At 31.6% G+C, this 129,503-nt stretch overlaps 4 protein-coding genes across 10 annotated transcripts; 2 read left to right on the plus strand and 2 right to left on the minus strand.

Moving 5' to 3' along the window:
* Nucleotides 1–24,837: 24,837 nt before the first annotated feature.
* Nucleotides 24,838–36,298, minus strand: LOC134681919 (protein toll-like). Its single transcript, XM_063541550.1, has 2 exons — nt 36,200–36,298; nt 24,838–27,226 (listed from the first exon to the last, which is right to left on the minus strand). Exons 1-2 carry the CDS (start codon nt 36,206–36,208, stop codon nt 24,980–24,982), a joined length of 2,256 nt encoding a protein of 751 aa, XP_063397620.1. The 5' UTR covers nt 36,209–36,298; the 3' UTR covers nt 24,838–24,979.
* A 5,941-nt stretch (nt 36,299–42,239) lies between these two features.
* Nucleotides 42,240–56,829, plus strand: LOC134680958 (uncharacterized). The gene is made up of 8 exons (XM_063540272.1): nt 42,240–42,318; nt 44,287–45,012; nt 48,683–48,815; nt 50,226–50,631; nt 51,464–51,686; nt 52,189–52,402; nt 53,318–53,371; nt 53,742–56,829. Exons 2-8 carry the CDS (start codon nt 44,316–44,318, stop codon nt 53,974–53,976), a joined length of 1,962 nt encoding a protein of 653 aa, XP_063396342.1. The 5' UTR covers nt 42,240–42,318; nt 44,287–44,315; the 3' UTR covers nt 53,977–56,829.
* An 18,245-nt stretch (nt 56,830–75,074) lies between these two features.
* LOC134680959 (cytospin-A-like) lies at nt 75,075–102,790 on the minus strand. 6 transcript variants are annotated; one of them, XM_063540275.1, is made up of 7 exons: nt 102,675–102,790; nt 96,482–96,612; nt 84,764–87,680; nt 80,372–80,495; nt 77,653–77,769; nt 76,983–77,045; nt 75,075–75,907 (listed from the first exon to the last, which is right to left on the minus strand). In XM_063540275.1, the coding sequence occupies exons 3-7, from the start codon at nt 87,634–87,636 to the stop codon at nt 75,806–75,808; spliced, it is 3,279 nt and encodes a 1,092-aa protein (XP_063396345.1). In that variant the 5' UTR covers nt 87,637–87,680; nt 96,482–96,612; nt 102,675–102,790; the 3' UTR covers nt 75,075–75,805. The 6 variants fall into 6 exon arrangements, with proteins under 6 accessions (XP_063396345.1, XP_063396344.1, XP_063396347.1 ...); XM_063540274.1 differs by having other exon boundaries at nt 102,655–102,784; XM_063540277.1 differs by lacking the exons at nt 96,482–96,612; nt 102,675–102,790 and adding an exon at nt 95,377–95,589.
* A 16,126-nt stretch (nt 102,791–118,916) lies between these two features.
* LOC134680960 (uncharacterized) lies at nt 118,917–127,118 on the plus strand. 2 transcript variants are annotated; one of them, XM_063540280.1, is made up of 5 exons: nt 118,917–119,309; nt 120,811–120,989; nt 121,416–121,596; nt 122,318–122,523; nt 125,275–127,118. In XM_063540280.1, exons 1-5 carry the CDS (start codon nt 119,006–119,008, stop codon nt 126,547–126,549), a joined length of 2,145 nt encoding a protein of 714 aa, XP_063396350.1. In that variant the 5' UTR covers nt 118,917–119,005; the 3' UTR covers nt 126,550–127,118. The 2 variants fall into 2 exon arrangements, with proteins under 2 accessions (XP_063396350.1, XP_063396351.1); XM_063540281.1 differs by lacking the exon at nt 118,917–119,309 and adding an exon at nt 119,763–119,823.
* Nucleotides 127,119–129,503: the final 2,385 nt, after the last annotated feature.

The raw sequence follows: 129,503 nt of genomic DNA on the forward strand, positions 1-129,503 counted from the left end.
CAAAAATTTAGGTTCAACTTCCTCAGGAAAAGTTAATCTTTCATGGATTCGGTAGTATTTTTTCTATTCCTTTTTGGTCATTTTTTTTAAAGCTCTTTGACTGTTTTGGTTTTTATTTACACTAGGATTTCAAATGTTCTGCTTTGATAGTTCCTCCAGAACTTGGAATTTGAAAAACGCTGTGGACGCATGCAATCTAATGAGGTTTTTGTAGTGATACATTTGTTACTGTCAAAAATAAGAGTCTTATACCATTACTCTTTAGTAAAGGAGGGACAAAGATACCAGAGGGACAGACAAACTCATTATATAAAAAAAAAACTGACAACGTCATGGCTTAAAGTGAAAAAGACAAACAGACACATGACACAATATATAAAACTACAAAATAGGCAACACGAACCCCACCAAGAACTAGGGGTGATCTCAGGTGTTCCAGAAGGGTAAGCAGATCCTGCTCTACACGTGGCACCCGTCGTGTTGCTCATGTGTGAACAAATTCGGTAAATAGTATTAATCGGTAGGTCACATTCATGAAAGGGAAGGTGATTGTAATTACGAGGTTAGTAAAATATCCGATATCATTTGTGAAACTTCAACTTCACCATTTGGCTCTATTGGTTTCATAGCTTCCTTGTGAGCAGCTACCTATCAAGAAAATCATGATAGGACATACAAGCACGGGAATATCGTATCAATTGAGAGGTATATACCCGTATGGAGGTGCTGCTGGAATGTTGCTACTTAGAAATGGAAAGTTCACAATTGGAAAGCTGAAATCATCTCTTTTGTTGTAAAGTTTTGTTTTCAACGGACCCTCATTGTCAATTTCTAGATGTAAGTCAAGTAGAAAAGGTAAGGATTTTCTTATCCCAGGCATACATTACCTTACCTGTATTTGGCACAACTTTCGCGAATTTTGGATCCCCAATGCTCTTTAATTTTGTACTTGTTTGACTTTATAAATATTTTGATATGAGCGTCACTGATGAGTCTTATGTAGACGAAACGCGCGTCTGGCGTACTCAATTATAATCCTGGTACTTTTGATAGCTATTTACAATGGATAGGAATGTACGACTTTTATAAAATAGATATTGAAATAAAAAGATGCGATAAAGTTGCCAATGAGATAACTCTCCACTTAAGACCAAATGAGATAAAATTTAACAACAAATGTAAACAACTGCTTATATTATTTGTAAGATCATACATTTATTCCGCTTGATTTCGTTTTTCTTACACAAAATAAACGACTTTATCACTGCGTATTTCTGTACTGTACTTTTAATGTTCCTTTTGCATCTTTTTTTTTCTTGCAGTACCATACCACCGAATCATACAATATTCAAAAAAATCTTTTCCAAGGTTCCACCATACACAGCAGCGAATAAAAGATATAGATAATGATTTAAAGGTTTCAATCGACTCTGAAACCTTGAAAGGACCCCATAAAATGGCAGATCCTAACGTAGTTTTGTGTTATGGGACATCACTTTCTCCCAAAAAAGACGAAGATTTTAAACAATTTGCCGTAATAGATGTACCTTTTGTCAAAAAAAGGGTGTATACGTTACAATCATTATCAGACAAAGCCGTACCAGTTCTGTTGATTTGCACGATAATAGGCAATTCCTCTGGAGGTTTAACAAATGAGGTATTTAATTATTTACACATTTAGTAAGTGAACAGATACTTTGGTGCACGGGGGGGGGGGGGGGGGGGGGTGTAACTTCGATATTTTGTTGGTAGGGGTGTGCCATTTTTGCCTAAAAAAAGTACCCATTTTAATATAACATTCACTGAAATTCAGTACCTATAGTTATATAAATATTTAAGAAAGAATGACCTCTACTTATATACAATATTTAAAATATGACCCATACTTATATAAGCACTAACTCATCATCACTCATAATTCATAAATATACCAGCTACCCCTAAGTTTTTATATATGAATTGACATCGTTTGGTGCACATATATTTTATAATGTAAGGTGGTTCTCAATAGCATATTTATATATGGTATGTAGATCATACCCCAAATCAATATACAGTTATCAAACGTAAACGCATTTTAATATAGGATGTCACTAAAAAGGAGGGTCATTCTTATATAAAATCTCGCAAAATTATGACCCCTATTTTTGGCACATCCCCGTTATACTAAATAAAAGGAAGTTACCCCCCCCCCCCCCCCCCCCCCGTGCTTTGGTGCCTCATCTTTGATTTTGATAGACCATCCAAATAAATATATAAACAGACAACATAATTTCTTAAATGATTATGGTAATTCATATATAATGAAAACATACATAACCATATTTTTTTAAGACAACGCATGTTTAACGACAAGTGCATGATGAAAATAAAACGCAGTGTACGGAATACACTTCTATCTTCCAAAATAACGAATACCCACTTAACTTTCCCGAAGAAAATAGGCAAACATACACGGAAAATATCACCTTTGAATTATTAACTTATCGCATAAAAAAGCAAAGAAAACAAATCTTTCAAAATGGTCTTAATTTATAATAATGAAACAAGAAAGTACACTTCTAGTGAAGATAAAACACAACTTAGATCCGACATTGATGATATCATTCAAAATTCACTAAACGCTTGAACATATTTTATCAAAATTTACAAATCTTTAAATATGCTTTTATGTTGCAGGACTGTTTGTTGCTAAATGGAATTAGAACTCTCTCAAATGAACTTTTGGAGAACGTCTTATTTGCTATAGACAGTTCGAATGATCATTTGACTCTGGATACTATCCAAGAGATCAGCGAGAAAATAACAGGTGAACTTAAACTGAACTCAAATGTCATCTTTCGTCGTCTTTTCAAGCGTTCTGACAACAATATCGGTGTTAGAGCCTCATTGTACTTTGAAAAACTGCTGTTGAATAGGTATATTCCTATCAAATCTGAGCTACAACATACAATTGAAGGCATGGAAAGATTCCAAACAGATTTAGAAACACACAATTTGTTTGAACATTACGCGGATTTTTTAGATGAAAGTCAATTTCATGAACAAAATATTTTGCAGTTTATTAGCGTTGCAGCAATGGAATACCAGTGGGTAGGTACTCCAACTACTCGGAATAAATGGACAGTAGATAGAGTGAAAAATAATGTAGTAGGTCATATTTGCACTAAACTTGGAAACCAGATTGCAAATTCTCTCATTGAAAAATTTAAATCCGACGTCAAAGCAGCCGATTTAAATATTCCAGACGACCTCTCCGTTAATGTAGATATCGCTGGCATAAAACAATCGTTTTACACTGTTCTATCATTGTATATATTCAAAATGATCATGGATGGCGTCACAGCTGTGTTCACCTTTTTTGCAATTTTCTTTTTTACTGAAAATTAAAACAGCAGGTCATTTAGAGACAAAATTGCAAAAAAGGTATATGATCAAATAATGGAGAAGAAGACAGGGCTTATATGGTCTATATTAACCAAATTCGAGGAATTGCAACTTCAGAAACTTCGTAAGATAATGAAGTCTATAAATCGGATACTTACTGCGACTACGGGAAATCGTAATAAAACGGATTGTCCTCCAGTTGAAAATAGTAGCTTCCAGGTATGTGCTAATACTTTTTTTATTTTACATTACGGGTATGGCAACGAGGTGACCTGTGTTCCTCACACAACTATTTTTAAATCTCATGGAACTATGTTTTTATATAATCAAATTGATAAGTGTTATTTTTTTTACGGCTTCCCGTTATTGTCATCACAATCAGACACCATTCAAAGATTTTTTGCAAGAGTGCTTAACGTGCAAAGGGCGTGGATTTATATCTTCATGAGACATCGAATTTGACGTCCCCACTCTGACTGAAAGTAACAAAAAAGTTGTACATCTCGCTCATCCAACGGACACCCCACTTTAAATTAAGCAAGCGTTTTACTGCCGGTTGGAAGAAGGCCAAGCTACCACATTTCTTTTCCCTAGTTATCCTTTGGGTTTTAACAATTAGTGCTGGACATTTAAAGGTATTGAAATACTAATTAATGGCTTAATTAACAAGTTTCTACATTTGAAAATGTCTTTACCAAGTCAGGAATATGACAGTTCTTGTCTATTCGTTTTTTTATGCGTTTTGTTATTTGATTTTGCAATGTGATTATGGACTTTTCGAATTGATTATCCTCTAAGTTCAGTATTTTTGTAATTTTACTTTTCACTATTTTAGATGAAACCAAGTTAAACTTAAATAAAGCGACAGTGCATTACCAAAATCATAAACTAAATAAAACATTTATCAAGGTCCCTTTACATAGATTACGTACTGAAAACACCGACGTAGTACTAGTGTTAACTGCTATCAAAAATTCAAAGAATTCATATGTTAAAGTAATATATTAATGGAATTATACGTGCACGTGCATATTGTCTTGTTTTCATTATTTATGCAAATGATTATGTAAGAAGCCTAACACACATGTTGATATTGATTTTTTAAAGTCGAAAATAATTATAAACATACAAAAACTGTTTTCAATGACCTATTTGTAAAGTATTCTACATAAACCCAAGCATTACACTATTTGACAAAAACTAAATAATTTCACGAAGATGTATACGTGAATGTTGGTTTACTCCTTGAAAAAGAATATTTTGTTTTATTAAACCATCTTAAGTTTGGTTTTGTACATTCATCATTTTATTTTTTTATACAACATTATTTCATTTTATTTTTCAAAATTCTACTTATAACCTCAACATTCAACACTATTTCTTCATCATTCAGAATTCAATTTAGAATTTACCATTGCACATTGTATCCAGCATTCGATTGCACCCTCAACTTTTACATAAAAAGTCAAAGGTGGCGTTTTTGAATATACAGAAAATGTAATTTCCTATAGGAACTCCTTGTATGGCTAAAACTGTCCGATTTTCACAATGTACCTAGAAAGTTTCGAAAAAAAACCATATACTATAATGAAAAGCTTATATTCACTACTACTTTACCTCTGTCAAAATAAAAGGGCTATACGGCACTTTTACAATATATATATGCCCCGAACTTCCAAGAGTTTAAACTATACTAAAGTTCTGTACTCCCCCTACCTTATGGCCTACCTTAAAATCAAATATTATGTTTTTTTTTATTGGTAACCTTACCAAGTTATGTCTCTCTGCGAAGGTACAAATAGTTCATATTTGGGAACCATTACTCAAACAAAGAAAGCTATCTTTGAATATCAAATATCTCCCAAAAACAGGCGTGGTATGTAAAACAGCTGTATTTACATCGTAAACATTCTTTTTCATTATTCAACTTTCGTATTTTGTTCAGTTTTCTCCAATATTTTACTTCAACATTCGATTTCAGAATTAAACATTCAATTTCAACATTCAAACATTCGATTTCAATATTCAACAATTGTTTTTTTTTCTATAATCCACACTTCTTTTTCGACAATCAACCTTTGACTTCAACAGAATAAACTCGCCATTTTTTCATGGTTATTTTCTGCGTAATTATTGGAAATATATTACCTTTAAAACGTTTTCAACATTTGAATCATAATTGTATTCATTTCCTAAAAAAAATTTACCGACCGATTTGATCATGCAAATAAACGCAAATATATTTATTAACTGTTAGATATTACGAACATATTGGTGTTATTTGGGTTTTTTTTGTTTGTAGAAGTAAGTGCATTCAAGCCATTGGGTTCGACGGAGGACAAATGTGTGTATTCGTTGAGAATAGTAGCCCACAGACACCAGCAATCCGTCAATTTCTCTCAAAATATATGAAAAATGCAGACCGAGTTAAAATTTGTGAATCTAAAGAAAAAAAGGTGGAAGAATATGCAAATCTTCAATCTGGTGATAGGATTGTACGAGGTCCTTTAAACAACAGATATGGAGCTTTAGGATTTCTTTTGAAAGACAGATTTAATAACACATATTGTGCAACATGTAGACATGTCACATTAGGGTGTCCAGCAAATAATATACAAGTGAAATTGTCAGATGGATCTATAAAAATGTCAACCAATAAATATGAACCGTCGGTAAATTTAGATATGTCTTTTCTAAAACTTGACCAATCGACTGGTCGTATTCCATATCGTACTGGTGTACGAAACGAGTATGATCAATTTGTTCATGGTCAGGTTTTCATGCTCGATGAATTTACTTTAAACCCTGAAACGCCAGTGTTCAAATGGGGATCAACGACCAATTTAACTACAGGGCTATACAATGAAACATACGAAAGGTTTAAAGGCACAGAGGAATCATTTCCGTGGATCATTATTAAAAATGAGGGGAATAGAAGCTTTGCCAGTAAAGGAGATAGCGGATCACTTGTGTGTTTTACTGATAGCGATTCTGAAATTGCTGCATTTTTATTTATAGGGGCATACAGTGATCCTGACACATTTGCTTTTTGTAGGATTGCAGATAGCCTTTCACTTATTACAAGACAAATACCTAGTATAAACCCTCTTTTTTACGTGTACCCTAACTTTCACAATTTATTTGTTTTGTTTATAGGTTACTTTTAAGTACCTATAATGACTTGCTATGTTGTATTGGTTTTGCTCATTATTAAGAAGATTGCTATGACTACTATTAGCTATCATCTACGTCATCTAGAAAATTAATTAAATGTCTCTATAGCAATCATACGATCTATTTGTTTGTATTGTAGCAACTAAATGATAGGTTCTGATGTACACTCATAGACGTAAACGTAGAAGAAATTCTTTATATTAATACCGTTTGTACGTGTAACAAACGAAATTCAATCTATAGCAGAGGATATTGAACAACGTGTTATAGTTTTAAATTTGCTATATAAATTATTTACAGGAATCTACCAGCTGTTTATGCTGTGTGTCTAAAGCATTAACAACTTATATAAATATATTAAATGTTTAAAATTAAGAAGGAATACATAAAACAAATGACAATACGTTGACCACAAAAATGATAAAAAAAAAAACAAAGCATATGGGATATTCCTCCATGACATAAAATCAGTACATGCACAGCAGAAAACACACCAAAATCAAAGAAAGAACACTTTTATTGTTATTCTTTATCTCAAAATCAATGAAAGCTTCAAGCCAAAGAAAAGCTACTTTCATCTCACTATAAGTTAAGTTATCGTTGTTTATTTTTGTGTCATTTGGTCTCTGATTAATGCCAATAATACCACAACTTTCTATGTATTTATAGACTGCAAATTAGCAAATATTAAAAGCAAAATAGTAACCACGCATCGGTGCAAATATAAAAATATGTAGAATACATTTTGGCAATTTAAGTATCAAGTGAAAGTCGAAGACTGGTGATCTGTATAGAACAAATTTTGAGTAATAGTGTCTAACAATACAAAATCTAATAGATTCGGTTGCAGGTGTAACCAGTTTGGTTTAGTGTGTAAATAACGACTTCTTGATCACGCCCTATCCCCCATAAATATTGAAAAGATATGAGAAATGGGGGCCAAGAAAATGTGGTGTACGTCTTAGACATATAATAAATGAATTTTAGGACGTAAACTGGCCTTATGAGATGTGGCACACATACGCTAAAAAATACACCATAACATTTACAAATTCATTTATCATGGCTTGCATGTGTTGCAATTCGAAATGTACATATTTGAGCTAGATACGACAACCGTTTGTGGCTGTTCAAACTCCTCCCCCTACAAAACCACATTCTCAGTCGTTGTTTTGTATACAAACAAAAAAGGGAGGTTCATGGCAGAGCCTACTCAAACGCCCTACGCTTATACACATCGGACATAGAAATAACCTTACGTGTCCTAATCAAAAGCGAAATAATTGATGCAGTTATACTTTATAGTAGTTTTAAAATGGATAGTCATTATATATCGCTCGGGCTAAAACAATCACGAATGTAAGGCCTAACCATGTTAAAACCACAATAAAGTGTAGCTTGAATCAATTATTTCTTAATAAGCATGGTAGATCTGATAAAATAAAATCTTCGGATTATTTTTCACGGTTCGGGAGTAGTTTATTAGTATATGTGAACATATTGAAGGCCGTACGGTGACCTATAGTTGTTAATTTCTGTGTCATTTGGTATCTTGTAGAGAGTTGTTTCATTGGCAATCAAATCACATCATCTTTTTATAAAGGCATCCTTTAAAAAAAATCCTTTACTAATCCACATATAAACATTAGAATTCACTGTCCAGTTATAATAAAAATATCACTGTAGCTGCATGAAGCGAGAAACCAATGCAGTAGGTAGATTAGTAAGTAATTAGTTCAGTTCACAATCTAATAGTATACATAATATATCAGACATCTGATAAAAGCAGCATTAACATATTATATGATTCCTGCATTAAAAGACACATGGAACATTTTTATCTCATGCCCATTTAAGCATACACAATTTAAAAATCATTTTTCAAAATTTGATTTTATTATCTAAAAGTATAAAACAATTACTGTTCAGATCATTTTTTTTCGACTAAAAGAACAAAAAAGTAATAACAATTTTAAAATCTAAAAAAATATGTTAATACACAAATAAAATTAAAACTTTAAACTCTTTAGAAGTTATAAATTTATAACACAGTCTGCTTAAACTTGATTATTTTATAAAAATGTATTTTATTTAATAAAAGTGAGTATAAAGTACTATGAAGTATGTATATGTTGATTTGGGAATGAATATAGCATAAGATATATATTTATACTCACAAATATCATGTTTCTATAGAATACCCAATTTGAAATTAAAATATTTATACAGGCATTTGGAAAAAATGAAAACAAATATAACAACGACAAACACTAAGACAAAAACTTCAGGAAGAAACCAATTGCTTACGTTTTAAGCCAACCGCAAGTGGTATAAGTAGGAAGAAAAGTGCAAAACTACAAGGAAAGGCCATTTTATAATGTTTATCTCGGAAAAAAGCATTGTCCTGGTTTCTGTTTATAATTTGTTTTTGAACAGATGTTCCTATAAAATTTATAATAAATATAATATATAAATTGTATATCATCGAAATGCTAGTTTCGTAAACTTAAATCATAAAAAAGGCCAATAAACCGATGTCATAAAAAGGGTCTGAATACAAAAATGTTAGGTTTCATTTAAAATCATGTTTCAGTTAGTAATTTATTTATTATCTTGTTTCTAAAAATATTTAAAAACAAATGATGTGGTATGAATGCCAATGAGTCAACTCTCCATAAGATACCAAATGACACCGAAATTAACAACTAAAGGTCACCGTACGGCCTTCAACAATGAGCAAAACCCATACCGCATAGTCGGCTATAAAAGGCCCGAAACTTTTTTATTTCATTTTCTTTGATATAAATACGTCATTCTCGACTAAAGGAATATTTCATAATTTTTTTGAATAAAAACGCAAAATTATGATTTTTAAGAGAACCACCGTCATGAGGAAATGTTTAGTTTTTCAATTATCAAAATAAGTGTTTGTCAAACTGCTATATATTCAATGAAGTTTTTCTGATAAAGTGTGTGATTCAAGTTTTTTGATTTTTTTTATATTTTTGTCAAATGATCAAAGGAAATATTTTGTCAAAAGTTTATGAAAATTAAACGAGCCAAATTAGTTTTTATTTAGTAATTGGTACCACTTTAACAAAATACATATAAGATTTATCAAGGACATGCAAACGTTAAAACTTCTAAAACAGACGATTCAGTTAAGTGTAGGTGTAATTTATAACACACCATGAATCAATTGATAAATCAGTACCATCAAACGAGGAGCATGTATGTCCCATATGCTTCAATGCAGCAATGTTAGACACTATTGCTTGCGTAAAGTGTAACAAATGGTATTACTTCAGTTGTATTGGTTTTACAAGAGTCAAAACAATTATCTACACAAAACCTTCCCTACATCTGTATGCTGTGTTTAGAGAACTAGTTTTACAGCTCAAATGTGTCCTGCAACTCTTAATTGAAATCATTTGGACCTGAGCCTATTGTCATATGTCATTAAAACAACAAGAGGCTTCCGCAAAAAAATACTAAACAAGAAAAAAGCAAGATAACTCATTTTCCGTAAAAACCAGAGTCAGTTTCCCAGTCAGCACGGTCCCTTCTGGTCTATATTTTAGATTCTACTTTTGTTGTTACAAACCATGAAACCAAACTGAAGCTTCCATAAAATAATCTTAATCAGGAAGAAAGTAATACTCAGCAAAAACAAGACTAAGATTCCAAGTCAGCAAGGGCTCTTTCGAACTCTACTGGAGACTCTATACCTGACAATCAACAATCACAAACATAAGAGCTTGAATTAATAGAAACAATTGATGAATTGCAAAAGGCGAAACGTCCAAAGAAGTTTTAGTCAAATACTACTGAGCTAGTAAAACCAATCCAAACGTCTATTGAGAGAGACCAAGAGATTATTCATTAACATACTGAGGTACTTTTGCCATATCCACTCAGTCTTCTCAAGAGACAAAATTCGCAAAGATAATTATTTGAAATGACCAAAAGCAAAAAAAACAAGCATGATGGATAACTTTCAAAGAAGTTATATACTGGAACTAAAGAGAAAAGTTCAAGATAGAGTCAGAACTATTCAAACTATGGACGCTATACTTTCTCATCTAGAACAAAGACACCAATCAATCTCAAATACTAGTGAAACAAATTCTAACTCTTGTAACTGCCACACACTCTATAATGGGATACATACAAACAGTCCACTACAATCCAGTAAAAGTCTGAAGTTGCCTATATATGTACTCGACTGTACTGATTTTTACTCGACCGTTCTGAATTGGTCTGAAATTAACTTGATAATATTCGACTTTAGTCTGAACCATACTTAGCAGTCTAAACTTGAACTTGACCAGTACTTAACCATTTAATAAGTGTCTGAACCATGTTCGACCTAGTCTGAACCATACTCGACCTAGTCTGAACCAAACTCGACCTAGTCTGAACCACACTCAACCAAGTCTTAACTAACCTAGACCTATTTTTGTATCTATCTATTGTATTTCATCAATTCATGAACTGTTTTTAATAACAGCTATTTCCCATTGTAGCATTTAAACCAAAATTTCACAATAAACATAATTTAACTTCAACACCATATTCATCAACACTTGTATATACCACCTTTATAATTAAAATAAAACAAGCTGATAAAATAATCTCAAAACTGAATTATGGCTTATATTTTCAATGTTCTTCAATTTTTTTTTTAATGTTACAAATATATTTTATGGTAACTGTACAATTTCACCATTAACTTAAGCTTAGTATAGATTTATGTTTTCAGTTGAGTTAAGTTAATAATGCAGTGAACATTTCACTTTAATAAGGTTAATTGCCTCAGTACATGTGTGTTTTACAGGTAAAAAGAAAGACCTACTTTTCTTAAACTCGTGTATTACTTATCTAGTGAATTCAAAAGGACTTGCGATTTAAGTTAAACAGGAAGTTGCAATTTTGAATGAATGTTATTTAGAATTTAATACTCTCTGACCAGGTGTAATCTGTTTAATGAGTTTGCCCAAAGCAGGAGGTATTACTTTGTACCTCACCACTAATCAGAAGAACAATTTTATTAATTTCTTTTGATATAGTATCCCTTTTTGATACACATTTAATATAATATATCCCATTATTTAGAAACTTAGGAAAATTAAGTTAAAAAAATCACACATGTCAAACAAGATGCACCTAAAAAGGTTTATGGTTATCCTCAGAATACTATACAATGCAATAGCTGTGGTTTTTAAGGTAAAATATTTTTTTTTTAATTCTTAAAAAGAGTTATTCTAATTAAATTATTATTTAAGATAATTTGATTTAACTATATCTATTTGATAAATCTGAGACTCATGTATGGATGTACAAATCAGTTTATATATATATAGACTTACAAAATATAAATTTACAAAAAAAATATTGACACCTTATGTTTGTGGCATAACATCGTGGCCACAAGTTAATTGTTTTCTTTTAGTATTAAATTTATATTAAGATCCATTTTGTTACATCTTGTGATCAATTTTATTTGGCAATCACCAATGGCAGTCAGCAGGGTAAGAACATCAGTTGTTCGACCTGTTAGTCCAATGCGTTTTGTTTAAATATACTTTTTTCAGTTTTTTGGTCTTTTGGAAAATGTTGTTTGTGCTGTATTTAGACCCTTCTACAACGAAATTTGTTTTCATGCACACGTATAAAAATTGCGGTTTTTATCCAACGCAATCATAGGTTTGAACGTAGTTTTCAATTTAGACTTGTTTATATATAGACTTATACATATATTTATTTACAGTGATTGTATACTTCTAAAAATAGATTAGCATCCTGTAATCATACTGAAGAGATGAGTAGATGATCATTTCTTTACACTTAAAAGAATACTTCGTGTATAGTATCAGAGATCCTTGATTAATTCCTACGAGAAGGTAACACCTCCCGAAACCTGCATATCACAAGGTGAACTCGGATGCATGACAAAACAATATTTTTGTAGCTTAATCTATACAAGATTTGAGGAAAAGTGTAACATATTTATTGAAGTTGCAAAAAATTTGTTTGTAGCTACAACTACATAAAAATGGTATAAAAGTTTAACACATTTATAGATTTTGCTCTTAAAAGGTGTCTGGTAATGGGGCAGTTTCTTTCTTTTGTATAAAATGACCGATGGCTATTTAGTCAAATGTACACGTTAAAACATAAATGCAATTTTGCGTTTTGCAATTTGATGCTATAAATATGTTGTATTTTTTTTCTTTGTGATTGTGCTAACGAATTTGGTTTCGATTATGGCGACTTTGCAGCACTCAAAATTGCCTCTTCCGCATGGTTTATAAAATAAATATCTTTATTTTATTGTGGCTGTTGTCATGTCAGTTAAAATTTTAAAAAGAAGAGGTTATTTGGTCAAGTATTGTTCAGACTGGTCGAGTATTGTTCAGACCTTTGGTCGAGTATGGTTCAGACTGAAAAAAGTAGGTCGAGAATGGGTTTAGACTGTTTCAGACTGGTCGAGTAATAGTTCTAACTATTTTCATTAGCTACGATAATGGTTTAGTACAAATCAGTACAGTTGAGTACGGTTAAAATTCAGATCGAGTAATGTCGTGTAAAAGTTAGACAATTCAGACTGGTCGAGTAAAAGTCAGTACAGTGAAGTACAGATATAGGCCATTTCAGACTTTTACTAGTTTGTAGTGGTTATAAAAATTTCATAACAACAACCACTATAGCTGTCAATTGCAAAACGTAATGAATAATGTAAAAACCACTAGAACAAAAACTTACTCAGCATACGTGCATAAAATAAATCCACAAATGCCTTTCCAACTACAACAAGGCATGTTTGTTAGGCAAACTTTATCGATTATAGGTGATTACGCTTCTCCAACATATATGAGTAGGACAGATACACAAAACCAGCCTTTCAATCAAATCAATCCACACATTAATAAAGATGTTATGAGTCAGAATCTTACTCCAAACCATGGACCACCGACAAACATACCTCCTTGTATCAACTAGTAAAATCAACATCATCAGTATATCGGAGAATGCCTCGTCATGGGCATGCACACCAGTTGTACTAACAGCAAACCCAGCCAGAATCAGACTATGCGCATGTGAACAACCCGCAGCCAGCATATACCTAAAGTAATAACGTAACGCAAGCACCTCCAATCTACTCTTAGCCAATGCAGACTACAATGTCCACACCAGTACAACAGAGCTTTCAATTGCCTTAAGATTCATATATTACATTCAAGATATGTTGTGAGCTACCTTTATATGAAGCACGCTGTAACATTCAACTAATGCCAGTTGAACCAAATGCAAATATGAAGTATTACTCACAAAAAAAACTAAATAGATCAGGTGAGACTGACACAAAGGGCAAAGTATGATTTAGCACAAGGAACAACTAGTGTCACTCATGACAATGGCAAGATACGAAAGACATGCAACATAGTTAAAACACTGTGCTTAACAAAACCAAAGATCTGATAAGTGCTATAAAGCATCCCGAGACAAATCAAGCCAAAAGCAAACATCAAAACCCAAACTTTTTTTTAACCATCCCAAGCCTCACAAAAAAAACAAGGAAACAATATTATTAGAAGCAGTTTGCAGATTACAGAGCAACACCATTCAACATTGAAGGCATTAAATCAAATAAAGAAAACTTGAAAGAACTAATAAAATTACAAAATTTCTGCTGTATTCAGGAACACTGGCTTTGGACATTTGAACAAGACTTGATTGATAAAACCATTCCACAAATTTTACAACAATGTCGTGATCCAAAAATCAATTTTCAAGTCACAAGTGGTCGTGGTGGAGTTTCGATTTTATGGCCGATAGAATAGAACCATTTAAAAAAAACAGATGATGGAAATAATAGGACAATTGTTGTCGTAAATTTCTCAATCAATAAACATATATGCTTAGTAAGTCCCTACAGTGAATTCAGATTTTCAATACCTAGATATTTTACTATCTAAAGTAGAAAAATATAAAGAAATTCTTACCGTAGAGATATGAATGGTATATATTTGAATGAAAGGAATAACAGACATTTACGAAGTTTATAAGGAAAACAATATGACTATCCACCCTGACCTGGAAAAGAAAACTTGTTATCATTATGATTGCAGATCTTCGTCTCGAATAGATTATATTACATCAAATAATGACATTCTTGAAACAACAATTGTTCTTTTGCAAAGTCGAATAATTACCTCTAAACATCTGTAAGTAAAAGCCGTAACAATAAATGATTGTGATGCTAAACAGCAAAATAGGAAAAAGAATAATAAAACTTCATACAAACAGCTATGGGACATGTAGATGGAAAACGTTATCAATCAACATCTAAAGTATTACTAACAAGTTCACAAATCAACTAGACCATTTATTCTGTTGATAAGAAACTACAAGACCATAACTTCTTTCTACATAAAACATCTGAATTTTTTGTACCCAAATAAGCTCATTAAGCTTAATGGCTTCAAAAGGAAAGCATCTCGTACTATACGGCAGCTGAAAAGAAACTTAAAAGAGGACATAGAGATTTGGATATGACAGGACGTCCATGAAACGGATACACACCTTTTCTTGCTAAGATAGAAGCGAAACTTTCCTTAGATACCAACAGGGAAAAGAAATCGCGATTGTTCGACAACAATTTGTTGAACAATAAGAGCATGGTCCAAATGACAAAACATATTTCGTCTAATAAAAACAAATCGGTCAACTAAAATCATATGTAGCAGAACTTGTTATGAAGAGGAACAAAAAGCTTCAATCTTAAATAAACAAAAACAAATACTTTCAAGAATAAGACACCCCACAAAACCATCCGGAATTTGATGATCCATTAATGCAAAATAGCCAAAGCAGATATTATATCATCGAAAAACTCAAAAAGTTAGAAAGAGAAAGGCAAATTGGTGTTATCAAGGAAGAAAGGAAGAAAAGAAGAAAGCTATATTAAAACTTAAGAATGACTAGACAGTACATGAGTATGAGATAAGAGCAAAACATATTAAGCGTCCTGGAGATGAATCACTAGTTGCCAATAAAACATGTTAAAGCAAATACTGAAGGAAGGGAAAACAGCAAAGTTATTTAAGACTGGAGTTATAACACCTGTTTTGAAGAAAGGAAAAATGCTATGTATACAGAAAACTGTATCAATTCATTTCAAAGTCCTCGAACATGTACTTATAGCAAAGGCTGAAATACTCAAAATGAATCAATCAAACATGCAGTTTTGGATTTACTGAAGAGCTATCCCCAAATATGGCCTAACTTATTCTATCTAAAGTATGCTCTGAAAATAAACGAAATAACCTATTATTAATTATTGCGACGCTGTATAGTTAAAAAGACCCCCACCCCCTTTTCTAAAAAAAAGCAGTTGATGTGTTCAATCATCAGATTTTACTTGACAAAATGATGGTTTTTTTTTGTACGAGTAATCACTCGAAATCCAATATGATTATATATCATCTACAGTGAAATGGCAGAGAGATCATAGTTTAAGCTTTAGAATTGAACAAAGCGTGCGACAAGAAGGAGTCTCTCCAAACAAGAATCTCTATGAACAATATATAAATGAGCTGGATCAAGATACGTTTCTCCATAGGCGGTAATGGTAACGTTTTCTTCTGTTGTTCAGTCCATATCATTAATTTGGATATGTATGATGGCTCGTTTTGAAGCTGAGACATTTTCACATATGTGGTTAAATTTTCGGGGTACGAAGTGAGATTAATTTTTCCGTAAATTATCAAACCCCGAGTATCCTTTTGTGATGCGGCTCCTCGTGGTAAAACAATCCCATTTTTAACTAAATGAGATCTTTGAAAAGTTAATACTTTGAACACATTTAATAGCTCCATAGATTTTCGCATTTATTCTGTGTTCCCCTACTTTCTAAATTAACACAAATGGTTAAGCTCAGTTACATGTTTATCATAGAAAAATGTCAAATAGCACTACACAGAGATTTTTGTTTACACGTGACTTTGAGTTTCTCATTTCAAGGCGCATTAGGGATATTGTCCCAGCTACTTTGCAATAGGAAATTCAGAAGAAAGCAATGACGTCATAATCGAATTTTGATCAACGAATAACTGTGATCAAACGAACCACACAACAATTAAATGAAAATAATCAACAGGTCAATGAAAAGATAAATCGGGTAAGAATTAGAGAAAACATGGAACAAATACGACAGGTGAACACGAGCAATCATACAAATGTCAAGTCATTTATATTTTATTTAAGAAAAACAATTCAACAATATACATTTTAGAGATGAATCGACATACATATATCAATTTACTCAAAGGTGATGATGTCGCTTGAATCAAAATAATTGCATTAGCCTAAAGATCACAAGATATTAAAAGAAATTGATGAGGTAGTGCACATGCTCAGGAAACTAACTTTTAAACACATTTAATGCATGTTTAAAAATAGTCATCTGGTGTAAATTATAACTGAACCATATTAGGTAGCTTATTTCATGTTTAAGGATGTTTGCTACTCTGTTTCAAAATAACAAGCTTTTTAAAAGACTGTTATAAATTGATAGTATATAAATGAGCCATTAAAAATGTGGCGGGAAATGATTCTCTCTAGATTTTTTATACCATTAACATCTGCAGCTTTTTTCTTTCAAAAACTATGAAAAAATAACAAGGATTTTATAAGATTTTCAAATATGGATTTTCAAACTATATGAAATAAAATTATAAAAAGAAAGTAGGGCTTAGTGGGCAAATTTTCTACTGGGCACTTGATAGATAAAACCAGAGGATTCCGATTATCTGACAAAAATTCAAAAACAATAGAAGCGAACATCCTTAAAGTGTACCCTATTGTAAAGATGGGTTGATACTCGTTATTGAATAAATTATTCACGGTAAATGGCTAAATCCGAGGGACAGTTATGGTCGACTGATGAATGGCATTATCAAACTTTTCTTCTTCTTTAATGATGAGAATTAATATTTGATCACATCTTTTTTTCAATTGTTTTGAGAAATATTCAGACTGTTTCTGACGTTACAAAGTAAACGGTGATCAAATTTCAAAAATCAACCGCATAAACTAGTCTTCATAATGCTCTTAGTCTTTGCACTATCTAAAGCATCGAAATTAATCACAACGATGTTCTGTCTATCGTCACATTTGAAGGAGCTCCATATATGGTTCCATTCAATATTTTGGAATGGAGATTCCTGATAGCCTTCTGTTAGGACAATGATGTAGAAACGACTTCGTATGATATTATTATAGATCTGTTCAACACGAAAACCATTAAACTGATTTTCATTTATAAGCTCTACGAAGTATTTATGGTTTGATTTTGGAACGAATAGATCATACAATAGTATCATATAATCGCAAATATCATGCTTCTATATAACACCCAATTTCAAATGAAAATATTCCCACTGGCTATTTTGTAGGAAACAAATATGAATGTAATAACTAAATATACTTTGAGGAAACTACATGTATACGTAAGAGGAAGGGATTGTTAATATGCTAAACCACTTAAACCTTCACATTAAGATTAAAGATTAGGGAGAAACAAATTGCTAACGTTTTAAGTTTACTTATCATCAGACCTACCACACGTCATAGACGCCGGAAGAACAGTGAAAAGCTACAAGGAAAGGCGAGTTTATTTCGCTTTTCTTGGTAAAAAAACATTGCCTCAGTTTCTGTTCATAATTTGATTTTAAGCAGATGTAATTGTAACATATATACTAATTATAATCTAGAAATATTATATAATTAAAAGGCTAGTTTATAAAAACTAGAATTTTGAAAAAAAGATAAAGTCCAATAAACCGAGATCATTAGACTATTCTGCATAGAACAATTAAGAATTTCATTTAAAATGAATATCCGTTAATAATTTATTATTTTGCTTCTGTAAAAGTTTTTTTTTCATTTTCATTGATATAAGTGCGTCATACTCGAATTAAAAAAAATCGTATTTCATAATATTTTTGGATAAAAACCAGAAAATACGTTTTTTAAGAAGACGTATGTTATTTTACATGATAAATAATCTTTAAACATTAGTTTTAAGTCAAAGAAGTCTCTTACAAATACATGTTTTAGAAATGGAAAATCCTGGCGTCCGGTGATGACTAACATCTTTTACATGTTTTATTAGATGGAAATTATGTGAAAAAGTTGCTTTTCAATCTGCTTGTTTAAAAGCTTGACTTATTAGTGGGATTTGAACTAATATCATTTTAACAGTTTAATATAGACGTTTTTTGTGTAAATTGTATGTGTATTTGTTTCTTTTTGAAACATCCCTCTTTCTTCCTTGTTCACCAAAATTTATCTTCCGTATGACAGTATGATGTAGGACCCCTATTTTCGTCCTTGTTCTGCACAATGTATCTCTGTGTTTGTCTTGCAAGATACAGTTATTGTATACCCAAACGGTACCACCTGATTAACCCCCCGGGTTTTTTTATTTCTTTTTCTGCAAGATCGTGTTCTCTTTTTTCATGTGTATTGATGTCCATTTTGGTGGTTTTTTTATGTTACCGAAACATTTCTTTTCCTGTTTCCAAAAAAAAAGCTTTCTTATTTTCTATCCTAATTAACAAAGCATAACATTTGTTCTGTGCTTAACGTATACTGATTGCCCTCAATCAATTTTACCTCTGATATTTTATCACAAATGAAGTGTCTGTAACTGTTTCGAAAGTACATTTGAAAGAAACAATTGAATTCGTATTTTAATGTTACTTAATTATAGTAAAATACTGTATTTATCCCCCTTTTCAATCAACTCAATGCAGAAAAGGGTTTGATGCTCAAATTCATAAACACAATCGCAAGTTGACCTAGACTTATTTAAACTATATAGTGTTATTTTATCTTAACATATGATTTAAATTAGCACATTTCAAGAGTGTACTTCGGTTTTAAAAAAAGAGCACTAGGAACAAAGTGCGAATCGGACAAAATATAGATTTGTTTAAAAGATAGCCTGCGGTAACGTGTTTCCTTGTTCTGCTTCCCATATTCGTCGTCGTAATCAAAGTGTTATATTCATATTCATGCATTAATATCAGCAATAAAAAATCAAACGCCGACACCGGAAAATTTTAAAAACTGTTGTGGTCCCCTAGTTCATGAAGCAAGTAAGTACTCGATTTGCACTTTGTACACATGGCAAGGTTAAGGCTGTTAATCAAATTCTTGATTAGCTTTTTTGTCCAAGGAACAATATGTGGTTTGCAAATCAACACTTGGGAAAACTTTTACATCAGATGAACGATTTTCTTTTGAATATAATTATACAATCATTTTACTTATGGTCGTTGTATAACGGCAAAATCAATCAAACGTGAGAAGCAATGAATTTGTTCATATTCTAATTGTAACTGAAATGATGCTAGGAAGAATAAAAGCAACACCAGAGGTCAATTTTTGGTATCCACAGACGGACGAGGATGAATCTTTTGAAAAGATAAATACATAAAAGCAACAAAAACAAAACTAACAACGAGCATTTTCTGCCAAATTGGTGCTAAAGGAAACAACCAAAACACGAGAAAAAAGGGCTGTGATACAAGTATTGGCAATGTTAAAATCAATTTGAAAGTGATTTTTTTCTCTCAAGATGAGTGACAAAATTATTGTGTTGGAAGGTGACTTTTATAATGTTATTATGTGTGTCATTTGTTCTTTCGTTGTATCTTTTTTCTTCACATGAATAAAAATTTGTGGGAATTGATTGGTTTTTTTTCTTTAGTTTTGGAGCTAAATTTACCTATAAGAAACAATTATGCTACCTACAGCTGTCCAATACTTTTAGGAAAGAGGAGGGTTATTCTTAAAAATATTGGACAGTTAAAGTTAATATAACGGTGTCTAACAGGTAAATTATTATAGTCCAATCACTGAAATAAAAAACGGGTACAACAATAGAATGACGTCACAACAAGAAGAGGAGGGCTATTCTTAAAAATATTGGACAGTTAAAGGTAATATAACGGTGTCTATTATTATCCTGGTACATTTGATAACTATTTACAGGTAAATTATAGTCCAATCACTGAAATAAAAAAACGGGTACAACAATAGAATAACGTCACAACAAGAAGAGGAGGGTTATTCTTAAAAATATTGGACAGTTAAAGGTAATATAACGGTTTCTTACAGGTAAATTATAGTCCAATCACTGAAATAAAAAACGGGTACAACAATAGAATGACGTCACAACAAGAAGAGGAGTGCTATTCTTAAAAACATTGGACAGTTAATGGTAATATAATGGTTTATTACAGGTAAATTATAGTCCAATCACTGAAAGAAAAAACGGGTACAACAATAGAATAACGTCACAACAAGAAGAGGAGGTTTATTCTTAAAAATATTGGACAGTTAAAGGTAATATAACGGCTTCTTACAGGTAAATTATAGTCCAATCACTGAAATAAAAAACGGGTACAACAATAGAATGACGTCACAACAAGAAGAGGAGGACTATTCTTTAAAATATTAGACAGTTAAAGGTAATATAACGGTTTCTTACAGGTAAATTATAGTCCAATCACTGAAATAAAAAACGGGTACAACAATAGAATGACGTCACAACAAGAAGAGGAGGGCTATTCTTTAAAATATTAGACAGTTAAAGGTAACATAATGGTTTCTTACAGGTAAATGATAGTCCAATCACTGAAATAAAGAACGGGCAAAACAATAGAGTGACGTCACAACAAGAAGAGGAGGGCTATTCTTAAAAATGTTGGACAGTTAAAGGTAACATAATGGTTTCTTACTGGTAAGTGATAGATGGATCACTGAAATAAAGAACGGGCACAACAATAGAATGATGTCACAACAATGTTTGAAGTGTCAATAATTTTAACAATACTATACTAACTGTATGTGTAAAATAGCTCAGTTATACAGGTAAGTTTTTGTCTATTATTTTAATCCAATATCTAGGACATCATAAATTATAAAACAAAACTCGATACTCGATACGTGACTGTGTATATGTACATCCCAAAAAGAGTGTGAAATAAAACTACTAATGTTTTTTATTGATGCTAATTAGGATGATTTACATCCTGTTCCTTTATCCAAAAGCTTTCCCGAACCTGTCGCTGGGCATCACTCCAGTGAATGTTTTGTTCAATCACAAGGATTTTCATGCGGTTAAAGTCATCAAGTTTATGACCGACTGAAATGCTGAAAATCTGGGAGAAGTGGCTTCTTAGAGATATCACTCCTATGGTCATTGAGCCATTCGTGATTAGATACTTTAACCTGCACCAGCAGGTTCTGTAGACTGTTGGGTTGCCTTTGATAGTTTGATTTTCCTTTCAACTGATTTCTAATACTCACGAATGACACCGAAGCTGTTTTTGAGGGATGGGTGGTAAGTAAGGACACAAAGAGTCCTTTAATTTTCTTTTTATCTATTATTCTAACAATTTACTCCTCGGGGTGTTTCCGCTACAACAAGAAAACAAGAACCAATTGCCAAATTATAGAACCAATGCCACTGGTAGAAAATTAAAAACCAACTACTGATAGCGTCTCAGTAGATGTTAGCAGTTCACGGAGATCAAACTGTCAACAAAATACCTTTGATGATTAATGTGCGCAAACCACTCGTGAAAATGTCATTTACACCAATAATTACCAATTGCAATGTAACATTCAATGTATTTTTTATTTCAATGTTATAATAACTTCAGTCTTGGACAGTCTGTTCAAATTAGCATATTTTTAAATTCCAACTAGTTCAAAATCCTGATTTCATAAAATGTTCTCTTTAATTGGAGTTTGTATTGTATAATAAAACAATTGTTGACCTAAGGGAGGTAACCTTTTAAGGGCCTACAAGTTTGAATATTCACCTTTTCTAAGGGCGATAACTGTATGATTTATACGTCGTTTTGTTTGCTGATTTGTCTGAAGAGACATTGGTTCTATTCCCATAATTGTGAAACCTTATGATTACCTGTATATATAAACAATACAAAAACTGTAATAAACAGCCTGAGGCAAAGGCTTGGGTAAAACATAAAGGTCATATAGCAAGGTAAATATAGAAAGTAAAAAAACTCTTAGTAGTGGGCAAATATATTAAACGGTACATTGACAGAAACATGAGAAATAATCCGTTAATATAATTGCACACGGAGACCACTTTCCACACAACATGAACAATAAACCCTTCAAACAAAAACATCAAAAAAGGAAGATGTGGTATAATTAAAATCTAGATAACTATCCACCAGCGACCAAACATATCTTACACCGCCGACTTAGCTTTAAACGAGACTAGTAGCCAAATTTGCTCAGACCTGTTTTAATATCCAGATCTCAAAACCGTCACTCCATTAAAAAAACAATTACATGTATGATGCACAAGTTTCTGAGCTCAAATATGCAGTAAAACACAATAACTCGTTCTTTTTCTTCTGTAATGTTAAACCGTACAACTTACGGAAACAAGTACATTTAATGACATGTGTTGAAGGTGTAATACCACATTTGATTTCCCCCTATTAGTCTTTGTTACATTTGCACTTTTCCAAAAATTGTGTAGAATTCATCATTGTTTCAAATAAAGATTTACTTGGCATGGGTAAGGTTTTATCCTGTCTAGTACTGTAGACAAAATTTAACAGAACATTTCATTGCATACAAGAAAATAACCATCACTGAAAGTTAACCAATCAAATTTGTTTTCCTGTGTACAAGCTTTAGTCACCATGTAACCTCAAGTATCCACATATTCTATAAAACACTAAAAAAAAAAAACATATGGTGCTATGAATCACCCAAGGTATATGTTTATGACTCAGAACTTTTTTACTGCAATGAAATGTAGGATTAATTTCCTACAACTGTCCCAGGGGATTTTTTCGACCCTTTTTCGTATGCAACCGGATATGACGTACTATATTTTGGTGGTATTACACCTATTGACCAATATTGATAGGTTGATATTAAATTGTAGAATTAGAGTTTTTATAAAGACACTATAAAGTTGATAGTTTTGTCATTTGAAAGAAAGAAAACGGAATATTTCTCGTCAGACACTAGCAATTATCATAAAGTGGTGTAGATAGTTAACGATCCAATGTCTATTAAAGGTTAGGCAAATACTACAATTTACCATGATATCATTATATAAGTGTCATAGTATTCACATCTTAATTGATAAAAAACACACAAACCGCATAAAAATATACACTTTATACTATAAGCCACACATGACAATAGAAAGTACTTAAAAATCATGCAAGGATATTAAACTATATTATCGCATCTATCTATCAGTTTACAAAAAAACAATAGTATGATTTCTCAAAATATCTATTTTTAACAAACTTGCAATATCCAGGATTCTGTAATACGAAGCTAACTTAAGGATGTACACCTCTGAGGAGCCAAAAATTTCTAGAATTAAACTTTTTCCTTAACCTGATTTTTGGGTTCATAAGACTGTAACAAAATAATTGGTTAAGAAAAAATCATATGGTGGTGCACTTCTTTTTTTGCTACGGCTCTTTGAAAATGGCCAAATTTGATGATTTTCCAATTTTTCATCGATTTTTACATATTTTTGGGCTATTATCGTGAAAAAAATCACAGTTCCACAATTAAACTTTTTTTCATACTTTCCATAAAGATGAAGTGGACCAATCTAAATAAATTTTACTTAAAAAAAACCATAGGTAGATGTTAATATAAGAAAGTTTTATCATATTTTGACGCTTTTTTGTGTAAAATTTACCATGCTGTCAATTTTCTATTTTTGTGATTTTTCTCAGTTTTAAGAACAAAGTTCATATTATTTCAACTTTTTTGTTATAAATGATTGAAAAAATACATATCTAAGAAATTTTAAAAGTCCAAAATGATATGGGATGTACATGATTCTTGTAAAATCATGTTTTGTATCCCTCACCCATTTTCCTAAATTTTTGGCTAAAAATTATGACTTCATTGGTCGTAAAATTTGAAAACTGGATTACTCAAAAATCGTTCATTGTAAATACACAATTTTTTCACAGAGTTATGTTTGATTATAATATTTTTAAAATTCATTGATATTTTCCACTTGTATCACATGTTTTAGAAATAATTCAAGAACGAGATTTAAACGAGACTGAAAAGTCAGAGGAATACATCCTTAACTGTTGATAGATTATAGAACGAAAATTAATGTATTGTTATTACAATATGAATTAATAATTACTAAGATATATAGGTGCATAATGTGTTTAAAGTAAACCCTTATGTATATGTGTTTATTAAATGATCGATAGCATACTCCTTAATCATTCATTTTCTGAAGACCTAACAATAAAGTCCTAGACATCCAATTGTCGTATATAGCTTTTTAATTTTCTGTTTTTCTTCAATTGTCTGAGTTAATATTCTGATCTGATCTTTTCTCTGAATAGTTCGTTATGTTTTGATTGTTTCTAGGAAATGGATTCAATGAGTTTCGGATATTACAGAGTAAACGGTGATCAAAATTACAAAATTCAAACGCATAACCTAGTCTACAAAATGCTTTTAGTCTCCTATCGTTAATTTTAGCACTATCTAAAGCATCGAAGTTAATCATAACGATGTTCTTTCTAACTTCACATTTGAAGGAGCTCCATATATGGTTCCATTCTATATTTTGGAATTGAGATTCTTGATAATCCTCTGTCAGGACAACGATGTAGAAACGACTCCGTATAATATTTTTGTATATTTGTTCAACCTGGATATAACCGGGCTCAAAGTCCCGATATGGAATACACGTTTTCATTCCATGCTGCTCAAGGTACACATTTAAGGTATGTATTGCCCATGCTGTTCCTGCATTGTTTTCTATATTCAACGAAATATAAACATCAAAATCTATTTCCGAATTCATTATTGTTGCATTGGATTGATTTTGTATCTTTCTCACAATCAATTTGATTTCATATTCAAATCTTTGATATATTACAAAACAGATCAGTATTGCCGCAACGGGTAAGACAATAAGAAAGAATGAGTCGTTACTTTCCACTGGACAAAAATCTTCTTTTGATAACAACATTGCATCTTTTTGTTTAGATTTTATTTCACATGTGACATGATTTTTATTGCAGCTTTGACTATTGCCACGTTCTAACCAAATCTTTATCCAAAGCATTTCACATGTGCATACTATTTTTATTTCCCCAAATGCAATATTACAGGGACTTTTCTGACGAACAGACTTATCCAAAACCTTTATTCTATTTTGATAAAGATTAATGATAGTCAGAGTTTTAATTTCAAAGATTAATGGGTCAATCTCAACTATTCTGTTATACGATAAGTCGATGCTTTTTGTTCTTCGCAAGTAAATCAAATACTCTACAGTTTTTATTTTGTTTCGACTTAAGTTTATATCTAAGTTGTCGAAGTCAGGAACCTGAATCGGTAATTTCGATCGATGACTGAAATAACAGTTTACTACGACTCGCTTATTTGACGGCTGTTGAAAGCAATAACATCGAGGTGGGCATTTGTTTTTCATCGTAATATTGCAAATTAAAAGATCGTAAAATGACGAATTGCCTGTCGAATCACCAAAAGTATAACCTTTTACCTGAGGTGGACTTGAACAAGTTAAGTTGTTTTTTATGAAACCTTTGAACTTGAGTGAAGCCAGTTCTATGCTTTTTATATATTGGAACAAACTACAGTCACAGTGCCAAGGGTTGTCACCGAACTGATATGAATACGAAAAAGCTAAAATATAAGCCTGATTCATATTTCTTAAACCGAATTCTTTCGGCGTCGGGAAATGGCTTAAATAATTGGCTTTAAATTTAACATATCCTCCGCCTACTAATTTGTCTTTTCTAAACACATTCCAGTTTAGTTTGTTTGTTATTTCGGATATTTTGTTTTGTGCGTAATCCACTTCATAGAACCAATAACCCAGGTTGAAATTCGTTAAATCGATACTAAATAATCTGTTTCGTCTCATTTTAATGTGCATTAAACTCCCTGGTCGATAATTGAATGCCCCTGGTTTAAGATAAGATATAAAATTATCTGAAAGGTCTAGGTATCGTAAAAATATAAGTTGACTAAAACTGGACGAATTGATATCTCTTATATTATTTTTTGATAAATCTAATGTGTCCAAATTCAAGAGGCAACTGATATTTGGTAGGTTCTGTATTTGGTTATCGCTAAGGTTAACTGTTACCAAATCGTGATATTCACATAGGTTATACGGTAAAAATGACAATAGACGTTTTCCGTTATAACGTAGGACATACAATGTGACACTATTAATCTGTTTAGGTTGTTTAATGTGCAATTCGCTAAAGTCGTCATTGTACTCCATATGTAAATGTGTTTGTAGATGAGAATATTTTGGAAAATTCCAAAACGGTTTTGCATACTCTGCACAACACAAGGCAACTTTTGAGCTTTCTGGTATGAATTCATATTTACCACATGCGTGTGGGCAACACGTCGGACAATACATCCTGGATGCACTTGCAACGCTCGTTTCTAGCCATTTGAAATGTTCAGGAATAGTTATGTTACCAGTAGAGAAACTTTGAAATATTATCTGAATCAGGAACACAAGATATTTCCATGTTGATGATGAATGAAGGACCTGAAAATATGTAAAATATTGTTTTCGACTTATATATTTTCATTGTATGGAACCTAATTTAAACATGAACATAGATTAAAATTGACGAAAATTACAAAGAACTCCGTGTTCAATAGGAGAAAACTTTTCTAAAGGTGGAAATGAAATATATGAATACCTTAATTGAGATATGAGTTTCGAATAAAGATATATATATCATGTTCACATGTTCTGAGGTTTATATATATGAAGATTTCAACATGCACCATATATGTACGCAGTAAGCTCAAACTTGACAATTCTATAAACATGTATTTCATTAAAAAAATCTACATATTATTGATAGGTAAATTCTGAAATGAACAAAATAATAAAATATATAAATATTTACAAATGTCACAAATTGTATTTCAATTTAACTTATTTTTTATGCTATTGGAATTAGATTTGAATCTAACTTGTAATAAATAGCAGATATACAAAAACGTATGAGGTCGACAATAGGGGATGTGGCATGTCACTGGAAAATGACATCTGTCTTTTTCGCATTTCCTGTCATTCGATTATTTATTTTTATTTGTGCATCACCTATCATTCATGTACCACCTATCATTACGGTATTACCTGTTATTGATGTTACACTTGTCGCTCATGCAACAAATGTTGTTATGTTTCACATATCACTCCTGTACAAACTGTCATTTATGTATCGTCTGTCAGTCATGTACTACCTGTCATGTATGTATCGTACTAGCTGTCATGTATGTATCGTCTGTCAGCCACGTACTACCTGTCATGTATGTATCGACTGTAAGCCACGTAATACCTGTCATGTATGTATCGTCTGTCAGTTATGTACTTTCTGTCATGTTTGTATCGTATGTCAGTCACGTACTACCTGTCATGTATGTATCGTCTGTCAGTCACGTACTACCTGTCATGTATGTATCGTCTGCCAGTCACGTATTACCTGTCATGTAAATATGGTCTATCAGTCATGTACTACCTGTCATTTATGTATCGTCTGTCAGTCACAGGCCTGGGGTATGGAAGCGCATATGGTACACCCCTTGTAAAGTTATTTTGTTGCTAATAAGTCGGAATTATTAGTTGTGTTGTGTGTTATAAGCTGGAATCTAATCATCATGTGGAATCAACTTGTCGGAATGATGAAGAAATAATTGCATTACAATGTCGACTTGCTGACATAAATGTAATGGCATAGTAATAAGAAGTCGACATTATGAATCCACCTTGGTAATTGATTAAGTCGACAACTTGTTTATTTGAAGATGAGGTAAAACCACGTGAATATTTTATAAACACATAGGTCTATTTTTAAATAGATTTCCATATTTCGTTTGTTTAATGTACTTCGGTTGTGTGAGTTATTTAAAAACCTTTTTTGTATGGAAAGGGGGAATGGCAGTCAAATATCAGAAAAAGAGTACCAAAAAAAATATGTCGGACAAAAGGGGGATATACCCCCACCATTTAGTCAGGCCGTTTATTTTCCTTAGTTCTCAAATGGAATCAGTATAATGATAAATTCGTGAAGGATTCAACAAATTCTTCTGTTGTATGAGATTGCTGCTGTCAGTGTTAAATTATTGTAATGTTGAATATAGAAGTTAATTTTTCTGTTACATACAAGATTTAAAATATAGTTTTTATTTCTGTAGATGCTTTATTTTGATCTATTAAATCAAAGCATCTACAATTTTTTTTTAAATCTTGTATGATCTAGAATATTAACTCCTATAACAATGCATGGAGATTTACAAAACAGTTTTACTTACTGCAAAAAAAAAATTCCTGTTCCCTAGTATCTATGCAGAATCGCAGTGAATTATATGGTAGGAAGAGCACGGGGAGGGATCCGCTAGCTAAATAGAAATAAGGAGATCAGCAAAACCTTTACCGCATAGTAAGCTATGAAAGAATCCGAAAGGACATGTAAAACTACATCGGCGGGAACCTAACAATCTAAATGACGAAGACGCCGACGCCACTACTCAATAGAGTTGTGAGCTGTTGTGTGATTGCCAATGAGACAACTAGCTTCCAGAGTTTAAATGCAGAGGATGTCAGCAATCATATGCAGTCGTGCGGCCTTTAATTAAGTTGACTATAAAAGACCACCACGTGGAAATGTGAAACAATTCAAACGAAAAATGTATCGGCCTTATTTATAACAAAACAATTTACAAAAAAAAAATATGAAACACATGTACCTACGGCAACCATTGAACTACAGGCTCTTGACTTGTGACAAGCATATGAAGAATGTGGCGAAGTTAAACATGTCTGTGATCGCTCAACCATAACCCAAACCTGGGACCGCCGTGTCACAGTACAACAAAAACCATTAAAAATATAAATTCATTATAATCCGGCGAAGATCTCGAAGATTGAGCTGGTCCTGCTCAACGTTAGTCACCTGTCAGATTATTCGTGAAATTACAAACTAAGTGATTTGGTCGAATGCGGTAGGTCATCCTTGAGGAAAAGCGGAAGGAATTATGGTTACGACAATTGGAACATATAGTTTCCGTTGTTTCCCTGTAATTGAGTGAGAGATGAGTAAAAGTGTTCCATTTGTTGAAAATAAAGTACTAGTCATTTGATTTGTGTCGAGCCTGCGACATTAATGTCGCGCGCGCAAGTGAGACAAAGCAAATCTTTATTCAGTCGTCGGTATTAATGGCATCGGCGTGTTCGTCTTTTTTATTGTTTTTTTTATGTGTCTCATTTTTTTGTGTTCACATTTATCATTTCGGGATCTTTCATAGCTTACTATGCGGTAGGGTTATTGCTCATGGTTAAAGACCATATAGTGACATATAGCTGTATATACTTCTCAGTAATTTGGTATGTTTTGGAGTGATGTCTAATTATTGGCTATCATACCACATCTTCTTATTTTTATATAAGTATAAAGAGAGAAGACGTGGTATAATTGTCAATGACAGAGAGAACTCTCTATAAGAGACCTGATGACACAGAATTTTCTAATTATAGGTCACCGTACGGACTTCAACAATGAGCAAAGCTTATTATGGCTAGTCCACTGTAAAAGACCCCGAAATGATAAATGTAAAACAATTCAAACGAGAAACGAACTTATTTAAGAAATAAAATATTTTTAGAGTCAACAGCAATCTTAGGCAAAGAGAGAGGGTTTCGTGGATTCTTTCACGAATGTAGTATTATACTGATTCCATTGGAGAACTAAGGGCAATAAACGACCTGACTAAATGGTGGGGGTATATCCCCCTTTTGTCCGACAAATTGTTATTTTTTTGGTACTATTTCTGATATTTGACTGCCGTTTCCCCTTTTTTATACAGCATAACTCATACAACCGAAGCACATTAAACAAACGAAATATGGAAATCAATTTAAAAATAGACCTATGTTTTTCCAAAATAGTCACGTGGTTTTACCTCATGTTGTCGACTTAATCAATTAACAAGTTGAATTCATCATGTCGAATTCTTATTACTATGCCGTTACAATATGTTAGCAAGTCGACATTGTAATGCAATTATTTCTTTTCATTCCGACAAGTTGATTCCAAATGATGATTCCACATGATGATTAGATTCCAGCTTATAACACACAACATAACTAATAATTCCGACTTTTTAGCAACAAAATAACTTTACAAGGGGTGTACCATATGCGCTTCCATACTGGGGCCATTACATTGCAATGTAATGCATTACATTACAATTACTTTGTGATTCTTCCATTACAAGTACAATTACAATTACATCTTTTCTCACATGTAATGCATTACATTACAATTACTTTGCCTGTGTAATGCATTACATTACACATTACTTTTTCAATATAAAAACAAAAAGCATTTCAAAAACAGAGGTAACTGTACATAGGTATACAGTGCATAGGGACATAGACTTCAAATACTGGTTAATTAATATGTCCATTGCACTTTATCATTATAAGTGGTTTAAATGTGATGCCATTAAGAGACGAGCGATCAGTTCTGTTCACCTTTCTGGCAATACTAAAAAGCCTTTCTACAGGAGCTTATGTGTGGGAAATGGCTAAATACTTGATAGCTGTATTAACCAAAGAAGAAAGGCACACTGAAATTGACTTCCATTATTCCAGTGCATTGATTGAAATTTCTTCACATGGCTCAGACAAGTAGATGTCAACATCATGTACTGCACATTACCTGTGTCTATAACCTTTGATTGATTAGTAGGAGGCATGAAACTGAAAAAGTCACTTTTGAGTTTCTTAGGTGGTGGTAACAAATAAATAAATTATCATATAATTTTGTTTCTAACATTGATCACTTAATCATTAAGACATCATTAAGGATTTCAAAGGGATATAATAAATGTGTCATTAAAGGATTATCTTGTGAAATGCCTAAGGGTTCTGTGAGGACAAACATAAGTTGAGAAGATTTGATTGCAATAAAAACATTGTGATATTAATTAGGTGAAAGAACAACACAGACAGGACCCAAACCACAGTTTGGTTTAAAAATGTTGTTTGATATATTCAATATTTCATTGAAATACATTTAAGGTGTGTATAGAATTATGAAATTTTCATCTTCATATTTTTTCATTGATCTGTATAGTTTTATTTGAAAAAAATTTTATAAGATTTTTCAAAGACCATCGTGTATATGTCGTGTACAAGTTGCGATTTTGTACAGGTTATAACATGTACAAAAATATTGTACATGTTATAACTTGCATGATGCAAAAATACAAGTTATAACATGTACAAAAGTACCCCATACATGTTATAACCTGTACAAAATATTGCTTAAAAATGGTTTTAACTTGTACAAAATTTAAAATAAATCTTAAAGAAGTAAAATATACATTTAAATTCACCAATGCATAAAGAACAACAATAAATAAGGATAATATATCTTTATATCAATATCTTTGGATCTATTCTTCAACATTTTTGGCCTTCAGCATGACTTATGTCACTTTTTGTTTTTAAACTATACTATCATTGCATGAGGCGAATGTCATTTTGATGTTTTAAATATGTATCATTTACTTTAAAAGCATTTATTTGTAGTCTTTGGATGTTGTCTGCTCCATTTGCGGATTGTTGTCGTTAGACACATACCCAATTTCAATTTTCAATTTAATTTGTAGACACATCTATCCTGGATATCCTCTAATGTCTTTTAGTGTCAACTAGAATGAAAGTATTTTACTATTGCCTTCAAAGTGGACACTCACAATTATAATTCATCAAATAAAGATAAGTCCATAGATAGGCGTAAGAGGATCATAAGACATGTCCTAAGATATATGGGTCGTTTTCAATAAATCTTGAATTTTCAGTACACCCATGCTAACTTTTTTTATTTCTAATGGAAATTTCAGTTGTAATGGTTTAAATGAAAGCTTGTCGATTTGTGATTCAGAACATTAATAATAAACACACCTTACATCTATTTTGATAAGATTATACTGCATTTAAGACCCATTTTGGGGGTATTTGTCTGCGTACAGTGTCAGAAAATCACAATTCAAATGATTTTTTTGCGATTTTCTGATCGGCTTGATATCTGCAAACGGTACTTTTTAAGAACGTTAATATTACTTTAACGAAAAATCGTAGCTTCTATATCATTGTATGTAACATATTATCTACAAACTAAATCGAATCTGCGTACAGGAGGTACATGTCTTTCCTGTTACCGCTACTTAAATCAGCCGTTAAATTATTCTCCCTATGAATATTGAATCAGTCAGTGTTGATCTCAAAAGTACAAAGTAATCTTTAAGAATGATATAGAATTACTGTCTGTTGATGAGGTAAGTATACGGTTTTATTGACTTTTAAAGTGACTACCAATAAATGCTTTCAAAGTAAATGATATATATTTAAAACATCAAAATGACATTCGCCTCATGCAATGATATTATAGTTTATAAACAAAACGTGAGTTATAAATTAACATAAGTCATGCTGAAGGCCAACAACGTTGAAGAATAGATCCAAAGATATTGATAATGAAGCCTGGTCCAATGAAAACTATTTCAGCTCTCTCTTGCTTTTACAGAGTAAGCATATACGACATTGTTTTAGTCTTTGCATGTTATAAACATGAGAGGGGGGAGTATTTCCCAAAATTTTAAAGAATCGATCTTAAATTTGTTGGAAGGATTTAGAAACTAGTATCTAATGTAATTGTCATTGAGGAATGCAAGCTTCTAATAAATAGTTTCACACTTATTCCAACCATGATGGACTGCAAAAAACATACAATTACATGAAAACACATTTTGCCAACATTATTAATGAAACATATATTTCTGAAACTTTGTGATCATTGTCCTTAACAGAAAAAGACACGTTCTGGTCTATTTATTGTTGTTCTTTATGCATTGGTGAATTTAAATGTATATTTTACTTCTTTAAGATTTATTTTAACTTTTGTACAAGTTAAAACCATTTTTAAGCAATATTTTGTACAGGTTATAACATGTATGGGGTACTTGTGTACATGTTATAACTTGTATTTTTGCATCATACAAGTTATAACATGTACAATATTTTTGTACATGTTATAACCTGTACAAAATCGCAACTTGTACACGACACCAAAATATTCCCATATCATATTAAACAAATATCAGAAACCAAGATCAAAGACTTAATATTTTTTACCATTTTATATTTTTTACCTTAATGTGTGTTTTAAAGATTGATGTAATTTATTTAATACAGTAATTAACTGTGACAAAAATGTTATTCCATTATACTTTCTTTTGTTTTTGTTAATATTTAATTTTTATTATACAATGTTCTTCAATTTTATATATTTTACCAATTTGTAATGAAAAGTAATGTACTGTAATGGAGGCAATACATCAATTTTTAACAAAGTAATCATTACATTACATATAATTGTAATGCAGAAAATGTGCATTACAAATTACTTTGCATTACATCCAAAAAAAGTAATATTACAATGCATTACAATTACAAATTACCATTACCCCAGGCCTGGTCAGTCATGTACTACCTGTCATTTATGTATAATTTGTCAGTCATGTACTACCTGTCATGTATGTATCGTCTGTCAGTCAAGTACTACCTGTCATGTATGTATTGTCTGGCAGTCATGTACTACCTGTCATTTATGTATCGTCTGTCAGTCATGTACTACCTGTCATGTATATATCGTATGTCAGTCAAGTACTACCTGTCATGTATGTATCGTCTGTAAGTCATGTACTAACTGACATTTATGTATCGTCTGTCAGTCATGTACTTCCTGTCATTTATGTATCGTCTGTTTCTCATGTTATACCTGTCATTTATGTATCGTCTGTCAGTTATGTACTACCTGTCATGTATGTATCGTCTGTCAGTCAAGTACTACCTGTCATATATGTATCGTCTGTCAGTAATGTACTAACTGTCATTTATGCATCGTCTGTCATCAAATAATATTGTGTAACACCTGGCATTCGTGTATTAAGTATCATTCATGTACTTCCGATCATTTATGTATCATATGTTATTAAATTATTTTATCACCTGTTATTCATTCATCAATTGTTACTCATGTATCACTTGACATTAACATATTCAACATTTGGTGCATTACTTAACAATCATATATACTGTATATTATTCATTCAGCAACTGTCATTCGTGTATCACTTTACAATAATATCTTCCTCATATCTGTATATGTTCCACATATCATTCATACTTCAACTGTTTTTCATGTATCACTTGACATTTATATCTTCTTCATATTATTCATTCATCAACTGTCATTCGTGTATCACTTAACATTCGTATATTCCTCACATTATTCATGCATTAAAGGTCATTTATGCTTAACTTGTCATGTGTGCTCAATAAGAAAATCGAAAAGCAAAACATGTAAACCCTTAATATATAGCCAAACTTATCTAAGGTCAGTTTTGAAAGAGACGAATAATAAATAATAAATAAATGGTTATTTTCAAATTGAATATTTCTATAAACTGTTTCTTTGATTGGTGCAATACTTACAAAAAGTTACATTAATAGTTCCAAATACGGCCTTCAACACGGACCCTTGCAAACACCAAACAGAAAGCTATAAAGGGTCCCAAATGTTTTTTGATGCCCTCGTTATGTTATTTGGATCAACTGTGAAAAAAGTTTTAAAAACAATTACCAAATTCCAAGGGATTAACAGAATTTCTTTTATAAAATGGCAAAATCCAAACATAAAAAACATCAATTGTATGACAGTGGCATAGAATTCCAGATAAAGTTTGTTTTGAAACCAATTTTATTATCATGTTTTCTTATCCAAATGAGAGTTGTTGTTTATATACTAGTCAACAAAAGTACCGATACACAAGTTTGAAATGCAATTGATCATCAATTAAGATGAATAGGAAAACTGTAAAATTATCCAATAAAAACATTTATTTGCAAAGCAAATGGATATAATTAAAAGAATCTGACCAAATTGGAAAGTGTAAAATACCGTGTTATTGAACAAAGGGTCTGAATTGTTTGAAGGGAAATGATGACAAAAGTCGGCACTTAATTTTGAAGATGAGAATTTAAAAGTATTCAAATTTCTACAAAGGCACTAAAACTTGTAATCAGATCATTTCATTTGTAAGTTTAAAGTTTAAAGTGTTTTTTTCTAATATCGATGTTTGAATGTACAATTTTTTGCCTTAAATCAATGGTTTTGATATAAAATAACGCTTTGTAAATATTGGGCAATAATTTATCTTGGTACAGTGTATCCTATTTCATTAAATATGGAACAAACATTGCCTTGTATCGTTTCTTTTGTTGAGTAGTATACGTGCCGTTACAAACACTGTTCTGCTTTTACCATACAATTAAATAAAAACATAGTAATCGGATTAAATGTATTTCGTTTAATAGTTCCTACAAGTATGTACAAGTTGATTTAGAAAGACATAAATCATATAAAATATTCACACTCACAAATTTCATGTTTCCATATAACACCTAAATTCAAATAGAGATAATAATGCAGGCTTTTTGGAAAATAAATACAACTCCAATAACTATATATACTAAAAGGGAAGCACACAGAGGCGGAAGAGATTGACAATGAGATGAAACACTTCAACTTTAACTACTTAGAAATGAAATCTCTATTCTAAGAAAACTAAAAATCAAGCTTAATTATTTTAAAGCGTACACTTCATAGACGTGTGACGAAAGTTAACTTGTTAGATTTGCTTATTTAGCAAAATCGTTCCACATCGCATTATATATCTCTATATTAGGAACTATTCTACTATAAATGTGTCTTCCTTTAATGAAATAGTTATAATTTTTGGGACAATGTTGAATGCGTCTATCCAAATGCGACTTGAAAAGAAAGGGTACCACATGTGCCCCCACCTCCCCCCCCCCCCCCCCCCAAAACCACATATACATTTATGCCTTCTTCATTTCTCGGCTCACACCTTAATATCCTCCTTCAACTTCAAGTTCCGATATATAGATGTTGTTCTCAAATATTGCAAAGTGTGAGGACTATATCTAAATAGAATATGTCATAGCTTTACTTTCATCTAGAAATTGAGAATGAGGATCGTTTGAAATCAAGATTTTATTGCAAAAGGAATAATTTTATCCTCCCAATTGTGAACATTCGTGACAGATTGAAACATCAGATATATATTTAAAGAAGTTGTTGTGTAGAATATTCATTGGTCAGTAGTAAATGAGGTATGTAGAGGGTTTTGATTGCCTCATGTATTAAATAAGAAAGCGTTGTTTTGAAAAGTTGGATTGTGATTTTGAAAAAAATATACTTCACCTTCACGTTCCCAATCAGACAACTCTTCATCCAAGTCACAAAGTATTAGAAGTTAACAATTATAGGTAAACATACGGCCTTCAACACGGAGGTAAGTCACACCAAACAGCAATTAATTTATAAAAGGGTCCCAAAATGACTAGTGTAAAAAATGACAAACAAGACGGCCTAATCTATGTAAGAAAAAATAAAAAAAAAGTAGTTTCTTAAGTCGTCTTTATGAGGCCTTCGTTATGTGTCCTGGATCTATTATACAAAAAGTAACATTAACAAAAAACTCCAAGGGAATATCTAAACGGAAAGTCCTTTATAAATAGCAAAATTAAATACTGAAACGAATCTAACGAATGGAAAATAACTGTCATATTCTTGATATTTCCTCATCTATGAAATGGCATGTTTAACCTTGTTTTTATGACTAACTTAACCTCTCATTTGTATGACAGTCGCATAGTATTCCAGATGAAGTGCGTTTTGAAACCAATCTTACGATCATTCGTATTATCCTGCAGATAAAAGTTGTTTATACATACCCTTACAATATTGTTTTATATTCACCTTACAATTTAGTATAAACGTAGTAATCGGATTTAATGTATTTCTGTTAAAAGTACTAACAAGCATGTACAAGTTAATTTGAAAGGCATAACTCATACAATATATTCATACTTACAAATTTCATGTTTCTATATATAACACCTTTATTCAAATAAAGATAATAGAACAGACTGTTTTTTTTAAACTAGATACAAGTCCAGCAACTATATATACTATAAAGGAAGCATACAGAGGCGGGGGAGATTGCCAATGGGCTAAGACACTTCAGCTTTTACTTCTTTTAATTACTATTTTAAGAAGAAAAAAATAAGCTTACTTATTATAGAACCTACACTTAAACTATGATGACGGCCACTTAACATGCTAAGTTTGGAGACTATGTAGAACGCGTGTATCTTAATCGGACTTGAAATAAAGGGTAGCACTATACATTTATGCCTGCCTCATATCTAAGCTTTCCTTTAATTCACGTTCCGATATATATATGTTGTCCTTTAATATTCAAAAGTATTAAGATTATATTTAACGCAGATATTCCATCGAATTGAAATGTGTCATATCTTTACTTTCATCTAGAAATTGAGCATAAGGAACGTTTGAAAATAAAATTTTATCGCTAAGAGAGGATTTCATCCTCCCAATTGTGGACATTCCATTTCACTGTAGCAACATTCCAGCAGCGTCTGCATATGGAACACTATATCTACTAGTTGATCTCATTCTGATATGCCATTGCTTGTGTGTCCTATAATGATTTATTTGATAGATGGTTGCTTCTAACATGGGAGTTATTACTCAAAGACTTTTAAACACTAAAGATAAAGTCATCCCTTCGAAAGTTTTACATTCGTTAGTCTTCATATTTTATAACTTTCCTGTTTACAAAAGTGTGATTTTTTCGAAATACTAAGGATCTTCTGATCCCAGGGATGGAATACTTTAGCCGTATTTGGCACAACTTTTTGGAATTTTGAGTCCTCAATGCTCTTCAAATTTATCCTTGTTTGGCTTTATAACTATTTTGATCTGAGCGTCACTGATATGACTTAAGTAGACGAAACGCGCGCCTGGTGTATCACCAACTTGTGTTTGTTTATTCCGTGAGGAACATACTGATGTCACTAGCAGGATCAGTTTACACTGCTGTAGTACTGGATATCACCGCCGGATTTTCGGGGTTTGAGTTGTTCTGTTCTTAAGTTTCTACTAATCGTTTTATTGACTTGTTTCGCCTTCTTTGTTTATTTTATTTTCTATGACGTTGGCAGTTTCTTTTATGCTCATGAGTTATGGATGTAATGTTAGTTCTTGCTGACCCATTGATGTAAACTGGTTGTGTTTTAACGATGAACAATGTTTTTTCTAGTGAACAAAGTGACCTTCTTATTGCGAGACTTTCATTCGAATTTAAACCCTACCCTCATAAATTAAATTGCATTTATATATACCATTACCTCGACATGACGAATTTGTACATTAAACGTTTATGAGTATGCGCTATTGTGAATACAAATATATAGCTGTTAGTGAAAAAACAACGCATCCAGTGTCGAAAGAATTTTGCATGGATCTTTCAATACCATACCCGTATCAACCCTAGACACCATTATCTTTCCGAGAGACCTGCTCGAGACATTATAGCAAAGTGAGTTGATAAAGCCTGTGCAGTTGTGACATTGCAAAGGACCTGATATAAAACGATTGCCATTGATTATTTTACACATGAACACTTACTTTCTATATATAAAACGTGTTAATAAATGGTTTGTTTTTTTTTTTTTTGTCCAGCCTTCGACTTTTCTCGAAAAAGCGAGACATAGCGATCCTACATTCCGTCGTCGGTGTCATCGTCGGCGGCGGAGGCGGCGGCGTCCACTCTGTGTTTAAAGTTTTTGAAATTCTAATAACTTAATTAAACTATCCTCGATTTGTACCAAACTTGGACAGAAGCTTGGTTATGATCATTAGATAGTATCCAGAAGTAAATTTATTATTTATAAATGGACTTTTTTTGCGAGGAAACATTACGTTCGCTCTGTAGTTATTTTTTTTTTAATTTTAATAACTTTCTTAAACTATCCTGGATTTGTACCAAACTTAGACAGAAGCTTGTTTCGGATCTTAAGATAGTATCCAGAAGTATATTTAGTAAAGAAAACCCTGTTTTCCCGTATTTTACTTATAAATGAACTTAACATTTCTGCAATTAAACATTACATTCACTCTATGGTTAAAGTTTTTAAAATTTTAATAACTTTCTTAAACTATCCTAGATTTGTACCAAACTTGGACAGAAGCTTGTTTATGATCAAACACTAGTATATAGAAGGGATTTTTTTTTAATTTGGTACCTGTTTTTCACATTTCACTTATAAATTGACTTAGATTTTCTTCCAGTTATAACATTACATACAGTCTGCAGTTAAAGTTTTAAAAACATTTATTAGATTCATAAACTATCCTGGATTTTTACCAAACTTGGACAGAAGCTTCTTACAATCAAAAGATAGTATCGAGAGGAATATTTTTATGAATTATTTTCCTCAATTTTGTTGAGTCTGCGATTAACAGCAAAAGTAGGCGAGACACTGGGTTCCGCGTAACCCTTACAAATTTTTATTAATTTTATGCGATTTTCCTTCAATGATCAGTTGTCGCAAAAAGCTCAGATTTGACAATCCTTTTTCAACATGTATTTCTTTTAAAATTATCATAAAGAATTGATAGGTTGATTAATAAAGCATGCATTATATGAATTCTTACTTATGTCTTTAGTATTATACAACACCTTATTTCAAATATAAATGTATACACGAGCTTTATTAAGTGCGTATAAATCAAATAATAGTAAATATTAAATAAACAAAAGCGGAAGAGATTGTCAACCGGTTAAAACACTTAAAGGTCCACGTGTTATAATTGGAAGAGACCATTTGCTTAAGTCAACGCCTAATTACTATCAAACCTACATGTACAGTTAAACCTATAATATGTCTCTGTTTAATATTTATGCAAAGGCTGGTATTTGTAACTTAAAATGGAAACATATTCCTTGCTGCTCCCTTCTCTCACAAGTGTTTGGTACTTTTCAAGAGAAAAGTTTACTTTTTCGGAGTCGTGACGACTTTTCGCAGTTTCTGAGCCGGCACTTCGGATTTTAATGTGTGGCATGTCCTGGGCCCCTGTGAGGGTATATATATAATCTAAGACACAAAAAAATGCCGAATATGAAACATCAGATTGTTCGTTTTAATGAGAGTGGTAGGCTTCAAAGTCAGATTCGTTATTTGTACTTCTTGAAGTTGAAAGAAAATCAGTCCAAACTGAAGGAGGAAGCAACACATTATTCTCTGTACATGTATGAAAAAAACAAACATTACTGAAAATTTTATTTTGACCACTAAGAGGCGCGTACAAGGTGGAGGACGGGGTGTACATGTATCTGCACGGAAGACTGTGAAATTAAATTGCCGTTTCACGATGAACAAACAATAAAAAAATTCTTTCACGTTGATCTTTTTTACCGATTTCTCAAAACACGGTGAATAACGAACCTTATTCTCGGCTATACGTGAAATAAAACTGGCTAAACACGTTGCACGAAAATAACCCTTTACCACCCTCCACTAAGTTTAATCTTAAGTCGATTCAATTTATTGGCTCAAGTAATCCTATCAGAAAAAAACAGCCATATTCATCATTAGGGTGTCTAAGATTATAACCTCTTTTCATACATGTATTAACCTTCATTGTCGCTGTTATATACTGACTATGTGTGAGGGTAGTTGAACCCTCTTCATCACAGGAAATTTCTCACAAGTTGAAAATCTCTGACATAACATTGTAATTGCAGTTCTTCTCTTATCAAAATCATTTCTATTACTGAAATGATAGCTAGGTAACAAGAATTTTTAATTACTAATACTTTCATAAATCCAAATTTCATCCAAAGAAAATTCAGAAAATGGAAACACTTTCAAGATTTTTTGACATATTTATAGATATTTTTAATTTAAACGGAAGAGAGACTCAAGTGCACCTTTTATATATATATCAATTTGTAAATCCATGAACACAGCTGAGAGAAACAGTGCAAAATCATTATTGTATTTTGTAGTTTAACAGTTTGTTCTTATGTTGTGTTGTTACACCACGCGCACTGTTCAATGTTATGGGAGGGTTGAGCGTTCACAACTTGACATATTTAATCCCGCAACATTCATTGTGTGCCTTACCCAAGGCAAGAGGCTTTAATTCAGAGGTTGGAACCCCCCTTTTTTTTGGACGATCAATGCATTTGAATGGGAGCATATAGTTGGACCCCCCCCTTTTTAAAATGGCTGGATCCGCCACTGGACTTGGTTAATACATGAGGTCGTTCACCTCACAGTTTGTTGAGTATTTTAAAGTTTCTACTGCATGTAGATTTTTTTATTATTATTATTTCCATTGCAGTCGATCTATAGTTTGCTAGTCTACATTGTATTATTCACATAAAATTTCACTCCAAAAATTGTACTCCAGTCGGGACTGTCCAAATGTCATTCCACCACTCCACTCCAATACTCCACTTCAACACTCCACTCCATAAGATACATTATGCCCATGAAAGGGGAGATAATAAAACTTCAGACGGTCAAGGGGAGACAACTTTGAAATACAAAATAAGGTCGACGAAAATTGAAAGTAACAAGAATTTTTATGGGAAATGAAGGTATGATATTAATCTGAATAGGCACAACACCATTCTTTCAGTATGCATAATAACATCATAATCAGGAAGCCATCGAATGGAATAATTCACGTTGCAGGTAACTCCACAAGAGTGAATAGATTCTGCATGATCTGACCCATAAATCATGTCAAATACTGAAATAGACAAAAATCGCTGTGTTTACACCTGGAAAATTATTATATGAGTACAAACAAACTTGTGCAAATGGAAAATTGGAAAGCCTTAAAGCCCTCATTTATGTATCAGATATAACATGAGACAAACTATGGGAAGTAAAATCTGAGATAACCCTGGGTAACGATTGAACTGTATTGTACTTTGTAGTAATTGATATGGACAATATTAATAAGATTTGAATGTAGGTACCTCCACAACTACATATGATTTAAAGACAGTGAACATGCATGGATGGTGTATATTACTACTAGCTATACATAGATATTAATTAATTCAGGTCTCACTAAACATGCTAAATAGTAACAAGAAGCGACAAGTAGCGTCAAGAAGCCACAAGTACAATGTAGTGTCAAGAAGCTACAAGAAGCGACATGATGGAACAAATTAGTGACAAGAAGAAAAATTTAGCAACAAGAAGAATAAATCATTGACATGAAAACAAATTTAGCCTAAAGAGATCCAGATTCTTCTTTTTCTTCTTCTTCCAAGTAAAGAACCAAATTTATACTGAATGTGTATGGTCCTGTGAAAACTTTGTCCAGTGCCAGGGAAGGCAGCAAGTCTCCTCCAAGTTATTTACATATATATAAAACACTCACCAATTTACAATTAACATTATATACACGCTTTGCTGTGTATTTCCTTCCTGAGCCTGCTTTTAGATTAATTATTCTTAATCAGGTTAATCCTGTTAATCAATTTTATTGTCATTAAACATTTACAATGTACAATGATTGTGGCAATACTGCATACAAGTTTAAACAAATAATAAACAACAAAAAGTCTTTTGTGGAGAGTTGTCTCATTGGCAATCATACCACATTTTATTTTATGTTAAACAGTATATAAAAAAACAACATCAATGGATATTTTGGAGAAAAAAAAGTTTGTTTCCAGTTTTGGAGAAAAAAATAATTTGTTTTTGAGCCTGAGGAAAAAAAATGTTTGTTTCACCCTCAGCTGCCAATATATGTAATGCTAAAATTGAAAGAAAAAATTGTTTTCGACTTGTCGCCAATAAAATAGATTGCTTTTCGTCGAAGGCGAGTTTGTCTGGGAAAAAAATCCATAACCCCCCCAGAAAATCAAATGGTTGCTGTCTTAGTGTGTCGCTTTAAAATAAGGTAAAGTAACATCCTTAAAACCTCATCAGTTTTCTTCTAGTGTTTTGATAATTATTTTCAAATGAAAAATGAATGGTGTAATGATCAAGGCCTAGTTCATTCATAGAAATTTTTTTTAATTTTAAGTCGGGTTAATATGAAACATTTCAAACATAAGCTGTGTAGAGCTTTTCATCAACATTTTATATATAAGAAGATGTGGTGTGAGTGCCAATGAGACAACTCTTCATTCAAGTCACAATTTGTAAAATGTAAACCTGTATACATTTTTGTACATTTTAGGTCAAATTACGGCCTTCAACATGGAGCCGTACTTCACACCGTACAGCAAGCTTAATAGGGCCCCAAAAATGACTAGTGTAAAACCATTCAAACTGGAAAACCAACGGACTTGTTTACATCCGCTGGAGACCAAATACAACTGAGTAAAAATTTTAGACCAATATAAAATTTATATCAGACAATTTCCTTTCAACACAATGTTTGCTAAAATCAAACTTAAACTTTTGAAAAATATGTAGTTTTATAAGATATATAAAATTGCAAAAAATGTAAGTGACAAATTTATACTGTACCTTATTTCATTGTATTCAACATGTTTAAAGGCTTTTCATGTTTAATGATTTTTTTTATTGATTTTTTTCAGATGATATTCAATGACAGCATCTTCTGATTATGAAAATTCTTAATTTTAATAATGGTGACACAATTAGTTATCACTTGCCTTTATTCATTGGTGATTTAGAATTGTGTTGTCAAGGAGATGTAACCGTGTGGAACTCTTCTTGTAAGAAAACAAATAAAATAGAATGGCCAATTGTTGATGGTAGATTTAAAGCTTTGGTAAAGCTTGTTTGTGGAAAGAACTTAATATGCATAGAATGGGGAAGCGAACTTTTGACTTTGACCTTGTTTTTCCATCCTCCATTATTCAGACATTATGTACGTCCAGTTTACATCATTTGTTCCAATGACGATGGTTATTTTCAAGGGCCAGATGATGAAGATTGTTCACCACAATGTGCCCAAGAAAAGATAACTCTTGCAGCCATGTTGATTCAGTCATTTACTGCTGAAAAAATGTCAGAACATGGATTCCAAAGATCTACATTCCAGGTTGAGCATGGCCAAGACAATGAACCGGGTTGTAAAATATTCCAAAGTAAACTAACTCGCAATGAAGCTCATAGTATGACTGGTGATGAACTGTGGTCGTACTTTGCTCGGGAACTTATTGAGTTTGATTCAGCGTCAAAAGACTATTGTAAATGGTTCTGTTTTATGTCATTCACAAGATATTTCCCTCCAGAAAACTATGTGCCAAAAACTCACGGAGAAATATTGAAATCTACAAAAGGCCATACTGCTTTAGGTAAGATGAAAATAAATATGTTTTGGTATAAATTTTTGTGTGTTTAGAAATTTTCATAACCTATTCAAATTGCATTTGATAGAAAAAAGAAAAAGAAAGAGGAAATCTACTTATATGAACCCCTTAAGTGGCCTCGTGATAGCATGTTGACCTCAAGAAATGGAGGTCATTGGGTTCAATCTTCTGTTTTGATACATCAAAGACTAAATTGGTGCTCGATTCTTTTTCCACCAATCAGATACTCAGATAGTATTAAGGAGTATGAAAAAGCTACTCAAAGTCCAAATGTTGTGTCTATTAAAGTTACTATATATACATAGTAACAGACTAGTAAAAATCAATTCTTGATGAATCGTTTACAAAGCTTTTTAGCTCACCTGGCCCGAAGGGCCAAGTGAGCTTTTCTCATCACTTGGCGTCCGGCGTCCGTCGTCGTCGTCCGTCGTCGTCCGGCGTTAACTTTTACAAAAATCTTCTCCTCTGAAACTACTGGGCCAAATTTAACCAAACTTGGCCACAATCATCATTGGGGTATCTAGTTTAAAAATTGTGTCCGGTGACCCCGCCAACTAACCAAGATGGCCGCCATGGCTATAAATAGAACATAGGGGTAAAATGCAGTTTTTGGCTTATAACTCAAAAACCAAAGCATTTAGGGCAAATCTGACATGGGGTAATATTGTTAATCAGGTTAAGATCTATCTGCCCTGAAATTTTCAGATGAATCTGACATTCCGTTGTTAGGTTGCTGCCCCTGAATTGGTAATTTTAAAGAAATTTTGTTGTTTTTGGTTATTATCTTGAATATTATTTCAGATAGAGATAAACTGTAAAAAGCAATAATGTTCAGCAAAGTAAGATCTACAAATAAGTCAACATGACCAAAATGATCAGTTGACCACTTTAGGAGTTATTGCCCTTTATAGTCAATTTTTAACCATTTTTCGTAAATCTTAGTAATCTTTTACAAAAATCTTCTCCTCTGAAACTACAGAGCCAAATTTAACCAAACTTGGCCACAATCATCATTGGGGTATCTAGTTTAAAAATTGTGTCCAGTGACCCCGCCAACTAACCAAGATGGCTGCCATGGCTATAAATAGAACATAGGGGTAAAATGCAGTTTTTGGCTTATAACTCAAAAACCAAAGCATTTAGAGCAAATCTGACATTGGGTAATATTGTTAATCAGGTGAAGATCTATCTGCCCTGAAATTTTCAGATGAATTGGACAACCTGTTTTTGGGTTGCGGCCCCTGAATTGGTAATTTTAAGGAAATTTTGCTGTTTTTGGTTATTATATTGAATATTATTATAGATATAGGTAAACTGTAAACAGCAATAATGTTCAGCAAGGTCAGATTTACAAATAAGTCAACATGACCAAAATGGTCAGTTGACCTCTTTAGGAGTTATTGCCCTTTAAAGTCAATTTTTAACCATTTTTCGTAAATTTTATATATCTTTTACTAAAATCTTCTTCTCGGAAACTGCTGTGCCAAATTGATCCAAACTTGGCCACAATCATCTTTGTGGTTTCTTGTTTAAAAAATGTGTCCGGTGACCTGGCCATCAAACCAAGATGGCCGCCATGGCTAAAAATAGAACATAGGGGTAAAATGCAGTTTTTGGCTTATAACTCAAAAACCAAATAATTTAGAGAAAATCTGACATGAAGTAAAATTGTTAATCAGGTCAAGATCTATCTGCCCTGAAATTTTCAGATGAATTGGACAACCTGTTTTTGGGTTGCGGCCCCTGAATTGGTAATTTTAAGGAAATTTTGCTGTTTTATATTGAATATTATTATAGATATAGGTAAACTGTAAACAGCAATAATGTTCAGCAAAGTAAGATCTACAAATAAGTCAACATGAACGAAATGGTCAATTGACCCCTGTAGGAGTTATTGACCTTTGTAGTCCATTTTCAATCTGCTTCCTTTGTTTAATATTCACATAGACCAAGGTGAGCGACACAGGCTCTTTAGAGCCTCTAGTTGGTTTTAACAATATTTAATAAAACAACAAAAAACAAAAATAACCCTCCCCCTCCCCACCCCCACCCCCCACCCCCCCCCCCCCCCCAAAAAAAAAACAAAAAAACTACAGAATTATCTGGTTCACAATGCCAAGGTTTTATTTATGTAATTATATTTTTATTCTTTGAATTAACATTTGACTTAGATTTTTGCTAGTTCTATTCATATATGTATCATGATTGTGTATACAACATGGATAAATAACTTAAATTTATGTACACATGGATTTCCCCATATTTTCCCACAAAAATAACAGGAAGTTTTAATCAAACATAAATGAATAGACTTTAAACATGTGCTCATGCACAAAGTGTATGTGTTTGCTAGAAAACTTCTTTATTTTATTATTTGGATGTGGATGTTCAGTTTTAAGGTAAAGTCAAGCATTTATATCTATATCTATAGAAGAAATTGCAATGCATTTTAAAGATAAACCATGAATTTTCAAATTGAAGAAACTAGGTCATATATATCATGTACATGTATATATGTGTGTTTGGTGAATGATCCCTCAAACTGTCTGACTGGAAGAAACAATGACCATGATTATTGCAACTGGAAAATATATTGTGCAAATAGTGCAATAAATGTTTTAAAATATTAAGAGATCATTTTAGGCTTTAGCCATGGTTTCATGCATATGTACATGTACATCATGTACATCATGAAGAAAAATGTTTTTTTGTAAAAAATTGGATATTGGGATCACATTTATTGACACAAAATGTTCTGAAATTAAAAGGCAAAATTCTGGATTTTTTTACATTCATCATGTTCATGTGTGACATTCACTTCTCTTTGATGCTTCTTTATAGCAAAATTTGAAACTATAGTGTGACTTCAATGCCATGAGGATGATAAAATATAGGAAAATGTTTTATTTCCTTGAATTTCAATGGCAGACAAATCCAAGACTGGTTTATTTGAAGGCAAAACAAAATAAGTACGGAACTGTAAATTCAGAAATAAGTGTGTGCATTATTATTGCAATTTGGTCATTTTGGATTGCAATATTGTGAAAAATCCTGTTAAATTCATATAAAAAATGTGAGTTTGAATTATTGCAATTATACTCATGTAACCCTGTTGTATTTTTTGCAATAATAAAAACAGGGCAGTATAATTTAGAGTAAATTATAGGGTTATTGCATGAATATTGGGGAATATAGAATTTTGAAGATTAATTGCACACTTGTGGTTACTTTCTGTGGGAATATTACATTGATATAGCATAGCAATTTAATATTTCCCACAGAAAGTTATTGCATATCAATATAATGTTTCCCACAGAAAGCATGGAAAGTAACCAAAAGTTAGCTTGCAATAAATTCCAATATTGCACTAGTGCAATAAATCGTCAAAGTTCATGACGTCATCAACAAAAAAATCTTAGTTTTAACCAATTTTTCTTTCAAATTTTATATTTCTATACAACAATGTACAATAAAAGGGTTATTGCATGAATATTAGGGCATATTGTCCCTTGTAGAACATATATTGCACTCTCAAGCTTGTGCAATATAAAATTCTACTCGGAACAATATTCCCCTATATTATTACATAGTAAGTTATATTTTTCTACTGCAAATATTGGATTTTTCTCCTCACGATTGTGATCTTGTTCTACAGGTGGCGGAGGGCTAGCTTTATTTGGGACAGGAAGTCTTCACACATGGGCCAGAAGTGTGGATGAAATTAGTCAAAGGTTTACAGATAACAGAAAGATAGACAGAAGAAAATTTATGGATGATAGTGCCTATAGGTTATATTCTTCTTTTCATCTTATTGTCTTAGTGGTTAAATTTTAAAAAAAAACGACCTACCCTAACACACATATTATTTGTTTTGGCGTTAGTACCTTCAGGGAGGTTGATACATGTATGATGACCCTTTGAATATTTTCAATGACATACATACTGACGTATACATATAAAACTTTACTCTGATAAACACTATATGGCTTGTTTATTACTAATACCTATTTAAAATGCTTTATATGTTATTTTCTAAAACATTGTTAAAGTCACAAAACAGTTCAGCTTTTGAAAGCAATTCAAGAAGAAATTGAAATATGTCAGTAAAATAAAAATTAAAATATAAACAAAGTTATTTGAATCAAGACATCTATTTTTCATTTTATCCATTTCCTTATTTACATTACTTTTTATTTAGATACATTTTTTACTTTAATTTTACATAATACCATTAGTTACATGTTGTTTAATGTCATGGTCAATGCTATTTGGTGGAGGGAACTTATTTCATATCATATGACAAATGTTAACAAATCATCAAAACAGGAATTATGCTGAGTCAGTAGTATTTACACAGGAGACAGGTGAGTATTGCAGCTTACTTAAAAGCCTGTAATCTAGTCCTGGATTTCATGGAGGATGGTTCTGAAATACATACATATCTGCATGTCTGAGTCTCTAAGTTGTGATATGAACTAATCAATATTTTCACCTCTTATCAAATCAAATGTTATCAATCAATGGAAGGAGTTAAAAACACCTGCAATATTCCTGGCTTGGTACAGAAAAAGAAAATGGGTGATTAAACCTGCTTTTATCATGTTTATAAGTAGCTAAACCTAGGCCTCAAAGTTATTTGAGAGTTGTTATTGTTCTGTTATACTGACAAAATATTATTATCATATATACATCATACTATTTCTTCAGTAAGATTCATCAGTTATGCTCTAGACTGGAAATCGTTGAAATTGAGGAAACAGCCTAAAGGAAAGTCAAAAAGTTATTGGACCTGTACAAAATAGCATAATTTGTCTTAGATCAACTTTGCTTTAAGTGTTTTAACTTCTTGAAAGAATTTAGATCAGTCATATAGAAGCAATGTCTTGGACGAGTTAAAAATACTGCATTGATCAATATGTTTTTTTCTTCAGAAATTATGTCCCTTTTAAATGTAATGAAAATTAAATTGTAATGAACATTGAAAAGATAATAAATGACTTGTGTATTTCAGGGGGAGGGGGGTCTTTGTTAGGTTCTTCATTTATTTTTATATGATTATGTTTGCAAAGACAGACCCTTAATTTATGTTATTTTACGTTTAAAGGCTTAATATGATATTAGAACTTTTACAAATTATAGCAGAGTAAAATTTTTAAAAAGAATATGCAAGACATTTTTTGTTTTTGGTGGTTTTTCAGAGAAACTTACTGGGGTAACTATGCCACAGGACTTGGTGCTTCACTACATGAATTGGGCCACACTTTTGACCTGGCCCACACTCCTACAGGTATCATGGCTAGAGGGTTTGATGACATCCATAGAGTGTTTACAGTTCAGAGGTCAAAGGTCAGCAGGGAAAGTTCAGAAAGAAGCAGAGAACCTAGCAGCAGCAGAGAAAGTCTTCCAAAAACAACCACTAACGAAGAAAATGGCAAATCTATATGTGGCTATCATCCTGAACATCAAAAATCAAAACACATAAGCTCAGGAAGCTCCAGTGAAGATAGTTTAATGATTACCTCCCTTGAAGATAAGGGGAGGCAATCCAGTGTCAGTCCATCTAATGCACCTTGCAAACTTTATTTTAATAGTCCAATAAGAAAGGTGAGAGTGAAATTTATAAGAGGTAAAAGTTGTCATATAAAGATCAAGAATAAGCCAATCTATGTATTCACAGAAAAAATAAATGTTAACCATTAAAACAGAAAAAAAGTATTAACATATTAGAATGCAATTTGACAAAATGCAGTCTTTCACTTGTACTTTTTGATGATTTTTGTAAGGGATACATGATTTGTTGCAAGTTTAACACTTTTTTAACTGAAATGAAAAAAATAGTGTTTATATTACCAAATTTGCAAAGATAAGGTATTAATTCAGCCATTCGGTAATGGTTGGGCAAAGCTCTGATTCTTTCACAGATTTGGCTATACTTTTTGGACCTTTTTGATTATAGCTCTTCATCTTTTATATAAGATTTGGATTTTCAAATATTTTGGCCACAAGCATCACTGAAGAGACATGTATTGTGGAAATGGGCATCTGGTGCAAGAAAATTGGTACTGTTAATTTTATTACACTTAAGATAAAGACAGTGGTCAATCCTATTTGAAAAGGAACTAAAGAAAACTGGAGAATTATCACATTCTTACATTCAATTAAAGGGTCATAATTACTATCAACAGCAAAAATTATGTATGATGGTTTATAAGACACCACATGATATTATTACTGAGGGGTGGGGTGAAAACAAATAAATTCTGTTACCAAAAAAGAATTATGAGAGATTTGAAAAAAAAAGTGGTCTACCCAACCTCTACCCTACAAGTTTTCCTCGAATTGTCCTAATTTGTATAATTGAAATAAGGATGTCTATACAGTGAACAAAATTAAGTCACATTTTTGTAGTTTTCACCACATGAATTTATGATTTCAGCCTTCCTCCATCGGCAGCAATAGTGTATCACCTCAACCTTTAGTTGTCAAACTAGAAACAGGGTTCAAGTCCAAAAAATCACCTTCATCAATGACCATTAGCATTAAGAATTATGATGGAACAGAGAAACATCAGATGTTACGTCATGAAGACGGATTTGAAGTTGTGACGGAACTACTTCTTAGCCAGGAAGGGAAGCTACTAAACAAAACTTGTAGACGAGGTACGTTGAGTGTCTTATTTACTACTGTGAATTTATTATAATTCATTAAGTATCATTTTCCATGAATCTTGTTGGTATAGGTAAATCCTTAATCTATATGTTTAACGATGTACATATAGCTGGTATGCAGATTAGGGCAAAATCGTGTCATATCCAGGGGGGGGGGGGGGGAATTCCTTCATTCACAAAAAATTGTAATTCTTTAAAAAAAAAAAATGAATTCACATTTCCATTAGCAGTACCTTAAACTGTTGATATATTGCCATTCATGGGATACCAATTTTTCTTGGATTTCGAGCATAATGTTTCAACTACAAATTTAAATGGAAAACAAAGTATGTCTCTGGGATTGTAATTGGACTTGGCCAAATCCATGAATTAAGATATCCACAAAAATATAATTTTCCTGTAATCCTCAAAACTTGGTTACAACAAAAATAAATAATTACACAATAACTAGATAAAAATGTAGTGTACATTGATGTAACAAATCTATTTTTAGAAAGAAACAGTTCCTGCTCCTCCACCAGTTCTACCTCAGCGCCTCAGTCACCTGTTCGTATGCCTTCACGTTCTACTTCACAGTCGCCAATGACTACAGTGCCAGCCATGTTACCTAACTCTCCAGAGGAACCAATCAGAATTCCAGATATTATGTACCAAGATGGTGGAGCCCATTGGTATAGGTCATCAGCTGTACTTTTACATTACCATAAGTATGTTTTGGTACATTCAGGTTATACTACTAAAAATTCATTATCATCTGTTGTGTATACTATTTTATGGATTAAATAGGTAAACAATAAATTGAAATTTTCAACAAAGTATAAATATTTTATAGGCTTGTTACTGTCGATGATGTAGACTTTCGCAATCCACTAAATCAGATATCCATGAGAATAGATTTTTTTTTTATCAATGAGGAGATTTACAGGAGAAAAAAAACATAATAGTAAGACATACAATGATTCTAGTCCATTTTTCTGTGAGAGAAAAAAAAACAGTCCTTGAATACAGATAAACATCAAAAGTTGAAGATGTGGTATGATTGCCATGAGACAACTCTCAATCATGGTGGAGACCAAAAGACATAGAAATTAACAACTATGGGTCACTTTTCAGTCTTCAACAATGAGCAAAACCCATAATGCATAGTTAGTTATAAAATAAACCTTCAAATGACAAATGTAAAGCAATTTAAAAGACAATGAACAAGAAAACTAATGTCCTGATTTATGTACAAATTAATGAACTAAAACAAATACGATATATACCGGTATATGAAAAAGAAGATTTGGTATGATTGCCAATGAGACAACACTCCACAAAAGACTAAATGACACAGAAATTAACAGCTATATGTCACCCTATGGCCTTAAACAATGAGCAAAGCAAACACCCTATAGTCGGCTATAAAAAGCGCCAAAATCACAAATGCATAACAATTCAAACAAGAAAACCAACGGCCAATTTAATGTACAAAAAAATGAACAAAAAATATAAATATGTAACACAGCAACAAACGAGAACCACTGAATTACATGCTCCTGACTTTTGACAGGCTCATACATACAGAATGTGGTGGGGTTTAATGTTACATTTTCATTGAAAATTTATGATTTTTTTTACAGATGGTTTAATCAGACCAGCCAATGCAATCAGAAATATTTACCGTCTGTCTCAGGGTAAGTGTCGAAAATAATGTTGACATTGAGGAGTTTTTGCTTATGACCTTTTCTACGTAGATGAATAAACTCATGACAAGGATATTTTATTATTGTTAAAGGTTTACATTTAGATAATTTTTGTAAATGTCCACTGATTTTTTAAAGACAGTAAGATCATAGTAAGATGATTTTAAGGTATCTATTTCTAATGATTGTGTTTTTGGGGGTATTTATTTTCTTTTCACAAAGCATGTGATTGGAAGTTTGAATTGAAACTAAAAAAAATCTTAGTCATAGATACAACATTATGAAGCCCTTATTTAATTAAATACAATGTACTCCATTTCTTTGTAAAATAATAATGTTTAGATATTTCTCTTTCATACAGGAGTAAAATTAAAGCACCATGTGGTCTTCGTCTAGTGGAGCTGAGAAAAGATCCAGAAGGGGTGGTGTTCCATCATTGGGAGTTCATACATGATCCACCTCCCATGACTTTCACTTTGAAACTGTCCCGTATTGATAACATGCCATCCAGTGCCATTACTATTGTTGTATTGATTGAGGACAGCAGGGGAAATATACTGAAAAGGAAAATGAAAGTAAATGACCTTGAACCCTGATTGATAGAGGACATCAGGGGAAATATACTGAAAAGAAAAATGAAAGTAGATGACCTTGAACCTTGATTGATAGAAGACAACAGGGGAAATATAATGAAAAGGAACAGGAAAGTAGATGACCTTGAACCCTGATCAGAAGGTTGTCTAAACTTATTCCAACCAGGAAGGTGGTGAAATATGTTTTATCAAAATTTTAGAAATGTTCAAACTTATTTTAATTTTTTGACAGGGTATCATGGTATTATATTTTATGGTACTTAATTCTTGTTTTATAGAAAGGAAAGTATGAAAATAGTTATTACTTTTCATTTCTAATCCATTTCAAGGTATTTTTTTTTCTATTTTCTATTTTTCTATTTTCCTTTGAAGCTAATATAACAGAACCTAATTTTAATTTTGAAACTAGAATATACCAAATATACATGGCTTTAAATTTTATAAAGTTTTAATATTAAGAGACAACAAATATTAATACATTGAAAGGTACTACAGTATTAATTGTCATTAATTTTTTAATCAAATTTTTGAAGTGTTTATTCAAAAATGACTTCCTTTAGAGAAAAGAGGCAGCATTGGGGCGAATTTATCTATTTTTGAAATACCTCAAAAAGATAAAAACAATGAAGTCAACTTTTGATTTTTCAAATTTAAAGGCAGTCATGACAGTACAAATGTGATTTTGTTGAAAATAACCCTTGAGTCGGGTGAATCACAGTGAAACAAGGTGATTTCTGGTGATTTAAAGTGATAACTCTACCCTTTGACCTTTTAGAAATTCTATCTATGAAAACCAGGAAATATTTCAAAGTGAATAAACTCATAGAGTACAAAATTTGTGCTCAATACACCAACTCAAGTATTTTGTTTGCATGATTTCTGATTCTAAGTAGGATAATTGTGCTCTGAATTTTAAAGGCCTGTAATCACCAGCATTCATTTAAAAATTTCACAAAACAAGTGGATTTTAACAGAATCATATTTTGTGTAATGTATGCTTACAATTAAAAAAAATAGACACCTGTTTGGTTTATATTGATTACCTTACCACTGAAACTTCTTGTTGATTATGTGAATATTTTCTTTGTATCTTAAAGAGCCTTGATGACTAGATGGTCCGTAAATGTTGATATTATAGATTTATAGTTTATTTTTGTTTTATATGTATTTATTGGGTAAATTTGTTTTATATGTATTAACTGGGTATATTTATGTTTTTCTAATGTATTACCTCCCTTAGCTTGTTAATTATTTGTAAAGATTTTTGGAAAAGTTTAAAATTTTAATCTGCTAATAAGTGAGACAGGAATGTATAATGATGGTTGCTAGTCCATTGTTTATCCACAATATTTCCTAAAAGAGTGACAGGGTTTCATGTTAAAACATTTTTTCCAAAATCTTCGGTACCTAGTGGTATTATTACCAAAATTATTATATTTTTATTCCACAATTTTGTGTACTCTTTTGATAACATAACTCTGGACTATGCCATATATATTGTTAAGGGCTATTCTATTACAATGTACATGGGAGGGTAGGGAAGGACTTTCAAAATATCCCTACAACCAAGTACAATTTTTTTGCATAATGGTAATAGATGCATACCGAAAAATAGACACATGAACACATTCAACAATTAAACTTCCCTTCCATATATATTTTAATGGAATAGCCCTACTAAAGGGTTAATGATTGTGTGATTGCTTTGAATTATTTTTGACATATCAATAGTGGATATTTTGCTTTATATGCCATACATGGGTTGAATTTATGTTAAATTTTGCTTATATTTTACATTTATTTTTGGAATTTTATAATGGTGTTCACATTTTAATGTTTTATACCGTTGGTATTTGCTAAGCTTTGGTAAGTTATTGATAGGGTTGTTTTTTCAATTAAACAGGTTTTAAATTTTAGAATTGTTTTTCATGTTTTCATGTCAATGTAATCAGATCTCATCTAGAGGCTATTTTATTTTTATAAGTCATTGTCTATTTTTTGTTATACACTGATCTCAAATATGGCTTTCATTGTATAACAATCCAAACAGGAAAACAAACAGTCTGATCTATGAAATAAAACAAGAAACACTTATGAACCACATCTACAAAAGTCAATTACCGAGCAACAGGTTTTTAACTTCTTTGTTCTTTCAATAGTCAACAAATTTACATAGAAAATATCTTTCTAAATTAATATTATTGTCATGATTAAAATATATCTTACATAGAAAATGTCTTTCTAAATTAATATTATTGTCATAATTAAAATATATCTTACATAGAAAATGTCTTTTTAAATTAATATTATTGTCCTGATTAAAATATATTTAACAGTTTGGCCAATTATATGTTAAAGTAGTAACATAGGATTTTGTAAAGTTGATATTATATTTTCAAGTCATATTTGCGATTTCGATGACCTGAAATTTAATTAAGATAGTTTATGTGGTGTGTGTGTATATACAGTGAGTGTTTTATTTCTGTTAAACGAACTGCAACCAGTTCTACATCTTTAAATAAAGGGAATAAAGGGATTAAATGCACAGCAGCAGATTGTTTAAATGAGTACTTACATTCTGAATGATTCTATAGCTTTAATGGCACATCTTTTTAATTGAATAAAATACTAACAAGCTTTCAGCACAATTATTTTCAGCAAAATTGTCAAACATTGTGTACAAAAAATCCTATACCTCACTCTTAAATATGTGTAAGTGCCAAATGAAATACCAAAGTAAATATTATTCTGAAGATATACTTTTTCAATCATTTCTGGGGTATGGTATTATCTTTAAAGAAAAGTATAATAATACTTGGACTACATTGCTTTCAGGTAAATTCAATCTTATTTTTCCAGCAGATTGATTTTTTAAAATATTTTTCTAAATTTTATTTTAAACGTATTTTTTGAAAGTATGTGTTATTATCCTTTTTAAATGTAAAAGTCTCTTATTGTATATATTTTATTTTTGGAGACACACAATTATGTGAACCGAGAGTCAAAACATGAAAAATTTAGAATTTGTATAAAATATTAAATGAAAGCGATGATGAGATATTGATCTGGCTTTTTTTATGCATATACAAAATTGGTTTATCCATGACATAATTTTTTATTCAAGAGAACTATAGTTCTGAGTGCCTTCTATGAGCAAATCAATTAATATTAATTAAACCTGAATTTAAGTGAAGTGAAAGTTGAAAGAAAAAAATGGATATTCTTATTCAGCACCATTTGGTCACAAAGCTCTTAAAGTTTTGAAGTATATTTATAATCCTTCAAACAAAATGGCTTGGTTTGAGTTTTCAACTTCCTGATGAGGTTTATTTAAATCCTGGAAAAAATGCTTTGAATGTACAAAATGTATATGTTATTTTCCTGTGCAAGATCAAGATGTAGAAATTATTAACTTTTATATCAAAACTTTGCTTATTTGAAGAAAAAGAAACTGTACCAAGCAATTGTAACTTTTGACAATGCTAAGTTCATATGTCCAATGTTTCAGGGTCTTTCTTTTCAATTTATATACCAATGTATGGCTCCAGAGGTTGATTAAGGAGGGGATTGGCCTAGGGGTCCCCTCATGGAGAATAATATAAGATAGATACATTGACTTTTTACAAGTATCCCTTCAAACATTAGCTTTCCAGGGCAATTTTTTTTCAAAATCCTGGATTCAACTTGTACAATGTATTGTAAAATAAAAAGTGCCATGTTATATATTATACTCCTAGATCTCGTATAAATAGATATATTTTTCATTCCATATCGTGTATTACATGTGATATATATTTTAGCTCAGATTGTTATTGTTGTTTTGTTTATTGTTTTAGAAAGAATTTTGTTGGGATATATATATGTTTCTTTATTTAAATTGTAATATAACGAAGTTTACTCTTAGTTAAATCTTGGGCATATTACATACCTGTCAACCTGTGACGATGAAAATGCAGGTCATGACCTGCATTGAAGAATCAAATCTCAGGTCATAACGCGTACGAACATTTTCGAGCTGAATTTCAGTATTTGAGGTACATTTTCTTACAATGTATATCAAAGATACCAAAACATCAATGCATGTTCACTTGGTTCAGTCATTTTAAATCTTATTAATTTTTGTTTCATTGCACTCATAAAGATTTTAATAAAAATGTGTAACTCAGTCTTGTATCCTTTACTTTTTGGTATCATCATCCACTACCATTTTTAAAATATCTATTGTAATTTTAGAAAGTGTAGGGTTATTAGCTTTGTTGCCTTCAATCAAATCTTATCCTATTTCATAGGGAAATTAGAACTTGATAAAATATAGTAATACAGTAAAAGGGAGTATAAATGTAAAAAATAATTTTCAACTTTTTTTTAAATATTGAATAAAGGTTTAAAAATATTGAAAAGTTATTTTTCAATATGTATTTGAATTTTATATTTTTAATGATTTAATCTTTTTCACCCATAAAACGTAAATATAAGGAATAACTTTGAATGGTGACAAATAAGGGGAAGTAACTAGTTGAAATATATTTGTTTATGTTTATAGTGCAATTTATTTACGACCTAAAGCTTAGGTAATTGGTGTTAATGAACAGTGTGTTTGACACCAAAGCTGTCAAATGAAGCCATGTACTTAATGGGTCACTTAATTTGACAGTTTACATAGCTAGATGAACTTCCTGTTCATGGAAGAATTACGAATTTGCCGGTATTTCAAAGGAATATTACTTATGAAATCAATCTCAAGGCTAAGAAATACGGGTGAAATCGGGTCTTTCGGAATTCCCGGGTTATTTCAATGACCCGGCGGGTGTCCGGGTGATCCCTCAGAATTGTCAAAATCTCGGGTCACACCCGCAGAAAACGGGTCAGTTGACAGGTATGATATTATTGTGTATGGTATTAAATAAGATATTTACCTCAGTAAATTGATTTGTTTTTTATGCAACTTCATTTGGATGTCAATAATCTGAATTGAGTTTTATTATTGAAAAAAAAGGGCATACATTTCTTTCCACAGTGTTCATTCTGTGGTGCTATTTAAAAAAAGAAAACTTTACAAATGTGGAAAAATAAAATTACATTTTGATCAAAACTTTTCAATTTTACTGACATTTTATATTTATTATAAAAAAATAAAGTGCAAATGTTTTACATTTCTTAACCAGTGCATGTTGAATTATTGAAACAGCTGTAAAACTTCAGATAAACTTCTCAAATAACAAAAAAGAGGTGAAAAGTGACATATTTTCCCAATCATCAGTCCAAATAATATCTTGTAGTCAAAACCAAGAATTCATACTTCAAGACAACTTAGTGATAAATGATTATGTATATATGCATTTTCATAAAAGTATTACAATATTTTACAAATTGTTTCAAGAATTAAGATCTTATGTACCTTAAATATCTTCAAAATTTCTTATATGTTTGCTGCAATACTAATGTGTGGTTATCAATTTTTGTGCAATTTATAGTGTTTTCCTTTACATCCAAAGTTATACATGGGTTTACTTATTCCTTTCCCCTCAACTTTTTTTATTCAAGCACCACTGATGATTCTTATGCAGGCGAACATGTGTCTGTCATAACAAATTACAAGCCTGGTTTCTTTGGATATTTTTTAAACATTTACTTTATTTTTTTTATTTTTTTGGCTGTTTTTGACTGTGGTCAGATTTGATCAATTTTAAAAAGGGTAAATCACTTGTAGCAAGCTGTGGAACTGACCAAAGAATTATTGAAGATCTGTTTACATGTACACACAGTTTGTCGGTTTGTAAACATTAATGTTATTTGAAATCAGGTACTATATAAAAAAGATTGCTGTTATTAAATAATCTATTTATTTATTTGTGGGCTAAATTTTGTTTAGTTACACACAATGTGTTTATATTAGCTAGGATAAAATCTGTATTTTTTTTATGGACTTAAATTTGATCAAATTTGTCTTTTGTGATCATTCATTTCTAAATATTTTAACTTTATCAGTTATAGAATATATAAGATGTAACAGATTCAGCTTTGAATTAATAATAATATGTTGTTTCTGCTTGCAGACTTTTTGACTTATTATATCAGGATTTTTTTCAAATGAACAGACTGCAAGCTCAGACACCTGACAGATATAGAATAACAACAATATTCATAGAAAGTAATAATTGTTGTATTTTTGGCTCAGATTAATCCACTTTCAAAAATTGTTTGATTGTTGACATTTTTTTAATTCACAGATGGAATTTTTTTTTTTTTTTTTTTTTAATGTTTATATATTTGATTGAAATCTTTACATTTGCTAGTTTAAACATCGATTACTGGTACCTTAATTTAATTTTCTGTTCAAAATAAAAATTAGTTTTCTCTTTAGGAGATTCTAGATACCGGTACAAGTTTCATGTTTCATACGGCTTTATGAACATCTTTTGAAGGTATGTACATCTGAAAGTCTGTACAGCTTCATTTCCTCATGATGTTCTACAAAACAAGACACAAGCCTGCTGAGAATGTTCAGCACAATTGATCTCGGTAAAAATTTCATTCTTCAATCTGCATGCCTACATCTTTTAAACTGATGATTTTGTGATCCTCTGTAAAAAAAAACAAAAAAAAAACGTAAATATATTCTAAATAAAATTTCTTGTTAACAGTTGACAATACACATTTCATACATTTTCATTTTTTTTTTACATTTAGGGTTTGTTTTAACTACTGTTCTCAAACATATATATCACTTATTAAGTTTTGGTAGTGTCACATAATCAGTGAATAGCTTCTTCATGAAAACAGTGTTAACTAGTCCAGTCTCAAAACAATGTGAAAGGTTCGGTGCATTGGCAACATACTTGTCAACACATTAGCAATTCGTCCCTTTGTTTCAATCCAATGAACAGTTAACTCTCCGACTTTTATCATGTCCTTAATGCAACTAATTTCCAATCTCAGTCTCTTTTCAAATACATTTTTTCTTTGAATGTATGGCCTCAAAAATGTCCTTTTTGTCAATCACACATTGAACAGGAATACCTCCCTCTTGATGTACATTTCTTGAGAATTAGCTCGTTATACAGAGTAGGTACTGATCTTGCACAATCAATACCATCTGCTAAAGCCAGTGTTTCTCTAGCTAGTGTACTTCTAATTTTCTTGGATTGCGAGGTAACTGGGTTGATTTTCCCATTTACTCCAAGTACCATAATTACAAACCCTCATTGACTTCGTCCATCTGAGGGTTTCTTAAAGAAGCATCAGTATATTCTAAAAATAGATAGTTAACAGAACATCTTTAAAGTCTGTGATTTTATAAAGCATTGAATACATTTTTAACAAGATTCAATAAGATTTAATAAGTACCTCAAGTTTGTACACAAATTGTACATAGAAAACATATTGTCTTATTTCGTATCTGCCATGTGCCTAGCACTTGTTCTTACAGTTGTCACACATTAATAATTCACATTTGACACATTTCCAGTGGATGATTTACTGTCTTTGGCAATTGTACATTGTTATACACAGATTGTTTCTAAACAAACAAATTGTCTCTTGTTTTACCTGGCAGGTCCCTGGCAATTTTTCTAAAACTTGCCACACATAAGTGATTCACATGTACTACATTTCCAGTGGATTGTATTCTGTGCTTGAAGTTTGTACAGTTTTTATCTGCCAAGTCCACAAAGAACACTAGCACTTTTTCATACAGTTGTCACACATAAGTGATTCACATGCAATACATTTCCATTGTATTTTGTTTTCAAAAGTTTGTAAACAGATTGTAATAAAAAAAAATGTTTCAGTTTTTTATCTGCTATGTCCATGGATGACACTGGCACTTGGTCTGAAAGTTGGAACAGAAAAGTGAGTCACATGTGCTAAATTTCCAGTGGATTGTATTCTGTCCTTGAAGTTTGTACACAGATTGTTTATAAAAATCAAATTTTTCTCATGTCTTATCTGTGTTTTCCATGGATAACACTGGCACTTTTCTTACAATTGTTACACATTAGCGAGTCACATGTGCTACATTTCCATTGTATTCTGTTTTCAAAAGTTTGTACACAGATTGTAATTTAATGTCTCAGTTTTTTTTCTGCCATTTCCATGGATGACACAGACACCTATTCTTGCTGGTTGTCACACATTATTGATTCACATGTACTACATTCCCAGTGGATTGTATTCTTTCTTTAAAGTTTGTACACAAGTTGTATATTTAAACAAATTTGTCTCAGGTTTTTTTTCTGCCATGTCCACAAAAGACACTGCCACTTATTCTGAAATTTGTCACAGAAAAGTGAGTCACATGTGCTACATTTCCAGTGGATTGTTTTCTGTCTTTGGCAATTGTAAATAAAAAAAATTAATACACAGATTTTACAAAAACTAACAGATTGTTGCATGTTTTTTCTGCCAGATCCCTGACGCTTGTTCTTAAAGTTGTTACACAAAAGTGAGTCACATATGCTACATTTCTATTGGATTGTATACTTTATTTAAAGTTTCAATCTGCCATGCCCATGGATGACACTAGCACTTTTTCTTAAGTTGTCACACATCAATAAGTCACATTGTAAACATTTCCAATGGATTGAATTCTGTCTTTGAATTTTTATTTTAAACATGATAAAAAAAATAACTCGATACATTTATACATATTTTTTTTATAATAATCATTTCAAGCACAAAAATAGTTTAATGTCCATGCAAGAACACTGGTTTTAACTTTCTGTTTGTGAAGTGAGTTTATTGTTTTATACAAAAAAGAGGTCTTTATAGTCCTTAGATTTTCATAAAGAAAGCTAATAAAACTGCTACTGTATTATCATACAGTATGAATTTGACATATGTTATAAGTTTTTGATATTCAATTTCTGTGTGGAAGTCCTGGTATTTGAATTTGAAAAGCTGAATAATCAAGAGGAAATATGGAATGTTTTCTCTATTTTTCTGCAGATGATACACATCAGAATACTGCAGTCCATACACTTCCATGTAACAGTCTGTCTGTAAAGTCAGCATTTACACAACAAAAGGTCACAACTTAAACATTTCCATTTTTTTCTGTGTCTGTACAGTTAGTACACATGGGAATTGCGCAATTTTCACACTCCAATTTTATCTTTTGTGTTTTTCTTGTTTATCGCACAAAAAAACGTCACAATTAATGCATTTTCATTTTATTTTTTCTGTGTAAGAAATTATTTCTATTTCTTTTGTCTGTACAGTGAGTACAAATGAGAATTTGGCATTCTTCACTTCCATTTCATCTTAAGTGTTTTACGAGTTAAGGCACAATAAAAGTTCACAGTCTAAACATTTCCATTTAATTTGTCCTTTGTGATAAAAAAAAATGAAAAATATTATTATCTGTGTTTCTACAGTATTAAAGAACACATGAGAATTTCATATTTATTTCACTTCCATTTTATAGTTTGTGTTTTTCTAGTTTATAGCAAAATATTTAATGGATTTTTAAAGCATTTTTACGTAATGTTTTTGTTTTTTGTTTCTTGATTTATTTCACAATAGAATTTCACACTTCCATTTTATAGTTTGTTTTCCCCCAGATTCCTGTTTAATTAGTGTACAATAAATAATCACAGTCAATACACTTCCATTTAATTGGTTTTTAGTTAGTGCTCTTGGAAAGTTTGCATTTTTGTTTGGGAAAAAAAATGTTTTAAAAAGTTCTAGTTGTTTTCTTTGTGTGTCTGCATATCTGCAGTGAATGCATTTTATTAATTAAAACACAAACATCACATGATCAGTTTTCGTTTCTTTTGTTTTTTTAATGGTCTTTTATTTGAGGGGTCTGACCAAATATCAAGCCAAATATCAGAGTCGTATGGAACTTAAATTAAAACTAAGATATTTGAATTCAAAGGAAAAAAATAGATTAAAAAATCTTTTTTTTTTTTTAATTAAGATGGATGTAGTCTTAAATAGAAAAACAACTTGCAGTTTTGCATTTTAAAGTCTTAAAGTGATGGCATATAATGAAAAAGAATATATATACATTGTAAAACGGATTTTACTGTGGCACAGATGAAAAGTTCACAGTCAATGCATTTCCACTTTATGTTTCTTGATTCTGCAATTGGAACATAAGTTCATTTGACTCATAATTCAGTACTTTTCTTTTTTTTTTTTAAATCAGTCCACACTTCCCTGTCTTAATTTTATAAAGGCTTATGATAGGTGTCTGAGTTTGATTAATGAGTGAAAATGTATGTTTATTATTAAAAGACAGCATTTCTGTGTTTTGTATACATGTCAATATATATTACTAACTTGTTTACTGCAACGGGATTGAATTTGGTTATATCCAATTTACAAAAATGTCTTTACAAATTTAAGCTTTAAACAAAATCACTTTGAATGTTTATTTTTAAAATGTATTTTTATATTAACCTGTTGTCTTGTAAACAGCATGCACTTGTTGAAGAAAATGGCACAATATTGCCAATCAAAGCTTGTGAAACCGTAATGCAGTCAAACTTGTTTTCTCTTCTTTTTTTAAGAAAAAAGTATATTGGTCAGAAACTATTAAATTATCATAAAATGCAGTCTTAGTTGAAGTTGTATGAAAAATTCACAACATTACAAAAAATACATTGATAAATCTTACTAAAATCTGGTTTCTGTAAATTCAGAGTTCTGAATTAACAGCACTGGTACTTGAATTATAAATATCTGTAATAAAGACCATTACATGGCTATAGTTCAATCCAGGCCTTGTGGTCATAAAACTTTCTTGTTAGTTTTTTGTACTCGAACTCTAAAAGCAACCAATAAAAATGTTTGATTCATGTTTTGAACATGATTTTTGTGCTCCAAGCAATGAACAAAGATTAATGACGTTAACCCCAGACTTCAGTATCTGTAAAAGAAAATGTCTGCCTTCAGTATTATGTTACTTTACCTTTTATCTGTTGATTCAAGAACAATCATTGAACATGTATATATCTGTATGTAATATTTGTTTCAAAAGTCATACCAAAAGAGATAATTCACTGCTAATAATTTTTTTACAAAAATCAGTAGGTACATGTATATGGAAAAATCAATGGACATATTTTTTTAAGGTTTATGTACCCTTCTGTAGCCATTTGTGTACGAATTTTTTAAACTTCAATTGTATCAAAACTACAGATACAAGGAATAATAGAGATAGGCCATTTTGTACATATTCCAAGGGGAAACTTGATGCAAAGCATTAATTTTTTTACTGTTCCATTGCATTAAATAGAAAAAGAGGACTTTGTGGCAAATAAATCAAGATTTTTATAGAAAATCCACAGCCTTTATCCTTGTACTCTCATATTTGGCAATTTGATGACTGATATATATAGGATTATTGCATGCAGTGCTAGCATTGATTTCCTTAAAACAAGTTTATAAATGTAGTTATTGGTTAAAACAAATATAACTATGGCCAAAATCAAGTACACCTTTTAGGGTGCGCTCGACTTTAGTGACTCAGCACAAGGTGTTTTGGAATTTACAGGTTGCTTAGAACTTTTTGTAAAAAATAAACACTAGCACATCATAGAAAATCAAATGAGTAATTTATGTTTCAAATTTTATAACAAAAATCTCGGTATTAAAGTCTGTGGATTTTCTATAAAAATCTTGATTTATTTGCCACAAAGTCCTCTTTTTCTATCAAATGCAATGAAACAGTAAAAAATAATGCTTTGCATCAAGTTTCCCCTTGGAATATGTACTTAATGGCCTATCTCTATTAATTATTCATTATATCTGTAGTTTTGATACAATTGAATTTTGAAAAATTCGTACAAAAATTGCTACAGAAGGATACATAAACCTTAAGATTCTTAAATGATCATATTAAATATTCAGAGGAAATAGCCATGTCTTTTTTCCGCGTAAGTTGTCTTATTTTATATAATTTCTAAATTAAAATTTATTTTTAATATTCATATATGTAATTTGGTCTGTTCAGCATTATTCAAAACTGGCATTGTTATTCATGTTGTAAACATTTTAGAAGACTATATATCAGATTCACACTCGAACATTAAGAACTTGGTCCTATTTTCAGGTAGAAAATGTATTCATCGATTGTACTTGTTATTTTCTGATATTAAACCAATTTATTTTAAACAAAAGCTCTTGCTTAAGGTTTGTTAACTTTTGTTTTTTACTCTAATTATTTAATAGTCAAAAAGATGTAAAACATATTCATTATGGTATTTTGCCAGAAGTATTACATATATATATATATATATTATATTATAAATTCCATTTGACTTACTCAAGTGGTATTAGGTATACTATATTGCAGCAGATACATGTATATGATATTTTTAATCAGTATCCTTATTTTATGCATATCATTTGATATTATGTTGTTTCAGTTCATTTTAACTTGTTATTTATTTAATTAGAAAATTAAATGGTTTAATTGTATTTGTAGTTTTATTTATATTGATCTCCTATGGTTGCGGCATATTTACGCATCCACCGACTGAGGCTTTCAAATGGTTAGGTTTGAGCATTGTGGATGAACGTTAACACAGTACATGGCGTAATACACTTTTCGAGATCAATAAAAACTTTGTAACACTGAAGATTATGTACTTAGATATAAGATTTGGTATGAGTGCCAAAGAGACAACTCTCCATTCAGGTTACAATTTATAAAAGTTATCCATTATAGATCAAAGTATGGTCTTCAACAGGGAGCCTTGGCTCATACCAAACAGCAAGCTATAAAGGGCCCCCTAAAACTGTCTATTTCACAATACACTCAGGGCCCATAAAATTTATAAAGTGTTTATATAATCATTTTATTGTTTTAACTTATGATTTTCTATAAATGAATTCAAGATTTCATGAACATGCCAATGTAACAGTGATTCACTAGACAACAATGAATGGAGATGATCAACTGCATTAAGACAGAAATGCAGTAGCATAAGCAATCTAAAAATTACAGTAGTCTGAACGAAAGTACCAGTAAATGCCATATAAAAAATGATATGCTGTGGTTAATACGTACCGATTATCAGGTTATCTGCATGTTGATATCGTAAAATATCAGCTGCGAGACATAATATGAAGCTTTTTGTTGAGTGAGCATAGCGAACGAGATCAAAAAGCCTTCATATAATGTCAAGCAGCTGATATTTTACAATATCAATATGCAGATAATCTGATAATCGATTTATCGGGCTATATTTGCGTGTTTCAGAATTGTTTTCTTTGTTTCACCAGCACACAAAAGATGACTTGATAAGTTCGGGTTAAAGTTATTAACGTCAGTTCAACCATTATGACGTCGCTGATATGTCCGGGTCAAAGTTATTAAGGCCGAGTCAACGTATTTGACTTCACAAAGACATGATACGGAATAATATTAAGAGCTGAACAGAGTGATATAGACAGTGGGATGACCGATAAATGTGAAAGGTTGAGCTAGCTATAACAATGTTATGAATGCTATGGCAAAGCTAATTACTAGGAAACACAGATCAAGTTTGAATTTTGGTGTTGTCACTTTTACAGTTATTAGATACAAGAAGATGTGGTATGAGTGCAATGCAGACATCTTTCCATTTAAATCACAATTTGTAAAAGTAAACCATTAAAGGTCAATGTACTGCCTTCAACACGACATCTTGGTGTTCACCAAACTGCAACCTATAAAGGTCACAACAAATGACTAGTGTAACAACATTCAAATAGGCTGCCCTTCTCAAATGGAAAAAATGCTGAATTTTTCATTTCATCTTTGACTTCAGTTTGCCTTAACCAATCTCAGAGGCGGATTTAGGGGTGGGCCCCCCCTTTTTGGGAAAATATTTGGTAGCTTATATAGGAAATCACTAAAGCGTGACTGGAGCAGGCCCCCTCTTAGGTCAGTCAGTGTGCCCCCACTTATGAAAATTCCTGGATCCGCCACTGAATGCTGTGAAACTTACACACAATGCTTAAATGCAAATTTGGAAATTGTCAATTTAAAAAAATTCTTAAGGGTTCCGCGGAACCCAGTGTCTCGCCTCCTTATGCTGTTAATTGCAGGCTCAACAAAAGAGGAATAAAATCAATAAAAATATTCCTCTTGATACTATCTTATGATTCTAAGAAGCTTCTGTCCAAGTTTGGTAAAAATACAATATGTTTTGAAAAATTTAACTGCAGACTGTCTGTAACGTAAACTGGAAGAAAAACTAAGTCCATTTATAAGTAAAATACAGATACACAGGTACAAAATTTTTTACAAAATTTTCTTATAGATACTAGCTTTTGATCATAAACAAGCTTCTGTCCAAGTTTGGTACAGGTCCAAAATAGTATAAGAAAGTTATTAAAATTTTTAAAACTTCAACCACAGAGTGAATGCATTGTTTTCTTGCAGAAAATCTAAGTCCATTTAAAAGTAAAATGCACAAAAAAATGGATTTATTTGTTAACAAAATTTACTTCTGGATACTATGTTATGATCATAAACAAGCTATTGTCTAAGTTTGGTACAAACCCAGGATAGTTTTAAGAAAGTTATTAAAATTTCAAAAACTTTAACCACAGAGTGAATGTAATGTTTCCTGGCAGAAAAACTAAGTCCATTTATAAGTAAAATAAGGAAAAAATGGAATTCTATTTTCACAAAATTTACTTCTGCACACTATGTTATGAACATAAACAAGCTTCTGTCCAAGTTTGGTAGAAATCCAGTTTAGTTTAAGAATGTTATTAAAATTTCAAAAACTTTTAACCACAGAGTGAATATTTGTTGACGCCGCCGCCGACGCCGACGGAATGTAGGATCGCTATGTCTCGCTTTTTCGACTAAAGTCGAAGGCTCGACAAAAATCTAGAAAGAGTTATGTCTATTATTAACATTATATGCAAGCTGGGGCATCATCTTTCCCCATTGGCACATTCTGTATTATTTTATAAAAGTAAAAGGGAGATCCAGAAATGCTGTGAAAACGTTTTTTTAAACCTTGCAAAGAAATCATTTGGGAAGTATTTTCTTTACCTGGCCTTTCACATCTGGACTGAAAGCATTAATACCTCAAAAATATTGATGAAAATACTGTTTTCTCTACTGTTTATGATCTCTTTACAGTAAGTCAGTTGAATGTGTTAGTAGATACCGAAGTCATGAAAGATTTATTCTTTTTATGTGATGGGTTTCAATAATAGCTTTAAGTAACTGAGTTCTCTTTCATCAGTACTTTGTGTCTTTTTTTGTGACTGGTTCTGTTCTTCTAGTTAATCTAATCTTTGGGCTTGCCTTTACAAAGTCGAAATAAACAGACTTAGGCTTTCTGTATCTGGCCCTGGTGTCAACAATCCATTACTGTGTGATAAGTGGGTACAGGGAGAACCGCCCCTCCGTCAGTCTGTCCGTCAGTCCTGTTTCTTGTCATCGCAACTCCTCTCAAACCACACAACAGAATTTCACGAAACCTTTTCAGATAATAAGGACATACTATGTAGTTGTGCATATTGACGGGAAATTGCGATTCAATTTTTTTTCTAGGAGTTACGCTCCTTTGAACTTATTTACTTTTAATGTACTACTGCAACAGTTTGTCATTGCAACTCCTCTCAAACCACACAACAGAATTTCACGAAACCTTTTCAGATAATAAGGACATACTATGTAGTTGTGCATATCGATAGGAAATTGCGATTCAATTTTTTTTCTAGGAGTAACTCCCCTTTGAACTTATTTGCTTCAATGTACTTCTGCAACAGTTTGTCATCTCAACTCTGAAACCACACAACAGAATTTCATGAAATTTTGTAGATAATAAGGACATACTATTTAGATGTGCATAATGGCAGGAAATTAATTTTTCTTATACAATTTGTTTTACTTACACTTATTTAATTTCTCCAATGACAATGTGGGGACGTGGGGTATGTGAGCGTGCTCACTAAGGTTCTTTAATTGGCAGAAAATTTTACAGTGTACATTTACAAGTTTGTGAAAAGGTCAGTTGAGAAGAACATCTAATGCAGTTGTATTACCATTTGCAATTCTTATTTCTATGGATGATATATTGCTTGTCCCTCATAAATGTTCATTGACAGAAAATTTTGGATAGTTTTTAAGTTAAAAGTTATGTGTTTTTAAAGAGAATCACTTGTTGTCAATGGTATTTTGTATCCAACTGTATAAGCATTGGCATATCTCCATTCAGGTTTAATCCACCATTTACTACATACAGATATGCCTGTACTAAGTCAGTAATATGACAGTTGTTTTCCATTTGTTCGATGCGTTTTATTTTGCCATTTGATATAAGACTTTCTGTTTTGAATTTTCTGATGTTTAACCTTTTTTGCATATTGATTGGAACATAATATGTCTTCAATGTAGCCTGGCTGACAAGGTAACATATTGAAGCAGGAAAACAGTATACTACTTCAGTCGTTGGATCTCTTTTAAATCTGTCTTATCAAGATTCGATTATAACTATCTTCAACATACAATTGCTTGTTTGTTTCTCAATGTTGAAGGCCTCCATTCCATATAATTATTATTTTTATAAACTTTCTGTTTTAACTAACATATCAGAATATATAATACCCCTATAGTAGCAGTTCATACAATTGAGTGTACCTAAACAAATTATGCCAGTCATCTGGGAAAGGTTTTTCCATCTGCTTTTGGCAAATTTCATTTTTTTCAAAATCATTATCATTTTCACTAAGTTGAACAGAAAATATGATAACATAAACAGCAAAATATTTGATTTTTTAAACTTTATTATTGTATCTCAGTGAGAATGAGCAAGGAATATACAGACCACAATATCAACACACTGAGATCCACAAATGATTATCTCCCCTTTCAATGAGACAGATTATTGGTTAAAACATAACAAGTTGAAAGGTCATATAAATTTAGAGCAATGTTACTGGTCCATGTTTATACAGAAAATGAAATTGAACAATACATACAGAAATGCAATAAGAAATGATAAATAAAATTGTACTTTTTATCTAATATTTGGGATAAACTGTGTGTTGCAAATACTAATTGAGATGATACCAAATTCCAAGAAATTTTTATGTTTTGATTTTTGCTTGTTTATTAATAACTGAACTTTTAATTTAGCTATATAAACTGCAGCTTGTAAAATAAGCAGATAAAAATGTTGTGTAAGTGTCAACATATATATATAACCTATCTACCAAACTTATTTTTTGAAATCCAGGTTTTCGAATTACATTTTATTTAGTTCTGAATATTTACTTATAAAAATTTATTCCTATGATTGCATTATTTTTCTATATTACAGTATTTCAGGATACAGAAACAATATATTTACACAAATAGGCTTTCTACATTTGTAATGAAAAAGAACTACTATTGCACAATTCAAAGTTACATTCTTTCAAAACAGAAATCTCTTAAAACATATTAAATTCAAGTTGAATTTATAAAAAGTTAAGAAAACAGCATGCACTACACTTTGTACTACACTTACAAGTTTGTTAAATATTTTTTTTTAATTAATGGAGGAAAACCCATGGACTTTAAATAACAACTTGTATCTTAGCATAAGCCATTTTCATAAATGCTTCTTAGCAACACAGATTATTCAAATTCCAATATCAGCTTTATAAAAAAGAACAAATAGTTTTTTGTAATACTTCTACCATTGAGCAATCTTTGATCCATCACTTTTGATTTCAAATTACCTCCCCTTTCCAATGTCTAAATGTAGTTTGCTAATTTATTGACAATCCAAATAAGCCAAATACCAATTGGCATTTATAGTGCAGATATGTTTCAAATTTCAAAACAAACAAACATATTTGCAATAAATTCATAAAAGTCAGTGCATTATCTACTGTGTGTTAAACTCTCTAATATTTCATTGTCCAATCAAAAAGACAATAAAATGGTCATTGAAATTACATTTGGTACCAGAAAAACCCTAAACAATACCATCATCAGAGATAAAAATTACATAAGCAATGGTAATTTCATTTGATTATCATTCAAAATCATACATTATGTTCTAATATCTTACAGACAATTAATAAAGCACTGAGAGAAAAATTACATAAGTATTAGTAATTTCATCTGATTATCATTCAAAATCATCCATAATGTACTAATATCTTACAGACAGCTCAAGACAATTACTAAAGCACCATTTACTCTGAAGCTTACAATATATTAATTCCAAACAGATTTTATCTTTAATTGAAGTGCAACACACTTGAGGAATAAATCTACTGGTCCTATTGTAATCACAGAAACCAATGCATCTGACCTTTGATCAACTGAAAACATACAAGCTAGTTATTAAAGGCTAAAAGATTGCCTGCAGCTGACTTTGAAGCACCACTTATACATTTAAGCTAGCTATCAATAAAACATATGAATGACTTTGAATCAATGCATGGAAATGCTTTAAAATCAAATGCAATGGAGATTATGATTTATTTACAAGATGAGATGATTAATATATCAAAAAATATGAATATAAGAGAAATTCAATAAATATATTATGCAAATATCACATGATTTATTATGAACTGCTACTAAAAATGTTTAATCTATACATAAAATCTCAGTCTAATTCAATATTAAAAGGTCTTTTTACAAGATTATGACAATACTTTGATTTAAGTTAAATTTAAGCTTAAATAATAAAGAGTAAATTATTTGTCTAGTAAACTTACAAAATAGTTTTAATAAAAAATTCATAAGCTGGATCTTAAGATTCCATGAAAGTGTCATTGAAAATAAGTCAGTGGTTTTAGATAGGTTACAAACACAAAATGCCTTCCCCCTTTGTAGATGTGTTGATATGGCAAGGTCCATTTTATGCAAAAGAAAAGAAACAAAAAGTTGTTCAACATTGGAATGTTATTACCATTCTTGGAAGTTACATTGATATAAAATCACTGGTTATGACATGAGAATGTATAGATACACAAATTTATATGGCAAATCAACCCTTAACTTCGACAAGAAATATAAAAGTGACTTGCTCAAAATATATTCAAACCATAGTGTGAAGATACTATCATAACTATGCAAATTCCAAAGGATGAAAAATTTACGGAAATTGCCAAAAGTTGAAATTTTGTTCATAAATTCACATTTTACATTTCTCTGCATGATAGAAATGTTTTAAGAGAATTCTTGTTGCTAAGGAGACGATGTTAATAAATTGAGTAGTTACTTTGTAGATGCAGGACTTATTTTTATTAGAATTGTTGAGAGTTACTAAAACAAAACAAAAAACTTTTTTTCTTATAATGAGTTCTAATTATAAATATAGTTCAAATACTCAACTAATAAATACCTTTTTAAATTTTAAAATATACAATATTGTAAAGTATATGTTAATAATACTGCTGATAATATAATACAAAAGTTTGCAAACAAGTGGGACTTACTATTAATGATTAAGCAAATGTTAAAAAACTGATTAAAATTAGGATAACATTTTTTTCCAAAAAGTATTATAACTTTAGGTAACAATTAAGATATTTTATACAAGAATAAACATACCGGTATATGAATTCATTTTGATATACATTTAACTATTTCACGTATTTCTTTATTTTCATTTTAGGAATGTGACTTAAAAAACACTATAAATTTCACATGAAATTAAAAGTTGTTTGATTTAAATCATATATGCCAACCCCCTTTGACACAATCAGTAAGAAACTATCAAATTTTCCGTATTTTTGAAAAGTTTTCAGTAATCATTCATAAGCTACTTAAGGTGGCACGGTATTATTTGCTTTCCAGAATTTAGGTTGCTCTTTTGTGTACCCTACTTAGGTAAATGTATCTAAACAGTGTGATTGGACAAAAAATACAGTATCAACTCAACATACTTTCCCAAACTGAGTGATGAATCAGGTGTTGAAAAATATGAAATAATTTTACAAACAGATGAAAATGAATTTTGAGAATTTTTTTAAATTTTGCATTCACTGCACCATAAAAGACCTAAAAGTACTAGTGGCCTTAGGATTTTAAAAATAGCAAAAAAAGTAAACGGTCATGATACATATTCAAATTCATTTCTGAAAGGTAAAATGAAAGTACTTCAGTTAACTGTGAATGTAGAATTTTTTGCAGTGTTAGAAAGTGGTGAAAATCTAAAAAGGCTATCATTATCCCTTATGGCCCAGGAAATACTACCGTGCCACCTTAATTCATAAATGCACATTTGCCTCTTTGGAAGTCAGTTAGTTTTCAACAATAGGTTGATAACTTCCGGGAACCAGAAGCATTACATTGGCGTTTCTAAATACCGGACCAGGACGGAAAAGAAATGATAAAAATCCGCATTTTACAAAATTGAACGGCGATGATTGGTAATCCGTAACTTTTCAACTTTGACCGTAAAAGCTTAGTTTTTAGAGCAAAATCGGAAAAACTACACAAAAATCGTAATGGTTTGGCATCTATGTTTAAATTAAGCACCATAAATCTTAAAAGAAAATATACACAATTCCCATTATCAATTTCTTGTGCTCAGATAAATTGCTAGATTTTCAGACAACTAAAACTAAAATTTTAGCATCATCATTAAAATCTATCGTGTCAGACATAGAAAAACTATTGCTATGCTTTTATTATTGCAATATATGAGAAGAAAATTTTGCATACACCCTTTTCTCAGACAAAATAAACTCAAAACTGATAATAGTTCAAAATAAATAAACTGCAATAGCGCACTATACATCTTTGGTCAAATATTAAAATTAAATTAAATACATTAAAATAAACTTGCTATTTTCTACAAGCTTTAGGTATAAAAGTGACCACATTATGCATACAGAAAAACACAATACCAAAAGCTAACTTTGTTTCCCAATAAGGCAAAAATGGCTAATAAAAGTCAAATCTCATGAAGTTTTTCTGCCCTATATAAGTGGCATATGATACAAAATCTCTTTCAAACATCTTCAATTTCAAAGAAAAAAGCAAGGTAATTTTGAACTGCAGATAAATCAGCAGGTTTACAGAGCCCTTTTTTTCTCAATATGTTGTAAAACACCCATTTTTATCAATATGTTCTAAAATCACTCATATTTGGGACAAAATATTTCAAAGTATTGTTATTTCTACAGTCTTATTTCCACAACTCTTAACAGTCTAACATACATTTTTTTTTAAATTTCTTTTCATTCTTTGTTCACATGAATAGTCTAAACTGTCTTTTCCTGTTAAATATTCCAATTTTTTTCAAATGGTTTGCCTTTAATTTTAAAACATTTACAGTTGTTTTTTACCCTAATATTGATATGATTGCATCATTTATTGATACGAACTTGAAGAAATGTTGCTATTTTTTTTAAACACCAAATGTCTATAATTTACATACAAAGCATGTTTCTCATTCATTCATTGCAAATTTTAAAGAATTGATTGAGAGTATGATAAACTATCAACACAATTGTATTATGCATAAATGGTAGTCTATGACATAAATATTTGGCATTTTAATGCCTCAAATTTTCTGTTACCCATTGCTATACAATTTCTTGCAAGTCTGATCACTAAATTTTAAACTCCTCAAGTATTGGAAATTTAAAAATTTAGAAAATCAGACATTTCAACAAATCATTAACATTTCATTCATCAATAAAAATTGATAAATAACAATTTGCAAAATGTAAAATTAAGGTACAGAAAAAATTATATTTCAATGATATCCATCCAGCAAATGTAAAATAAGTTACAAATATTAAAATCAACATCATCACCAAGTTGTCTCCCCTTTTGTAGCATCTCCTTTGAGTTCACTTAAACCACAATAGCACCATCAGCAACAAATTTGTTTGAATCTCTTCCATTTCCCCCACTATTTCATGACTTGGTGTCCACTTCAAAGTATTTGTATATAGATGTAACATAAGACATGACCGCCTGCCAGTCAGGTCTCTCTATTGATACCATGTCATTAATGTGCTGTGGAAAGAAAACAGATGAAATTAAGTCTCGGTATTCATACCTATCATTTGTTAATGAATTTGCATTCTTAAGAATACTGTGAATTTAGAATTATTGCGTGCATTTGTTATTTTGATTTTTTTTTAGATTGGACAAAAATGCAAGATTTATCATTGCTATTTCAGGAAAATCTGCATAGAAATTTATGTATCAGCTATCATGATGCAAGTTCCTAATATTGCAATACTCAACAAGTCACATTATTTGCACTAATTAAAATCTCTCAATAATTTCCCAATTGTAGCAAACACACAATTCAAAATCATTACCACTTGAGAGGATAACTACAAATAGATATTTTAAAACATCTGCGAAGAATACACATTACAAAGCTAACATACATTTAACAACGACTAATATTTGCATTTGACTTCATAAAAAGGATTTTCAGAATTTTTAGTCTTGCAGAAGTTTAACTCATTTAACTAAAATATGGTTATCTCCACTGCTTCAGATTTTATATGAAGTCTGGTCAGTTTACATTTTCATCACAATTCAATCATTTTGTTATCTTATGGTTCACATTTATCTTTTAAAAAGGCTAAAAGATAGGTGCTGATCTCTCCTTGATAGTAAATGTCTACCTATAGCTAGTTTATATAACTAAACCTGGTAATTTTTTTTTTCATTTAGTCTCATTTCCAAAAAATCTGTTTGTTTCGGTGAACTTGTATACTTTTAATTTCTTCAAATGATCTTAAACGAATAGATTTACAAGCATTGTATATTTTAAAGATAACATTTAGGTCAATTAATATTGTGTAATTTATGCTTTGAAACTTGCAATTCTTAAAGATTTGTTTTTGTTTTTGTTTATTTGTCTCATCGTTATTCAACTACAGCACATAAAGCAATCAGTCAAAAATGATAAATAAAACAATTTAAAAAATTCTAAAATTACAATTTGTTCTTCTTTAACCTTCAAACTAAAACTACTTGTTGTCTCTTGAATTTGAATTAAAAAAAAATCTGTCAGTGAAAATAAATTCCCTCAAATTTATTAAGGATTCTTTAGTAAAATATATATACTTACAAGGACAGAAGAATTTATTCCTACACTCTCTGCAGCTGCAAATGCCAGCGTAAAATTCTTTCTCTGAAAATTAAAAAAAATATTTATATTAGGGACTTCATTTTTCTAACAAAAAAAATATTTTTCATTTATTTTTTATTCAACCAAGCATTCCAAATTTCCACTATAACAGTTCATCATGAAATTCAATACTGTAATGTTTTCCTCTATCCATGAAAATTGGTACTCACATTAAACAGAATCAGGAATATTTACATGTACATAATAACATGAAAATAAAGAAATGGTAATTTAGAAAATTGTGTGTTTTTATCTTATTTTCTGTGACGTCTTTCTATTTTATAAATGTAAATACATGATCTTCCAACTGGTGCTTTTCCTCCCAAAAAAATCTTACATCAGAATATAAATATATGTCTACATCTCAATGTCAGAAGATGCATTTTTTCCCAGATGACCTCAAATCAAATTTATTAGTACATTATAAATTTTGAAATGGAAACTCGTCAATTATAAACTCTTAAACTATTAAGGAACTTCTACATCTTTAGTTTTCCCTTGAGAGTTCCTGATGAAGGTAAATCCTGAAAACTTCTTTGAAAGTATGAAATTTATATCTTGTGTATATTTTCTTTTCTTTTTTTCATTATCTCTACACTCTTGTTTCTACCTTATCATCAGAATGTAGTTCAGCGTAAGGAATCTTCTCTGGTAAGTAACTATGGAGCAAGGCACAGAAAGCTAAGCCATCATTCCAACTACTGCTAAAATTAGTGATGTCTACTCCCTGAAAATAAAAGAAAGAATCTGATAAAAATATGTGTGTTATCATTTGTTGCTGTATATCACATTAGCTTCACAGGTTGTTATTTTGAATTTGTACATAAATAAGGCCATCAGTTTTCTGGGTTAAAATGTTTTACATTTGTCATTTTCGGGTCTTTTATAGCTTACTATGCAGTATGGGCTTTGCTCGTTGTTGAGGGAAGTCCATTGACCTTAGTATAGATGATAACTTCTTTGTAATTTGGTCTCTGGTGAAGAGTTGTCTCATTGTGATCATAACACATCTTATTTTTATAAACACTTAACTCGTTGACATGATTAATACATTTATTTACTACTAATACAAATATTTTCTTGATGACAGTGTTGAGCAATAGGTCAATAACCTATTTAACTATCTATTCATTTTGCTGTAAATGATCTAGAAACTATAAAACTTTTAATTTCAAGTTTACTTATAAATGCATAAAATCAAAAATAGCAAAATATGTGTTAACTGATGCTAAACAAATAATCAAAAGTCATCAAAATTGTTTCTAACTTTTTTGTTAACCGATCAGCGAACTTATCCATTTCCCCAATGACTATCTGGTATTGCATTTCCTTATATTTTTTCCATTAGTTGTTTTTGTCAGTCAAATATAATTTTCATCGTTCAACATCACTGTCAATTTTAAGATATAAGAACAATATTGTGAAAATATATTGCCCAATATAACATGTATAACTAGTGATAAAAAGGCTACTGTAAGATTTCAAATATTTCAGTTGGTTGGGTTACCGTGACACAGATGTTTTTGGACTTATAATACAAAATTAATTGAGAAACAAATTAGGGAAAGGGCAACCCTTTCTTTGAGTGATCAATTCTACCATGCATCAAATTCTAAATAATGATGATGTTCTACCCTTGACTTCTTAAAGATGAATTTCAAAATCCAGCTAATTTCGACTCCGCCCATTTTCAATTTTGAACAGGAATTATTAACACACATCCTATTTACTTAACCGATATTCTTAAAATATATATATCTATCATTAAAATAAAATCTTGCATTTGTTGAATATGGTTTGAATCTCCACATAAAAACTGTAGCTATACATCATATATAATGATGTATCCAAAGTTCAATGTATTTTTAAAATCTACACAAAGTCACAATTACAAAGAATTATTTCATGAACCAAAGATCAAAGCTTACAGGGCTAATCATGCTAATGACCCAGTAAATTTCAAATAACTGAAATACTATGATCATAAATTACATAAATTAATCTTCTGTTTTGACAATATCAAATTTACACCAGAGTACAGAGAAGTAAAGAATTCATATAATACAAAAGTGAGAAAAGATTATAAATTAATTCCTTGAGAATTTCCTTCTTACAAAACACAGATCATCCAAGGTAAAAGGACATGACAGTTTAATACGACCTAATCACCCAGAAATGAATTAAATAAACACCTATTATCAGTCGCAAAAGAGGATTTATTCATATAGAACAGTTTAATCACTTTGTTAATAAGCCAGGCATTTTAAACTTGTGACACATGCGCCATACATTACGTACATGTGCAAATAACTAGTATATTTAATATTACGTAAAATCATAAATAGATAAAAGAAAGCTGTTGAAATGGATCTATTCATCTAAAATGGTTATGAGCTATTAATCAGCATCTTTCTGTCAACAAATTATGGTACTTTTTTTCTTTTTATGATTTATTTGACAAAGTTCACACTGACTCATTTCAACATGTTTAATGAGATTACCAAAAAGCAAAAAACAGATCCATCTAGACAACATACTGATTTAAGTTTATTTCTTCACAAAATAATTCAGGTTGAAAATGATTAGTGTGTCTCTCCTTGTGACAGAATTGACCAAGTGAAAATTAACCATATGACAATAGGTCTAAAAAATATCTGCCACATTATAATTAAATTTAAAACTTCTGTTTTTAACATGTTTAACCAATTTCATTGGGTTTTTTTGGGTTTTTTTCCCCAGGTTTGTTATATATTCAACAATCCATTCTGAGCTTAAAATTTTTTCATTTAAAATCTCATAGGGTATTGATTGCTTTTATTTGTTCTACCTCATGTGACAAGCATATCATTCATTTATAGGTTGAACTTTAAATTTATTATGTTCTGCAAAGTATCGGTAAACTGTTTAAGATGAAATGCAAGAAAATTTGACTGCCCAGGGGCAGATCCAGCCATTTTAAAAAGGGGGGGTTCAACTACATGTCCCCATTCAAATGCATTGATCATCCAAAAAAAAGGGGGGGGTTCCAACCCCTGGAACCCCCACTCTGGATCCGCGCCTGCTGCCACTGGAAAAAAACAGACCATAGGCATAACATTTCCTTAAAACAAGCAACAAATTAACCCTCAAACAGTAAGTGGTTGCTAGTGTTACTTTACATATAAAGAGAATGGCATCCTCAACCCCTCACCCCCAACAGGGATGGAGTATCAAATTCAAGTCAATTAAGTTCCTATTCTGTCCAGATTTGCATAAGTGATTGTGACAATAAATCTATCCTTAAGAAGCTTCCTGAAAACTTTGCCAAGTTGATAAAACTTTAAGCTTACATTATATGGAAGTGTTTTCTGTTGACACCACTTCAACAGAGCATTCCTCTTGGAGCCTCCCATCTGTTTAGCCAAGCCTGTGAGAGGATCTTTACAAGCACCTTCCTTCTTATCAGCCTCAATGCTAAAAAAGACAAAAGGAATTTATTTATATAAAATGTTCACCTTAATGGTTATAATTGTCATGGTATAAAATTCATAATACTGTGGATTCATTATTATTCATTGGATACCAATTTTCGTGGATTTTGTGGGAACAGTTGAACCACGTAATTAAATGTTTAACGAATGACATATTTTCCTATGGTTTGTATGCAGAATTTGGCAAAACCACGAAATCAAATATCCATGAACATGTAAGTTTTCTTCAATCCACGAAAATTGGTACCCGGTAAAATAAATGAATCCACAGTAGTAAAACTGGTTTCACACTTCAGAAAATTTCATTGAATGGCAAATACTACTCTCACTAGCTTTTCTCTACATAAAATGCCATATGTAAGATACAGAGATTCTTTAATTGTACTTGAAAGATAATGTGATGTGTAGTAAAAGGATTTTTTTTTGGCTTCCTGTTGAAGGACTCGCTGTCACTTTGAGACAGGGTTTCCCCTGGGTCAATTATTTTTTTCGCCACCTCTTTCGCCAAAACAATATATTTTTCGCCACTTTATTATTTTTTTCGCCAAGTAACACAAATATATTTTTATTTTAAAATTTTACTTTTTTTCCTTTTCCTTAAATAAGAAGTGGTTTTTACAACAAAACAATGCATCTTTTCACTTGAAATTGATCCCTCGTGGAAGGTGTAGTCATTACATTGAAGGGTTACTGTCATGCCAACCTTTTTAATAGATTTCTTCATAACGACAGTTTTCTTTTCTACTTCTAGACCATCGTAAATAAGTAAAACAATATGTTTGATACACGTGTGTCACTGAAACGACTTTAAAGTACCCACTCAAATCAATGATCTATATGAAAGTTAAATGATTAAGTTTTAAATCAGAGACCTTCCTTGCTTTTAAACATTTTTCGTCATAACAACAGTTTTCTTTTCTGGACTATCATTAAAAGAAGGAGAGGTAGCGTTAAATTTTTGCTTCTAACACGTGCGTCGCAACGTGGTTAATCCCTTTTGTGACATGTGACAGAAGCCATTTAACCATGTCATACAATCAACACCTTTATTAATTAGTCCTTTGATGTCGATTTTACATGCAATCAGCTGATTATTGATTTTCTGTCAAAATCGGAACAAGTTCAAGGTGAATTCCGAGTATTATCTGATCGGTAAAGTCAGAGAAACCCGAAAAAAGTAAATAAACAAGATGGCTGAATATAAATCGTTATTTATATTTCTTTCGCCAAATTCTTTCGCCAATGACGAATTTTAATCGCAACAATTATTATTTTTTCGCAAATTGCGAAAATGGCGACCGCCAGCGGAAACCCTGCTTTGAGATGAAGAACTGCAATAACATCTCTGTTCCTTTTCTTTTAGTGTTTGTTTTTTTGCTGTTCATGTACTGATTGTGGGTCATGGATGGATACCCTATATCCTTTGGTTTTCTATTATTGAAACTTAATCATGTTAATTCGAACAAGAAAAAGATATCTGTGGTGGTTAAAAAGCATTTGCTTTTTTTAGATGTGTTATATTTTGATAGACAGTCACTTTGCCTTACATATGTAATATGATAATGTTACCAAATAATCCTTATATATTACGATACATGTATATATATATATACAAGTCATGTAAGTGCAAACATCAGACAAACTTCATCTTAGGCACCAATCTTCAAAAGGTTTGTAGATAAACAGATATATATCTATATAGTGTATATATCAAAGAGACAAGAACCAACAAAACAATAATTTAAATTGTAACAAGATGCTGTCATTATAAGGGTCATAACTTCAAAGTTATTATATGGAAACAGCCGTTTCCACCCACACGTCTGCTGTACTATCCTTAATTCTGATTTATGAATTTAAAAAATATAAAAACAACTTAGGTCTTTTTTCTTTTCTAAGTTCATTCTTTTGAATGTATAGACACTAGAACTATGTGTTTATGGGTTGTTGTCAGACTCAAGGGTCTACATTTCATTGTACCTTATCCTTAGAATTCGGCTGATACATAATATAAGTCAATATAGAATAAGATGAGCTATAATTGCCATTAAGACAATTCTCCACCAGCAAGCAAATGACATAGAAGTTAGCAAGTATAGGTCACTGAACGACCTTCAACAATGTAGTATTGTAACCTTCATTTATCTTTTTCTTAAGATCCTTCATTGTGTATATCAAATATCCTGAATAATTGTAAGTTTAAAATACTGGGTTAAATTGTCATCATGTATCACAGTATGGGTATGAAATATATATCACATTGATCCAGTGATCTCCAGTCAAATTTCAGAGTGCAAGACAAATGCAAGAAGAAGGTTTAAATTAAGCAATTCCTTATTCATATTTAATTGTACTTGTTAAGATTTTTAGGAAGGACCATAAGGCATAACCCATAGACCAAACAAAAATTATAAATCTAACTTTATAATATTTCACATACTTCATATAAAATATATGCAACTGACACAAATGAAAGTGGAGTCAGAGAAAGAAAATATCACTACCCATGTCTACCCTACATAAAAGATATACATGTACATTACAGACATGACAGAAATCCAATAAAAATGTATTCAAAAATTATACCTAAATCTAAGATAACAAGGGATAGGGTGTAATTCAACTTAAATTTGCCATTTTGTTAGCTCATCACAACCTGTCAAGGGTCAGTATAATAAATACTTATTAGTATCATTATTTAGAAGATCATGAATTTTCTATCAATAAAATTTAAAAAAATTGTTGTATCATTTCCTTTAATTTTACAAAATTGAAATAATTATCTTGAAGATATCCATTCATCATTTTGTTAACTTTACATACAATTACTAGTTTTTTTTAAGATAATTACCATAATTGCCCATTAACATGATTTATGTCATTATCTGTTAAAGTCATCTGTCAAAGGATTTTTTTTCCAAACTGTATATACTATATGATATATTGAAGTCTTGTGAGATGTTACTAAAAACAAGGTAAAATGAACATAAAAGAAAGCTATAGAACATAGAAGACATTTTCAGGTCAAAGTATATATAGGGTTCCAGTAACAATTTGATAAATCTAATAATCATGATAATCATCCTCATTAAAAAAATCTGTACATTGTACTGTACATTGTTACATTCTTAATTTTCCTTATAATAAATCAGGGATGGAAATTCCTCAGGGCCCTACGCTACCTGTATTCCTTTGCCGTGTTTGGTACATAAAGTTTAAGCTTGGCTTACAATTTTTAAGTTTTTTACTAGTGCACCAAAAATATTAACTTGGCTACCATCAGAAAATTTTAATTTCCACTTATTCAAAAAGGTTCTATACCATGTTTACACTCCAACTGTACCGAAAGACCAATCAATTATGCATGTAATTATATACATTAAAACATAAGTAATTTAAGGTTTTTAGGTGCAAATTTTCATAAAAAATTATGTCGAATTGATAGTACTTAGAAGAGCACTTACCATGCTTACAGATAAGTACTGACAGGACACCTTGTAATTACATACATGTACTAAATAGCACCACTGTATATATGGTACATGTGTGTACTATGTAGTTATCATATGCCTTTGGGGTATTCTGTCTAGACCAATGTTATGGAAATGTATCATTAGAACATAATTTTTTTTCTGTTTTAATTTGTCATCCCCCCTTTTTTATTATTGTAAATGTAGGTCAATTTCTAAACCTTTGACCTTGAGCATGATGAGACTGAGATAGCCTTACAAATTATCTATTAAAAGTATACTGACTTCATAGAATTTCAAACTCTCACTTCTTGCATGCAAGTATTTTATATATTTAGTCATTTTCAAATTGAAAGCAGATTTGTTAATTTTGTACAAATTTTCAATACAGACATGACAAAAAAGAATAAGTTCTTTATGAGATGAAATAAAACATGATTAAATTGACACTGATACATGATACACGTAAAGATCTAGATGATCAAAACATCAAAAAGTTTGAAGAAGGGAAAATATATTACAACATGTGCATGCATTACATGCATAAGGTGACCTATACATGCTATAGGTGCTAACTTCCATGTCATTTGATTTCTGATTGAGTGTTGTCTCATTGACAATCATGCCACATCTTTTTATTCTATATACATGTACACAAATTGGCATGAAACTGAAAGCAATTAGCTTAGAACCAGTATTTCCCCATACACTGATATTGTATCTCATACACCTGCTTTACAATTATATAATATTCCTTTTTTTTTAAAACATTTATACCTACCCAACAGTGACACCACTACTTCTCCTGACTGGTGGTCTAGCTAGAATAGATGTAATTGAAGGAGATGTATCTGACTTAGATATGGGTGGTGCTGACTTAGGAGGAACATCTCCTGGAGACCTAGGAGCATCGAATGGGATACAGGTCATAGAATGTCTAAGTGGTGGTGGTCGGTCAGCTTTCTTTAGCACTGACCGTAGTGTCACTTCTGGAGAAGTCACATTCAATAAACTGTCCTTGATTGGAGATGTTGGAGATTTGACACTGTCGTGAAATTCCCTCATTGCTATGGGACTACAGCTTTCGTTAGCGTCAGAATTTCTCCTTGAACTACTTGTACTAGAATGTATTGACGAACATCCACTTTTCACTTGTTCCTCAATTGAACGAATTAAAGTTTTCACAGACTGAATTTGATTTTTGTCACCTTTTGCTCTCATCATGCTCAGGGAACCTAATTCCTTATCAACAGTGTTGATGACCTTGCCTTTTAACTCTGCAGATAAAATAGATTTAGAAGTAATTTTGTCTTCAACAAACTTATGAGATTTCATACTTTCCATTTCAATTTTTAAATGATCAATTTCACTGTTTAGTTTATTGCACTTTTCTTTCAACTGAATGTTATCATGTTGCAAGTGTTCCATGTCGTCTTGTGTCTCGACGCGGAAGTCATTTGCAACAAGCACGGCTGTTTGTAAATCTTTCTGAAATTGTTTCCACTCCTCAGTTTCTTCACAATACTTCCCTTTCACTTCATTTAATTCAGCTTCCATTACTGAATTTTGAGATTGAATCTCCTTAAACTGTGACTTCACCTCTTTCAACTCTTTTAAATATTCCTTTTTCTGAGTCAAATATTGTTCACAGTCTTGTTCTAATTGGTCGATATGTTCTCTCAAAGATTCATTTTGATTTTGATTTTCAGATTTTTCTTTTTCTAATTTATCAAGTTTAAATTCCAAACTACTAACACTACTTCTAGAATTATTTTTCAACAATTTAATTTCCTCATCTTTTTGTTGACAGATTTCTTTGACTCGCGACATTTCACTTTGCGTATGTAACAACACTTCTTTCATATTTGCAAGTTTTTCTTCAATTCTGTCTTTTTCTTGACGAGTTTTATGTAAAACTTCCTCAAGTTCAGACTGATTGTCAGTTTTCAAACATTGTTCCAATTCTTTCACTTTAGTTTTCTCATTTTCTAGTAATGTCTTGAAATGATCAACTTCTATCTTTTCATTTGCGACAGACTGTTTAAATTCTAGTATTGTAACTTCTTGCATCTCTTTTTCAGCTTTATAAGAACTATTTTTGTCTTCTAAGAGCTGAACTTTGTCTCTCAGAGCATCATTTACATCCTGCAACTCTCTATGCTCATGATCGTAAGTGTTTAGGGCATTAGACAGTTCAATCTGTTTGCGTAACAATTCTTCCCGCTCTTCTTGCGCACATTTCAATAATTCTAACAATTGCTGTTCCCTTTCTGATCTTTCAGGGAAATTCCCACTAATAAGTAAAGCTTTCAGTTGCTCAATTTGAGTACGACAATGTTCTAATTTTTCTGTCTGCGTACACAAAGATTCAAGCAAGATAAATTTTTCACTTGTCAATTGTTCATTATCATCCGTCAGTTCATTTACACTGTGTTGAAGATCACCAAGCTCTTGTAACGTAGCTTGAAGTTCTTCATTTGTACTATAGTGACTCTCCTCCATTTGTAAAATTCTTTCAGTCAGGCAGACGACAGAAATTTCACTCAGACCGTCACTACTTTTACTACTAGCTTTATCCCAGTGGTGATCGGCAAATCCAGAGGGGTGTTCAGGTGTACTGCAATGATCGAAAAACATACCCGGTTCAGAGGTAGTCATTGATACAGCCCTATCTCTCTCCAAATGATCATCTTTGCCGACAGAGAATGCTACAGCACGAACGCCATCCGTAGATAAACTGTCACAGCTCATACTTTTCATACTTTTCGGTACGGCAACTTCTCCAGTTGCTCCTTCTGAAGCTTTACTCTTATTAGAATTATTATTGTTTTTCTGAAGTTTTGATAATTTTTCAGTGTCAGTGATTTGTTCATATGGATGTCCAAGTTCTTTCAGTTGATCTTTCATCATCTGATTTTCCTTTTTCAAAAATCCAAGTTCATCCTTCAAGTCATGTGATGGTATTTGTTCTTTCAATCTTTTTGTTTCATATTTATATTTTTCAATTTCAGCTTTTCTGTTTTCTGTCACTTGTATTAATTCTGAAATTCTCTTTTCCAATAACTTTTTGTCTCTTTCAAAATTTGCCAAAAGTTCTGCATTGTAAGCCATGACGTCTGCTGGAGCAGAAGTTCGTTTCCTTGACAACTTGTCCTTGCTGACATTCTGAGTGCTGTGTGCTCTTTTAATACTCTGCATTCTATTAAAAGCTGCCATGGTCTTGGTTGACGAGTTGCTTGTCTTATCAATGTGCTGAATACTAGATGCTTTCCTAATCGGTGTAAGCGGCATTGCTTTCACAGGTTTAGGTTTTGCAAATCCATCATTTTTGTGCTTATTAAGATTTTCTTTATTGCTGCTCTTTTTGGGGTCTGTACCTTTTGGAATCCCAAGACTAGATTTTGGCCGATGGTCAATGTAGGCTGACAGCTTTCTCTTCTGATGACTCGATAAGTTTTCGTGACTTTTGCTAAGGAAAGGTTTTCCTAACGGAGAAGCCACAGTCCGAACAGGAGTTCTAGTCTTAGCTGCAGTACTTAAATCAGAGTTAGCTGAATGTGAATGTTTCATTGCCGTAGGTGTGGTGGTAGATATAGGCTTAGCCTTTACTGGACGTATCGGAGTAGATGTCCGCTCCATCATTCCAGGTTTCATTGTCAAGCCGTCAGATGATCGATATCATTTGTTTTGATTGCAACCTGAAAAAAAATAATAAACAAATTAAATTAAGTAATGACACATTTCATTTAACACTTCAAAGGTAATATTTATTTAAATATTTTCCATAAAAAATCTACTTCAGAAGATTTTGACCTAGATCTTGACCTGAAAGTAATATAAGTTGTTCACACAGCAAATCTGAATCATTAGAAAGGGAATTTATAAGCTATAAATTCTCTTACTGTAAAATATGAAAAAAGAAGCTGAAAGTTTAAAAAATTATAATTAGTTATTTTGTTTGAAGTACCTTAGAAATCAAATCTTACTAAATGTCCTTTGATGGGACAATAAATCCATAAAATAACATTATACTTCAACAGCTCTTGTAAGTCGGCTAAGAAACATTGATAAGGGAATGTATTACCATCTGCGACAGAAATATTAGAGTACTTATAATTACGAGAAACCATGTAACAAGTAAAATATCAATCAATATACCATTCCGTCATACAAAAACATCTGTTTTAAAGTACACATTGTCAGATGCCTGATATTCATCAGCATCTTGATACACTCCTGTCACTAGGCGTAATATTTCTTAACCAAATTGCATTTCAAAACAGTAATGAGATTTTTCTTTTGTCAACTTTTTTCTCTCTTGTCAATCAAAATTTCAAGTAGCAAAAATAAAAGATTCACATTTTGCTGTTTTGCATAATCTCCCTGGCATAAAATTAATTGTTCATGTATGTGACCGATTTTATGAGTGTATCTTTAACAATACATGTACTTGTGTATAGAACATATATAGTGATCTTGACAGACAAAATAATTTATATATATGAGTAGAAGACTTGTTAGCTAATAAAATACAGGTAATAAGAAATGGTAGCCCAAGCAAATAAATTGTGTTTGGTTACTTGAATATCATAAAAGAACTCTACACTGATCAAAATTTATGTAATTCATATATTTATTAATCCATTGTAGACAATGTCCACACAAAAATATATATATTTACATTCATTTAGAAATAAAACTTTCTAAAAGAAAAGTAAATGATACATAGATATTCTGATAAAACAAGAAATTTCTATATACTTACAACATGTATAGAATTAATCTGCTTTAAAATCTACCCATTATCCCTGAACCACCACAACATGTATAATCTATATTCAATAAATGACTTATCTATATAAGTATCAACTGATAAATATACATGTATGTAATTATTTTCCCAGATCTATACATGTGACATTATATAATTCTCATATCCACTAAGACTCCACTATCTAAATGTAAATCCATTTTATTCACACAATCTGTTTCCTTATCCTTGAGGCACCTACAGGGAAGTGGTTTCTAATTCCATAATGAATGTTGTGTAATTCAATATTAACACATCAAGGAATTAAATATTTCACTACAAAAGACAACTTATAAACTAACAAAGATCTCAATTTACTGACAATACAATTACCACAGCTGTAAACATGAACACCTTCCCGAATTATCCCATTATAGAGCAGAAAGTTGAAAAGAAAGGGGTTCAAGTCACAAGAGAAAAGATTTATATATAATTTTTATATTATTTTTTTTTTAATTACATTCTATATAAATTCAACTAACAGAGACCTCAATTTGCTGACAATACAATTACAACAGCTGTTAACATGAACACCTTCCAGAAATTATCTTATAGAGCCGAATGTAGGAACAGAAAGCGGTTTAAGTCACAAGACAAAAAGATATATAATTTAATATCTAGATATTTTTTTTCTAAATTACATTCTATATAAATCATTTTTATAATTTCGTTTAATTGTCATTTAAATTGTTAATAAATTTATTGTCAAAAATTTAATAATGTCAGATTAAAAATATAATAAGATAACAAATTCAAACTGTCAAAGGGAATTGTGTTTTACATGGTGCCAAGAAGTTTACATCCTTTCAAAGATTAAATTTGACAGATCTTAATTTAACAATAATAATTAATAGTTTCCTAAACTGTTAAAGTGTAAAAACACATTTATTTTAAGTATAAAATATAAAATATAAGAAAAAGTTTGATGTATTTTGTCAGACATTTTCAAACAATGGGGACTTTTTGTCCTTTTACTTTCGTGTTTTTTCTGTCCTGTAACTTTTTGTCCCATGGTTTTGGGCCTCATTCACCAGTGTACAGGGTAATCAAACAAATTATCTTTATAAGAGAAAAAAATGTTTTGATGAATTTCCAGTGACATTTTTAAACAATGGTAACATTTTTTCCTATCAATTTTGTGTCTTTCTATTCAATATTTTCGTCCTGTGATTTTCTGTTCAACTACCTATTGGGCCTCTCCCACCAGTGCTATAAACATGTAAGATATGAACATCCCACTGATTGACAGGTGTGACAGTTGTAGGAGACACATTACTTCTTAATTAAGACCTTAGAACATGCTCCCTGTGGCTAAAATAAGACTAATTAATGTACTATCAGTTCCCATTTTAGTATTTACTATGCATTTATTACAACCTTACAAAAGATCCCAATAATTTAGGTCAATGTAAACAATATATGTATGTTCAGGGTTTCCTTACAGTCCCTATTTTGTATGTGTTCTGTATACATTGTACATGTGGTCATATGTGTTCTGAATGTATTTTGCATGGGGTCTGTGTGGGTTTTGAATGTAATTGTATGTGTTCTGTATAATATATATATTGTCAACACGATTTAATAACATGATTTTCTTATATCAGTACTGTTGTGCAAATTTTTAGACTGATATACGGTATATAGATTCTACCACTGCATCGAGTGTAATACAATATTAATCCACTCCAGACAGTTAAATTTTCAAATTTAAAAATTTAACTGTCGATAATGTATAAAAATATCGTATTACACGAGATTTCGTGGTGGAATCTGTTTCTCTAATGATTTTCTAACATTATGCAGGCACACTTATATATATATATATGTTGCACAATGCCTATTTTTAAGCTTTAGTTGGTACTGTGGTATATTGTTATTTGTCACAAAACTGCGGCTATCCTAACTGTACATTTATTATTATTCACAGGGTACCAATTTTCTTGTACTCTGTGGTTATTGGTTATCCAAATATTTACATGTTCAACCATGGAAGTAAAATGAAAATACATTACTTCCATGGTTAAACAAACCGCAAATTTTCTACAGCCCTTTTTACAAAAATTGTGCAAAACCAACCTCAAATCTACAAATACAATATTTCCTCATTCAATCAATATTTCCACAAAAAATAAATGAATCGACAATACTTTTAAGGTAAAAAAAAAAAGGATATTCAGCAAAATAAGAAAAGAACTTCTTTCTACTCTTAAACATGCTAAATAACAAGTAAAAAGTTCAAAGCCTTTATTCATCAAGTGTTATTCTATTTTTCACTTGTCAAATTGATCTATTTTTTGACTTCCTTTGATTAATGTAAATGTTCAATGAAATAATGTCAATGAAGAATGATTTTATTCATAAAAGTTTTAGGACTGTTCTTGTACCTTCTCAGTAAAATACTTAACATTGTAATATATGCTATTATATGTCAAATCACTATACATATCAACTCTTACATGTATTTTAAAATCTAGTTTTTAAGAAAAAAAATATTTTGTTTTAAATTTGAATTGTTATTCATAAAAGGAATTGTGCCATTTCTAAAATTGGAAAATCTAACATGTATAGGGAAAGTCGAGTACAAGATTAAGAAATCTCAGATTCTGGTAAAACTCCAGTGTCAGAAATGAAAAAAAAAATTGCACAAAAATTATGTAATGACTAAATTAGTCTTTTTGACTTGACTGGATAGTGAAATCTCACTAAAATTCTGATATTTATATTTCATGTACTTAATTTCATTAAAGTTTAAAAGACTGGCAAGATTTCTAAAACATAAAAATAACAAAAAGAAAGAAATCTATAAAGAATATTTATTCTTGGTACTCACTAAACGCTCTACGTATTTCTCAAGTCCTTACAAAATCATAAAAGTGACACAAAAGTATGTAATAAAACCAAATTTAAACATAGTTAAACATAATTACATATTTATTTAGTATTTGCCCTGGCACTTGATCACTTGGTTAAATATTAAAATAAATAATTCCTGTTGAATATTTTAAACACGGCTTGACTACATGAAGTACGTCCCAAAGAATGGTACAACAGTTTACGTACTTGTCATGCTGTCGGTCTCAGATGCCTGAGATGGATGTTAAGGTTTATTCTTTCTACCAAATTATAAACTTTTTTTTTAAAATTTTAATACAAAGTGAGCAGCAAAAAAGTTGGCAATACACTCATCTGACAATAGCGTCATTAGCAAGAGACAGATGTAAATATAGAATCTGTCTGTTCCGTAAATTGAAAACTGTGGGATTTTGTAGCCTACATGTAGGACTTCAAGAGTTTATAGAAGAAAGCCATACAATGATCGAAAGTGTATAAGGCACTTGTAAAAACAAGAATTTGTCCCAAGAACACGGATGCCCCACCTCGCACTATCATTTTCTGTGTTCAATGGACCGTGAAATTGGGGTAAAAACTCTAATTTGGAATTAAAATTAGAAAGATTATATCATCGGGAACATGTGTACTAAGTTTCAATTTGATTGGACTTCAACTTCATCAAAAACTACTTTGACCATAAAATTTAACCTGAAGAGGGACGAACGAAGAAACGGACGGACGAGCGGACAAACCGACGGATCCACAGACCAGAAAACATAATGCCCTCTACTGTTGTTGGTGTGGCATAATCATGAAAAATATGATTAAGATAGGTGTCTTCTTAATTATTTTCTTTCAATCATTATAAATATGAATTGTCAATTTAAAATATTTTAAATGAATTAAGTGACTATTTGCAGGGTCAAATATATCTAAGATTAGGGAGCAGTAAACTTGAGTAGGGAGAAGTAGTCAAAAGAAGTTGATTTCCATTACCTGATTACAGTAATAATTTTGAACATTTTTACTTAGTAAATTATACATTTCAACAACTTTTTGGCTACCCAGGAAATATTCTTCTTCAAAAAAAATTTTGGCTAACGAGTACTTGGTAAGTCAATAGTCAATCTCAACAATTTTTTTGCAACCCAGACTCAACAAGTTTTGGACTTCATAGAAAATAAATAGACTATGTCACTTTCTCATTTTGTGAACAAACTTTTGGTTAAAGTACTAGTGTATTATTTAATAGTCCATCTCAACTAACTTTTGGCTAACAGGGTAAAAAATAGTCCATCTTAACTTTTATTTTAGCTACCCAAGTAGTAAATGGACCATCTAAACAAACTTTTGGCTAGCCATCAGACCACAACTAATTTTCATTCAGCTCTGGTATAAAAACAAATATTTACCTAAACCTCTCCTATGTAATCAATCTTACACATGTTTTGAAACCTAACACAGACTAATACAAAAACCTAATTTATCAAACAAGACAAAAGACTTGTACTTTAAAGTAGCGTTATCTCCTAAATACCAATTAGTCTTGTTATGTATGCCTAATAAACTTTGATTTCCCCGATAAGCTTCAATCCTTTTCACACTGTGTAGTTTGTACTCAAAGATACCATACCTAGTTTCATGTTCAAGCATTTTTATTTAATTCTCTTCAATATTTCTCATGAACTTTACTTCCTTAACTAGTCTTTCAGTTATTCCCAAACTCTGTCGAACTGACAACAACCAAAAAGTAATTCGGTCACCCCAAACTTACATGTACATGTCTGACCGACAAAGTGTAAAACAAAATTTGTTTCGGTCACAAAGAAATTTTTAGATTCTTTAGTTGAAAATACAGTAGAAAACGTCAGATTTCTTTTTCAGTCAACAAACCCTAATCAGTTTGGTGCAGACTGTCCTTTCCCAAACTCTTGTCTGACAGACAAAAAGTAATTTGGTCACCTTAAATGGAAATCAACTCTTTTTTAAAGTTGTTATGAATTAGAGAAGTTTTCACATGTTTCTTCAAGAATACCTCATAAAGACTTGTGGTGTACACCAATTCTTCAAGAATACATAATAAACATGATAAAGGTTTGTCGTGTACACTGAAATCGATATCCTACATGATGTATGTGTTTATATTTTAGGATTCATAAATTTATGTAATCACCTTTCAATATTATGTCATTTATCAAACACTGTTGTCATTTAACATCCTGTAAACCCCTATTCATGAAAGAAGACAACCACATTTTGTTCACAACATACTAATTCTATAGATCTCTGACAAAATCTGTCTACTGTGGTTTTCATTATTTTTTTAGGGGTACCAATTTTCTTTGATTCATGGTTATAGGTAGACCATGTATTTTTAAGTACAAGCCTTCTACTGACCCCTATATGTTTCAGTATGCTAGCTGAAACACATGAATAAATTTTTATGTTTCTTTTAACTAATTTACTGATGGCCCTTAAACTTTAGGTGTGAACAAGAAAATCTTAAATATAAGCCATTACATACATGTAAACTGCCATAAACACCAACAAAAATTAATAAAGAGAATTCATGTCTTTATGATGTATATAAAGCTTATTTCATGTTTGTCACAGTGTAACATGTATAATGCTGGATAACTTAAAATAATATTTGTTCTGTAGCAATTCCCTACCAACAGAAGTGCTGATTATCAATTATAAGAATTAAATTGGTGGAAAAATTCATGCAATATTGCATCCTATATTTTCAATGGCTAGATCAACATAGCAAATGGTGATGTCCCTAATGCCTACATGTACATGATGTCCACGCTGAAACCAAAGTTTTGCGATGGAAATGTGACGATCTCGAAAGTGGTCCATTGAACAAAATGTGAGATCATTATTGTGATTTCAGGAAATACAGCATACAAATAAAACAAATAAAAATTAAAATTTTGAAAAACCTATCCTGTTCCAAATTGATAATTTAAGAAAATGTAGCATAGCAAAAAGTCTGCATTTGCAGTGACTGTAATATGACACTGCGTGAAGCTGCCTGTTTGCCATGTAGACAAACAGAATGTTTTCATTGAGGATATGAAATAATAAAGGACAAGAAAGTGAAACATACCTCCTTATTTTGATGACTAGAAATTCTGATAATTTGGAAAAATATTCTATCTCAGTTCAACATTTACATCTATTTTTGCTTGGGTACTATATCATGTATATATGATTCACTATCATGATTGGGTTTACAATTTTATCCCTATATATATATACACATGATATAGACAATTAAAATCATGTGGTTTCGATAATCCTCTAATAGATTTTAATAAGGTTTCCGTTTCCGTGATTATGATTTAATGAGAAATTGAATTCTTTTTAAGTTTAGAAAAAACCATTAAGTTTCATATTCCTGGAAAGTACAAAGCCCATAGACATTTTTTTACTAAAAAAAACCAAGAAGTAATATTCTATTAAACAATCATTCTATTAAATCTGTAACATAAATCAAGAAATTAAAGTCATGATAGTTAGACAACCAAAACAAAATTAAAATATCAAAGCTCACCTTAAAATCACAGAATTTCACAGTATTTTTATCAACTTTCCATATCATTTACAAAATATGATATTAATCAGATGATAGTAGCTCCATTCAAATGTACAACACTTACTCAATAACAACACGCCTTTTTCAATAATAAAACATTTTTTTTCTCACCTGGCTAACCTTAAAAAGAATTTCTAAATCCCATTATTACCTTGAATAACCTGCCACAAAATGTAGGTCAATTCTTTACAATCAAATATGCAAACTTCTTTTCCTATTATATCCGAATACAATAAGAAATTCACACATAACACCACAGAGACTAGTCAATTTTCCACTGACTGATTTTCAAGTGATTCTAATTTTAGAACAACATCAATTAAATTGAAATATATTTCACTTCCTTCTTGTGTTAATTTCGAATCAAATTCATGAAATGTACATTTCCACCTGTTCGAAATATTCTAAGTGTTGATTTGATGTTTCTCTTATCAGTTATTATTGATAAGCTATTTGGCAAACAAAATTAATAATATTGCACATATAGGTATTATCTATTATTGTGTAAACAGCGATTTAATATGCTCCCTTCCTATGACTTGTGAGCTTTGAAAAGGCTATTTATCATGCCTATTGGGGTCTATATAGATTAAAATTAATGATAAGATGAACTCCAACTGAATAAGGACCACTTGAAGAACGAATGACTGGCATTTCCTACTTTAAATCTGATGACCTTTCACCGTCATGTCAAGTTTCTGTCAAATTAACTGACCACAATATGGTACATGTGAACAATTTAATCGAGTAAAAATGTATGTCTTATACCAAAAATAAAGTATATAAATAAATACTTACTTTTCATGTTTATCTACTATTTATGTCAATGCAATGACAAATTCAATTCAGAATATTGAGTAGGTACGTTTTATAGAATTTGTGGTGTTAGATAAAATGTATAAGTTATAAAAAATGAAGGTGACGGTTTTTTTTCAGCAGATTTTTTTTTTTAAACATTACATGTTCAGCCTACCTTCCTGACCAAATGCAACCCATCAATTGATTAGTCCACAACGCCTGTCGATGGTCTTGTTCAAGCATGAGATTTCTTATAGACCAAATCCTCATGTATTTTATAATAATATGGAGTCAGACCCAAAAATTGAAAAGTTCAGATTCTTTTGAGAACCTTTTGCTCTTTTTCCAAACATTTCATATAAATTACTGTACATCATAACATGCACATCATCATTTTACTAATTTTCACAAAATGCAGTCATTTAATTATTAACCTATTAAACTAGTAAGTTATTTACCTAATCTTGAGGAAAATTATTCCATCTGAACCACTCCTTCAGCCATTTCTCTCAGTAAGTGACCTGATGTCAAAGTAAAACAAGCACATCATGTCAAATCTGTTATCACATCCATCTGTCAATCATAACACCTGAAATGGACATCATAACTACTTGACTGATAATTTACACAAACAACATGCCATCTAAAGTCAAGATGCACAACAGGAGTTCACTAATTGTAAATTATCTGGAACAGAAGGAAATTATACATCTGCTGCAATGTCGGCTATTATAAATCCATGTGTGTTGTCATTTGGACCCTTGTGGATAATTGCAATCATACCACATCTCCTTGCATATATATATTTAAACATGTTTAATTATGGACAAACATTTGCTGAAGTGGAAAATGTAGACTTAGAAAAACCATTATATATATCCATATCATTTGGACTCTTGTGGATAATGGTTTTGTTGGTACCATGTCTCCTTGCCTAATTTATTTATAACCAATATTTGCTTAAGTGGAAAATGTAGGCTAATACTGCTATGTGATAAATCCATGTCATTTCGACTCTAGTGGATACTTGTCTTGTTTGGCAATTATACCACATTTTCTTGTTTAATTTATTAATGAACAGACAAAAATAAAAATCTCAAATTACATAAATAATTGTATTCATTATTTGATGGCAATATCTTTTACTATACATGTATTGCATCTTGATTTGTCACTCCAACTCCATATACAAGACACTCATACTGTATGTATGACAACATATGAACTAATTCAAAAACAGAAAAATCGACAGGATGATGAAAACAATACCCATCAGACAACCTAGTCCCTATAAATCAGCTGATTTCTAGACAATAGGAAATTACAACTGCAAGATTACACAAGACTTTATTGGAAAATCAATAAGATTTTGTAATGCACAGGTAAAACCAGTGGTGATGCACTTTATAATTAAATCAGTTATTCAAACTGACAGTGACATCCTTGACTACACAGACAGTAATTTAAAATTGTCAGTATTTTCTCCAAAAACACAACTTTCTTATCAATTTTTGAACAAATTTATGAAATTATTGGAGCTTATGTTTTTAAATTTTGAGGAAAATTCTAAAGTCTTCACACACATTAATGTCAAGAGTTTTACCTCAGCTCATACATAATATTGATAGCTAAAAATCAATGTTGAAAAATAGTTATTTTTGTCTTTGCCTGAAATGCACTCCTAACACACAAATTTCACTGCTGCTATAAATTAAAATTCATGTTATGATACTAAATCAAAGCACATATTACCTGAGCTAGTAGGTCAAGCATTGTCAAAATTAAATTGCATTAATTTTACTTTTTAACTACCGACAGCCTAAGGCTGACAGAATATATTGCTTATTCAGACTTTTGGCAGCAAATTTGGTGAAATGTCTGTATTTTTTATGTTATCCATTATTTTTACTTGTTGCAAATAACATGAATAAGGCAATTAGTTTTCTTAATTGACTTGTTTCACATTTTTCATGTCATGTCTTTTATAGACTGCTAAATATACATGTAGATATGGTACCTTGTTTTCTCATTGTTGAAGGCCTTTTGGTTTCCTGTGATACTTTGTTAGTAGCTTTCATTCACTTCATTCAAACTCTGGTCAATAGTTGTCTCAATCATTGACATTGGCAATGGCAATCCCACCACATCTCCTTATTTTTATATTTCTACAGCATTTCATGCACTTAGGGACATATATAGTTGGACCCCCTATAAAGAATGGCTGGATCCCCCCCTTATGTTTATCCTCTCTAGACAGAACAATTGATAAACACAACTAGAAATCTGTAAATATTTTGCTATCAGGGTTATTTCCACTTCAACTTCAATTATTTTGTTTACAAACTTGAACACTTGAACTAAAAGTTTAATCAAACAATGAGATAAATGTGGTGTAAGTAAGGTGGCCATGGAGTATTGTGATTGACTGAACCGCATAAAGATGGCAGATATTAATGGAGTTTTATATAATAAGGTGATTTTAAAATTATAAATGTCATGAATGTGTGCTTGTATGTCTAGTTCAAAGAACAAAAGGCTAGATCTGACTGACATCCTACACAGAAAATCTTATTTAAAAAGATATATTTGACACTTCATTTATCGTGTTTACTATACAATCTACCTTCTTTTCACAGAAGGAGAATACAGGTATATATATATATTATATATAGTAATATACATTCAGGGTTCTCACAAAAGATTTTTAAAGGCATGTCCATGGCAAGTCTAATAGTGAGAAGATGAAATTTTACTTACTACTAGTACATACAACTTTATATGTACAAATGTACATATGAATCACACTTTCATGAAAAGATTTTTGTAGTACTTTCAGAAACAAATGTATAGGTGTGAAAATTTGCAATGTACTCACTATACATGCTATTTATATTCAAACTGGGGAGTCCACAGATTTTTTTAGATGATTCCAGATTGAAATTATTTGACAGCAAAATTTTGAATGTAATCTGAATTCAGTGTTATTTATCCCTCTAGATCTATTACTTCATAATTGTCATTGAGACTAAAATAATACAGAGTATTGTTGTAAAATTTCTTTTTCTTACTTTTGAATGATGAGTCTGTGGATTGAAAATTCCTTAGTGACAAATTCCTGAGAACCCTAGGCCTGCTTTGACAGTTTTAAAAATCTCAAAACAATCATGACAATATCAGACTTTTATAATTTCAAAGATACATGTATAACAGTTTCATCTTTCTTTGCACATGCTGAATGATTATGTTTGAGCAATATATCACCTGGTTTTGTAATACAGGTCAGTATATGTTTACAACAAACTATAATTCAGATTATCATTTTACAAATGAGAAAATTGAGAATGGAAATGGGGAATATGACACATACAATGTAGTCAAAGAGACAACTCAACAAAAGAGCAAGAAAACAACCCAGCATCACCAATAAGACTTCAACTTAGCAAAAAAATACTGCACCCAGAGGTGGGCATCAGCTGGCTCCTAAACAAAAAATGTGTACTAATTAATGGGGTTTTATTAGGGGGTCTGTTCCTGGATCCCCCTTATTGTTTTGTCAGAATCCCTTATCCTGCTTCTCAATGCAATAATTCGCTGTTTCAGAATCTAATGCATTCTGGGTAATATTTTCAAAAGCATACAGCAAAACGTTGTGATTGGTTCTAAATGTTCTTAACAATGGAAATCAATCCAATGACGTAACGATCATCTCATTTTGGTAAACGAACAATGAGAATACCTGTGCAGACCTGTTGATTCTGAAAAGGCAAATTGTGCATGTTACATGTATTTCCTATGTCTGTTTTCATGCAACATTTCTTTACTTTCATGTGTTACCCTTTAAAAATGCTGGCCACTCCCACATCACACTTTGACTTCAATGAGACCCACAGTTAAAGTGTAGGTGAAAATGAACTTCACACTAAACTCCGAACATACACATGATATTTAAAGAAGTAAAATTAAAAATTGTAATTGACTAACAAAGGCCAGAGGCTCCTGACTTGGGACAGACAAATGACAGATGCAAAATGTGGCGGGGTAAAACATCTTTTGTGATATCTGTACCCTTCCACTTACATTTACATTATAGCTTATACCTCTAGCCAATTACAATGAGTCTGAATGAAACCATGCCATTATGGCAAAGATTGAATATCAAAAAGGCCTCTTTTGCATTACGGTTATATATAATATCGATTTCAGATTAGTATGATCATAAATAAATCTCAAAGCCCATCAGGTAGCATAAAAAAATCTTATGCTCTTTCATGTGAAAGAAGAAAAGGAAAAAACAGGGTTCGAAATAAGCGCTATCCAGCTTGCTTGAGGCAAGTAAAAATTGCAGCAGGCAAGTGAAACCCATCACATAGTTGTCCCCTGGGCAAGTTGCAATATTGTGTTTGTGTTTCATTCTATGAATGTCAATTAATATAATAATATATGCAATAGGTCTTAACCATTTATTGTTAATGAATTTGTGCCAATAAAATATTTGTATTTGTATTTGTATAACTATGTACAGTGCGTATTACTGTATTACTATTTTCGTTGACTTTATTTATTTCATATGCTCATGCCAGGAAAATCGTAAACAGCGTAGTTTATCCCGAATAATTCTATTGGTCAATTCCTATGCGTAAGCCAATGAGCGCCCGCGTTTAGAATGTTCAGGCGCACCTGCTCTGGGATTTCCGCTACTTATCGTGAAAGGAAGTCGATACAACGATCCAATTAGAAAGCGTTTTGCAAATGACTTTTAGGTTTATTTAAAAATGAAAGTAGAAAGAAAACAATGACCTTAGTGTGAAACCCTGGGTAAAATGGAACATTTTTTTATTAAATTATGTCCCCCCTTTAAAAAAAACTTAAAGAATCCAACGTCAACAGGGTTGAGCAACAAAAAAAAAATGAAGAGGGAAATAGAAAACACAAATTTTTAACAAAATGGCTAGATGAATTTAAATGGCTGAAAGACACAGAAAAGTGGATGACATGTGAGGTTTGCGTTCAGTTTGAAAATAGTGGCAGTTTTGTAATAGGATGTACAAATTATACAAAGGACAATAAACATGCTCACAAAAAGTCAGACAGACATAATTTTAATGTAAAGAAACTATCTGCTAAGTCAGACAAGGGAGATTCAGTGGCAACCAAAACCTTAAAATCGTTAAATCAGCAAACAGTATCCCAACTTGTTTACAAATTCAATGTAGAAACAAGCTCTTATAGTATTGCTGTAAAATGTAAAATAAATTATAATTGCATTGTTTACTAGAATGAAGCATATTTTACAGGAAATTTGTTCAGTTTCTACATGTACATCTGAAATTTTTTTGTCACTTTTTTTGTAAAAGTAAAAGTTTTTATTTAAAAAAGGGTGTATGGAAACTTGAAATTATCTGCCAGGAGAGGTCTAGAATGCAGGATTTGGCACCATTTACACAAGAGCTTCTGGGGGCCTTAACCCTCTTGCTGCCGGAGGGACACATATGTCCAGACCTGCAGTGCCGGAAGGACACATATGTCCATGGTTAAATTTATGCAAGCTTCTCATCAATCACAGGCACTAATTCTGTCAATAGCATGAAAATATTGGCAATGGGAAGAAAATAGTGTCCATATATATTATATATATGGACACTATTTTCAATAGTGTCCATATATATAATATATATGGACACTATTTTCTTCAATAGTGTCCATATATATAATATATATGGACACTATTTTCTTCCCATTGCCAATATTTTCATGCTATTGACAGAACGTCTAGTGCCTGTGCATCAATGCTGTATCTCTTTCAATAGAAATATCGAAGATAAAACAGTGTTATGTTTTTGTCCAATGGGTCCCAAATATAACGGTCATTATGTCGTGACGTCATATATCGAATGACGTCGTTGTTTGCCATGTTACATCACAGACGTTGAGCTGTCTTATTTTCCAGCATATGAAATGCAACCTTGAAAAATGGTTGGCAGCAAGAGGGTTAAGCGGCCCCCAGACCCCGAGCTGTAAGCGTGATGATAGCTCTAGTAGGGCAAGTTAACAGAAACAAGGGCAAGTTAATCTAGATATTGACTTGCCCTTCGGGCAAGTAAATGGTCTTTTCTTATTTCTACCCCTAAAAATTGTATATTTTCTCTTATAATTTTGACTGTATAAGAATTATTTTTTGCTGACTTCAAATCATATATGATACCAAAAGCATGAGCGTGAGTTGTTCAGAGAGGCAATCTTAGTCTGGTCAATCAGAGTAACTAATTCAGTAATTCGAAACATCTGACATCAACAAAAACATGAAAACAATCATGACATCAACAAAAACATGAAAACAATCATGACATCAGAGCCAGTGGAATATTATAAAAAAAATATAGGATCAGGATTACTCGAAACAAGACAATGCTCCCTGGAAATTCAAAACAAATACAGACCAACATAACAAATTCGGAGAGAAAACATCTCGACATAACAGAGCAATCATTAAAGTACATGCATTCACCGATTTCTAGGTGAAACGCCCCCTTATCGTGCCCCATGCTGCACAGATGTAAGCAAAAAAGCGGAAAAACACACTATTTATGGGTTAAAATATTTTCGGCATTAATAAAAATCATGTGTTGCTTACTGTAGAGTTTCAATAGCTACCTAAACTTGTGATATGAACTCTGACTTGATACAAAATAAGTTTGAACAATAAATCCTTGCGGCTTCCCGATATTTTGAATACACAAAATTGTTAATGCGCATGACCTCACAAAAATATTTCAGATTGTTGAACAAAACGAAAGTAGCTTGAAGTGTAATATAGTACGGCGACCAGACACAATATTTTATAGATTTAATCGTCAAACATACTATATGGCTATATTATATATCATTGGGTCGGGAAAATTAGTACTTTTGAAATATCGATGTCGTCAAAATGAAATGTGGTAACAGTTTTGCATAAATTAAGGTCAAAGATCAAATAATTCTATGATTTTTTTTTCTTACATATTTTCAAAATTTTCAGATATATACAACAATGTAGTTACACGACAACTCGTACTTTCGACATTTTTCTCAAATCAATTTACAATGAATTATTTTGAAAAATGTAAAAAAAGTAATTGTTATCATCGAATTATTCGGAAAATTGGCGTTTTTCAAACACACTGTTCTTTTATGCAAAATCAACAAATATTCTGTTTCAGTTACAGGGACTTACAGTAGTTACCTAACCGGCTGACATTCAACCTCAGCAATAGATGATAAATATCATTTTTACCTGAAGCCTATTATCATGAAAGCGTATTTTGCAAAGGCTCATTCATGTAATTAACCTAAACTCAAAACTGCTCAATACCCCAAAAATAGTTACAATTAAAAAAAATCTAATCAAAGATCAACAATAGTCCCATGCAACAAGAGTCCCATTATTCAAAAAAGGAGAAAAACATATAGCAGCAAATTATCGACCAGTTTCCCTTACTTCTATCTCATGCAAAGTTCTCGAACATATCATCCATAGTTCAGTTATCACATTTTTGGAAAAACACCACATCTTAACAGACAGTCAACATGGATTCAGAGCTCGTAGATCTTGTGAGACACAGCTAATTTCAACAATAGAAGGAATTGCCAAACAACTTAAATCAGGGAAAGACCAAGTGGATGTAATCTTACTCGACTTTGCCAAGGCTTTTGACAAAGTCCCACACTGCAGATTACTTAACAAACTCAACCACTATGGCATTAGAGACGAAAACCTGAAATGGATACGTCAAGCTTTCTTAGAAAACAGGAAACAACAAGTGGTAGTCGAGGGCTGTAAGTCAACACTGGGAGAAGTACTTTCAGGGCCCCACAAGGGACTGTGTTAGGACCCTTACTCTTTCTAGTTTTTATCAATGACTTACCAGAAACAGTTCAACATTCAACTGTCAAACTATTCGCTGACGACTGCCTCCTATTCCACCATATCAAGACTTCCCAAGATCAGGCCAAACTACAACAGGACCTATCAGCACTAGAAGACTGGGAAACCAAATGGCAGATGAAATTCCATCCAGAAAAATGCACTGTCATCCGCATTAGCACCAACAGTAAATCAAAAAAAGAGACATACTATAACTTACACGGCCACACTCTCGAAACTGTACCAACCAGCAAATATCTGGGAGTAAATTTCAGTGAAGACCTACAATGGAAACATCATATTGACGTTACTGCCAAGAAAGCATCCAAATCCATCGGATTCCTAAGGCGTAACCTTCGAGAATGCAGCAAGAATGTACGAAATGCAGCCTACATATCTCTGGTCAGACCAACTCTAGAATATGCTAGTGCGGCATGAGACCCTCACACCACTGAGGACATAAACCGTTTAGAGCAAGTGCAAAGGAGGGCCGCCAGGTTTGTAACAAACAACTACTATGATAAAACACCTGGATGTGTGACAACTATGGTCACGACATTAGGATGGGAACCACTAGCTAACAGACGAAATAACCACCGACTCGTCATGCTTTACAAGATCCAGCATGAGCTAGTGGACATTAATGCCAGTTCCATCTTACGTCCAAACGATCGGCGCACTAGAGGCAAACAACGCCTATATCAACCACCAGCAAACCAGAGAGTATATAAGTACTCATACTTTCCACGGACGATACAAGAGTGGAACCACCTTCCAACAGCTACAACAGAAGCTCCAACAATTGAGGGGTTCCAGAGTGCACTAGCCAAGAATAGTGCACCCAAGAAGCCAACACCATAGACAGCAGCCAAGTGTACATAGTTTTAAACTGTATATATTCGGAACGTTTTATTTGTAAATAGTTATTGGAGAATTGCTGTCTCATTCTCCGTCTAGTGGACTTATAACATTCTTTTAAAGAATCCAGTCCTAAGCAAGGAAGAAGAAGAAGATCCACACAGCAGAATTAAGCCAGGAGTATGTTCTGTTTCGTCTGTCAAGGAACATAATTCTGACCTATAACAGGAGCAATGCTCCAAATTAACATACACTGTTTTATTGTGAACAAACACATGACTTTTTACCTGAAGATTTTTTTTTCCTTAGATGAAAACATAAGCTCCTGCAAGATTTCTGCTGACATATGCCCTTTAAAATACACGCGGGGTTTAATGAATCATTTAACTCTCGCCAACAGTATACTAAAGATGACGGAATAGGGGTTTAGCAATGTGTAATGCGGTTCAAATTTAAGATTGAAACGAAACACATAAAATATGCTGTTTCAGTGCCGCTTTACAGAGAGGTTAATTGACTAAACTTACATATCTTTACTGGTGGCAAGCTTGAAGTGCGTTGTATTGACAAATATATCATGATGGAATGATTTAAAGAGATTTTTCTGCTCATAAAGCTTTGAAATTAATGTTCATGCCCAAACAAGGGCTTCATCTTTGTCAATATTACCGAAGCTCTGTCACCACTGTCCTTCAAAGTCTTGTAGACAGTTTTTTTTAACTTACTATAAACACAGACGGAGTAATGTCGCATCCGGTAAATGCATTTATAGCAGGCAAATTGTTGAGAAAAGACAGACACATACCGGTAGTTGGTGAATGGGGTACAATCTTCGCCCTTCCTTTACAGTGCTTATGTTCCCTATCTGCACCCACAACTCGCTATAGTATGTGACATATGTTTGTAGTAATCACACAGGTCCGCATAATTTTTCCGATTTCTCTCATCTTCGTGTTAAAGTTTTAGGCATGGAGAATAATACGAATATCAGCCTAATCTTGAGTGTTTAACAAGTGACGACAGTTATTAACAGTGTTGGTATACATAACTTTCACAATTTCGGGATTTACAATATTCAGGCGAAGTAAAGCTCACATGTGACAATCAGGTGGAATCATAGGGGATTTGTCAAAGTTTGGAAGAATAAAACCACCAAAAAAATTAAGGAGTAAAATTGAGAAGGTAAATGTGTCAAAGAGACAACAACCCGACCAAATAAAAAAACAACAGCAGAAGGTCACCTACAGCTCTTCAATGTAGCGAGAAATTCCCGCACCCGGAGGCGTCCTTCAGCTGGCCCCTAAACAAATATATACTAGTTCAGTGATAATGAACGTCATACTAATTTCCAAATTGTACACAAGAAACTAAAAGTAAAATAATACAAGACTAACAAAGGCCAGATGCTCCTGACTTGGGACAGGAGCAAAAATGCAGCGGGATTAAACATGATTGTGAGTTCTCAACCCTCCCCCTATACCTGTAACCAATGTAGAAAAGTAAATGCATAACAATACGCACATTAACATTCAGTTCAAGAGAAGTCCCAGTCTGATGCCAGAAGATGTAACCAAAGAAAATAAACAAATGACAATAATACATAAATAACAACAGACTACTAACAGTTAACTGACGTGCCAACTCCAGACTTCAATTAAACTGACTGAAAGATTATGATTTCATCATATGAACATCAGGCATAATCCTTCCCGTAAGGGGTTTAGTATTATACCATCATAACATATATGAGAAGAACATAACCCGTGTCATGCCAACAACTGTTTTTTTAGAATAAATGTGTTTAGTTCCGATTCAAAATCCTTATCAGTGACTCAATATTAACGCCAAAATATGCAATCTTTAATGACTTGACAACAGTATCGTAATTATATCCCTTCTTAATAAGTCTATTTGTCTAAAAGGTTTTGTTAGTTTCTGAGGTGAATACTGACACCTTTGTGCTTTATAAAGAATATTTTATACAAAAAATTGGATGTGAAATATCTGAACGTGTAAGAAGTCTGCATGTTGAGCTATATTTACGAATGATGTCCTTATGCCGATGATAAAATTTAGTAAATGTTTTGACTAGTTTGTGATATCGAAAACCCTGGTGTGATAATTTTTCAGTAATACATAAATTTCTCTCGTTAAAATCTAAAACATTATAGGATTAAACACATTTTTTTCTAGAGGTTATTGATGTGTAAACCGGGGCGATTAACTCACAAACTGAATAAAAGTCCGAAGGACTTTTATGTTGAGTTTGTGAGTAAGAGCCCCGGTTTACACATCAATAACCTCTAGAAAAAATGTGTTTAATCCTTATAATTCTTCGGCGAAACATTTGTGATATTTAATAAACATTTTTGTTGTTGATGGCTATATATTTACCATCAAAAGCGCAATGGCAAGTCGTAACTGAGGAGTACGCCGCCATCTTGACTTTCTAAAAACCATAAATGTCCGATAAATACAACGGAATCTGAAATGAAACAGCACCTACCTCAAAAACTTCATTTTAATTAAATGTCATCCGAATTTAAAGCGTACACGTAACGAAAAAATCTTTCCCTTGAACATTTCCATTCGTATGACGTCGTGTTTTGCCATGATGTATATTCGCCAAATCCTTCATGAAATTTCGCGGAATTTTATTAGATTTTATTTTTATTCATTTTCAAAGCTTACGGGAATTAAATATATCTCTTTCTTTATTATATATGCATTAGAAAAGTCACAACTGTTATGCAATTGTTTTTAAATCTCAATTTGTTGAAAATCCCGGGATCGCTGCAAGTTTGTGTATCGCGCATGAATAGATTACAAAAGTAGTTTTGGAAACATGGTTTATCGAAGTGTAAACTTAGAGAAAAATTCTAATTAACCAATCCAATTCAAGTATTTATAGATATGCAAATCATATAAGGATTATTGTTACATACACGAGCGAATCGTACAAGTTGAGATGTATAAACACCGTAAGATGGTGACAAGGGAACGTCACCATCTAAAAATGGATAATTAACGATAGGAAATGAAAAATCATCCCTTTTATCATAAATTTTAGTATTCAGCTTTCCGTTAGTGATATAGATATCAAGATCGAGGAAAGGGCAGTGGTCATTGTTAGTATTAGCTTTATTTAAAGTAAGTTCAACAGGATAAATTTCATTAATATACATTCTGAAGTCGTCATTATTGAGAGCCAAAATATCATCCAAATATCTAAAAGTATTTTTAAATTTGTTTATCAGATGTTGTTTCGATGGATTTTTGCTTATTTTTGTCAAAAATTGTAACTCATAACAATACAAAAACAGGTCCGCAATAAGTGGTGCACAGTTAGTCCCCATTGGAATTACGATAATCTGACGATATACGGAATCCTCAAAGCGAACAAAAATGTTATCTAGTAAAAATTCAAGGGCATATATAGTATCAAACTTTAAGTATGTCCAATTAACATAGTTTTTTTGTTTATTGCTACTAAAAATGACATAAAAGAGTTTGAACATATATATTCACATTCTGATTTTCTAAATGCCCATTTAATTAGGTGTGTGCATTTTTTTTTAATGAGAATGTGAGGCAATGTGGTATACAGGGTAGAAAAATCAAAACTTTGAACAGATTCAAAATCACCAATATAAGCATGCAATTTATCAAGTACTTCCAACAAGTTCTTGACACTCCAAAAGTAATTTATTCCACTATTTTCGAAGGCCTTATTTGAACAATTTATTATCAGGTTTTTAATTGTACCAAGTGTGCTGGTAAGAAGAATACACAATTTAGTAGTTGAACAATTATGGCTTGAAGACGAAATAAATCTATATTTGTAAGGGGTTTTGTGTAGCTTCGGAAGCCAATATACATAGTTGGGACTTTCATTGTATTTGGCTCTGATTGTAAAGCGGTAGCTAAAAGTTTATGTTTGTTACAGATTTCGTTTTCTGAAAATGGAGTCAGTTTAAATGTTGGTGAATTGGTGATTTCCTTTTTCAGAACCTCAATGTAAAATTTACGTCAAACAATAATAATGTTATTAGCAGCTTTATCGGCCGGGGCAAAAACAAATTCCTTGGCTAGTTCTTTTAGTTTATGTTTGATACGAGAAATAGGTTTATTGTGGTTATTGTTAATTGTAAAATATTCTTTAAAATGTTTAATACGTATACCTGTTTGTTTTCTGTAACAAAAAAAAACTTCTTCAAGTCAGGAATACTTCTCCCTTCAATAATCTGATACACTTTAATGGAAGCTGTAGTCTTTGTGCGGCCTGTGGTTCCTTTCAGCAGATTTATGAAGTTGTTCATGGTGTAGCGGGTAAAAACATCTGCTACTGTGTGCGCTATACAGAAAAGCATTGGGACATATTTTTTTTAATAATCAGCTGCAAGATCAACGAATGTTCTACAATACATTGAACCAATACCATATGATCTCTGATTTAAGTTGTGAGTGATTTTACAATGGAAGGTATGGAAAGTGCACAATTGACTTAAGATTCTAATTTGTTCACCAAATCAGATTTGCACGTGGTGCCGTCATCATAAAAAAGGGAAATCGGAAGGGGACCTACAGGTTGCGACAGTACATTTTCTATTCTTACATCATCTTTACAGTTTGTCAAAATCAATGCACGTCTTGAATTATTTACATTTAAGGTTTGTCTTTGTGGTCATGTTTTCAAACGTTATTGGTTTTGACTTTGACTATATTTTCACAAAATGAAATAAAACTGCAAGTGATATTTTATTTAAGAATTGAATGCTTTTTTTGTAAATTTATTGGGGTGTAAAAGCGTTGACCGAAGTACATTTTGTATGAAGCGCGGAAGCGCTTCATTCTAAAAATGTACGCACGGTCAACGCTTTTACAACCCTATAAAGTTACAAAAAGAAGCATTCAATACTTATAATTACATTCTTAGCAAGGATCATGAAAACACGATTTTTATCCAGTTTTATTTAATTCACCTGTGCACTTTATTATGGGACCCCATGTCATCATGCATGATAAATTTTATTGTCTAATGCAATTGTTTGCGGAATAACATGTGATGTTCAGTTATAATTAGCCAGTCAGAATAACGTATTATAATGAAACTTACATCTAATGTAATTATTGTTGTCTGGAAGACTTTATATCCTCCTGAGACTACTTTAACACATGTGTTATAGTACATGTGTACACCCGAGTGTGGCTTTGTTGTGTTAAAATTTCTTTAAAGATTTCGGCTGACTTTGTTGTCCCTTTATATATGTATGCTGTCTTCAATGTTAATGATATTGATCCTCGTCCTGAACATGCATGAAATATTTGCCACTGGACGTTCAACAACCAACAACCAATCAGTTAAGAATCAAGACCTATCAATTCGACGGCAGCACGGATAAAGAGTCAGTTTTTAAATTGGCCTATTGGTGAGCACTGGATCTCAAATGTTTTTGTATTAATGCGAGGCTGTTTTTTCACAATGTTCGATGGAATAAAGTTTTAATTCAGTATAAATAAAACGGACGGCTCTATTCTGTATCCCGTTTCTTTAACTAGCTGATCTAAAAAAAATCTTGTGTATATGAGTCCCACATGATGTCTCAATATTCCATAATTGATATAATCTGTTTCCTACATGCACTCTTTTGGGCAATTTTATTAATTTAACATATGAGGAATCCAATGGTAAAGAACTTATAAAGAAGAAAATGTTGTATGATTGCCAATGAGAAACTCTCCACAAAAGACCAAAATGATTCAGAAATTTACAACTACTAGTATAGGTAACCGTACGGAATAAAACAATGAGCAAAGACCATACCGCATAGTCAGTTATAAAAGGCCCCGAAATAACTATGTAAAACAATTGAAACGAGAAAACTAATGGCATAATTTATGTACAAAAAAAGACACACACAATATTTAACACATAAACAAACGACAACCACTGAATAACCGGCTTGGGACAGGAATATACATAGAGAATGTGGCTGGGTTAAACATGTTAGTGGGGTTCAAATCATCCCCCTAACCTGGGACAGTGATATAACAGTACAACATAAGAACGAACAATAAAAATCAGTTGAAAAAGGTTCAACTCATCACATTGATACACATACCACAAATAAGTGGACATCGGGTACTTTTATATCCCAACAACAAAAAAAAAAAAACACCACTTAGTACAGATCTGAGAGTACTCACAGTTACTGCAAGTTACTGTGAAAAGCACTGAAAGATTATAGTTGTAGAACACTTACTAGAGGCCGAGATGAAACGATATTTTACTGTTTTTTGTTGTGTATAAGCTTAGGTAACCAATATATAGTAGGGACCTCCAAGAAGCCTTAAGCTGTGATGTGGTTATGATCTGGTTGTTTACTATATGACTCTCTGTGGCGCGCATGGACTTGAATGAAGATGAATTTAAAAAAAAAATCATTCCGTGTAGTATCTACGGCATACCACCACCACATTGTTGGCTCCTTTATCGGCCGGTACATACACAAACCGCTTTAGTTTTTAATTATACGTCGGTTACATCAGACGTGAATATAGATAGTAATACTCCCTTAACTTGAAACTGGGAATCGTCGAAGTTTAGATATGTTCCCTATGGCCATGTTATTACAGGGGACCTCAATATCGTCCAGGACAGAGAGGTTAAAAAAAAATAGCAAAAAGGACCAAAATATCGTCCCCCATCTAAAATAGATTGGAAAGAGTGTCGTCAAGTCACCAAAGATGCCCTTTCCTCATTTTGTAAAAAATGGTGTAACCGGGAAAAATCTGATAAAAAATCTCTTGATTCTTATTTTAATAAATGTACGAATGTGGTAGATAAGAGAATATCACATTTTGATAACAATTTAGAAGTAAATAATAGAGTACATAATACGTTATCTTGAATGATGATATTTTTTCGTTAAATAATCAAGAATTTTCTCAATATATTGCTGAAATTTACCCCAAGGAACTTACTTTATAAAAATCAAATTTATTCGGTAATAACTGTCCTTTCCTGGATTTAGATATTTCGGTTTTAAACGTGAAACTACACACTGAAATTTACAACAAAAGAGACGATTTTTGTTCCTTATTGTTAATTTTCCATTTTTAGATGGTGATGTTCCTTTGGCACCATCTTCCGGTGTTTATATTTCACAACTTGTTCGTTATGCCCGTTTTTTATTTTAACGAACTCAACCTATGTATTACTGGTAAATTATTAAACCAGGGATATTGTTACCATAAATTACTTAAAACCTTTACTAAATTTTTCCATAGATATAAAGATTTGGTTTTGAAGTTTGGTTGTACCTGTAGAAAACTTATTTCAAACGGGATAGCACATCCTCTTTTTTACGGAAATGTTGTTAACAGTGCACGGAAATTTAGAAATGATCCATGTAAACTTGTCGCTCCTTAAATAAACTTATTCTAAAAGGTTACCTATTCAACACTGTAATAAGATCATTGAATATTGTTTTTATTGGTACAAATATTGATTTTGTTATCAGTAGATTAAAAACTAACTAAATATTACTAGTATGTTATATACATATACATATTCATGGGTCTACAATCTGTCGATACCTGTAACTTGGCATTGTACAAGGTCATGTTTTTCTCTGGCTGTTTATGACGTCTTTACACTAAATCCATTGGATGTTGGATGTGTAAGGATTGATTGTTTAGTCTTAGATGCATGATTTTTTTTATTAATTGTTAGTGGCTTTAAACTAGCTGTCAGAATACTGCGAGTACTCTCAGATTTGTTCATTGTGTCTTTTCGTGTCGGGATGTATAAGTACCCGGCCACGTCCACTTGTATTTTTTGTCCATCTGATGAGTTAAGTCTTTTTCAACTGATTGTATAGTTCGTTCTTATGTTGTTCTGTTATACCACTGTCCCAGGTTAGGGGGAGGGTTGGGATCCCGCTAACATGTTTAGGCCCGCCACATTATTTATGTACGTGCCTGTCCCAAGTCAGGAGCCCGTAATTAAGTGGTTGTCGTTTGTTTATGTGTTACATATTTGTTTTTCGTTCATTTTTTACATAAAGAAGGCCGTTAGTTTTCTCGTTTGAATTGTTTTACATTGTCTTATCGGGGCCTTTTATAGCTGACTATGCGGTATGGGCTTTGCTCATTGTTGAAGGCTGTACGGTTACCTATAGTTGTTTAATGTTTGTGTCATTTTGGTCTTTTGTGGATAGTTGTTTCATTGACAATAATACCACATCTTCTTTTTTATATTGAAAGTTCTTGAAGTTTATTTCTTCTTCTGGAAATAGAAGTATTATGTACTCTTTTATTTACTTCTTAATTATTTTCAAAATGTGATATTCTATTATCTACAACATGCATACATTTATATAAGAATGAAGATTTTTTTATTTTGTACGCGTGTACACCAATTTTTACAAAACGAGGAAAGAGCATCTTTGGTTACCGACGACACTGTTTCCAATCTATTTTAGATGGTGGACGATATTTTGGTCCTTTTTGAAAACAAAATAATAACCTCTCTGCATGTCCTGGACGATATTGAGATCACCCGTAATAACATGGTCATCATTGGTCATACCGTCACGCGGCATTGTGTGTGTCATTATAAAAGTCGACGATTATTGATTATTTTCTGTATTTGCTAATTAATGTTTTCTCCATTTTAAATCGTCTATTGAATCGAGTGTCGTTTCTGCCCCTTAATATTAGATTTTCAATTCCTTGCTTTTACCAGAGACATATATGTGTATCAGTTGTGTACAAGAGGCAAGTTGGTACAAATTGTAATGTTGTACTTGGTTTTTATATCAGTTTGAAATTTGTGTGACACATATACCTTTTTGAACCAGATGATAAAAGTTTATCTTTGAAAATTTTTCAACCTTATAATGTCTTTTAAAATTCAAATGCATATACTTCAACCTTACATGTGCTATTCTCCATGTCCTTTAACAGGAAATCTACGGAAGCGTATTAGGGACATAGAAAAAATAAAATTGGCAGTGAAAATTTTTTTTCATAGTCGAAATTTTGACTTTTCAAATCTCGAAATTTTGACTTTAACTTGAAATTTTGACTTTTCAAATCCCGAAATTTTGACTTAAACTTGAAATATTGACTTTCTAAAATCTTGAAATTTCGACTTTTCAAAAAGTCGAAATTTTGACTTTTTTGAAACTCGAAATTTCAACTTATAAAAAGTCAAAATTTCCACTTTAAACTCGAAATTTCGACTTTTTAAAAACTTGAAATTTCGACCTATTTTTAAACTCGAAATTTCGACTTATTTAAGACTCGAAATTTCAACAGTTTTAAACTCAGAACTTCGACCTTTTTAAAACTCGAAATTTCGACTAATTCTAAACTCGAAATTTCAACTTATTTTAAACTCAAAATTTCGACTTTTTTAAAACTCGAAATTTCGACTTTTTTTCTAAATCGAAATAGCGACTTTGATCTTAAAATTTCGACTGTTGAAATCTCGAAATTTTTACTTTTTCCAAGTACTTTTAAAACTTTGATGTTAGTATTCAAACAGGTATTACAATTTCAGAAGGAGTAGACATGGACGCAAATTATTAAAGCGTCATTTACTTATTTTGGCAATTTAATTCAGAAACTGGTTTTGTTCTTAAATTAAGATATGGATTAGCATTAATATTAAAGAAACCATTCGTAAAGAACATGCATGTTGACAGAATCCCCCCCCCATATTCCATGTTTTAGTTTCCACGACACTGTCATAGGATTGTCAGATCTGAGGACATTTAGCATCACAGTTGCAAAGGCCTGTTTGGTATACCAATAGCAAGTCACTGACTTTGCCTTGTTTAAACAATGGTAAATCAAGTAGCAAAATAATGCCATGCATATTCAGAACGACCAATGAGCTGCCCCAGTTTTCTAGTTTTGGAAGTTTGCATTCTTATAACCCAAATATTAACCCTTGTCTTTATATATCAAACTGTTGAATAAAAGTATGTCGTAATATAGGTGTGTCGGAATAGCGGGGTTACTTGATACACATATCTGAAGTCCAGACTTGAAATATGTATTTGAACGTGAAACATAATTTATTTATTCTTTGGCAAGAACAAGATTTTCTATCTAAAATAACCTCTTTAAAATGGTTTAGATAATTAAAATATGCTTATGAATCTTTTGTGGATAGTTGTCTTATTGGCAATCATACCACATCTTCTTTTTTTTTATTATGAAGTTTGTGATGTAAATGGCTCTCCGCCTCGTTGATATAAATGACTGTGAATGTGGTAATCGAAAACGTATAAATACTGAGGAAAAGTCGAAATTTTAAGTTTTGAAAAAGTCGAAATTTTGAGTTTAAAAGAAGTCGAAATTTTGAGTTCAAAAGAAGTCGAAATTTCGAGTTTAGAAAAAGTCGAAATTTCGAGTTTAAAAAAATCGAAATATTCAGTTTAAAAGAAGTCGAAATTTCGAGTTTTATTAAAGGTTGAAATTTCAAGATTTTAGACAGTTAAAATTTTAAGATAAGAAAAGTTAAAATTTCGAGTTAAAGTCGAAATTTTGAGATTTGAAATGTCAAAATTTCGACTTTGAAAAAAAAGTTCACTGCCAATTTTATTTTTTCTATGTCCCTAATACGCTTCCGTAGAAATCAAAGCCGGTGCAGACTCGTCGTATTGTATATCCAAGTTCAAAATAATCCAAGTCACAAATTACTCCGTTTCTTTTAGCAAGTAGTTCCCATCCTAGTGGCTTGACCATAGTTGTAACACATCCAGGCGTTTTGTCAGTGTCTAGTTGTTTGTTACAAACCTGGCGGGCCACCTTTGCACTTCTAAACTGTATGTTCTCAGTGGAATGAAGGTCCCATGCTACACTTGCATATTCAAGAGTTGGTCGGACCATGCAGAGAGATATAAGCTACATTTCGTACATTCTTGCATATCTAAAATTACGTCTTAGTAATCCAATTGATTTGGATGCATTTTTGGCATTGACGTCAACTATTCATGTGTGATGTTTCCACTGTAAGTCCTCACTGACATTTACTCCCGTATATTCTATTTGGAGTGTGGCCATGTAATGTATAGCATGTCTCTATTTTGGATTTTCTGATGGTGCTAGCTAATGCGGATGATGGTGCATTTTTCTGGATGGAATTTCATCTGCCATTTGGTTTCCCAGTCTTCTAGCGCTGAAAGGTCCTGATGTAATTTGGATTCATCCTGGAAATTCGTGATGTGGTGGAAAATAAGGCAGTCGTCAACGAATAGTTTGACAGTCGAATGTTGAATGGTTTCTGGTAAGTCGTTGATAAATACTAAGAAGAGTAAGGGCCCTAACACAGTCCCTTGTGGGACCACTGAAAGTACATCTGCAAGCGATGACTTACATGTAGCCCTTGTTGTTTCCTGTTATCTAAGAAGGATTTAATCCATTTCAGGTTTTCGTCTCTAATGCCATTGTGGTTCAGTTTTTTGAGTAATCTGCTGTGTGGGACTTTGTCAAAAGCATTTGCAACGTCGAGTAAGATTAAGTCCACCTGACATTTCCCTGATTTCTGTTGTTTGGCAATTCCTTCTATTGTTGAAATCAGTTGTGTCTCGCAGGATCGACGAGCTCTGAATCCATGCTAGTCGTCTAGAGGTTAGGTTGTTCCAAAATGTGATGATTTAATTGTGGATGATGTGAGAAATTTGCATGAAATAGAAACTCTGGCTGACTATGTCCCTGAATATAACAGTTATATGTATATATATTTATATAGGGGAACTTATATATACTATAAAAAAAAAAGCTGTCCTTATATATATACTGTGTAACCGTTATGTACCAGTGATCAAATGACGTACAGTAGTTCAGTGGCGGATCCAGGGGAGGTTTCCGGGGGTTGGAACTCCTCGTTTTTTTGGACGATCAATACATTTGAATGGGAGCATATAGTTGGAACCCCCTTTTGTAAATGGCTGGATCCGCCTCTGAAGTTAACAATTTAGGTTGTCGTACTGCCTTCAACAATGAATAAAATCCATTCCACATAGCAAGCTATAAAATGCCCCAAAACGAAAATATGAATAGTTGAACCGAGAAAATGCATGCATGGTTCAAAATCTTGTAGTTGGTGAACAGAAAACTTTATCCTCTTATAGAGATATTGTAACTTCTATACATGTATTCCCAATACATATGTTTCGATTATGTTCGAATGCCGGTTTGTTTCAGTTTCTTCAGTCTGTTGATACTAGTAGCATGGTTTGATTTATTTGTCTTTATTTATGCCAAAAAGTTAAATCACAAAGATACCTAACCCCGAGGAAATTCAAAACGGAAATGGCAAAATCAACAGCTCAAACACATCAAACGGATGGCCAAGTCATTACACCTCATAAGTTTTTATTCTATTAGTTCACGGTTTTACGAAGTTTGGTATTAAAGAAATGTTAAATTCGGTAAATTTTCAGACTTTTTGAAATTGCATTGAATGTTGTTGTATACATATATAACAGTAACCTCTAGCCACGTGATTTAAAAAAATATATAAAATAGGATTTTTTCTTCTTTCATCATTATGAAAGGAATATTGGGAAAGTATGAATAATTCGCTTCTAGCAGCCAGTAGGGTTAAATTTTGTCAAAATAAGGTAAGAAACATTGATTATGAAAGTGAATAATTCGACCTCATAGAATCCGTAGTATACAAACGGCATAATTATTGAACAAAAATATGAACGAAAGAAATGTAACACAGCAACAAACGACAACCACCCAATTACAGGCTCCACACTTGGGACAGAATGTGGCGTGTTAAACATGTTAGGGGGATACCGATCCTCCCCATAACCTGGGACAATGGTCACAGTGTACCAGTTCTCCTTTTGCTTCTTTCAATACAGAGTCGGACTCATCTTGAGTGTAAAATGACTCTTGCTCGAAAAATTATGAGGCCGCCTTCCCTCCACAATAATCAAAACCGGAAGCAACTATTTACAGTAATTATACATGTATTTACAAATTAAAAATATATACATCTGGAATCTACGGAGTTCTATGTGTTAGAAGCTCCTGTCAAGGCCTCTGACAGGATGGTAAGGCCGGACTTGAACTCTTCTGGTGTTGCTGATGTTGTGGCTTTTTCTGGTAGTGTGTTCCATTCCCTGGTTGATCTTGGGAAGAAGAAGTACCTGCACTGGTCTTTTAGAGTACGCTGTTGGTGTATGCGGTGGCCTCCTCTGGTCCGTAAATCTCCGGGTTGATAATAGTTTGAGGGGTCATGCAATATCTACCAATCTATTGTGGATCTTGTAGGCCATAGTGAGGCGGTCTTTGTAGTGGTGATCTATAAGAGGATCCCATCTTAGTCTCTCCATTAAAGAGCTGACACAACATGGGGATACGTCTTGATATTCATTGAATATGAACCTAGCTGCTCTTCTCTATACTTGTTCTATGTCTTTTTCAAGGATTTGTTTCAATTTGTCCTTATGAATTACAAGTTTTAATGTTTTCTCTTGCGTTTATTTGTCAACATGTATATAATACATTTCATTGCTTTTAATTTGAAACTGCTATGCCTTCCTTCTAAATGATCTCCTATCATTATTTTCAAATTCTAGAGGGTATTGATCATCACACACATAATCATTCAGCTGTTAATATTCATCACTTTCCACTTTTGTTCACATCTGAGTTGTCTTTATTTAAATTTAAATTATGATTTATCTAATTGATTAAAACATTTCAATGATCTCTAAATTATTTCCATTCTTTAGGGACAGAAAAAAATAGCTATACTATGAGATATTGTCCTTTGTGACATATTTTGATAAAACATCAATGAAATTATGTGCAAATTAGGGACAATTTTTCACTAAGGGAGACACTATTTTATAGTTTACAAATGTGATATTCTGTCCCATGAACAAAATTTCACAGATGAACTGTGAAATAATGTTCTAGAAGACACAATTTCATGGGACACTTTTTGGCTAACATATATTTGTCTCTGTGTAAACCAATTCAAACAAATTTCTTTTTCCTTTACATTTTAATATTGCTTCATTAAATCAAAGGTTTTAAATTACATCAAATTCGTTTTTTCCTTTCGATTTCTATAACTTAAATACCCATGTCAACGGAAGTAAGATTGACCAATCAAATTGAATCTATAAAATACATTGTAATTTCCCCTCCATGTCGAACTTGGAACGGTTTTACTGCCAAAATGTCAAGTTACAAAATAGGGGTGAATTTAAGGGTGACAGAAAATAGCAACCAAGGAGGTCGGAAGTATATGGAAGATACGCATGCCATAAGATTCGTAAAAAATGACGAAGGTGGCTTTGAATTCGCTTATTTTGGTATTTTCGATGGACACGGTGGTGGTGAGGCTTCAAAGTTTGCTCGCGAGCACCTTTTGGATGAAATTACTAAATATGAGTGCTTTTGGAATGACAATGATGAAGATGTATTACATGCAATTAAATCTGGGTTTCTTGACGTTCATTTTGCAATGTGGAGGGAAGTAGGTGAGTTCAAATCGGGGATTATTTAGTGCGTGGCCATGTTTGTATATAGTCAAAACTACAGAATCGTCTGAGGCATTTAATCATTTTATGGCAGATATGTTGCCAACGATTTATATGTTTAGGAAGAAAGATAATGTTGATTTTAATGCAGACCGTATTTTCTGTCGAAATAGTGTTGTATGAATAACGCTTTACCCTTTCATTCAAAATCCAATTCCGCGCCTTTTCACCCCTTACTAAATGAGGCCACGAAGGGTGTTTTGTTTACATAATTTATTTCCGTCTAGACTCATATTTTTAACATTAACACGCATTTCTTTGGTTAATTTTGTGCCTTTTCATTAAAGAAAATATATAGTTCTAATATCTTTAACTGAAAGAACGACAAATTATTAATACTGAAATAGTTTAAAGACTCATTCATAATATTCCCTCACTGGCAGGTGAAGGTCAGATCAACACAGGTAAATGGCTAAAAATGACTCTGATGTAAATCTTGTCAAGACATGTTCGGGTAAAAGTAATCTGTTCATCAATTTCTATTGGTTAAGAGATCATCCTCAAATATTTAAAAATTCTTGGGGTCTCTTCAAATTTCTATTCTTTTAAATTTGATTATTAAATAAAAATGTATAAAGTTATTAAATCTCTTTAGATAAATTAATTACATTTACTTTCTACATTAGAGTGGGGAGTTACTCTAATAAAGACCTAAACAATTACAAACATTTGATTTATTAAAATTATCATTACTGTTTTATTATTCAATGGAATTTCTCAAATGTTTTATTTTTAAAAACAAAAGCATACATGTACATGATTGAAGAATAACTTATGAGCAAAATTTGGAAATATTAATTTTTCAAACCACTAAGTTTGATTTCATGAATTCTTTTTAAATTCCAATAAGATTTTTAATTTAAACAAATCTTAAAATGAAGGAAATTCATTGAAAAATGAAAAAAAAGTTATTGAAACTTGATTACATACTCATGACCATCATATATTGCGTCACCCTGACCATATAATTTCATTGTACTTGTTAATTTACAAAATGTTTTGTGACAGATAGAGTCTGCACTATAAAACACAAGAAGTCAGTGAATTGTGCTGTCTGTAAATGTTTATAATTAACATTAATTTAATAAACTAGAATTCAGATTTTTATCTGGTCTTCAATGTACATGGATATAAGAAGCATTTCATCAATTCTATTCGATCTTCTCATCTTTTTTTTAATGCCTATTGAATAAGAGCCTTCAGGTATTTGGTATGTACATTTGTACACGTATACTATTGTTATATCATTAGTTTTAAAATAGGATAAGTAGGAAATATCAGTTCTTTATTCATTTTCTCTTATATAAATGTTAGAAATATGTCATTATGATGTGCATACATGTACACATCTGTGTTGCATTAATTTGCTAACCTTAATCATGTTATCAAATTTGTATTGAAGTAAAACTGAGAAAAATGTGTGTTCAATATTTTTTTTCAGATCGATGGCCGAAAACTTCAAGTGGATTTCGAAGCACATCAGGAACTACAGCTAGTATAGCTATCATAAAAAATTCCAAGCTATATATAGGGCATGTTGGAGATTCTGGAATTGCTCTTGGTTACGATGACAGTGGAAGTGAGAAATTTATACGACCAAAGGGTACAATGTTGACTATTGTAAGTTCTTGTATATATTCTTAATATTGGTCTTACTGATCTAAGTAGTTCATTTATTGTATCACAAACCTGTCAAAACAGACCTGCAAGAACAGTGTTAGTAAAAACATGTCAAAGCAAGCATATCTAGTTACCTGCAGTGTCAGAACAAGAATACATTATACAGAACATTATTTATGTAACTGATATATAAAAAGACAAATACAATGTACAATACTTGTTCGACATAAAATATTTTAGTAATATGAATGGAAATCAGTTGCATTGTCCATTCAAGCAAAATATTTGACACACTGATGAAGAACTGCACATCCTGTTTATGAATTTGGTAAATGTAGGTATACAAGAAGTTTAATAGCCACTTTCAGAGACATTCATGTTTATACATTCAGTGAAGCCAAGTTTATTATTTCATTTCAATTTCAGGATCACAAACCAGACAGTCCGGAGGAGAAAAAGAGGATTGAAGAATGCGGTGGCCAGGTTGTGGCTAAGTCTGGAGTCCAAAGAGTTGTTTGGAACAGACCTCGTAATCAACATCAAGGTCCAATCAGACGTAGCACACCAATAGATAGAATTCCTTTCTTAGCTGTAGCTAGAAGTTTAGGTACATTTGTATTTGAGATGGTCATGAAATTATAATTAGAATAAGGGATATTGAATTTATATGTTAGTACATGTATAACTGGGGTTTTTGAGGTTCACAACTTTGAAAAACAACTTTTTAGTGACTTGTTTTCATGCATTGCTTAAAGCAGATAAATTTTAGTGAAACAACAAAAATATAAGTTATTGTGTTATACAACTGTACACCAAAAATAATTACTTAATTTTGAACGCCTGTATGTCAACCAAGCAACATATCAATAACAAAAAAAGTGATCTTCAACAAAAGTCAAGTACATGTATTTATACAATAGATATGATTGAAAGAGAGATAAAGGATACCAAAGAAATATTCAAACCAGTGGAAAAACAAACTGACAATGCCATGAATAAAAAAGACAAATTATCAAAAGACAAACAAGTTTACAAAACACTATATAGAAAACTAAAGACTGAGCAACATATGAACCCCACAAAAATCTTACGGTGATCTCAGGTGCTTGAGAAATGGAAATGGTAAGCAGAACCTGCACCACATGTTAAATCATCATGGTGCTCCTCTTAATTCCAATTCAATGAATCCAACTCATCAATAAATTTATCATTGACAATTCAAGTTCTGCTAATTTATTTAAAAGACAAGGACAAGAAAAAAACTCTGAAATCAAAACCATACATGAACATACATATATTTTGTATATACATGTATGTTCTATTTTTAGGTGACCTTTGGAGTTACAACTATTTGAATGAACAGTTTGTGGTATCCCCTGAACCAGATGTATCAGTGAGAAAGTTAGATCCAGCCAGAGATAAATGTCTTGTTCTTGGTTCCGATGGGATGTGGAATATGCTTTCTGCTGAAGAATCTGTGTCAGTTGTGGTAGATCTGGAGTATCACTTCGAGTACAAAGTCATAAATGATCCTGTATGTATTTCGTCCACTGAATATATTTAAATCAACAAGAAAGATAATTTTATACAAATAAAGAAATGTAGAATTTCATGTAACAAACAAAAAAATAAGTTTACAAATAAACTAAAATATCTTTTCACTATCTACAAATGAACTAAGTAGTGTAGAATTAAGTGTAACAAACACAGAATATGTATTTATAGATTAAGAAATTGCATAATTTACACGCTTAGAATTACCATTTCAGAAATCAAGACGTAGAAATTAGATGGAAAATACATGTTACAAAATAAGAAATATAAGATTATAGCAGATATTCCTTTCTATACTGCATTTGCATAAGTGAGAATAATTTATCAGCTATGCCACAATTTGGGTGAAATTATAAGTGATGTTGTAATAATATGAGAGCACTTTAATTATAGCAACCAGGCATTACACTTGCAAGTGGTAGACCAGAATTAAAGGTTTTCAATGGTGCTTACAGCTACTATATAACTATAACCATGTGTCATAAATTGATACTAGTTAAGGTAGCACAATACACAGATTTTTTTACTTCCAATCTCCAACCTGTAAAATGCTGTTACTTTCTTTAAACAGCACATAACTTAATAAAAGAGGTATATATAGATAGATAAAAGATTAATCTTTTGAAAGAATACAATATTTGTGTTATGCAATCATTGTGTAATAAATAATTATGCAATTAATGGCAAAATCTTGGTCAGTTCACTTGGATGAATTTAGCTCTTTCATCTCTACAGTAATTTTAACGTCATCTTAACACAGCATGAGCTACAAAAGGGTGTCTCAAATTATCGCAATCATATCCAATTCTTTCATAAATTTGTAATTAGTGTAAACATCCTTACCAAATAAAAGTAGCTAATGTATGATTAGGTGTAAAATTTGATCTATTTTTTCTATTCAAAAGCTGAGACACTCTTTTGTGGATAATGGCTCTAGGAACAACATATAATAAAATCAACCCACTCACAAGGGATCCATGAAGAAGCTAATTTCAATTGAAAGTGGAAATTTGTTGTAAAATTTTGTAGACACTGTTTAATATCATTTTAACTGATAACATAATTGTTGTATAATACTAACATTGCATTTAATTGAAAGAGTAATCTGTTAGCTATCCATAAATACCACTTTTATAAATTTTCAAGCATTATAAAGAAAGTTACAGCATTTTAAAACTGGGTAATTGGTGGTATGAAATCATTGTATTGTGCCACCTTAAACCTTCAATGACTCATCAAATCAGATATAGTTCCTTGTAACATAAATTGGATTTTTTCGTTTGATGTTTTTATGAAATAATTTGCTTAAAAAGTGTGGTGAGGGAAAACCATGGTATATTATATGCAAATTAATGTTGTACCATACTTTGCTAATTAAATATGCAACTCAACTAAAATTCAAAGGGAAAAAGGCGGAGCTTCAGCCATGGTATAACATATTCATGTTCATGTTATTCCATGGCTGAAGCTCCACCCTTTTTTAAAATGTATCCGCCTCTTAAATATTTAGGAAACTGTTAAACGTACTAAAAGGTCAAGATCTTCATTTGTTTTTCGTTTCATAACAAAAAGCAATAAAATTATGTGTACCCAAATCTTAAGAAACCTTTTTCAAACTATATCGGATTGTTACGAATTCCCCTAATTTTGGAAACAACTACTAAATGTTTCTTCTTTAAGTTGTGAAAAAAATGAAATGTGAAACTATCATTTCCTTTGCGAAGATCCAATTAAATTTCGATTTAAAAAAGGGGGTAACTATAGAAAAAGGAATAAATATCAGCTACAAATATCTGTGAAAAAACATGATTTTTGCGATCAATTAGGAGAACGTACACTATCTACGCTCCCTGGATCCGCTACTATTTAAATAAAGTGTTTTATCATTAAAATTGTGTTTTAATAATTAATCTAATAATCGAATTAATAAAATAACGGAAGAAAGCAGTTTGTACGAAAATTAGAAATGTATAAATATGCATTTTTTAATGAGATGAAAATTCTGTAAAATATGATTAATTTGTATGATACTTGAAAACAAAAAAAAACAATTCTTACCGTCATTAGAATACTTATTTAATCCTTGTCCGACGCTGGAATCCGACATTTTTGTTTACCTCAGTCTGATGACGTTATGAAATTACTTGCGCAAACAACCAGACACGGGGCGCAAAACTAAATAAAAAACGGGGAAATCTAACATGTTCTTTCCTTTTTGCAAATTCAGGGGTTCTATTACATGAAATACACAGAATATCATACACGAGGCGCAAAAGTGACTTGCGCGAGCTTCCATTTCATTGGATAAAACTGTAACGTGATCAATTTCCAAAATTGGTTGAAGGTCTTGAAGCTGTCAATCATTTCATTTATATTACAAATTTTATATACCATGAGTCTTACTCATCAACATATTTAAACAAACTCATCCTTCGAATTCGTTTGTTTAAATATGTTAACTCGTAAAAACCATGGTATATATAGTACTTAGATCGTACAATCCTACTTGGATAACTGTGGTAATTCTAGAGCAAACACATTACCAGTTTACCTGCAAAAGAGTTGTGGTTCTTTCTGGGCATTCAGGACTTCCTCATTTGGCAGCCATAAAATAGCAAATAATGCTGAAAATGTTAAAAAATCCAAAAATCTGTCAATTTTAATTTAAAAAAATGCCAAGATATTGTTAATATGGATGTATTCAATTATTTGTCAATGTTTTCTCTTATAGACTGCTCCTGTTTCATATTGGATTAATCCAGCAGAGAAGTTGGTACAAAGAGCTTTGAACAAGTGGAAGTCCCGTCTGATGAGGGCTGACAATACAAGTTGTGTTGTTGTTTTAATAGATCCACTCGGACCTAGAAAACTGTCTTTACTGAAAAAAGAAAGAGAGGAAAACTTGCGCAGAATAAGAGAAAGCAAAGAAAAACAGACTATTCCGGTCAAAATGTCTACTCGTTCTTCACCACGTAAACCTTTAGAATCTGACTCAGACTCTGGTAAAAATGAGGTTAAGAAAGCTTCCCCTAAAAGTGCCCCTTCTAGTCCAAGAAATGACAACGTACACAAAGGTGTCGTTTCACCAGTATCTACTGAGAAGACAAGAAGAATGTCTATGCCTAATTCTATGGAATTTGATTTGGATGATAGTATTCAAGCAGCTAGTATAAATAAAAAGTTGAATTTTACACCAAGTACTGTTAGAGAAAAGATGTCACGAGCAGTGGATATATCTGATCAAATTTTAGCCCAGGGTAGTGCATCTGCAATGAAGAAAGCTACGGAAATGTTAACACATGGTCACAGAGGTATCATGGCCAGGAAAATAGATGACCAGCTTTGCCCAGAAAGTGCCTCAGCAATGAAGAAAGCAAACAAGGCAAACTCAAAACACACTGACCTCCAGTTTAACAATAATGCCGTAGTTGACAATTCACATTTCACACGGACTAGACAGCGACATTCGTCAGATGCTGTATTGACACTGAAAACTCCACATCACGCAAATCCCTTGACATTACTTAAAGGAGTTGTGGGTAAATCATTAACTGAAAACAAAACTGAATCTCAGTGCCGAAATGTCCTCACAGAGAATTCTAAACAGTCGAACAAAGTCAATTCTCACGATCAACACAAAGCCAAAGGAAAAATTGACATTCATTCAAAGGAGGATCAAAGTATTTGTGATGGTGCCGCATTTAAATTAAGGACAAAAGAGGAAATTAATGAAAGGCTAGGTCATGGACATCAGTTAAGGAACAGCAGTAAAAAAGGTGTTGTAAGCAAACCAAGTTCAACAGCTTTACGTAGACTCTCTTCAGACTCCATTAAGAACACCACACGCACAAGTATGCGATTGCGAAAAATTAATCCACGATCTCTAAGATGTAAATCTCAGACCGAAAATAAGAACTTTGTATCAAAGTTCAAATTAGGTGGCTTGAAGAGAAAGAGAACATTTTCAGAAGGAGCATCTGTGTCAAAGAAAGTTTGCCGTAGTTAATAGTGCTAGATATTTAATTTAACAATTACAATATTTGTCATATTAGCATTCACATTTTCTTGCTTTTCTTGAAAAGTTCTTTTTTATTGGGTTTTATATTTAATCGAATTTATGTGTATGAAAAATTAATTAAATATTGTTGTTAAAGTTTTAAAAAAAATTAAATTGGTTTTAGATAATTTTTATTGAATAATTCTTTAAATTTGTCATCAAATTTGGAAGGAAAGAAAATGTGAATGTTAAATAATTTTATGTGTTCAATTCGACATGATTTTGAAATGGTTGATTTGTTTTCTGTTAAAACCAACCATATCCTTTCTATATTTGTGATGAGATAATTAAAAGCAGGTAATTAATATTAGTTGAACAATTTAATTTTACATATAAATCTTAAGTTATTGTTCTCTTTTATTTATAATTTTATCTACATTTTATTTTTGTTAATTAATCTTAAAATGCAGTCTTTTTACTCATTTATATCTATTTACCTATGTATGTTTTTGTTACAATCTACCTTTTAAATACATGTTATACATGTGAGTTAGTTTAATGTGTACTTGATCTAAGGTTATTTCCAGATGTACAAAAAAAAATGTAATACAGGGCATTAAATTTTAAGGATAGATCTTTTGTAAATGGTTTTAATTTTTTTTTTAAGTTGTTTTATATTGAGCAGGGTTATTTTTTTATTATTTATCTGTTAAAGTAATTTTTTAGTGAAGTATCAGCTTAATTTTTGTGTTAATTTTACCATTTATGATTAGTTCGAGAAAAATTATCAGTAGATTGCTGAAACAAATATTAAAGTAAAGTCGTGGTTTTAAAACTGATGTTTCAATTGTTCTGGCTGTCTTCCTGTATTTTTAATTACATGTACATGTAAGGGTAATTAGAACAATTTTGATCTCAATTTTCCAAAAACCTGATACATGCAAATTCATGAAATTTTTTCTACATAAGTAAAAATTGTTTTCTAGTGTTTCTGAAGTTAAAATAATTTAAAGGGCATTTTATTCTTAGAGGACGCACAACAAAGTATTCACTAGACAGTTTTTCAATTTCTGTTAAACAAAGTATTGCTGCTTACTATTAAGTAGAATTCTGTGACAGGAATCCAGTTTCTGAACCTCGTTGTGCTGAGGGGTTGAAACTGAATCCCTCCTTTTGAATTATGATTATAGAATGACTAATCCATATTGGATAATTCAAGGCCATCATGCCATTGAAAGGTATAGTTTAATGAGTTAAATTTAATAGTTATCTCCCCTTCATTGTAAGAGTTATCTTTTGAAAACAGACATCAAATGTATGGATACATATAGAAAACCTTATTATTTATTGTTAGTTACTTTTTAATTTGATTTTGCATTTAATTTGTTCACATGACAAGATTGTTCTAATAAAATATGACATGAAGAAAAGGTTTAAAAATCTTTTGAAGTTGAATTGGGAAATGAATAATGATTAAACTGCTTGTATCAGTAATTGCAGGTTAATTGCACTGTAGCACATCTCTCAGTTTTTTAATGTCTGTCCTGAACATCATCTTACATATATATATTTGATGGAACAACCTTTAGATGTTTTCAGAATTTATTTTTTGTACGATATATAAACTTAATGGGTTAAATTTTAAATGAATTCAAAATTTGTTATTAGAATAATTAAATCAATTCAAACTGATATTTCCTTGAATTTATTTAAGTAACAAATTCTGAAACATCCAAATGATCAAAGAGAACAATGTCTCTGGTTTAGCCATAATTTTTTAATTAGAAAGGAATTCGGAAAATTTTCAGTTTTGTAATTCTTTTAAAATTAATTTGTTCATTAGTGCTAACAAAAAATATTCTCATTAAATGTATTGAAATTTTGTATTTGTTTGATATAATTTAATAACAGAGTTATCATTTCAATAAAAAAATGCAAAAGAACAAAAACTATAAATTACACCTAATTCCTTTTTGAAATCATTGTTTTCTCAAATATGTACAGACAAAAAAACATGTTAATAAATCATAGTTAATAAGATGATCCCCACAGTGTGTCATGGTATTTTCTTTTTCTGCAATGATAAATGTCTTGCCTTCTGAGTATTTCATGAGCTACAGATAATATTGAAAATTCTAAGCATTATTTTATTTCCTTAACCTATGTGTAAAATGACCTATAGATGTATTTGAAAATTTTGGATACACATTGTTACTCTTAAACCACAGAAAGGCAAATTATCCTTATTACAATACAATACAATACTAAACTATTTGAAGAGTAAATGTACCAAAGCCCTCCAACAGAAAAAGGGAATTTTTAAATATTAGATACATGCAATAGAAACTACATTAATTGATGTCAAAATTATAAATTATATTTGACAAATTCTTTTCATTTATAGTGACTTGACAAAAATAAAAAAGATGCTATGTAAAATAAAAATCTTTTGCTTGATATTTCCCAATTTGGTATTTGCATATCCAGAAATGATATTTTTTTTTATAAATTTTAGGTCTGAAAGTTAAGATGTGGGGGTGGGATAATTTGTCCTTTTATGCAAATTTTTGTTCTACAGCATTATAAAATAAAGGCTCATTTTTAATAAAAAAAAATATCATTTCCTAAAGAAACAACAAATAGATATTTTGCAAACAAAATCTTCAAAGTTCAATGATTTTTTTTTTATCAGTGAAAAATTGTCTTTTTTCTAAGTTCTTGTTAAAAATTAACAAGATATTTGAAAACACAGAACTGAAATTATTGTATTCATATGTAAAATTAATAAAGTTTAATAAGCAAGATTTTAAAAGCCTAGACCATTGACCTAATTATTTAAACCCTGTTTACTTAAAAAGAGGCAATAACAAGCTATGCAATAGAGATGTACATGTATGTCTAATATGAACCAGACATTCTAGAAAAAAGGTATGCAAAATTGAATAATATATGTTTTAGCCACA

Source organism: Mytilus trossulus, chromosome 8 (genome assembly GCF_036588685.1).
Source record: "Mytilus trossulus isolate FHL-02 chromosome 8, PNRI_Mtr1.1.1.hap1, whole genome shotgun sequence".
NCBI classification, from domain to species: Eukaryota; Metazoa; Mollusca; class Bivalvia; order Mytilida; family Mytilidae; genus Mytilus; species Mytilus trossulus.

Bases quoted from the DNA above. Each gene is read 5' to 3' on its own strand.
- LOC134680958 (XM_063540272.1), top strand. From the start codon at position 44,316: ATGAAAATTCTTAATTTTAATAATGGTGACACAATTAGTTATCACTTG. The intron at 45,013-48,682 runs GTAAGATGAAAA...CTTGTTCTACAG, and splicing joins AAAAGGCCATACTGCTTTAG to GTGGCGGAGGGCTAGCTTTA. The intron at 51,687-52,188 runs GTACGTTGAGTG...ATCTATTTTTAG, and splicing joins AAACAAAACTTGTAGACGAG to AAAGAAACAGTTCCTGCTCC.
- LOC134680959 (XM_063540275.1), bottom strand. From the start codon at position 87,636: ATGAAACCTGGAATGATGGAGCGGACATCTACTCCGATACGTCCAGTA. The intron at 77,046-77,652 runs GTAGAAACAAGA...TTTAATTTTCAG, and splicing joins AACTACATTCTGATGATAAG to AGAAAGAATTTTACGCTGGC. The intron at 75,908-76,982 runs GTAAGTATATAT...TTCTTTCCACAG, and splicing joins GAATAAATTCTTCTGTCCTT to CACATTAATGACATGGTATC.
- LOC134680960 (XM_063540280.1), top strand. From the start codon at position 119,006: ATGTCAAGTTACAAAATAGGGGTGAATTTAAGGGTGACAGAAAATAGC. The intron at 119,310-120,810 runs GTGAGTTCAAAT...ATTTTTTTTCAG, and splicing joins TGCAATGTGGAGGGAAGTAG to ATCGATGGCCGAAAACTTCA. The intron at 121,597-122,317 runs GTACATTTGTAT...TTCTATTTTTAG, and splicing joins AGCTGTAGCTAGAAGTTTAG to GTGACCTTTGGAGTTACAAC.